The sequence below is a fragment of the Moschus berezovskii genome, chromosome 27 (assembly GCF_049115385.1).
Source record: "Moschus berezovskii isolate FMDL1 chromosome 27, NW_MosBer_1.0, whole genome shotgun sequence".
Classification (NCBI taxonomy): Eukaryota; Metazoa; Chordata; class Mammalia; order Artiodactyla; family Moschidae; genus Moschus; species Moschus berezovskii.
In genome coordinates this window covers 6,008,754-6,131,711 of record NC_142486.1, presented here as the reverse complement: position 1 = coordinate 6,131,711, position 122,958 = coordinate 6,008,754, and the positions used below count along the sequence as shown (strand labels likewise).

The 122,958-nt window shown below is 47.8% G+C and overlaps 7 protein-coding genes across 10 annotated transcripts; 4 read left to right on the top strand and 3 right to left on the bottom strand.

The window, feature by feature from the left end:
• Positions 1-25,072: 25,072 nt before the first annotated feature.
• On the bottom strand, positions 25,073-26,760 carry PVRIG (PVR related immunoglobulin domain containing). The gene is made up of 5 exons (XM_055408947.2): positions 26,580-26,760; positions 26,141-26,494; positions 25,932-26,055; positions 25,797-25,857; positions 25,073-25,695 (listed from the first exon to the last, which is right to left on the bottom strand). The coding sequence occupies exons 1-5, from the start codon at positions 26,638-26,640 to the stop codon at positions 25,363-25,365; spliced, it is 933 nt and encodes a 310-aa protein (XP_055264922.2). The 5' UTR covers positions 26,641-26,760; the 3' UTR covers positions 25,073-25,362.
• An 8,783-nt stretch (positions 26,761-35,543) lies between these two features.
• Positions 35,544-63,449, bottom strand: STAG3 (STAG3 cohesin complex component). The gene is made up of 35 exons (XM_055410198.2): positions 63,322-63,449; positions 62,718-62,811; positions 61,077-61,265; positions 59,687-59,789; positions 59,199-59,309; positions 56,286-56,382; positions 55,522-55,598; positions 55,032-55,236; positions 54,468-54,619; positions 50,362-50,435; positions 49,318-49,441; positions 48,749-48,847; positions 48,464-48,543; positions 48,035-48,142; positions 47,682-47,796; positions 47,424-47,529; positions 47,138-47,241; positions 46,812-46,904; positions 46,613-46,702; positions 46,163-46,363; positions 45,973-46,043; positions 45,792-45,879; positions 45,249-45,329; positions 45,070-45,162; positions 44,758-44,926; positions 44,513-44,649; positions 43,642-43,743; positions 42,976-43,124; positions 42,590-42,718; positions 42,333-42,490; positions 38,259-38,433; positions 37,573-37,674; positions 37,189-37,267; positions 36,143-36,202; positions 35,544-35,910 (listed from the first exon to the last, which is right to left on the bottom strand). Exons 3-35 carry the CDS (start codon positions 61,253-61,255, stop codon positions 35,878-35,880), a joined length of 3,744 nt encoding a protein of 1,247 aa, XP_055266173.2. The 5' UTR covers positions 61,256-61,265; positions 62,718-62,811; positions 63,322-63,449; the 3' UTR covers positions 35,544-35,877.
• Positions 63,450-63,556: 107 nt separating this feature from the next.
• GPC2 (glypican 2) lies at positions 63,557-69,534 on the top strand. Its single transcript, XM_088832973.1, has 11 exons — positions 63,557-63,722; positions 64,389-64,547; positions 64,872-65,194; positions 65,627-65,698; positions 65,992-66,072; positions 66,807-66,969; positions 67,221-67,351; positions 67,575-67,724; positions 67,816-67,955; positions 68,047-68,219; positions 68,993-69,534. The coding sequence occupies exons 1-11, from the start codon at positions 63,557-63,559 to the stop codon at positions 69,238-69,240; spliced, it is 1,806 nt and encodes a 601-aa protein (XP_088689099.1). The 3' UTR covers positions 69,241-69,534.
• An 880-nt stretch (positions 69,535-70,414) lies between these two features.
• Positions 70,415-76,211, top strand: GAL3ST4 (galactose-3-O-sulfotransferase 4). Its single transcript, XM_055410200.2, has 4 exons — positions 70,415-70,522; positions 71,698-72,010; positions 72,184-72,487; positions 74,674-76,211. The coding sequence occupies exons 2-4, from the start codon at positions 71,886-71,888 to the stop codon at positions 75,694-75,696; spliced, it is 1,452 nt and encodes a 483-aa protein (XP_055266175.1). The 5' UTR covers positions 70,415-70,522; positions 71,698-71,885; the 3' UTR covers positions 75,697-76,211.
• A 103-nt stretch (positions 76,212-76,314) lies between these two features.
• Positions 76,315-80,834, top strand: TRAPPC14 (trafficking protein particle complex subunit 14). The gene is made up of 11 exons (XM_055410199.2): positions 76,315-76,926; positions 77,139-77,234; positions 77,331-77,460; positions 77,630-77,716; positions 77,876-77,996; positions 78,101-78,248; positions 78,393-78,475; positions 78,586-78,749; positions 79,275-79,429; positions 79,641-79,834; positions 79,947-80,834. The coding sequence occupies exons 1-11, from the start codon at positions 76,516-76,518 to the stop codon at positions 80,098-80,100; spliced, it is 1,743 nt and encodes a 580-aa protein (XP_055266174.1). The 5' UTR covers positions 76,315-76,515; the 3' UTR covers positions 80,101-80,834.
• A 115-nt stretch (positions 80,835-80,949) lies between these two features.
• LAMTOR4 (late endosomal/lysosomal adaptor, MAPK and MTOR activator 4) lies at positions 80,950-84,242 on the bottom strand. 3 transcript variants are annotated; one of them, XM_055410201.2, is made up of 4 exons: positions 84,105-84,242; positions 83,561-83,641; positions 81,629-81,746; positions 80,950-81,278 (listed from the first exon to the last, which is right to left on the bottom strand). In XM_055410201.2, exons 1-4 carry the CDS (start codon positions 84,105-84,107, stop codon positions 81,181-81,183), a joined length of 300 nt encoding a protein of 99 aa, XP_055266176.2. In that variant the 5' UTR covers positions 84,108-84,242; the 3' UTR covers positions 80,950-81,180. The 3 variants fall into 3 exon arrangements, with proteins under 3 accessions (XP_055266176.2, XP_088688993.1, XP_088688992.1); XM_088832867.1 differs by lacking the exon at positions 84,105-84,242 and adding an exon at positions 83,926-84,097 and having other exon boundaries at positions 80,950-81,295; XM_088832866.1 differs by lacking the exon at positions 84,105-84,242 and adding an exon at positions 83,926-84,097.
• An 11,049-nt stretch (positions 84,243-95,291) lies between these two features.
• LOC129545150 (NXPE family member 3-like) lies at positions 95,292-112,104 on the top strand. Of its 2 annotated transcripts, XM_055408952.2 has the most exons (7): positions 95,292-95,347; positions 95,620-95,826; positions 101,282-101,396; positions 105,907-106,631; positions 108,939-109,012; positions 109,118-109,330; positions 110,017-112,104. In XM_055408952.2, the coding sequence occupies exons 2-7, from the start codon at positions 95,822-95,824 to the stop codon at positions 110,547-110,549; spliced, it is 1,665 nt and encodes a 554-aa protein (XP_055264927.2). In that variant the 5' UTR covers positions 95,292-95,347; positions 95,620-95,821; the 3' UTR covers positions 110,550-112,104. The 2 variants fall into 2 exon arrangements, with proteins under 2 accessions (XP_055264927.2, XP_088689216.1); XM_088833090.1 differs by lacking the exon at positions 95,292-95,347 and having other exon boundaries at positions 95,501-95,826; positions 109,157-109,330.
• Positions 112,105-122,958: the final 10,854 nt, after the last annotated feature.

The window sequence follows — 122,958 nt, the reverse complement described above, 5'->3', positions numbered from 1 at the left end:
AAAGGCTCTACATTTTCATGGAACCCTCTTATCCGAGACAGGCCCTGCATCTGTTTTCTCTTTTTCAGCTTTACAGCATTCTGTGGTGGATGTATCCTTGTCTCCATCTCACCCGGGGGAAACTGAGGCACAAAATCATATCATAGAATCCTTTGGGCCGTGAAAGGTGCTTGGGCTGGAAATGTGTGCGGAGGAGGACAGGGGCCTGCTGGCTTCTTGGCAGTGCCTTCAGAGAGCGCCTGTGTGGGGGTGATCCCTGGGCTCTGTTTTGGCCTCACCCCACTAGCTTGGGACTTGGAATGTTTCTTGCTTGCCTGGCTTTCAGAGGAGACAGCTGGATCCTATCATGGGGCTCCACTGCCTACTCTGTTTGACAGCACAGAACTTTTACAAAAGAGGCTCTGGGTAACTTTGCAGAGCACTGACTGTCAGGTGGCCTTAGGCCCTATTGCTTCCACATAAAGTCTCCCTAGATGCAAGTTGAACATCTTACATCATGTTCGGGCTCTTAGACCCCAGTTGGGCCCCCATGAGCTGAGGATTTGGGATGTGTGGTTTCTGCTCGGTGATGGCGTGTGGTCATCTTCCTTTCCCCTCACAGGTAATCCAGGGCCTGGGATTCTGCCTGGCACTATGGCTCTACTCCCAGAGGAAGAGGAGAAGGGCCTTGTGGGAGGAGAAGGACCTGGAGCTGTGTAATTTAAACATGAGCAGGACATAAATGCAGCCCTTTAGCCCAGCAGGGGACCCTGAGGGAGAGGCCAGAAGCTGTGCGATCCACAGCAGGGACAGGTAAGGGCTATGAGCCATGGACCACAGCGTGAGGCCCACTGCCTCAGATCTTCCTCCCTTTCTCCCAAGCTTCCATCCTCCTTTCTCCATTGACCACGTCCATCACTGCCCCACCCTTCCCCCTCCACGGCACCTACTGTTTTCCCCCAAGGTTAGGGAGTAGGCAAAAGCATCTGTTCTCACTACCTCCATTCATTGTGCTGGAAGGTTCTAGTTCGTGCAATAAAGGAAGGAGCAATTAAAGTTGTTCTAACAGTATTTTTTAAATATCTAAAAAAATTTTTTTTCTCTATTTTTCTGTTTGGCATACATTCATCACAAGGTCAATTTTGCTAACTGTATTTTATTTTTTGTGTTTTTGATGCTCTCACAGCTGGGGCCTCATGGACCAGGGAGTTACTGCTAATTCTTAGAGATTCTAGAGATTCCTGGGAGCGTGCCTTTCATTATAGAAACTAACCACTCCAGAGCTCATACTCTAAACCACCTCCCTTCTCTAACTCTCATACACCAACCTAGTATTTCCCCCACCTTAAATCAATTCATGGCCAGGTACCAGGCACCTATAACCCAAAGCCAACCAGAATCATTCCAACTACCCCATCCCAAACTGTTTACCTCTCCTGCATTGCTTTTCCCACAGAGAGCATAATAAAGGCTGTGTTTTCTTTATCTTCATTCTTGTTTCTGCCTCTTGAATGACTTTGGTGCTTCCCCACCTATAATGGGTGGTGTACCTTATAGGTAATACCCGCTTTGGGAAATGTAAATAATGAAAATCTTCTTTCAGTGGCATTAACCTCTGTGAATCATCACTCAGTCCTTTCTGTAAATTAAAATCCTGCAGGTACAGTACTTGAGACAACACAGATTGGAAAGAAAGAAGTAAAAACTCTTCATTCACAGATGACTTAGTTGTTTATGTAGAAGATTCAGCAGGATCCACAAAAAAGCTACTAGAGCCATTAGTGAATTAAGCAAGGTTGCAGAATATAAGATCAATACAGAGAATCAAATGTATTTGTATATATTAATAACAAAGAATTAGAAACTGAAATAATAGCAATGTCATCTATAATATTATCAGTGGTATACAATATGTAGGAATAAATATGACAGAAAATGTGCAAGATCTGAACACTGAAAACTATAAAACATTGCTGAAAAAGATGAATAGGTGAATACTTCTTACATGTGAAGACTCACTACTATAAAGATGTCAATTCTCCTCCCAATAATAAGTAGATTTAACACAATTTCAATCAAAATCCCAGTAGGTATTTTTTTTTGTACAAATTGACAAGTCATTTCTAAAATTCCTATCAAAATTCAAAGTACCTAAAAAAGCTACAAAAAACTCTGCAATTGAAAAATGTTGGCAGATTTACCCTGACTTTCAGACTTCTTATAAAGCTATTGTAATCAAGTCATTTTCACATCACGGAAGACAAATAAATCCATGGAGCAGAACAGAGAGGAAAGAAAGAGACCAGCAATTTATAGTCAATTAGTTTTCAACAAAGATGAAAAGGCAGTTCAGTGAAGGAAAGGTAGTCTTTTAAACAAATGGTACTGGAACAATTTGACTTTTATTAATATATTTTAAAAACCCTTTAATCCATACCTTGCACTATATAAAAAAATGAACTCAATGAATCATAGGCCTAAATGAGCCCTAAAATTATATAACTCAAGGAAAAACATAGAAAAGCTTTGTGATCTTGGATTATGCAAAGTTTTCTTAGATTCAGCACCAAAAGCATGAAACATAAAAGAAGATATTTAAAAATTGGAGTTCATAAAAATTAACGACTTCTGTCCTTCCAAAGATACTATCAAGGAAATGAAGCACAAGATACAGACAAGAACTACTTGCAGGTCATGTAAATGACAATGGACTTGTATACAGAATGTACAATGAACTCTCAAAATGTAACAGGAAAACAAAATTCCAGTTAAAGACATGAGCTAAGGATGTGAATAGATACTTCATTAAAGAATATATGTAGGTAACAAATAAGCACATGAGAGAATGTATAACATCATTTGTCACTAGGGAAGTGCAAGTGAAAACCACAGTGCGATACCAACAGACATCTATTAAATGGCTAACATTAATAGGCCGGCCATACTAACTGTTGGCAGGGACATGGAGCAACCAGACATTCATACACAGCTGGTGGGAATGTGAAATGGTAGGACTACTTTGGCCATGCTTTAAAAAGTTGACGATATGTCTACCGTATGACCTAGACATACTTCTCACAGGTATCACAGTGTTGACCAGCAGCATCAACCCGGTGGGAAATGCCAATTCTCAGGCCCCAGGCTGACCTGCTGAAGTTTGAGAACCACTGCCCTGGGGCAAGGACGCTGGGAACTTGCCCTGTGTGTTACCTTCACTTCTCACAGCAGTCCTGTGAGATAAAGGAATTTGATTCCCATCTGACAGAGGAACAGACTGAGGCTCAGAGGGGTCACCTCACGGCTCTCATTCCCTCCAGGACTGGACTTGGACCGCGCTCAGGTCTGTCTGCCTTGTGAACCCGGCTCTTACAAGGATCGCCCCTCCCCCACCAAGCACCCCCAGTTAACCTCCCTCACTTCCCCTTCCCGCCACAGCCCAGACTAGAGGGGGTCATTCATTGTACTCCATTCAGCGGGCCACTTCTCAGGGTCTGGGGAAACAAAGGCAGGAGGGATGTGAGCGTGGTCCGGGCCCGGGCGAGGCAGGACACACGAGCACAGAGAGATGACGAGGGGTCCTCGGAAGGACAGGGACGGAGGAGAGAGGAGGGTCAGGTCTCGGGCCCTACTCTCTCCATGGACAGTCCCCGGGCCTCTGCTGACATCAGCACCCTTTATTTCCTCTTGTTTTCCCTGGGGAAGGGGCCCAGAGAAGGCTTGTCCTGCCCTGGCCGGGTGCAGGCGTGCAGTGAGCCCTCCAGGACCTAGAGTCCAGCTGGGAAGGGAAGACCCACTGCATGAAACAAGCAGAGGGAGACCCAGTGCCCACAAACTTAATGTTGAAACAGGCAGGAATGGCATCTCCCACCTACTGTGTGCTGGGCGCCTTGTGCTCACATTGACTGTTTTCTTATTCACTGTGTTCCTGATGCTGAGCTCCCGGGCTGGGAGAAGTGAAGGACAGTCACAGGAGTGGGACCAGGGGATTGTTGTCTGCACTTCCCCTCAGAGCAGTGTGCTGGTGAGTGTTCGCCAGTTGTCAGAAAAGGTGTCCTGATTTGTAGGTTTTTACAATTTCCATGTGTAAATACTCCCACAAAGTCAAGTTAACTATTGTGTGGACTGTGTCCCCCCTCACCCCAAATTCTCATGTTGAACCCCTAACCCCTCAGTGTGTATTTGGAAATGAGGGTTCTAACAAAATACTGAAGGTTGAATGAGGTCACGAGGAGGGGGCCCCGGCCCAGTAGGATCAGTGTCCTCATCGGACGTGAGCCCAGAGCACCCCCTACACTCAGAGGTCGTGTGAACACATGGCAAGAAGGCGGCCGCCTACACATGAAAGGGAAGAGGACTCAGAGTGAGACCTGCCTTGTGAGCATCGGAGTCTTGGGCTTCCCACCCTCCAGAATTGTAAGAGATCAGTTTCTCGTTTTTAGCTGCCTTGTCTGTGGCGTTTTGCCCTGGCAGCCTAAGCGGATAATGTGGGTACCAATGTGAAGTCACTGAACGTGAGTCGGGAAGCAGTGCGCAGCATGTGCCGTGTGCAGGTACAGTAAGGAGCGCAGCGACCTCGAAAGCATAGGAAGTAGTGGGAAATGATGAAACAAGCAGGCAGGGATGAGTGTCCCTCTTTTTTAATATGATTTATTTAATTGTAGGGCTTCCCAGGTGGCGCTAGTGGTAAAGAACCGCCTGCCAATGAGGAGACTTAAGATAAGATGTGGTTTTGATCCCTGGGTCGGGAAGATCTCCTGTAGGAGGGCCTGGCAACCCACTCCAGTATTCTTACCTAGAGAATCCCATGGACAGAGGAGCCTGGTGGGCTACAGTCCATGGAGTCACAACGGGTCGGACAAAACTGAATTGACTTAGCACATGCACACATTTAAGTTCATATTTTTTTCTTGATTAAGATTTTTAATATGTAAAATATACCTAACATAAAATTTACCATTTTCACCAAGTGGCATTAAGCTACTGTTGTACACGTAATATTTAATTTTTAATAAGGCTGTGTTTAACGACTGGCTTGCAACATTCCTCCAAATTTAACAATCAGCTCTAGCACATCCCTGTCTGTGTGGTTTCCCCACCAATCCTCAGGTTGGTCAGCAAATTTAGGATAAAAAGCCATGAAATGATCTTATTTATATGCATTTGAAAGAATTCAAATTTATGATGAACTATGGTTGACAGGAAAGTTATGACCAACCTTGATAGTATATTAAAAAGCAGAGACATTACTTTGCCAACCAAGGTCCGTCTAGTCAAGGCAATGGTTTTTCCCGTGGTCATGTATGGTTGTGAGAGTTGGACTGTGAAGAAGGCTGATCGCCGAAGAATCGATGCTTTTGAACTGTGGTGTTGGAGAAGACTCTTGAGAGTCCCTTATACTGCAAGGAGATCCAACCAGTCCATTCTAAAGGAGATCAATCCTGGATGTTCATTGGAGGGACTGATGCTAAAGCTGAAACTGCAATACTTTGGCCACCTCATGCGACGAGTTGACTCACTGGAAAAGACTCTGATGCTGGGAAAGGTTGGGGGCGGGAGGAGAAGGGGACGACGGAGAATGAGATGGCTGGATGGCATCACCGACTCTGTGGACATGAGTTTGAGTGTACTCCGGGAGTTGGTGATGGACAGGGAGGCCTGGCGTGCTGTGATTCATGGGGTCGCGGAGAGTCGGACACGACTGAGCGACTGAACTGAACTGAACTGATGGTTGACATAAAAATCCCCCTTTTTCTTCCTCTTTCTCCTTTCTTCCTCCCTCTCTCCCACCTGCTCCTTCTTTCTTTACAATATCTTTTTAGTAAACACTCATTCTGAACAGCTGAGTGAGAGTTACTTACAGCGCCTGAATTGGCAGATGGATCTCAGTCAAAGTCCTGAACCCTAGATACTGTTCATCTCAGCCCAGAAAACGTCATGTTATTGCATGTCACTGGCCCCTCATATTTATCTATTTATGGTTTAAGACAACAGAAATTTGTTCTGTCACAATTCTGGAGGCCAGAATCCACAATCACAGCGTTAGCAGTGCCATACACCTCCCAGCAGTGTATGGGAGGAGGATGCTTCCCAGCCTCTTCCAGCTGCTGCTGCTTCCAGCGTCCTCAGCATTCCTTGGCTTGTAGATATATCACTTCAGTCTCTATCTCCCACGTCTCTTCTTGAAATTATTATCTGACTGCTCTGTGTCTTTGTTGGGGTGCACAGGCTCTTCCTTGCTGCATGAGGGCTTTCTCTAGTTGCAGCGAGCAGGGGCTGCTCTAATTGAGGTGCACAGGCTTCTCATGGCAGTGGCTTCTCTGGACTTGAAGGTGCTCGGGTTTCAATAGTTGCTGTCCTCGGGCTCTAGAGCGCGGGCTAAGTGCTTGTGGCACTCAGGCTTTGTTCCCTCACGCCTGGTGGGCTCTTCCCGGACCAGGGATAGAACCCGTGTCCCCTGCATTGGCAGGAGGATCCTTAACCAATGGACCACGAGGGAAGTCCCCATGTCTACTCTTTAGTGTTATGACTGGGCTTCATTGCATTCCTGGTTCACAAAACTGGATCAATGGCTCTAGCGTGATCCTCTGAACGGCAAATTGAAATTGTGAGGAAAATAGTTAACACTGAACTGCAGACAACACAGGCATATGAAAGCTGAGGAGACCCTGGGGAGCAGAGAGGGAGTTTGTTTCTGCAGAGACGAGTGAGTGAGGGCAGGAACACCTAGGACCAAGGGAGAGAAAGACTTCTCCGAAGCCCAGGGCTGATGTCTGAACGTTGGGAGAGACCCGTGAAGTGGCGCCCTCCCCCGCCACAGCTCTCTCCCTCCTCAGGACTGCAGTATAAGAGCAGACTTGCTGGACTGGCCGTGGGCCACCACCCTGTCTCTCAGCGTTCGCTGGTGGCTCAGTGGTAAAGAAGGCACCTGCCTATGCAGGAGACGCAAGTTAGATCCCCGAGTCAGGAAGATCCCCTGGAGAAGGAAATAGCAGCCCACTCCAGTGTTCTTGCCTGGGAAATCCCACGGACAGAGGAGCCTGGTGGCTACTGTCCATGTGGTTGCAGAAGAGTCGGACACAGCTTAGCAACTAAACAACAACACCCTGCCCACCCTCTTCTTCTCTAAGCGTCCCTTTCTTCAGCTGTCTCCAGCTGCCTTCATCTGAGAGAGCCACCTGGTTCCAGCCAGGACCCCCCCCCAACTTCATGACAGAGCCTGAATTCTCCGTTGGCCAGTGTGTGGTAGATAGAGAGGGATTTTTGTCTGATTTGTTGCTGAAAACCCCCGCTGCACGAGAGCACAATGTCGACTGGAAAACGTAGGCAGGAAAGAAAGGGGTCTGGAGTCTACTAAAGAAATGGCGACTGTATTCCTTCACTCTTGGACCTGGAGTGCACGGGGTAAGGTAAGTCTGTCCGCCTGTGTGACAGACAGCCCAAGATGCCGGTGGCAGAGCACAGCGGGTGCTCTGTCCTGGGTCCTGTAGCATTCCAGTGTGGATGCTCCTGGTCACAGGCTTCCAGGGCGTCTGCTCCCGTCGGCGACTCAGGGAGCCAGGCTCCTTCCGTCTCACCTTCCCAGGTTCCTGCATGTCCTCTCTGTTCACCCGGCAGATGGGAGACAGAGCTTGCAGGGCTGCTCGAGGGGGTCTGCCACCACTTCCTGTGCAGGTTACATACCTCACTTCCTTCCACACTGCATCAGCCAGGGATCAGTTGCCTGACCCCAATCTGTGTGGAGAGAGGCTGGGAAATGTGTTTAGATGTGGGAACAGGATTAGGGTGAGGCAGGCAGAGCACTCACCCCAGACTGAGGGTTTCAGGGGATGCCAAAGACCTCAGTAGGTTTTGAGTGTCTTATTGATACTTGCTTCCATTAAAGCCAGGAGGTCAAATTATGATAAATTCTGGTTTTGATATAAACAGAAACTTCAAACTTAAAATAATGTGCGTTTTAATAGACCTTTTCAATTTTTCAATATTTTTTCAATTCTTCAGTATTCTTTTAAAAATACATGATGGACTTCCCTGACTGCTCAGTGGTTAAGACTTCCCGCTTGCACTGCAGGGGGTGCAAGTGTGATCCCTGGTTGGGGAACCAAGATCCCATATGCCGTGGGGTGTGTCCAGGAAAAAATTTTTTAAAGCATATGAAAGCATGTACCTTGAGGCCCACACTTCTGTGTGTCTGATAGGAAAGGGAGCTAGATCTTAAGGAACACATAAGAGTCTCTGCCAAACCCCCACACTGTTCTCATCTTTTACCTATTTCATCTTTCTCCTTTTTTATTTTTTGGCCTCGACAAACAGCATGTGGGATCTTAGTTCCCTATCCAGGGATCAAACCTGCACCCCATGCGCTGGAAGCAGAGTCTTAACCACTGGACTGCCAGGGAAATCCCCCATCTTTCTTGTTTGATCACAAATGCCTTTAACTCAGGACACTTTCCTCTGCGTACACGCTCATTGTGTGCAAGGTTTTGGTGACATGTTGTCCTTCTTACTGCTTCCTGAGAGGTTTGTTATTTCCCTTTTTTCTTTTTAATCCAAGAGTTATTTAAGAGTGCATCACTTCATTTCCCGGCTTCCCTGGTGGCTCAGCAGTAGAGAATCCACCTACCAAGGCAGGAGATAGAAGAGACACGGGTTTGATCTCTGAGTCGGGAAGATCTCCTGGAGGAGGGCATGGCAACCCACTCCAGTATTCTTGCCTGGAAAATCCAATGGACAGAGGAGCCTGGCGGGCTACAGTCCATGGGGTCGCAAAAGAGTCAGACATGACTTGGTGACTAAACAACAAGAACAACAACTCTTCGTTCCCAGTATATGTAGTTAAGATTTCTTTGGTCCCATTAAAAAAACTCAGCCTCATGAGCAGTGTATGGTTCTGTGGTGTTGGCATACTACATTATTAAGTTTCAATACTTGTGGTAAAATATACACAACATAAAATTTTACATTTAACCGTTTTTTAGTGTACAACTCAGTGGCATTCTTACACTCACAATGTTGTACAATGTTGTACAACCAACACCACTACCTCTGTACAAGTTTTCCATTACACCAGACAGAAACTTCCTTCTTTTGCATGTAGATATTCAGTTCTCTCAGCACCATTTATTAAAGAAAACTTGTGTAGTTTTTAGTGGTTGCTCTAGGATGATAATACGTGTACTTAATTTTTCTGTGTGATAATATGTGTACCTAAGGGAAAACCACCTCTTCTATTCACCTGGATAATTACCATTTCTGTCGCTCGACCTGCATCCCTGAAGCACTAAGTTTCCCTGGGGTTTCATTTCTCTTTCCTATGAAGAACTTCCTTTAGCATCTCTTTTAGAGCAGGTTTGCTGGCTATGAGTCCATTCAGGTTTTCTCTATTTGAGAACACCTATTTCCTCTTCATTACTGAAGGTAGTTTTTGCTAGAGGTAGAATCTGGGTTGACAGCGCTTTTCATTCAGCACTTTAAACAGGCAGTGCTGCTGTCTTCTGTCCTCCACAGTTTCTGATGAGAAATCTGAGGTCCTTTGAATCGCTGTCCCCTGTGTGCAGTGCTTTGTGACTCTCTGACACGATTTCCCTCTCTATCTTTAGTTTTCTCTGGTTTGATTATGATGTGTCTGGACATGGTTTTCTTTGAGTTGGTCCTGTCTGGAGTTCACCGAGCTTCTTACATATTTAAATTGACCTCTTTCAAACATTTGAGAAGTTTGCAGCCATTGGTTGTTCAAATGTTTTCTTCTGCATTGATCCCTTTCTCCTCTGCTTCCAGAATTCCACATTCCGTCAGACCTTACTTCTTCCTGTTATTTTTATTTTGTCTGGAAATGGCTTTATTTTGCTAGTGTTCTTGAAAACAGCTTATCCAGGTACATGATTCTAGCTGGACATTGTTTTTTTCTTAACTCCTCAGAGATGACATTGCACTGTCTTTTGGGTTTCATAGGCAGCTGGTTCACTCTGTACATGCTGTTTTTTTCATTTTGCCTGCTATTAACATCTCCTTTGTCTTTAGTATTTTACAGTAAGACTAGAATGTTTCTGGTTGTGGAATTCTTTTTATTTATTTATTATGCTTGGAAGTTATTGGCCTTCCTGAAAATTCATTGTCTCATCAAATACTATTTATTTCCTACTTTCTCTATACTCTCTTTCTGAAGGCATATTATTAGACACATCAGACTTAAATTTTTTTTATTGCAGTATAGTTGATTTACAATATTGTTAGTTTCTCGTATACAGCAAAGTGAATTAGTTATACATAAACATATATCTGTGGAAAATTCTGAAAGAGATGGGAATACCAGACCACCTGACCTGCCTCTTCAGAAACCTGTATGCAGGTCAGGAAGCAACAGTTAGAACTGGACATGGAACAACAGACTGGTTCCAAATAGGAAAAGGAGTGCGTCAAGGTTGTATATTGTCACCCTGCTTATTTAACTTCTATGCAGAGTACATCATGAGGAACGCTGGGCTGGAAGAAGCACAAGCTGGAATCAAGATTGCCGGGAGAAATATCAATAACATCAGATATGCAGATGACACCACTGTTATGGCAGAAAGTGAAGAGGAACTCAAAAGCCTCTTGATGAAAGTGAAAGAGGAGAGTGAAAAGGTTGGCTAAAAGCTCAACATTCAGAAAACAAAGATCATGGCATCTGGTCCCATCACTTCATGGCAAATAGATGGGGAAACAGTGGAAACAGTGTCAGACTTTATTTTTTGGGGCTCCAAAATCACTGCAGATGCTGATTGCAGCCAGGAAATTAAAAGACACTTACTCCTTGGAAGGAAAGTTATGACCAACCTAGATAGCATATTAAAAAGCAGAGACATTACTTTGCCAGCCAAGGTCTGTCTAGTCAAGGCTATGGTTTTTCCAGTGGTCATGTATGGATGTGAGAGTTGGACTGTGAAGAAAGCTGATCGCCGAAGAATTGATGCTTTTGAACTGTGGTGCTGGAGAAGACTCTTGAGAGTCCCTTGGACTGCAAGGAGATCCAACCAGTCCATTCTAAAGGAGATCAGTCCTGGGTGTTCATTGGAAGGACTGATGCTAAAGCTGAAACTCCAATACTTTGGCCACCTCATGTGACGAGTTGACTCACTGGAAAAGACTCTGATGCTGGGAGGGATTGGGGGTGGGAGGAGAAGGGGACGACAGAGAATGAGATGGCTGGATGGCATCACCGACTCGATGGACATGAGTTTGAGTGAACTCTGGGACTTGGTGATGGACAGGGAGGCCTGGCGTGCTGTGATTCATGGGGTCGCAGAGAGTTGGACACGACTGAGCGACTGAACTGAACTGAACTGAAGGATGATTCAATGTCATTAAATCAATGTGTGACATTACATTAACAAATCGAGTGATAAAAATCACATGATAACCTCAATAGATGCAGGAAAATCTTTTGACAAAATTCAACATTCATTTACAATAAAAAGTCTCCACAGAGTTGGTACAGAGGGAACTGACTTCAGTATAATAAAGGCCATATATGACAAACCCACAGCCAACCTTATACTCAATGGTGAAAGACTAAAAGCACTTCCTCTAAGATCAGAAACAAGATAAGTATGCCCACTCTTACTACTTTTTTTCAACACAGTTAATTGTAAATCCTAGCTGCAGAAGTCAGGAAAGAAAACAAAAATCCAGGTTGGAAAGGAAATAGTAACTCTTACTGTTTTCATATGATATGATACTATATACAGAAAATCCTAAAGATGATAGCAAAAAAATAACCCTACTAGAATAAGTGAATTCAGTGAAGTGCAATATACAAAATAGAACGAAAAATACAGCATTTCTATATACTAAAAACGAACTATGAGAAAAATACATTAAAACAATCCCATTTACAAGTGCATTAGAAAGAAGAAAGTACTTATGAATAAATCTAACCAGAGCACTAAAAGACTTGTACTCTGAAAACTGTAGGACACTGATAAAAAACATTTAAGTTGACACAAATGTAAAGATACACTGTGCTCATGGAATGGAAGAATTAATATTGTTAAAATGACCAGACTAAATCTACAGATTCAGTGCAATCTCTATCAAAATACCCATGACTTTTTTCACAGAACTAGAATAAATAACTCTAAAATTTGCAGGGAAACACAAAAGACCCCAATAGCCAAAGCAATCCTGAGTAAGAACAAAGTTGAAGGGATCACATGCCCTGATTTCAAACCATACTACAACGCTGCAGTAACCAAAACAGTATGGCACTGGCATAAAAACAGATACCTAGATCAATGGAACAGAATAGAGACCAGAAAATGAACTCACATTTATATGGGCAATAAACATATAAAAAAGGAGGCAAGACTGTACAACGGGGAAAAAGTCATAATCTTCAGTAAACGGCATTGGGGAAACTCGACAGCAAAGTAACATGCTAAAGAAACAAACTGGATTACTTTCTCACACCATGTATGAAAATAAACACAAAGTGGATTAGAGACTTAGATGCAAGACCAGAAACCATAAAACTTTTAGCAGAAAATATAGTCAGTAGACTCTTTGACATCAGTCTTGGCAATTTTTTTTTTTTTTGATCTGTCCCCTCAGGCAAAGGAAACAAAAGCAAAAGTAAACAAATGGGACTACACTGAATTGAAAAGCTTTTTTACAGAGAAGGAAACTATCAACAAAACATAAAGGTCTTCCACTGAATCAGGAAATGATAATTGCAAATGGTACATCTGATACGGAGTTAATATCCAAATATACAAAGAACTCACACAACTCAACATCAAAAATCAAACAATCCAATTAAAAAAATTTTAGTGGGCAAGAGACCTGAATAGACATTTTTCCAAAGAAGACCTACAGATGGCCTCCAGACACATGGGGAAATGCTCAATATGACTAATAAGAGAAATGCAAATCAAAACCACAATGAAATGACAAAAAACTGCACATCTGCCACAATGGCTGTCATCAAGAAGATAAAAATGAAGTGTTGGTGAAAATGTGGGAAAAGGAAACTTTTGAGCACTGCTGGTGAGAGTATAAGAGTGTATCCACTATGAAGCACAGCGTGGAGGCGCCTCAAAATACTAAAAAACGGAACTGGGTATGATACAGCAATTTCACTTCTGGGTATTTATCTGAATGAAAACAGTAAATGGAAACAGTATTTGCATGCCTGTGTTCCCTGCAGCTCTACAGTAGCCAAGATATGGAAGCAGCCTAAGTGTCCATCAATAGATGAATAAAGAAGATGTGGTATATTTAAACAACGGAGTACGACCCAGCCATAACAAAATGACATCTTGCCATTTGCAGCAACATGGATGCATGGAGAGGGTATTACGCTAAGTGAATAAGTGAAATAAATCAGAGAAAGACTAATACCACATGACCTCACTTATGTATGGAATCTAAAAAACAAGACAAAATGAAAGACAAATTGATACAAACAACATATTGATGGTTACCGGAGAAGAGAAGGTTGAGGGCAGGGACAAAATAGGGGACGGAGATTCAGAGGCACATACTTTCAGCTGTGTCATGGGCATGCTTCCCTGATGACTCAGAAGGTAAAGAATCTGCCTGCAATGTAGGAGACTTGGGTTCCATGCCTGGGTCAGGAAGATCCCCTGGAGAAGGGAATGGCTACCCACACTCCAGTATTCTTGCCTGGAGAATTCTATGGACAGGGGAGTCTGGCAGGCTACAGTCCATAGGGTCACAAAGAACTGGACGTGACTAAATGGCTAACTTCACTTTCAATAATATTGTAAAACTTCTGTATGGAGACAGATGGTTACTAGACTTAAGGTTATCATTTCATAATGTATGAAAATGTCAAATCATTACCTGAAACAAATTGTATGTCAGTTGTATTTAAGTATAAAATAATTAAGATTAAAATGTATGAGAAGATTGTATAGGTTATATGCAAATACTATGCCATTTTATATAAGGGACTTGAACATCCTGAGATTTCTGTATTTCTGGAACCAATCACCTCCACAGTTACACAAAGAGTATTGTCCAACTCCTTGCAACCCCATGGTCTATGCAGTCCATGGAATTCTCCAGGCCAGAATATTGGAGTGGGTTAGCCTTTCCCTTCTCCAGGGGATCTTCCCAACCCAGGGATCGAACCTAGGTCTCCCACATTGCAGGCAGATGCTTTACCAGCTGAGCCACAAAGGAAGCCCAAGACTACTGGAGTGGGTAGCCTATCCCTTCTGCAGCGGATCTTCCCAACCCAGGAATCGAACCAGGGTCTCCTGCACTGCAGGCAGATTCTTTACCAACTGAGCTATCAGGAAAGCCCAAGATAACAAAGGACTGTATATTCAATTGATTTTCAACAAAGGTGCCAAGGTAATTAAATAAGAATAGTATTTTTAACAAGTGGTGCTGAAACAACTGGATGTCTAGGTGCAAAGAAATAAAAGTGAACCTTGACCCATACTTCCCATTTTATATTTTATATAGATTATAGACAGTGTAAGAACAGACTATCAGTTCAGTTCAGTTCAGTTCAGTGGCTCAGTCGTGTCCGACTCTGCGACCCCATGAATCACAGCACGCCAGGCCTCCCTGTCCATCACCAACTCCCAGAGTTCACTCAAACTCATGTCCATCGAGTCGGTGATGCCATCCAGCCATCTCATTCTCTGTCGTCCCCTTCTCCTCCCACCCCCAATCCCTCCCAGCATCAGAGTCTTTTCCAGTGAGTCAACTCATCGCATGAAGTGGCCAAAGTATTGGAGTTTCAGCTTTAGCATCAGTCCTTCCAATGAACATCCAGGATTGATCTCCTTCAGAATGGACTGGTTGGACCTCCTTGCAGTCCAAGGGACTCTCAAGAGTCTTCTCCAGCACCACAGTTCAAAAGCATCAATTCTTCGGCGATCAGCTTTCTTCACAGTCCAACTCTCACATCCAAACATGACCACGGGAAAAACCATAGCCTTGACTAGACAGACCTTGGTTGGCAAAGTAATGTCTCTGCTTTTTAATATACTATCTAGGTTGGTCATAACTTTCCTTCCAAGGAGTAAGCGTCTTTTAATTTCCTGGCTGCAATCAGCATCTGCAGTGATTTTGGAGCCCAAAAAAATAAAGCCTGACACTGTTTCCACTGTTTCCCCATCTATTTTAGACTACAGACTATAGACAATATAAAAACTTAAGACTATTAAACTTTTAGAGGGAAAAATAGAAAATCTTTGTGACCTTGAATTAGGCAAAGATTTCTTAGATTCAATACCAAAACCACTGTCCATCAAAGAAAAACATTGATAAACTGAACTTTTTCAAAATTAATAACTTCCGCTTTTCAAAAGATGCTATTAAGAAAATTAAAAGTATCATGTGGTATTAGTCTTTCTCTGATTTATTTCACTTATTCACTTAGCGTAATACCCTCTCCATGCATCCATGTTGCTGCAAATGGCAAGATGTCATTTTGTTATGGCTGGGTCGTACTCCGTTGTTTAAATATACCACATCTTCTTTATTCATCTATTGATGGACACTTAGGCTGCTTCCATATCTTGGCTACTGTAGAGCTGCAGGGAACACAGGCATGCAAATACTGTTTCCATTTACTGTTTTCATTCAGATAAATACCCAGAAGTGAAATTGCTGTATCATACCCAGTTCCGTTTTTTAGTATTTTGAGGCGCCTCCACGCTGTGCTTCATAGTGGATACACTCTTATACTCTCACCAGCAGTGCTCAAAAGTTTCCTTTTCCCACATTTTCACCAACACTTCATTTTTATCTTCTTGATGACAGCCATTGTGGCAGATGTGCAGTTTTTTGTCATTTCATTGTGGTTTTGATTTGCATTTCTCTTATTAGTCATATTGAGCATTTCCCCATGTGTCTGGAGGCCATCTGTAGGTCTTCTTTGGAAAAATGTCTATTCAGGTCTCTTGCCCACTAAAATTTTTTTAATTGGATTGTTTGATTTTTGATGTTGAGTTGTGTGAGTTCTTTGTATATTTGGATATTAACTCCGTATCAGATGTACCATTTGCAATTATCATTTCCTGATTCAGTGGAAGACCTTTATGTTTTGTTGATAGTTTCCTTCTCTGTAAAAAAGCTTTTCAATTCAGTGTAGTCCCATTTGTTTACTTTTGCTTTTGTTTCCTTTGCCTGAGGGGACAGATCAAAAAAAAAAAAAATTGCCAAGACTGATGTCAAAGAGTCTACTGACTATATTTTCTGCTAAAAGTTTTATGGTTTCTGGTCTTGCATCTAAGTCTCTAATCCACTTTGTGTTTATTTTCATACATGGTGTGAGAAAGTAATCCAGTTTGTTTCTTTAGCATGTTACTTTGCTGTCGAGTTTCCCCAATGCCGTTTACTGAAGATTATGACTTTTTCCCCGTTGTACAGTCTTGCCTCCTTTTTTATATGTTTATTGCCCATATAAATGTGAGTTCATTTTCTGGTCTCTATTCTGTTCCATTGATCTAGGTATCTGTTTTTATGCCAGTGCCATACTGTTTTGGTTACTGCAGCGTTGTAGTATGGTTTGAAATCAGGGCATGTGATCCCTTCAACTTTGTTCTTACTCAGGATTGCTTTGGCTATTGGGGTCTTTTGTGTTTCCCTGCAAATTTTAGAGTTATTTATTCTAGTTCTGTGAAAAAAGTCATGGGTATTTTGATAGAGATTGCACTGAATCTGTAGATTTAGTCTGGTCATTTTAACAATATTAATTCTTCCATTCCATGAGCACAGTGTATCTTTACATTTGTGTCAACTTAAATGTTTTTTATCAGTGTCCTACAGTTTTCAGAGTACAAGTCTTTTAGTGCTCTGGTTAGATTTATTCATAAGTACTTTCTTCTTTCTAATGCACTTGTAAATGGGATTGTTTTAATGTATTTTTCTCATAGTTCGTTTTTAGTATATAGAAATGCTGTATTTTTCGTTCTATTTTGTATATTGCACTTCACTGAATTCACTTATTCTAGTAGGGTTATTTTTTTGCTATCATCTTTAGGATTTTCTGTATATAGTATCATATCATATGAAAACAGTAAGCGTTACTATTTCCTTTCCAACCTGGATTTTTGTTTTCTTTCCTGACTTCTGCAGCTAGGATTTACAATTAACTGTGTTGAAAAAAAGTAGTAAGAGTGGGCATACTTATCTTGTTTCTGATCTTAGAGGAAGTGCTTTTAGTCTTTCACCATTGAGTATAAGGTTGGCTGTGGGTTTGTCATATATGGCCTTTATTATACTGAAGTCAGTTCCCTCTGTACCAACTCTGTGGAGACTTTTTATTGTAAATGAATGTTGAATTTTGTCAAAAGATTTTCCTGCATCTATTGAGGTTATCATGTGATTTTTATCACTCGATTTGTTAATGTAATGTCACACATTGATTTAATGATATTGAATCATCCTTACATCCCTGGAATCAATCCCATTTGATTTTTGGGTTTGATGCTTTTAATGTATTGTGTTTGGTTTGCTAATATTTTGAAGACTTTGCACCTATGTTCTGAAGCAAATCTCTTATAAAGAGCACATATATGAGTCTTTTTAAATCCAACCAGCCACTCTTTGATTGGAGCATTTAGTTCACTGACATTTTAAAGTGATTTTTTATTTTTTTTTAGTTCTACCAGTTTATTGCTACAAGCCCATCTTCCTCCACCCTCATGCACACGTGCTCAGTCATGTTAACCCCATGGACTGCAGCCCGCCAGGTTCCTCTGGCAGTGACTTTTCCAGGCACAAATACTGGAGTGGGTTGCCATTTCCTTCTCCATAAAGTGGTTATTGATCTGTATTACTTACTGCCCTTTGTTCCTTGTTTTCTGGTTGTTTTTGTAGTTCTTCTTTGTAGTTTTCTTCCCCTCTGGCTGATTTTCTTTTGTTGTATGGTTGTGTTCCTTTCTAATTTTTGTGTATCTGCCTCTCTACTGGGACTCAGTGTGAGATTTTGCATGTGCCCTTTACGAATGGAATCTGTTTCCTATAGCCCTCATGCTCTCCTGAACATAAGTCCCACTGGTTTTCAAAGCCAGCTGTTCTGGGGGACTCGTCTTCCCAGTGTAGGACCTCTGGGATTGGGGAGCCTGATGTGGGGCTTGGCCCTCTTATTCCTTGGGGAGGACCTCTGCTGCTGCTGCTAAGTCGCTTCAGTCGTGTCCGACTCTGTGCGACCCCATAGATGGCAGCCCACCAGGCTCCCCCGTCCCTGGGATTCTCCAGGCAAGAACACTGGAGTGGGTTGCCATTTCCTTCTCCAAGGGGAGGACCTCTAGGATTCTGATATTCCTTCCATAGATGGGTGGTCAACCTGGGGGTGTGGGTCCTGACTGCACCGCATTTCTGCCCCTCCTACCCATTTCAGTGTGGTTCCTTCTTTGTCTTTAGTTGTGGGGAAACTTTTCTGCTCATTTTCAAGTCATTCTCATAGACAGTAGCTCTGTAAGTAGTTTTAATTTTGGTGTATTCATGGCTGGAGGTGAGTTCAGGGTCTTCCTTCTCCACCATCTTGGTCACCTGTCTCCTGTATAGTTTATTTTTTTTAATTTTTATTGTGATAATTTCAGATATATAGCAAAGTGAGTGATTCAATTATATGTGTAAATAAATACATTTTTTCTTCTTTTACATTCTCTTCCATTATAGGTTATTCTAAGATATTTCATATAGTTCCCTGTGTTATACAGCAGGTCCTTGTTGATTATCTGTTTTATATATATAAAGTGTATCTGTTAACCCCAAACTCCTAATTTATCTCTCTCTACCCTTCTGCTTTGATAACCATAACCTTATCTTCTGAGTCTATTTCTGTTTTATAAATGAGTTCATTTATATCATTTTTTTGATTCCACATACAAACATTATCATATGATATTTGTCTTTCTCTGACTTACTTCACATAGTGTGATAATCTCTAGGTCTGTCCAGGTTGCTGCAGATGGCATTATCTCATTCTTTTTCAAGGCTGAGTAATATTCCATTGTATATATGTACTGCATCTTTATCCATTCATTGCTGATGGACATTTAGGTTGCTTCCATGTCTTGGCTATTGTGAATAGGGCTGCAGTGAACATAGGGATGCATGTCTTTTAAAGTATGGTTTTCTCCAGATATGTGCCCAGGAGTAGGATTGCAGGATCATATGGTAGCTCTATTTTTAGTTTTTTAAGGAAGCTTCATAGTATTCTCCAGTTTTCACTCCCACCAACAGTGTAGGAGGGCTCTTTTTCTCCACATCCTTTCCAGCATTTATTATTTGTAGACTCTTTGCTGTTGTATGCTTTCTTCTCAACCATCTTGGCCACCTCCCTCCTGTACACTTTAAATCGTCTCTGGATTACTTATAATACCTCATACAATATAAATGTTATGTAGAGAGTTGCAAACACGTGGCTAATTCAACTTTTGCTTTGTGGAAATTTCTGAAAAATTTTTTCCAAATACCTTTGATCCACAGTTAGTTGAATCTGCAGTTGTGGAGGGCTGACTGTAAATATACCTGTCGGGGGGTTCTATTTAAGACTATTCTGTTCCATTAATCTACATCTGTTCTTCCCCCAATATTCCTCACTGGCTTGATTACTTTAGCTTTACATAAGTTTTGAATTCAATATGAGTCTCCAACTTTGTTTTTTTCAGAATTGTTTTACTTTTTCCAAACAAAGATATAATTGCCATATGATACAGGAATTTTACTTCTATATTTTCCAAATACATTTCAAGTTTCAAAATCAGCTGGGCAGTTTCTACAATGCAGCCTGCTGGAATATCAGTTAAGAATGCTTTGATTCTGTAGCTACATTAGATAGAAATAACCTCTAAACAATGAGTCTTCTGTTCTATAAACATGGTATATCTTACCATTTAATTACAGCTTTTATTTCTTTCCAATATTTTGCATATAATTCTCGTCCCTTCCGAAGTTGCTGCCTGGGCTGTTAGGAGGCACTGACATCCCTGCACCTAATTTGATCCCAGGCATCTCAGCGATCTCAACTTAAGCTTTCATTGACCCCTTATCACCCTTTCCCTGGGATGTGCTGCTGTCAATCTTCCACCTCAGTGAATGGCATCTCCCCCTACCTAGTTGTTCAAGCTGGAAAACTGGGCTTTACCCATAAGACCATCCCGATCCCTTCTTTCCACAGCTGGGAACAACCCTCTGCCTCCAAAACACATTTTTAATCCATCCACTTCTTCCCATCTACTTTTCACCATCCCTGACGTAGACACTTCCGAATTGTTCTTTATTCTCCCTCTCGTGCAAGTGTTCTCTACCCAGCACCTGAATGACATTTGTATAATGTAAATCTGATCATCTTACTGTTCTGCTTAAAACCCAGCAAGAGTGACTACTGCCCTAACAATAAAATCCAAATCCCTTTTTATGGGCTTTGCTTACTGCTCTCTCTCTCACCTTGTTTCCTGACCTTCCTTGGGCCATGCTAGTTCCAAACTCTTTTTAACCATGGCGCCTTTGTATGTACTTTTTCCTGCCTGGAATGATCTCGCCACAATCTTTTGCATAGAGAACTACCACTTGTGTTCAGGTTTAATTTTAATTTGGGGGGCAGGTGCTGCACCACGTGGCATGTGGGATTCTAGTTCCCTAACCAGGGATCGAACCTGTGTCCCCTTCCTGGGAATCGTGGAGTCCCAACCAGGGGCCAGGAAAGTCCCTCAGGTTTTATTTTAAATGTCATCTTGCAAATCAAATGACCGTGAGATACCACCTTAATGCCTCTCCGGATGACTGTCACCAAAAGGACAACAAATAGCAAATGTTGGCAAGGATGTGGAGAGAAGGGACTCAGGCACTGTTGGTAGGAAGGCAAATTGGTGCAACCACTGTGCAAACCAGTATGGAGGATCCTCAAAGAATTAAAGATATAATTGCCCTCAATTTTCCCCAGCATCAGGGTCTTTTCAAATGAGTCAGCTCTTCGCATCAGGTGGCCAAAGTATTGGAGCTTCAACTTCAAAATCAGTCTTAACAATGAACACCCAGGACTGATCTCCTTTAGGACGGACTGGTTGGATCTCCTTGCAGTCCAAGGGACTCTCAAGAGTCTTCTCCAGCACCACAGTTCAGAAGCATCAATTCTTCGGCACTCAGCTTTCTTTATAGTCCAACTCTCACATCCATACATGACCAGTGGAAAAACCATAGCCTTGACTAGACGGACCTTTGTTGGCAAAGTAATGTCTCTGCTTTTCAATATGCTATCTAGATTGGTCATAATTTTCCTTCCAAGGAGTAAATGTCTTTTAATTTCATGGCTGCAGTCACCATCTGCAGTGATTTTGGAGCCCAGAAAAATAAAGTCAGCCACTGTTTCCACATCTATGTGCCATGAACTGATGGGACTGGATGCCATGATCTTAGTTTTCTGAATGTTGAGCTTCAAGCCAACTTTTCACTCTCCTCTTTCACTTTCATCAAGAGGCTCTTTAGTTCTTCACTTTCTGCCATAAAGGTAGTGTCGTCTGCGTTATTGATATTTCTCCTGGCAATCTTGTGTAGTTGTTGCTCAATCACTCAGTGGTATCCAACTCTTTGCGACCCCATAGACTGCAGCATGCCAAGCTTCCCTGTCCTTCACTGTCTCCCAAAGTTTGCTCAAACTTATGTCCATTGAATCGGTGATGCCATCGAATCATCTCATTCTCTGTTGTCCCCTTCTCCTCCTGCCTTCAATCTTTCCCAACATTAGGGTCTTTTCCAGTGAGTTGGCTCTTTGCATCAGGTGGCCAAAGTATTGGAGCTTCAGCTTCAGCATTAGTCCTTCCAATGAACACTCAGGACTGATCTCCTTTAGAATGGACTGGTTGGATCTCCTTGCAGTCCAAGGGACTCCCAAGAGTCTTCTCCAACAGCACAGTTCAAAAGCATCAATTAGTACACCTGGAATTACCATAATATTGTTCCTCAACTGCATTTCAACTTTCCCCTTAAAAATGACTCATGTGGTAAATTTTGTATATTTTGCCACAAGAAAAAAAAAAATGGGGAAAAAAGGTGATCCCAGAGGAGCCCTACTACTCCTTCTCAGGGCACCCTAATCTTTTGTAATGTCTGTGTATTTTATCCAAATAGCTTTCTGACCCATTTCATGGATGCTGAAATGAAGCTGTTGAGGGGTCACTAATGGAAATTCCACATGTCATGCCCACCCTCAGCAAGGTTTGAGTGGACCCTGAGGTTGGAGGGCCTTCCCACCCCTGGCTGTGCCTGTGCTTTTGGGCATCCCCGTTTTGGGGATGGGGCACAGCCTGTGCTTTCTCTCTGGCGAGTCACTCCCCAGGGGCCTGGGAGAGGCCCAGAGACCAGCAGCGAGGCCAGAGTTTCTCCTGGCTCCTCAACTCTGGCCCCTTCCAGGCCCCGGCTCAACCAGGCCAGCCCTTCTCTCTGGAGGTGCTGGGGCTGGTTGCGTCCAATTTCTGCTCCCTAGGTCCCAGACCCCTCCCTTCCTTTGCTAAGGTCAACCCCAGCTGGTGGGCGCCTGGACTGGACTGGGGGCGAGGCCACAGTTGCCCAGTCCCTACAGCGAACCAGCAAGGGTGTGAGGCTCCCCGGACCCACAGGAAGCCCGAGGTTACACCGTGCAGGTGGTGGTGAGGCCCAGGGTCCAGCGCTCGTCTGGGCGGGCAACAGCACTGGGCACTGGCAGCCGAGCGTCGGAAGCCTAGAAAAGCCGTCTCCCGGAGGGAGGGTGGGAGCCGCGGCCCACCGGGACAGGTGGCATCCCGGGTGGGGAGGAGGGCTCCTGAGCGCGGGGGCCTGGGGGCGGTCTCAGGGCGCGGGGCGCGCCCGAGGGTGGGTGGGCCTGAGCCGCAGAAGGAGGGCTCTGGGTCGCCGAGGGCGGAGAAGGGCGGGGTGCGTCCTCGGGGCCCCCTGCCCCGCTGTGGTGGGATGGGAGCGGGAGGAGGAGCAGGTGGCCGGGGTGGCAGGCAGCCACCGGGAGGGAGGGCTGTCTGCGGGTTGGGCCGGGGTCGCAGGCTCTGGGGCGGGGCTGCGGGGCTGGTTAGAGAGGATGGGGGTCCCGGGTGGGGCTGGGCCCGCCACGCTGCCGCGCCTTGAGTTCGCTCCTCGCTCGCGCTGGCTGGGCGGGCGGCTTCTGCGGAGGGGCCTCCGCGCCGCCTCGCGTGGCCGCACAGTCGTGTCAGTGGCGCCACCTGGTGGCCCCCGCACGCCCGGCCGGGGTCTCCGCCGAGGTCTCTTGCCGCCTCCCCCGCGAGGCCGCTCCCCGAGCCCAGCGGCGAGCGTCTCCCCCCTTCCACTAAGAACGCCTCTGCCTCCTGGCTGTGGGACCTGGGGCTCTGGCTCCACATCTGTTAAGTGGGCTGCTAAACACCCCGAGTGGCAGGTGTTTTCAAAGTAGTAAATAGGGTGCTCCGAGCGGAGTTGCTTAGTACCTGGGCCTGGTTTACCATCTCCTCATGCCCCTTGGGCCTTCCCTCCCTCCGGGAGGCGCAAAGTGAGCCTGAGGGCATGTCCCCGATGCCCAGGGGAGGTGCGGGGCTGGCTAAGTCCTGTCCCCTGGCGACAGTCCTCGCCCTTTTGGGCCTCAGGGACCCCACATGTTGAAGGAAGACTGGGTTTTGAGGGGGCTGTGTGCAGCCACACCTCCGCTCTCAGCCGGGCCCCTCCCTCACCACCGCTGGCGCTGACTTAGGGCCGGCTAGGAACAGGCCCGCGGCGGAGACCTCCTGGTCCCGAGGATGAGGGTTTCATGGCCTCCTGAGCTGGCGGAAGGCCGGCTCAGGGCGCTGGTGGGGGGCTCTCCCCACTCTGATGGGCCAGTGGCCTGGCTGGGAGCCTGGCTGGGGGCCCAAGAGCCCTCAGAGCGGCCCCACCCTCCCATGAACAGTCTCTTCTAGGCAAGTGAGACTTCCTTCAAGGCCTCCCCTCAGCCCCACTGCCCACCCCTCTGTCCTTGGTCTTGACGTGGTCCCAAGGCTGCCTGGCCACAAACTACTCCCTCGCTTACATCTCTCTACCTTGGTTTACCATCAGGGACCTCCTCAGCACCCCCACCTCCTTCCCATGAACCCCCAATCCTACATGGACCACTGAGCTGACCAGGCCAGTGCTGAGGGCTCCTCAGAGGATGCACATGACCCTCAACTACCCCCTCGCCCTGACTGGTTCGCCCTCTCCCCTGTGTGGTGTAGAGCTGCTGGCTGGTGGGGCTCCCATGGGTTCTGGGAGCGCCATGTTTGAACAATGCCTGCAGGTTTCTAGAAGATTCTGTGGTTGGACGTAGCCTCTGAGCAGACCCTCCCTGAGCCAGGCAAAGGAGGAGGTTCCTGGGATAGACGTGGCACTCCTGGGGTTTTCCACAGGCAGGAGCCAGGAAGGGGCCGAGCAGCAGGTGCCCCCGCCTGGCTGGGTGCTGTCCGAGCCTGGCTCCAGGCCCATTCTTCAGCCCCTACTCCACCACCCAGAATCCATCACGGTCCGTGGGTCCTTGCAGTTACAGGGATCTCACCATATCTCCTGTGGCAAAGGTGTGAGGAGGCCCAGGCCCAGCTGAGGGCCGCTGGGCCTGTTTACAGGCGGAAAACTGCTCCCGGGTGGGGAGCGTGGGTTCAGGCCATGTCTGAGCGGCCTCTGCCTGCCCCCACCACCCTTCAAGGTGGCCAGTGGGGAGCAATCCTGGTGCCCAGGTGACAGAGAGGAGCCGGAGGAAGCCGATATGGGCAGAGCTGAGGTGGGTCCCCTGCCTCTGAATGTCAGCTCTAGAGGGAGGGCATCAGGGAGGGCATCTCGGGGAGCCCCTGACCCAGGCATTTTTCTGGAGTTGAAGCCCCAGAAGCCTTTGCTGCGGGGACAGGACATAGTGGGATTTGAGGTTGGGCCACCAGACCCCCAACCTGTCTTTCCACCTGGTGGTCCTCAGCCAGACCTGCAGGGCCAGGACACCCCCCACCCCTACCCCCACCGGGGGTGGGGCAGAGGAGAGGTCCCCATGCTGCCGCCCCCTCCCCGCCGGTCCTAACCTGGCCTGTGCCTCCCAGGGGTTGAAACTTCGCTAAGCTCTTACAAACCTGCCCCCGCACCGCCGGCACCCCCAAAGAAGAAAAGACACAGGTCAGAGAAACCGTTTTTGTTGACAGCTATCGCCCTCACCTGGGGAGCTGAGGACTGGAAAACAGGAAGCCGCCCGGGATGGGGTTTGTCACCTCACACACACCCGCGTGCCCACACGTGCACACGCGCTGCCCACATCCGCAGCCCGCGGGGTCTGTGTGGAGACGCTCGCTGGAAGCCTAAGGATAAAACAAGCTGTGCATGGACGGTGGCCCCCAGAACGCAGACATCCAACAGAGGGGGGTCCCAGAGGCCCGGAGAGGAGAAAGGCAGAATGACCTGGTTTCCCTCTCATCGCACTCCTGAAGGCCCCGGAGCGGCTCTGCGCCCCAGATGGTCCGGGAGCGGGATGCGGTCGGCGCCGGCGTGGAGCGGCCGCTTTTCCGCCTGAACGTAGAGTCGGTTCTCGACCGAGACGAAGCTGCTGCGCGCGGAGGCCGGCGGGGGCGCCCAGGGGCCGGGGCTCTGGGGTCGGCGCGCGGCGTGGGTGGGGAGCAGCACCCACCCGGGCAGTGGCTGCAGTGGGGGGACCCGGTGCAGGGTTGCCGGGCTGAAGTAGTTTGTGGTCGTGGCGGCAGCGGCGTAGGGGACGTGGAAGGAGGTCAGGGAGGCTTGGCCGGCTGCCTGCGGGGGTGGTGGGGAAGGAGGCCCGAGTGAGGCTCCATCTCCTGGATCCCCAGCTGCAGCCCCCTCCGTTCCCCTCTGACACCAGCCCCCATCCTCACACTGGCTCTCCCGTCTGTCTGGGGGCTGCTGTGTCTGGACGGCTGAAGCTTCATGACGGACCTGGGGAGAGAGAGGAGGGTCAGAGGCAAAGCGTGTGGCCCCTGGGATGGGGCTCAGCGGCGGCTGCGTCTCACCAGTGCCTCTGCCGACGCAGGAGGTAGAGAAGGTAGATGCAGCCAGAGAGGAGGACCCCCGAGATCCCCAGGATCCCGGCCAGGTCGGCCCGCAGCACGGGGGCTGGACTGGGAGCAGGGAGCCCTGTGCACAGAGACACATTCCGGTCAGGCTGGCTGGCTGCCCAAGTCCCTCCCTGTCCCCGCGGCCCCCTCCTCACCCGCCCCACCTTGGTCTGTGCTGAGGGGCAGGCTCCCACAGGCCTCCTGGGAGCCCTCAGGAAAGGAAGTGAACTTGCAGCAGAAGGTGGCGTTGGGACTGAAGTCCCCCGCTGCGGTGGGAGCCCTTTCCAAGGTGAGGGAGACGCTGGTACTGGTTTCCCAGCGGGCCCGGCAGGCAGCTGTCCAGTTCTTGGTGCTGAGTGTGGGGTGCAGCACAGCCAGAGTGGTCCCCCCAGCACCGTCGGGGCCCCTGTAGCTCACAGTCACCAGGGAGATGGAGCCCGAGCCCAGGAATCCACAGCGGACGGTGAAGGAGGCCTCGGTGGCCTCCCTCTGAACCTGCAGCCACACCTCTGGAGTCCCTGTGGGAGAAGGTGCAGGGGCGAGGTCCGGGCCTGGGTCTCCACCTGCACCCAGGGCCTCTGCTCCTCTGTGGCCCCCACTCACCAGCAGTGAGGCAGAGAGTCAGCAGCGCCCAGAGCAGGCCCAGGGCCCGGGGCCTGTCCATGGCTCCCCTCTGGCCCGGGCTCCAGGGGGCTGTGGTCGTGGGGACAGCACTTGTATTTCCGGTGTCATCGCAGGAAGTTTTACGTATGAGGATGAGCCGGCCCTGAGAGCAGCTGCTGGGTACTCTCTGCAAACCTGTCTCACTTCCTTCTCTGAATCTGGGGTTGAGGAACTCTCCCCCAAGAAATTTAAAGTGACAGTGACAAGGTCTTCCCTGTCCCCACGCTGCACTCCAGTGTGAGCAGGACGGTGGCTCAGGTTCCCAGCCCTGCCCTGCCTGTGGGTACCAGCCCTGGGGGGGTCGGCTCTGAAGGGGAGATATGCTGCAGGGGGACCTGAGAAGATGTCCTTCCTTGGAGAGGGAGGGACCCCCTGGTTTGTCTTTAGGAAGAAGGCTGAGACACACACCACCTCCCGCCTCAACCTCACTGAAGGGAATGTGGCAGAACTTGGGGAGAGGAAGCGGAGCCCGCCAGGCACAGCTGGGCTGTGACCTGCCTGCGGAGCTCTGCCCCATCTGCGCCTTCCTCTCCACCGCTGAGGGCAACTGGCTTGCAGCTGCTAAGGCCAAAGGCGCAGTCATCTGCAACTCTTCACTCATCTCCAGCCCATCAGGAAATTCTGAAGGCATCCCACCCTGACCACCTGGCCTCTCTTTAACTACCCTCACCCCTGCCTCTTGGACTCAAGCTGTCTCTCCCCCTAAGAATCACTCTAAATCGCTTTCCTGTGTACCGTCGCTTACAGAACACACACTGACCAGAGGGCTGCTATCAGCAGTGACAAGTGATCAGAATGCTTTGTGTCCTGTCTTGTCTTCCACTGAACTTGCATCTGGGGTGAGAGTGGCTTGCTGAGCTTAAGGGATAGAGCCACGGGTCTGTGTGGAGGACTCCTGTCCAGGGTGTGGTGAGAACGCAGAGGGCAGTGGTGCCAAGGCCTGCCCTGCCCACATGCCCGATTCAGCATCTCTTCAGATTCTGTGGCGCCAGCCATCAGCCCGCCGGTCTCAAGTGAACCGTCCATACCAGAGAACCAGAATAAGCAGGGCCTCCGGGCCAGTCACTTCACAGCGCCCAGCCCAGGTGGCGTGCGTTCTCTTACCCTTTGACCTTCTCTCAGGCTGGATGCCGGTCTCCAAACCTGACTCAGATCTGCTCTCACCGGCTTTCTCCCCTCCTGTTCCCCTGAGGTGAGGGAGACCTGTGCAGAGCTCGCCCAGTTCAAGGAGGCCCAGCCCCGCGTGGGTGCCCAGCACCAGGGTACACGGGACCACCAACTTCAGCCTCTCTAGCCTGGAGGACCCTTTTCTTCTCCCCGCTTTGCGAGGCCCAGGTCAAACCCCACCCACTCTAGGAAGCTGTCTCGAGAGCGCCTTTCCTTCATGGATAACCTCCTGGCCAGATGGCGGGCCCTGGGTCGTGGCTCTTTTATCAACATCTGAACGGTCCAAGTACATAGAGGAGCTCAGTACTGGGTGACTGATGAATGAAAAGCCACGGCACAAAGTTAACTATTCACCAGCATTTTCTTTTTTTTTTTTTTCAGTCTCGTAAGCCACATCGTCCCCTAAGTTCTCATCGTATGAGATTCAAACACCATAGTGTTGTGTTGTTTGTTGTAATGTTTGTAGAAAACATTATTGTTTTTCACCAGCCTGCCCACTCCCTTTTCCGTCTGCATTTTAATTTTCAGTAAGGTTAAGAATGTCCATCTTTTACTGTTTCTGGATTTTGTGTATTGCTTAGGAGGGCCAAGGTATAACTTCGTAGTTTTGTTTTTATGCTTACCTCTTATGAGGGTTTACTTTTGATCCATGAAGAATTTTAATTTGGAGGTGGTGTTATTTTACAATTTGGGTGGCCAGCCAATGTCCCCAAACCCCTTGTTGAATCGTCACTTGCCATCTTTTAAAATTATTATTGGTAGTTGAGTTATAACATTAGTTTTGGGTATACAGCATAGTGATTTAAATTTTTTATAGATTGTACTCCATTTAAAGTTACAAAACATTGGCTATTTCCTGTGCTGTACAAACCTTGCAGCCTTATTTTTTTAAATTGAGGTATAGTTTATGTCCTATATGTTTCAGGTGTACAACATAGTGATTCACAATTTTAAAGGTTATATTCCATCTATAGTTATAAAATATTGACTATATTCCCTGTATTACATACTAATTACATTCTGGCTTATTTAATACATAGTAGTTTGTACCTCTTAATCGCCCACCCCTATCTTGCCCCTCTGCCATTCCCTCTCCCCACTGGTAACCACTAATGTTTGCTTTAATGAGCAAACACTAATGAGTGCTTTTCTGTTATATTCACTAGTCTGTTGTATTTTTAAAATTCCATTTATAAGTGATAATGTACAGTATTTGACTTTCTCTGACTTACTTCACTAAGCATTAATACCCTCCAGGTCCATCTACTGTGTTACTGTCAACTTCCCCCTTTATGTCGGTTAATATTAATTTATGTATTTAGGTGTTCCTATGTTGGGTGCGTATATATCTTTAATTATTGTTCTTGAAGTGATCCCTTGATCATTACGTAATGTCCTCCTTTGTCTCCTGTTCGGTCTTTGTTGTCAAGTCTGTTTTGTCTGATATAAATTGGTGCCTCAGCTTTCTTTTGATTTCCATTTGCATGGATACCTTTCTCCATCCCCTCCCTTGGTCTCTGTCTCTTCAGATTAGAAGTGAGTCTCTTGTAGGCAGCACATATACAGGTCTTGTGTCCATTTAGCCACTCTGTCTTTTGATTCAAACATTGTCTATTGACATTAAAGTAATTACTGATAGGTATGCACTTATTGCTGTTTTATTAACATGTTACTGACTGGGGAATTTCTGCAGAAACTAACACCTGTGGCGTTAATGTGTCTCCAGTCCAAGTGTTGTTTTCTGCTTGTTTTTGTAGTTCTCTTGTTCTTTGTCTTATTCCCTTGTGAACTGATGACTGTCTTTAGTATTTGAATTTGTGGGTATTAGAGATTTTTGGTTTGCTGTTACCATAAGGTTTACACAGAGCTGTCTCTCTCTATATGTGTGTGTGATTAAGTTGCTGATCTCTTGATTTCAAACACATTTTAATATATGTGCATATATTAAATGTGCGTCTCTTAACTACTTATTGTGAGTATAGACGATTTTTTACTACTTTTGTCTTTTAATCTTACTAATAGCTTTGTGTGTGGTTAACTTACTACTTTTCTTGTATATTTGCCTTTACTGAGTTTTTTCCTTTTGTAATTTTCATGTTTCTAGTAGTTACCTTTTTCTCACTTGGGTAAGTCCCTTTAAGGTTTCTTGGTTTGGTAGTGCTGAACTCTTCCAGCTTTTGCTTGTCTATAAAACTTTTGATCTCTCCATCAAATCTGAACAAAAACCTCGCCGGGTAAAGTATTCTTAGTTGTAGGTTTTTCTCTTTCATCACTGTATCATGCATTTCCCTTCTGGCCTGCAAAATTTCTGAAAATTCAGCTGATAGCCTTACAAGAGTTCCCTTGTATGAATCTGGTTCCTTTTCCCTTGCTGCTTTTAATATTCTCCAGTTTTGAAATTTTAATTACAATGTGTCCTGGTGTATTCCTCTTTGGGACTCTTGTTTCTTGGACCTGAATGTCTGTTGCTTTCCCCAGATTATGGGTGTTTTCAGCTCTTATGTCTTCAAATATGTTTCCTGCCCCGTTCTCTTTCCCTTCCGAGACCTCTGTAATGGGAACGTTAGTGTGCTCACTGTTGTCCTGGAGGCCTCTTAAAACTGTCCTCAGTTTTTATTTTCTTCTGTTCAGCTGTAGCAATTTCTATTGCTGTCTTCCAGCTCACTGATCCATTCCTCTGTATCATTTAATCTGTTGATTCTTTCTAGTGTATTTTTCTCTTTAGTTATTATTCAGTTCCTCTTTATATTTTCTAACTCTTCCTTAAAAACTCCTTACTCTGTTTTTCTATTTTTCTCTGAAGTTCTTTGATCTTTATGACCATTACCTTCAACTTTTTATTGAGTAGATTGTCTCCACTTCAGGTAGTTCTGAAACTTTGTCTTTTTCCTTCATTTGTAACATGTTGCTCTGTCACCTTCAGTTCAGTCGCTCAGTCCTCAGTCGTGTCCGACCCTTACTCTGCCTAATTTGCTGTTTTTATTTCTATGTAGGGCCAGACTCTTTTTTATGAATGTATTGGAATTCCTGGGCTTCCCTGGTGGCTCAGACAGTAAAGAATATGCCTGCACTGCAGGAGATCTGGATTTGATCCCTAAGTTGGGAAGATACCTTGGAGAAAGGAATAGCAACCCACTCCAGTATTTTCGCCTGGAGAAGTCCACAGACAGAGGAACCCGGTGGGCTACAGCCCATAGAGTCGCAAAGAGTTGGACACGACTTGAGTGACCAACACACTATCTGGTAGATTGGTTACATTTCCTGGTCTTGGAGAAGTGGCCTTTGGTAGGAAATGTCCTATGCATCCCAGCAGCGCACTCCCCTCTGGTCACCAGGGATACACGCTTTAGGGCTGGCCCTGTGTTGGTTATGGTGGCAGGCTAATTACTGCGGGCAGCCTGGTAGGCACAGCTGGCCCCTAGTTGGGCTGGCTTCTAGGCCCTGTCTTGTGCAAAGTCTACCAGCTCCTAGTTGAGGCCTGATCACAAGGCAGCGGATTGCAGAACCCCAGGGATCCTGGGGCCAGTGCTGGTTTACTGCTAACTGGAGATGGGTCCCAGGGTCTCTGGTTACTGGGCCCTGTGGATCCTGACATTGGTGTCAGCTTGCTTGTTGGGTGGTGCTAAATCCCAAGTTCTCTGGCCAAGGGGCCCAAGGTGTCCTAGAACTGGTGAGCAGGGCCCAGGGGGACACCAGGGCTGGTGCCTATCTGCCTGCTGATGGGTGGGCTGGGTCCCACTATGGCAGGCTATGGGGCTGCAATGGTCTGGGGCTGATATCTACCTGTTGGCAGGTGGGGCTAGGACCTGCCAGCTCGCTACTAGATGGACCCAGGGCCCAGGGGTCTTGGGTCTGGTACTTGCTGACTGATGGGTGGAGCTGGGTCCCAGGGTTGGTGTGTGAGGTGAAGTCAGGTCCTGCGCCCTCCAGTGGATAGTGGCTGTGGGTTCTGGGAGTCTTAAGGCAGCCTGCCAGCTGCTGGGTGGGGTGCCCTGGACCCCCGTCCAGCCCACCAGTGGGCAGACACCAACTCCAGGACCACCGCAACCCTGCAGCTTGCTATGCTAGGACCCCATGAGCCCTGGCAGTTGCCTGGCCTGAGGCTCCTAGCTCTGGTGCCTACAGGCTGTCAGGGGTGGGGGCAGTGGTGGGGCCAAGCCCCAAGGCTAATGCACTAGAGGCAGGAGTCCATGTGGAACTTGCCAGTGCCAGTGTCCTTGTGGTAGAACAAGCTCTTCGGCCAGCACTTATGTCCTCAAGGTGGAGGCCAGTTGCCACCTGCCTCGCTGGGAGACTCTCCGAGGTGACTCTGCCTCAGACTTTTCTGCCTGGAGTCCCCCACCATGTGTTTCTATGTGCCCTTTAAGAGTGGAGTCCATTTCCCACAGCCCTCTGGCTCCCTCACAAGCAAGCCCCACTAGCCTTCAAGGCCCTTCTGCCGGCCCATCTTCCCAATTGCTGTGGCGCCTGATGTGGGCTGCCAATCCTACACTCTGCGGGGAGAACCTCGGCAACTGTAATTACTTTTGTATTTGAGGGCTGCTTGCTCTGGTTCGACTCTGTCCTAACTCTGCCCCTCTTATCCATCTTGTGGCTCCTTCTTTATAGCTTTAGTTGTAGAAGATCTTTTCTGGTAGATTCTGGGCTTTCTCCTTAATTCTTCTGTAAATAGTGGTCATTTTGGTGTGCCCATGAGAAGAGGTAAACTGAGGGTCTTTCTACTCCATCTTGGCCAAGTCCCCTTAGTCTCTTGGTGTCTTAATCATTAACTCTCACAAAGGGGCCTACTTCTGGATTCTTTCCTAATCTATCCATTGATTTGATTATTCCAGTGTCAATATCCCATGGTCCTAAGTAGAATGCTTTTATGTTCTGATGTATGTGAAGGTGCTCATCCTTTCTCAGAACTTTCTTGGCTATTCCTGAATAGTCTTCAGAATTTTGAGCTCTGGAGACACAAAGGTCATTAAAATCTAAGTACAGTGAGCCCTGTATTCACCACTGTTGGCCTTTGCCCTCTGGCCTGGAGGTATAGGTTAGATAACACAGGTCTGGTACTGGCCACCTCCTGCTCTGACATTTCTTGGTGAAACCCCTGTGGCCACAGCCCTAGTCCTCCTGCAGAGCAAGCAGCCCCTGTGGTCAGTCTCTGCAAACCTCGAGGGTTTGGACTGGGGCTGGGATTTCCCAGGTCTTCACGATCAGGCAAAGCAGCAGGAAAGCTGCTTGAGTGTGACCGGAGGAGCAGGTAAACGCCGCGGGGGCAGCATTCTGCCTACGATGGGCTCCAGCCCCCTCAGTGGATCCTGGTGACCATCCACAATGAGGACCATCCTCATTTTGAGTTTGTAGAGACAGACTCATTTTTACATCTATTTTAAATGTGTGTAATAGGCCACTTAAGTTCCTGCATCAAAATAATGTAAAAGATTATATCTGAGTATATTAGTTCAGTTCAATCGCTCAGTCGTGTCTGACTCTCCGCGACCCCATGAATCACAGCACCCCAGGCCTCCCTGTCCATCACCAACTCCCGGAGTTCACTCAAACTCACCTCCATCGAGTCGGTGATGCCATCCAGCCATCTCATTCTCGGTCGTCCCCTTCTCCTCCCGCCCCCAACCTTTCCTAGCATCAGAGTCTTTTCCTGTGAGTCAACTCGTCGCATGAGGTGGCCAAAGTATCAGTTTTAGCATCAGTCCTTCCAATGAACACCCAGGACTGATCTCCTTTAGGATGGACTGGTTGGATCTCCTTGCAGTCCAAGGGACTATCAAGAGTCTTCTGCAACACCACAGTTCAAAAGCATCAATTCTTTGGCAATCAGCTTTCTTCACAGTCCAACTCTCACATCCATACATGACCACGGGAAAAACCATAGCCTCGACTAGACGGACCTTTGTTGGCAAAGTAATGTCTCTGCTTTTTAATACACTATCAAGGCTGGTCATAACTTTCCTTCCAAGGAGTAAGCGTCTTTTAATTTCATGACTGCAATCAGCATCTGCAGTGATTTTGGAGCCCCAAAAAATAAAGTCTGACACTGTTTCCACTGTTTTTCCATCTATTTCCCATGAAGTGATGGGACCAGATGCCATGATCTTTGTTTTCTGAATGTTGAGCTTCAAGCCAACATTTTCACTCTCCTCATATACTATGTGCTAAATTTGTAACTATGAAACTAACATATGTGAATTGCTCATAACAACTACCTTAAGAGCAAATACTTCATGCAGCATCACAAAGCAATCACCTGATTCACATCTGAACCATGTCTGGCGGTTGGTGCTCAGCACAGGCTGAGACCTCAGCTAGGGCTGCTGGAGGGACGACGACATGTGACCTTTCCACATGGCTGCTGGGGCACCAAGAGTGAGTATCTCAAGAAATAGGATGTGGAAGCTGCCAGTTTCTTCAAGGTCTGGGCTCAGAAATTGGCCCAGTATCACTCCACCATATTCTGTTTACCCAAGCACTCACAGAGCCCGTGTTCAAAGGGAAAGGACTTAGACCCAAACTCTCAATATAGGAAGAGTGGCAAAGAATTTGGGGAACATGATATAAAACACTCACAGATTCTAAGGTTGGGGCTCAACCTCCTACACTGGTCTGTTGGCTGCATAAAGATCTCCACCTTTACAGAGCTTCCAACTTTCTTTTGATCTCATGAAGTACCAGCTTGATTGGTATTTAACTTGGGATTCTTTCTCCTCCTAGACCCCTAGTGACCTCTGTACCTTTACCTTGGTCTTCCCACTCTGCTCCCAGACCCCACAGAAAAGGCTCCTCTCTGGAACTGCTCCACTGAATACAGGTAAAGGTGCCTGGGGCACTGGCACTCTGCCTCTCTAAAATGAGACCAACAAACCCAAACCATGCATCCTTCTGCAGAAACCGCTAGACTGGCTGGATGATTGTGTCCAGCCTGGGACACCACATAGTGAAAACTTGAGATTACAGCAGATGCCCAGGACAGGGAAGAACTGAAGTTGCATCTAAAATGAGAGACTGAAGAGTTCCTTAAACCACACAAGGAAGCAGTCACAGCAGAAAAGTGACAACAGTGTTTTCAGGTATTTGATTACTTGTTAGAGTGAATGGAGAACAGCTGTTCCGAGAAGCAAAATGAAAACAAGTCAGAGTTTTAAGAAGTCCAGTAGCCAGAGGTTATTCCATGGAGTCTGGGGGAGAGATGACAGCAGCACTGACAGGAGAGAAAGATCAGAGCAATTCTGGAGAATGACTTGCCAGGACTTGGTGAGGAACTAGTTGGGGAATGAAAGGACAAGGAGGGTGGTGCTGAGGGTTTGGACATTCAGAATATCTTCTGAGTTTCTTCCCAACTCTCAGATACTGAGGTTCTGTAATAAAGTTCAAGTTACAACAGCTGTCTCTGGGATGAGGGTATGAAATTATCCCTAGAAGAAGCACATGGGTGAAGGCTGCCAAGACACGGGAACTGGCCTGGTCTCAGTGGAGGCACATGGTCTGCCCTTTGGGATGCTTCCCCTACCTTCCCTCTTCAATCTAAACTCATTCCACCAGACAAACTACCAGTCTCCCATTTACTAAGCAACACATCCCTGAAAGCCAGTGCACAAAGCACCTGCCGGGGGCAGGGGCAATGCCAGCACCTGTACATGGGACCACAGGACTGGGCAGAGCTGCTTAAGACTCCAGCAAAGAACCTGATCTCCCATCAGTTTAACAGTCTCAAGCCACATCCTGCAACTGATTCATACATGTTTATTAAGCTAAATCAACAGGGCACAAAAGAAGCTCAGAAACTTTCCCACAATACAGAAAAATGGGCTCCTTATTTTCAACACAGGTGTGCGGTGCCCCTCTCCACGACTAAGGTGATGCCCCTCCCCCCGCAACAACAAACAGCAGAAAATAGGCACGAACAGAGGGTCGGAGACCCAGGAAGGACAGGGGCTTCTGACTGCTCCAGCCTAGCATTGTCAGAGAAGGCCAGGGTAGCAAGGCACAGCCCACCTCTCTTTCCCCTCTCAGAGACCAGGGGTGGGGAAGTAATGATTCCTTTCATTCCATCTTCTGCTGGCCTTTTCTAAGTGGTCATGTCGTGGAGATGGGGAAAGACCTAGGGTTATGTCAGAAATCCTGTAATGAGAAAGATGAAAGTACAATACAGAGACCTAACAACGGACCAGAGGTCAAAAAGATGATTGCAATGTCCTCCAGGTGACAAACTCTCCTTTCTCTTCCCGTACCGCCCCTCCCCCAGGACACGCTAAAGCCCCAAGCGACTGAGACCGCAGCCCAAGGCTGCGGCTCTTAACCTGCCTTCTGCAGTCTGTTCTGGGGACGCTCACCTCAATGTTCAGCTCTGTAGAATCTAAAAGGTCCAGCCTGTGCTCACTGGAGGAGGAGGACTAGAGAGAAGGGGGTCAAATGTCAGAACAGTCCCTACCCACTTCCATCACCTGCAGACGACAGAGGGTTCTTTCCCTTTCACATGCTAAATTTGAGGCCGAGTAGGTCCCTGAAGCAGCCAGGGAGGGCAGAGGAGCAAAGTTAGAGTCATCAGGGCAGTGCCTCCTCTCCTGGCCTGCCAACTGAGACCTTACATTTGCTCAGCTCTGGTACCAGAGATCGGGTTTTCCTGGGGGAACTTTAGGACTCAACACCTAACAGAGGTCCTGCTGTCCGGAACATTTTGTCTGGTTTTGCCTTCAAGCACAAGACCCACCCCACAACTGGCTCCGCTGTGCCCATTCCTCCTCAAAGAGCGGAGAAGGGAGCCAACAGCAGCAGAAACACAATCCTCGTCTGTTTATAAGATGCCTTCTCTCTGTATCTTGTGTAAAAGATCCATTTTAAAGATGAGGCTGAGAGGGGTTATGGAGTTAACTTGATAAAGTAGGGGAACCTAGGACTCCTATGAGAGGTACTGAACTGATAGCATTTCCTCCTGCGGAAGCAGGCAGCAAGGGCAGAGGAGTGAGTGGAGGAGGGGCTTGAGCAGCCCTCTCAGGAGAGGAGGTCAGCTGAACCTGCGCTGGGACAGGAGAGACTTGCTGCCAGGTTCTAAGCACTGGGTAATCTCCCATCTCTCTCTAGCTCGAGGGCTCCCTTTAATTCTGGGGAAATTAAGAAACAAAATACTTACATGGGGATTGAGAATGGGAGCATGGTTCCAGTCCTTTATGGTACTTTACTTTTTTGAGAGGATAGGGGAGAAAAATTTTAAATCCAAGCAAAGTGAACAGAAACTTACAAACCCTTCCTCTTTTTTCAAAACATCTGGGGCAGCTTCCAGGGACAAGGCATCATCAAGACAAAGGAGAATCACTCTAGGTTCTCTCCCTAGCATCTGCTTCCAGTTCTAAAGGGAGAAGGGACTGTTGGGTCCACTCACCTTGCCTGAACCTTGCCAGTCTTCACTGGAGTTGTTCTGAATTTCGAATTCTTCTTCATCCTCTTCCATCAAGCTAAGCCTGGAAGCAGTGGCCAAGAATAGAGGTTTTCAAGGACCCAAGAGTTTCTCAGGCACCCCAGAGGAATGGGGAAGCGGGGGGCAGGGCAGTAAGCAGACCAGGGGTCCAGATTTGCACCCCTGCTCCCATCAGAGCAGCTCTACTTCCATCCGTTTTATACACTAGGGCTCCACATCACACTGGAAGGAAGTGTTGTGTGGTTAAAACCAGTCCAGAAAGCACCAGCACAGCAGCACTGATCAGGGAGAATCCTCGCATAACGGGGGACAGACTTGAAGTGAAGACAGATGATGAGAAAAGCTCACCGGCTCAGCTGCTTGCCCAGACCAGGACCTGAAGGGTTGAACGGAGTTTGGAAACGCTGTGGACTCGAGGACCTTGACCTTGGGTTGCCTAAAAGGTACAGGCTGTTGGGAATGAAGCGGGATCAGTGACAAGGGATAAAAATATAGGGTAAAAAGAGGAGGTAAAGTGGCCAGCATTAAAGCCAGCAGAAAGTTCAGAGTGGAGGGAAAGAGAGAAAATGAAAAGCTGAAAAGAGGGGAAAGGACCTGAGCAGAACCAAGAATGAGGGGGTCCTGTACTGCAAGGAGATCCAACCAGTCCATTCTAAAGGAGATCAATCCTGGATGTTCATTGGAGGGACTGATGCTAAAGCTGAAACTGCAATACTTTGGCCACCTCATGCGACGAGTTGACTCACTGGAAAAGACTCTGATGCTGGGAAAGGTTGGAGGCGGGAGGAGAAGGGGACGACGGAGAATGAGATAGCTGGATGGCATCACCGACTCTGTGGACATGAGTTTGAGTGTACTCTGGGAGTTGGTGATGGACAGGGAGGCCTGGCGTGCTGTGATTCATGGGGTCGCAGAGAGTCAGACATGACTGAGCGACTGAACTGAACTGAACTGAACTGTGGCAGGGAACAACACAATAGAAATGGGGAGACACCAGACTGGGAAATCAGAGCCAGGTTTCCCCGTGGACACACCGTTGGGGAAATGCCAATTCTGAGCTGCCGCCTTCTTCCATCTCCTCCGACGCCCCGAGGGGCTGCCCACTCTTCACAGCTGTGGAGGTGAGGGTAGGTGTGGCTGGGATGCTGTTCAGCTGTAGGGTTTCCTCCTGGGATGCAGAGACGTCTTCTCTGTGCCGCCTGGAGGGCCCTGCAAAGCAGCAGAGGCACATGCTTACTGGAGATACTTCAGTTTTTCAAGATCTGCTCAGGATTTGGTAAGAAAAAGTTAAATAAGGCAGCAATGGAAAATCTAGACGGTCTCATTACGACATGACTAAAACTGAGCGCAGCCCTACGTACTAAAAAGTAGGGCTTATAGAATTGTATCAAGGGCTTGTCCAGGAGAAATTCATACATACCTTAGAAAACAAGATGGAAAAGACATACATTCCACAGATAAACAGTAATATACAAACAAATGGGAGAGAAGGCCGGAGTCCCTGAGACTGAGAGGTCTCAGTTAATCAATGAAGAAATCTGAGATTCCATTCATTCAAGGTTTCTGTAGTGAGAAAAAGTTTAGAATGGCCTGAAACTAGGCAGGAAGCATGAGAGTTAAGGAGAAACAGAAAAATGAAAGACTGGATTTTCTAAAAGCCAGAAAAAAAAATGAGATGACCGTAATGTCAGCATAGTTTTAATATGAAGGGTTAAGAGGAAAACCTGGGGCTCAAAATATTAAGGACTGTCTCTTATAGAGATTGAGGAAGGCAGAGGAGAAAGAAGCCAAAATGTTTAGAAAACCCAGGTAATGCTATTTTAAAACGTAAGTCAAATTGATAGTATTTATCAACTGGAAATACTCATATACACATTGTCTCCCTCCCCACAGCCTTGTTTGCACTCTGAAACCAGTAACCGGAGAGTGAGCTGCTTCTGGTGTAAGCAGAACATTCCCTAAACAGGGAAGAGCCACACCTGTGAGCCTGTCTTCCCGGAGAATGAACCTGAGCCCCCAGGTGACTCCTAATCTCCCAGCCTATTTAACTGGTGTAATGTCCAAGGATTCTGCCCGAGGACCTCTCCCCATCTTTCTTAGCCCTTCAGATTCACGACTTCAAGTACCAACTCCTACATCCATCTCAAGCTTCTGCCTCCCCCTCTGCACTCAACTCCTGTCTCCAGCATCTCCACCTATAACATACCAAAGTCCTGGTCTCACTTCTTACGGACTTCCCCATCTCAGCTGCTACCAACTCCAGTCTTCCAACTGTTAGGCCAAAACCCTTGGAGTCACCCTCAACTCCTTTCTCTCTCATATTTTACATTCTTATTATGAGGCCCTATTAGTGACAGCTTGGAAATATGTCCAGAGTCTGGTCACTTCTCCCATCTACCTCTCCCCAGTTCACCAGCTCCCGCCTGTCTGGGCCCCTACAGCAGCCTCCTCAGCAGTTCTTTGCCTTCAAGCCCTGCCTCTCCTTCAGTCAGTTCTCCACACAGCACCCGGAAGCCCCTTAAAATATAAGGCAGATCCTATCACTCCTCTGCTCAAATCCCTCAATGTTTACCCAGTTTACTCTGCGTCTTTCTTCTGACTCACGCTCGGGACCCCGACAACCTCTTCGGTCCTGTATCCTACACACTCTCCACTCAGCAATACTGACCTCTTAGCTATTTCTTGAACAAGCCAGTGACATCCCACCATGGCCTCTGGACCACTTGCACCCACCTGTCTGCTATTCCCTTAGCTGCCCCTTTTTTAACTTTTTGGCTGTGTTGTATGTGGGACCTTAGCTTTTCGACCAGGGGTTGAGTCCACAGCCCCTGCACTGAAAGCACAGAGTCTTAACCATGGGCCGCCAGGTGAAGTCCTCGTCAGCTATTCTGATGTACACCAGGCACCCCCTCTCACTGAGAAAGTGGAGAACATTTCTGCCCTGCATTCATACTCTCTGTGGCTTTCCCTGATCACTTTTTGTAAGACTGCATCCCTCCCCTCCCCAGTATTTACCTACCCTTTTCCACAGCACATCACTATCTGACACTATTCCAAAGAAAGCTCACTCCAGCACTCCAAGCACAACTGAATGCAAGGTGCTCAGTAAGTATGATGAATGAACAATGGAACCAATTTTTTCAGTTTTATCCTAACTTTACAAACCCTGTTTTAGGCAAACCAATCTATATATTCATGTGCTTTGGCAAACACTGACCTCTGTTTTGCTTGTGCTATTCTGCTAGTCCAGGTACTTATTCTTTCTCTGTTCAGCTTATGTAAGTCTTACCCATTTTTCAAGATCTAGCTTAAATACCATCTTCTTGACAAAGCCTTCATAGATCAACTGAACATAAAATGATACCTTTCTTCTCCGAATTCTATAGCAGTCATCTGTCAAACCCCGGGCAAGTTATCACTTACTGGTGACTTCACAGTTCAGATTTTCTAGAAATGTATTTCTTTTCTATTAGATGGTAAGCTGCTTGAGAATCTGTCATGGCCTCTAAAACACCTAATACAGTATCTTGCATATGGTAGGTCCTTAACAAGTATTACTTTACTTGTTATTTTAAAAGTAGAGTTTCCTGGTGGTATGAAAGATAATTTTAGGTGGTATACAGAAGACTTTAAAAAGAATTCACACCGTATTTCATACCACACACAAAAATTAACTCAAAATGGATCACAGACCTAAATGTATTAGCTAAAATCAGAAAACTCTCAGAAGAAAACGCAGGAATAGATTTTTGTGACTTTAGATTAGGGAAGTTTCTTAAGATATGACATCAAAAGCACAAACAACCAAAAACAGGTAAGTTGAATTTCATCAAAATTAAGAACTTTTGTATTTCAAGGACACCATCAAGAAAATGAAAAGACAACAAAAAATGGGAGAAATTTTTTCTGTATATCTGATAAGAGACAACTCAACAATAAGAAGACAACCCTATTTTTAAATGAGCAAAGAATTTGAATAGATATTTCTCTAAAGAAGATATACAAATAGCCAATAAGCATGTGAAAAGATGCTCAACAGTATTAATACTTAAGGAAATACAAATTTAAGCTATCATGGATGAGATACCAATTCACAGTCACTAAGAGATGGATAAAATAAAAGACAGACAATAACAAATGTTGGCATGTAGAGAAACTGGGGCCCTTGTCAATTGCTGTAGGAACTGCAGAACAATGTAGGCACTTTGGAAAACAGTTTGGTAGTTCCTCATGAAGTTCCACATAGAGTTACCATATAATCAAGCAATTTCATTCCTACATATATCTAAAGAGAAGTGAAATCCGACATTGATGCAAAAACTTACACATGAATGTTCACAGTGGCATCATGTGTTAACAGTCAGAAAGTTGAAACAATATAAATGTCAATTAATTAATGAATGGATAAAATGACATATCCATACAAACGGAATATTGTTCAGCCATGAAAAGTTATGAGGTACTGATAAATGCTAAGAATGGATGAACCCTAAAAACATGCTCATTAAAAGAAGACACAGGCCACAGACTATGATTCCAGTTACATAAAATGCCTAAAATAAGCAAACCCAGAGACAAGAAATAGGTCAGTATACTGCCAAGACCTGGGGGAATGGGGTATGACTAGTAGTATTTTAAAATGTACACTAGAAAACTAACTTACACCTCAAATTTGTGATTTCTAGGGTGTTATCACAAGATGAAACTATATTTGAAAAAAATCACTTTAAAGAAAAAACTTATGTAAATATGACAAGTAATCATCTGAAGACTATAAAAATCATGAAGACTGTATAAAATTTTTAAAAATTGCAAAATAACAATATAAGATGTCAACAAGAGGCATCATAAATGTACAGGTTTTTTAGTTCAATCTTTGGTTTTAACATTAGTTTCTATTTAATTTTTCATAGAAGTTGGCTATTTTTACTTGGCTAGATAAACCTTGAAGAAAATGAGTAGCCTTAATGATAGTCGGGGCTCCATGAATATTTATTTGACCAAACGCAAGACTCTGAAAGAGGCAAGACCATATGCGGCTTCACTAAGCAGTGGCAATCAAGCCAGTAGCGCTGAGCACCCTGATACCCACATTCTTAGCACTTTACCTTCAACTCGCCTCTTCTTGGAGCGGGGGTAGCCCTCAGGGGTGACGTCTGCCGTGTTCTCTCCGGGGCTGAGGGAGTGGCAGTAGGTGGTGACTGGACCCCAGGGACGACCAGGTGCCTGGGGGACACGCTGCAGACACTTTTCCAGGTAGGACAGTCTAAGAAAGAGGCGGGATGGAGCCTGGCTGAAGTGGTCACAGCCCTTACCAAACCCTTCCTCTCTCACCCACATCTTTATCCACCCACCCCTAACTTACAGCAGCTGCTTGTCCTGATGGAAGAGTCGGGGGGAGAACTCCGAAAGGAGCTCCAGGAATGCCAGATTTGGGGGCTGACTGGAGGAGCCAGCTGGAGGAAGCTCAGACAAGGAGAACTTGATGCCTTCCCTTGGTTGAGCAGAATCATTTTAGGAAGACAGGCCCCTCCCAACTCTCCCAGGGCTGAGGCATCCTGTCCAAGTGCTTCTTCCTCCCCCTGGACCCAGCCCGTCACCCAGAGATACCCGCTCACCCATGTGACTGCTACTTCTGGACCTGATGCCCCTCCCTCTGAGAACTCACTCCCAGCTGATCCTGTACACAGCCTCTGGCTTGGCCCTCTCCGGAAGGTTCAAGTGCCTTGCCTTCTACCAATACTTCCTTACTTGTGTAGCGTGACCACAAGGTCGCGGTTCTGTAGCTGCTGGGGCCCAAAGCTCAAGGCAAATCTCCTGGCCAGGTCCCTCATCTCGATGAAAGCTGGAAGCTCATTCAGGCCCTCGGGCCCTTGTTCCTGCAGCAGTTCTGTGTATAACTGTCCAGGAGACACGGCATATGTGGGGAAGGGAGGAACAAGATAGAACAAGCAAGAACAGCATTCCCTTCTCTGTCCAGAAATTCTAAAGGGTTTGGGACACCATCTGCTGTTTTTACTTTCTTTCCTCTGAGGACACTAACCCTATTCCTGACTGCCTTGCACCAGAGAAGGCTTCACCATGCTCTGTAACAATAAATTAAAATGTCTGTAGTAACTGAAGGAGCTGAGAGACAACAGACTAGAAGAAAATTAGGAATTCCCTATCACTTTATTGTTGGTGCTCCCATGTGCTAACTCACATAGGAGTTATATGGGATTGGGGTAGAAACTGCCCTGACGGTTAAAATAAATTACTTTTTATGGATATACTACTTATGAAGGAGACTATCATGTGAAATAAAAGTCAAAATAAGTTAGAAACTTCCTGCTTTGAAAGATCTCACATTCTGAACAGCTAGGGGTGGGCCACAGGGAGGGCACAGAAGGCCTGAGGCCCCCCAGGCAGAAGGGGTACCTGCTTGAGGCTCAGCAGCAGGATTCGGGAACAGTGACTTCGGTCAATCTGCCTTGCTCTAGTTAATGTTTCCTTGATAATATCACCATAGTCATTGTAGAACTGATGGGAAGGAAGTGGAGAAAATGATATTGACCACAGGAAAGGACTATTTCTGTTTTGATTTTTTCTTCACAGCCCTAACTATTACCTTCTTCCAAAAGGACCTGAGGTAGGAAATATGAATCCAAGCATGAAACAACTCATACTAGACCACATCTCAGCCAGTAGGGACAAAGCCCCAGAGAAATTACAGTTTAGGCAAATAATTAAGGGAAGAAACCCTGCCTGGAGTCCATTTCTTAGAGAAGAGGAGTAAACCTGCCAGAACACACTGTCACTGCACTGAAACCTTCGCTATTTGTCTCTCCCCCTGGAACAGAAGCTCCAGGGAGCAGGAACTGTTGACTGTTTTGCTCACGGAGGAGCCCTTAGTGCCTGGGATGCTAGGTACTCAATAAATAGAAATCAACACAATGGTGGGTTGAGGAGACCAAGGTAGGTATCCAAGTACCTTGGAAGGACTGAACCCTCTTCTTTCTATTCCCCTTCTTACATTACCCCATTCCACAGACTAGGCTCACAGAAAGGAAAAAAAAAAATTTCTGGACAGGAAGATTAAGATATTTTCCCTCCAATGAATTTCTTCCAACAGTTGTTTCTGCACAATTATTTACTACTAAGTCTCTTTCCTTTGTCCCTTATTCTAAACTACGGGCCTCCCCCCACTTTTCCTTTAGCTTGGTACTATCATTTCCCCCACCCTTTCTGTGGCGCTACAGTGCCTGAGGTCATGGCTCAGAGCCGTGCTCAGCCTGGCGCCCTGCCGTACCTTGTTGTAGTGCTTGAAAACATCTGAGGCCGCATCCATCTCCAGCACCCCATAAAGCAACAGCTTGCAGAACCCAGCCAGGAGGCGGCGCCGCTGGTGCAGCTGCTCAATCTGTAAGTGATCCTCCTGGGAATGACCTGGTTCCCCCCAAGTGCAGAGTGGAAATGTCAGAATCACAGTTCAGGCCTCCTGCCCTCCAAGCCTGAGGCAGGCCTGAGCCCCAAACCCTTCCTGAGCCCCAGTACCACTGCTCAGTTCCCCAGGCTGGATGAAGACGTGATCCATGAGGAAGCTGGCTAGCTCAGACTGCAGAGTGGCTTCAGGAATAAAGACAAGGGGCCTGAGGAACTCTCGTCCCCCTACAATCATCTGAGGGCTGAAGATGAGAAGCAGATCACTTAACAAGATAAAAGCCTGTCGGGGGAAAAAAAGAATGCTTAAAAAGGACACAAAATTGACCATGACAGAAATTATATTGCTAATTTCCCCTCAGAATGGGTTTCCTCAGACCATGGGAGTGGAGCTACAGACGATGTGCATCCTTGACAAACGCTCACCTGCTCCTGGATCTCAGAATCCACATCTGAGAGGCAGCTCTGGCAGAGTTCGCAGAAGGCCACCATCCTGCCCTTCAAACCCAACAGCTGCTTCTGTGGAGACAACGACTTCAGGGGGAAGGAATGAAGGAAGACACTGGTACTCCATTCCTGTTCCCCCTCCTCAGACCCATATTCACCTGGGAAGCATCTGATCCAGAAATGTGGGTTAGTGTCCAAAGAATGGAAAAATAGACAAGAGTCAAGGCTGGCAGGGTCACCTGTAAGAAGCACACATTAAAAAGCAAAGATCAGTAGATTAACGGGCAGGCGGGGAGAGACACAGACAGGCAGATACACATGAAGGAAAGAAGGAAGAAAAAAGCAGACCAGAAGAGAGAGAGTGAGGTGAGGAGAGATCTACTTCCTTTTCTGGTGAGGAAAAAACTGATTCTAGACAGTCATCAGAGGATTCTATCCTGAGCAGGAATGCCACCTCTTCCTGATTTAAAGTCTCCTATAATTCCTCAATATTATCCTTGACTCCACAGAAGCCAGAGAGAATGACTGTTTTCAAGTGCTGGAAAACTACATTCACCTTCCAAGAGTGGGACAGAAGGAATGACACACTCGATGGAGCTCTCTCTCATCCACTCTACATCCCTGGAACTGGAACCACCTGCAAGGTGGCCACCTAGGACACGGGGCCCTTAAAACTCCACATTTCCAACTTGTCTACTTGCCTGGTGAGGAACCTCTCCTGTGTCCACAGCCTTTCGGAGGAGTTGGTAGCAGGGCTCATAAAGCTCCCAGCGGGTTAGGTCATGGGCACTTTGTGGGGGGAAGGGGGCAGGAAGAGGGAAATGTTACACTGGAACAGACACCGGCAGCAATAGAAGAGGGAGCAGGAGGGGAGCTGCTCACTTGTAAACGGCAGAGAGGCGCTTCAGAGTGGCTGCCAGACTGTACACCTCATCTTCATCTAGGAAGGACGACTGAGGAAGAAAGGAGGTCCGTGTGGCATTTCCCCGAAATCTCGCGGATCCATAACCCCGTACCTTGCGGCCTCTCCCACACAGGTCTAGGGAGTCCTGTCACGTAGCCCACTTCCCACCTGAAGCAGTTCTTCAAGCTCCTGCTGGAAGCGGTCGGTCAGGAGATCCACCAGCTGGCTGCGGGCAAAGTCCACCCGGGTGAAGAACGTGAACTCAGGATTACACAGCAGATAGAGGGCATGAGCGCCAGCCTCAAGCACTGCGGGCTCCGTGTGCTTCACCACCACCTCCTGCAGCTGCTGCAGGAGCAGCTCCAAGTGCTGAGAGAGAAAAGGTGGGAGAAGACAGTGTCGTGGGGGAGAGAACTCCTCCTGAGGGGACTAGAGATGGGGAGAAAGGAAACAGCATTGAAAACATTGAACTTCAAGGATAAGATGCCTAAGAGAGGGAAGGCTTATTGGTTTTTCTAGAATCCATGTCCTTAAGAAAAACCAGGCACTGGCAGTAGAATCTTTGGCTCTAGGACAAAAGCAGCAAGCAAGAGGGAATGTGTCGTCCTCTCCCCTCACTTTCTCCAAGCGCCTGGTACAGTAGATGTTGAGGTCGAAGTAGTTGAGAAGCTGCAGCAGGGGAGCCACCTTCTCTGCGTCAGCTGAGAACTGCGGTGATTGAGAGGGAAGCCTACTTACAACCTGCCACACTGCTAATTTGGAGGCCACTTCCTTCCACCCGCTGTTTCCCAAAGGCTGAGCAATGAGGCACCTCTACCTTGGCCAGGAGCTGGGGGAGCTGGGGGATGAGGTGCTCAGTCAGCTTCACCTTGTCGTCGGCTTGGACTTTACGTTCTTTTGGGGTTAAGCCCTGAAATTAGTCATTTGGGGATGGGGGAAAGGTGTATGTATGTGTATTCCTCTGCCTGATAATCTCATCTTCCTAGGAAGATAAGCAGCTCCCTTCAGAGCTCTTTTGCTCGAAATGGAGCTCTCTGAGAGGCGGAGGAAGGAGCACCATAGCCTAAGACTTGAGGTGGACAGACAGTGCCCACCTGGATCTAACACTGCCAACAGCCTCACCCCCACACCCTCACGCTGTACCTTCCTCCCTGTGACCCGTCCCACAGGTGGGTGGCCCTCTGAAGCTTGCCGGACACTGGACACAAGGATTTCTATCAGCGTGCTCTCCTGTACATCGCCCAGGTCTGGGGTGGCAGGAGGATGGAAAACACAGATTCACAGATTAGCCACCCCCGATCCCTAAGAACCCCCTCCATCACCCCCACCACCCATGACCTATGCCTTTTACAAATCAGGAGAGAAATCTTTCCTGGTTTCCTACAAGGAGGGGAGAGGTCCCCTTCCCTGGCTACCAGTTGGTACACACTCTGGTCCTTCTCCAGCAGCAGGCTTGTCAGACTCTCCCAGTCCTTCAGCAGAGGCCCCGCACAGTCCCACAGGCTGTCAACTAAGTATGCGGCGTGGTCATGGAGCTGTGGGAGGAGGCAGATGTTAAATCACCGAAGCCACATGTTAACATGCTAGAAGTAGCTACCAATGAATCATTTCTCCCCTTTCTACAGAGCCAGATCCCATCCTTCTCGACCTGCACATCTTAGCACAACAGCTCCTTTCCATACATCACCTCACTCTCCACAAAAAAGGACAGCAGAAGGTAGAAGAAGGTCCTCTGGGTGGGTGGACTTCGGCGTTGCTCTCTTCCGCCCACCGCTCTTGTCTCACACTCAGGGTAGAAGAGCCTGGTAGAAGGGACCCAGGGAAAGGGCACAGCACAGGAGAAAGGAAGGAGTACAAGTTACCATGGGGAGAAAGGATTAAAGGAGAATGAGACACAGAGTTAAAAGTCTCCAGGAATTGAAGCAGGAAGGAGACACCAAGGAAAACTAATGCGTTGCAGCGGGGAGCTTAGAGCAGCGGCAGACGATGGAGAGAAACCAAGATGGTGTTAAAGAGACAAACAAAAGGAACCCCACTCACTTCCAGTATAGAAACTCCCCTGCAGCAGAGGCCAGGGCTCTGTTAGAGGCATACACAACAGGGTAGATGCTCTCACAGTCTGCATCTGTCAGCACCCCTTCCATGCTCCTGCCGGGAGAAAAGCAAAATGAGCAGGTGGATATGGATGTTGTCCTCCGGCACAATTAAGGTTAGAAATAAGTAAAGCCAACAAGGATTAACTCACAAAGAACTTGAAAATAGAAGAATGGGAGACAGAGGGATATGGAGAGTTAGAGAAGAAGGGAAATGCCCCCCTGGAGCTCTTGCAACTTGGGAATGATCTCTTTCAACCTGTACACAGACAAGAATCAACCTACAATGGGTGGAGGGAAAGAGACTCTAGAAGGGCCTGTCTGATACTGAAAAGATAACCCTGAGATGCCTGTCTCTCCACTTCCCAGGACTCACTTGAGGATAAGTATCAGCAATCTAACGGCCTCCACTGCCACGTCATACTCTCGGTCCATGACCATGGAAACCATCCGGTCCTGTAAGAAGGAGAACATCACTACCTCCTTGTATTCATCCCCAAACACCATCCTCTTAGAATCTGAGAGATTCCTAAGGGGGGGGGGTGTAGAAGCAGACACTGGAATATCCATGGATACATAAAAGCAATAAAAGCAGAGAAATGAGGTGAGGAAATGGGAACCACAGACAGAGCCAAGCACAGGAGCACAGTCCTGATTTTACCTTAAAGCGGCTGGTAAAGAGCTCCAGGCGTGCAGTCAACTCTTGGTTGCCATACAGCCCTTTCAGAGCCTTCAAGCACTTCAGACGCACGTCTCGATGCTGCTGAGGAGAATGGAAATGCGAATGACTCCTTCTCTACCCACCCCACTGGATCTCCATGCTTCCCTCTCAGATTGCTCATTCTGGGTCTGGGTGTCCTCAATATTGAAGATTCTGAGATGTCTCAAAGAGAATCAAAGACTGTCTTCTCATTTAAAACCCAAAATTCTCCTTTTCAGCAGAATTTAGCAATCCTGATTAAGAGGATCTTTTGGCTCCCACCCCAGCACTTGTATTACCACCCTATCAATAACTTTCTTGCCTTTTCATAGGGGAAGTCTTTCTCCCCTTAACTCTGTTTTAAGATATTTAATCCCCTAAATATACCCTTCTCTCCCCAGTACTAGAGGAGTTTTGAGGTTCAGTGTCTTGATGAGTTCATCACTGATCACTAGGGAAACACCTAAGTGGCAAGATCAGGAAAAGCTGAAGCATCCTGGGGCAGGGAAGAGGACTGACTCAACTCTCACCTTATCATGCAGGGTCCAGCCAATATATTTTAGGTAGCTGTCAGTGAGGAAAGAGGTGCTGTAGCTCTGCATCCAAGACCCAATCTCCTCAATGCAGATAGCACGGATCTCAGGAAGGACATCCCTAGGCATAGAAACAAAACTGACCCTTTTCACCTCTCCAAACTGACTTTCCATCCTAGCAGATATCTGTTTGTCACAGAAGAATCTATTTTCTTGACTAAACATCAAGTACTAGCCCTTTCACTTCCTCCTCCCAATGTAAATAAATTACATTAAAACGTGAACAGTTCCCTTCTGTAACCAATCATTAAAACTTATCCTCCATGCCCCTTTTAAAAACTGATTTTGGAATCTCAACTATCGGCCAAACTGCATGTGTGATGAACTCAGATACAGCTGATATACAAAATAAGTTTCAGGTGTACAACAGTGATTCATAATTCTTAAAGATTATGTTTCATTTATTGTAAGATGATGGGTTATATTCCCTATGTTGTACAACATATCCACGTGTGTGTGTTGATTCCACTTCAAAAAGATTAAATCAGCTGAAGGGTTCTGAAAAGGCAGAGGTTGAAATCTAGGTAAGAGTGAGACAAGAACACGGACATTCAACTTAATTCTATCAGTTGTTTACCCAGTATAAAACTCCCCTGCCTTTAGCACAGTGAAAAGGCAGGGTGAAGTGGGCTGGGAAAAGGCCTGCAGAGCTGTAAACCCTCAGAAAGGCCTGCTTTTGGCTCTCTCCTCTTGTCCTTTCAAGGCTCAAGCCCCAGGGAGATGGGGGAGGGGAGGTCTTGGGCAAAGTTGGAGCAGAAGAATACTCATCAATGCCTGATGCTCTTATCTTCTTTCCCAGAAGAGTTTATACAATCCTTTGTAGGCAGGAATAAATTAAACCTAATTTGGAACATTTGTTAAAGAGTTTTTTCCGAGCTGTGGGACTAACCAGATAACAGGGTTAGGAGGGGACCTTGTTATTTCTACAGACTCTGTAACTGAGGACCCAGCTGCTTCAATGAGAGGAGCCCAGTAACTCACCTGTACCGATGTACAAAGACACCCCTGAAAAGGGCATTCATCATCCCCTCAATCTCCTCTTGATGCTCTTGAAGCTGGAGGATGGGGAGGAACAGGTCAATCTCTCATGTCCCCCAACAGTATAAGGCCACAAAAATATTAGAAAAATATGACATTCACCTGTTTCCTATTAATTACAGGGCACAGTCTGAACCTCTTGTATCCTATGTTCCCTTTTAAACCTTCTCTTTTTTATTTTCAGGTCATGTGGCTTTATTTCCCACATGTTCACAATACTTCTATCTCCCCAAATCACTTTTTTCTCCATGTAAAAAATACACATCTATAAATAAGGTATGAAAGTTACAAGCCACTCTCTCTCCTTTGAGGGTATGGATTAGATACCCTGGAAAAGAATATCACCTACTCATCCACATGTGATAGTGGATATCCTGGTGAAGTTAGGCAGTCAGTAAGATACCTAAAATACAAAGCTGATGAGAAAGTTGGAGTTGGCAAATGAAAGTAATTAAGTTCATCAGTCTAAAGCAGAGAAAAAGAAAATGTAGCCAATAAGTTATCAGAATAGAAAAAGGTTAAACCTTCTAATTCTGGAAGAAGCTGTACAGTCAACTAATGCCTCAGAGATTTGTGTTTGGAAATAATCTCCCTTCTGTGTCTTGTTATTTTGACCATCTTTGGCTATTCAGAGGTCCTAGCTGGTAGTTATACAAGCTTTTTACGAACATCAACTGGGGAAATTTTTTTAATAAATGCAATTTGTTTGAAAAAAGAAATGGAACAACAAAAAAAAGAGAGCAAGAGAAGGAAGCAATTAGATTAGTGATTCTCAATTTGGGGTTCCCACAGGACTTCAGCAAAGTCTGAAGAGTTTTGTTTATTACGACCTGGGTACTACCGCCACCTAGTGGATAGAGGCCAGGGATGCTGTGGGTTTGATCCCTGGGTAGGGAAGATCCCCTGGGGGAGGAAATGGCAACCCACCCAGTATTCTTGCCTGAAAAATCCCATGGACAGAGGAGTCTGGCAGGCTACAATCCACGGTGTTGCAAGGAGTTGGACACAACTGAGCACATATGCTGAAACAATGCCAGGACAGCCTCCTAAATGGCATTGTTGAGAAACCCTAGATTAGATGTTATCTGTTACCCTAACAGGTAACAGGGAAGCAGAATTGCAAGGCAACATTCTTGAAGACAACTGACCCAACTCAATAAATCAATATCCTGAGGGGAAAGTGGAGGCTGGGGCAGAGGTTCTGTACAAGATTAAAAGAGACTTAAGAAACACACAAAAAAACAAATGAAATGCACAGTCCTTAACTAAATCCTGGCTGGAATTAACCAGATATAAAAGGCATGGAAACAGTGAGAGATTTTATTTTCTTGGGCTCCAAAATCACTGCAGATGGTGACTGCAGCCATGAAATTAAAAGACGCTTGCTCCTTGGAAGACTAGCTATGACCAACCTAGACAGCATATTAAAAAGCAGAGACATTACTTTGCCAACAAAGGTCCATCTATTCAAAGCTATGATTTTTCCAGTAGTCATGTATGGATGTGAGAGTTGGATTATAAAGAAAGCTGAGTGCCGAAGAACTGATGCTTTTGAACTGTGGTGTTGGAGAAGACTCTTGAGTCCCTTGGACTGCAGAGAGATCCAACCAGTCCATCCTAAAGGAGATCAGTCCTGAGTGTTCAATGGAAGGACGGATGCTGAAGCTGAAACTCCAATACTTTGACCACCTAATGCAAATGAGGTGGTCATTTGGTCATTTTCCAAAGACTCATTGGAAAAGACCCTGATGCTGGGAAAGACTGAAGAAAGGAGAAGGGGATGACAGAGGATGAGAGATCACTGACTTGATGGACATGAGTTTGAGCAAACTCCGAGAGTTGGTGATGGACAGAGAAGTCTGGCGTGCTGCAGTCCATAGGGTCGCTAAGAGTTGGACATGACTGAGCGACTGAACTGAAAAGGCATTTTGGGGACAAATGGAAAATTTTAAATAGGAGTTGTGGTTAGAAAATATTAGGGAATCACTGTTAATGTTTTTGGATAGGAAAATAGAATTGGGATAACATAGGAACATGTTTTTTAGAGGACATATCCAAATCTTTAGGTTAAAATATCCCCAGGTGGCGTTAGTGGTAAAGAATCCGCCTGCCAATGCAAGAGGTGCAAGAGATGCGGTTCAATCTCTGGGTTGGGAAGATGCCCTGGAGTAAGAAATGGAAACTGGCTCCAGTATTCTTGCCTGGAAAATTCCATGGACAGAGGAGCCTGGAGGGCTACAGTCCATGGGGTCGCAGAGAATTGGACATGACTGAGCACACACACACACATCCACAATTTAGTAAAAAAAAAAAATAGCAAGAAAAAAAAATAGATGAAGTATAGTGAAATATATGGAGAAGGCAATGGCAAGCCACTCCAGTACTGTTGCCTGGAAAATCCCATGGATGGAGGAGCCTGGTGGGCTGCAGTCCATGGGGTTGCTAAGGGTCGGACACGACTGAGCGACTTCACTTTCACTTTTCACTTTCACACATTGGAGAAGGAAATGGCAGCCCACTCAAGTGTTCTTGCCTGGAGAATCCCAGGGACGGGGGAGCCTGGTGGGCTTCCGTCTATGGGGTCACACAGAGTCGGACACGACTGAAGTGACTTAGCAGCAGCAGCGAAATATACAACTGAGTGAACGAAATAATAGTTGTTAAATCTAGACAGTTCATATGTGGTGTTCATTCTACCAATATATCTTTTTGAACATTTGAAGATTTTCATATTTAAAGGAAAAGGAAAGATGGAGAGGAAAGGAAGAAAGGTGGGTCCATCAATACCAAATTTTACAAGTCAAAAAGGGAGGCTGAAAAAAGGCCATTGGCTATAGGGATTAAGAAGTTACTGGTTTGGAGAGAACAATTTGAAAGAAAAAAATGGGGGTAGAAGCTAGGTAGCAAAAAGGATTCAGTTGGATATTAAGGCAGGAAATACTAAAAGGATAGAAATGGAGTAACTTAGAGAAGGATTAAGGATAAATTCAAACGTTTATATACATTTATAACTGAAGAGAGGAAACCAGTGGGGAGGGAGAAATTAAAGACAGAAAGTAAAACTACAACTGATGAAGCTTCAAGAGCCAGAGAAGTCCAAATAAAACAATCACACAAGTGTATATAAGATTTGAGACAGACTTAATACATATACTGATTAAGATCACACTGGTGGTGAAAATATCAAAAGAGAATCCGGGAAGTAGAACGTTCCCTCCTCTAATGATTTAGCATGGAAGAGATCTTTGACGAGAGCTGGAAAACAGTCAGCTGGCACAGTTAGACATGGTGAGTCCTGCCAACCTCATGGCTGGGGAGGTCTCAGATACTCTGGAGAAGTGAGGGGAAAATCAGTCTTAAGTCTCATGACATACACAGCTGTTTGAAGGTTTACACAGTGTAAGAGATTTTGTTGGGAGTTATGTCCTCTGGTGGTCTTCTTCAGGTTTAAAAGGAATCAAAGCAAGTACTTACTATGTGCCTAGGTAGGCAATTAATTTACTCGTCTCATTTAGTCGTCACAAAAACAATTACCCCCTTTTGAAAGGAAAGGACACTGAAGCTTAGAGGTTACATAAGGCCATTGAGCTAGCTAACTGGAACAGAATTTAATCCAGGAGTGAATGACAGGCCTGTGTCCTTTCCATTCCTTGAAAACTTGGCCTCCTCCACCAGAAGTTGGCCTCCCAGTACTCCTGCATACCATACACTTGAGATGAAAGTCAATGCTTAATTCCTTGCACAAGATGCAGGCACAACACTTAAACACTTGTGATAATGAATGCAGACGATAGAAACTGAGCAAAAGTGGAATTACAGAGAACTTTTAAAATTTACTCTAAACTAGAAATGCTCTTGAGCTCACATCCCAGAAACAAGCTGAACATACAATGATCTCTAACAGGATGGGTCTATTAAACTACTGCCAGACTCCACCATTCACAGTCTGAAGGCTTGCCTGGGCACTGTGCCTGGGAGAGAAGCTTGGGGACAGATGAGGCAGTGTGATAAGCAGCTGTGATGGGAGCAGGAGCGGAGCAACATCTCACCTCTCTGCGTTTCTCCAGCAGGCTCTCGAGCCGCTCAGGCGCTCTCTGTCCCGGCCCCTTGTTCCGTTCAGCCTCGAACTGACGCTGATTGTTGTCCTTGTGCAGACTCAGCTGGAGGGCAACTCTTACTAGGGAGGTCATCAGCTTCATGGCTTTGAGTCAGTAAAAACAAGAAAATCATTAAGTGCGAGGAGGGATGGTATGTACAAAAAAGAAGGAAAAGGGGGCAGTGAAAAAGAAAAGCTAGAGCAGGGTCACCCTAAAATCCTAAGACTCACTGTTTTGGAGTGGGCTTTTTTTCTCCCTCTTTTGGGCTTCTTTTAATCCTTAGCCTGTTCTCAGTGAGCTCAGAGAAATATATTAAAGATGGAAACTGTCACTGTGATCCATCCCTTTTTTACAATCCCACTAGTGAGAAACTGGATGAAGGTTCAGGACAAAATAAGCATGACTTTGAAGTAAACAGCTAGAATGCAGGCAGGAAAGAAGACCCAGGACTAGAGAACAGAGGAAGTTCTACCAACCCCCATGAGAACATTTACAGAGTTAACAGTGAATGCTTACCAGCCAGGGTGCTAGTGTGACGGAAGGCACGGACCTGGGAGTCTGAGAGGCCAGTAAGCAGGGAGATTAGGTTGTCCATGGGGAAGCCATCGTAGAGGAGGCTGTACTGGCACTGGTAGACCAATGTTCTCACAAATTCACAGAAGCTGCCCTGGAACTTCTTCCAGGATGGGCCTGAAGCTGTCAGAGGATAGTCTCCTGAATCCTAAAGAAAAGTTTACAAAAAGATGGGAGAGTTACGACCAGGTCCACGGAGTCAAAGGGACTGGATGTCAAAACCCAACCATATAGTAAAAAAATGCATCTCTTATATCTTATTCTCAACTCTGTAGGCATATTCAGATAATGTGTATAGGTCCCTTTTGCTCCCAAGAGATTAAACCCCTCCTTCTAAAAGCTATCCTATTTCCCAGAATCAAAAAGAAGAGGGTAATGGGCCTTGTATTTTGTAGTAAGAGTGGCTAGAGAATCCTGGATAGTCTTCCTCCACCTCATTAAACTGTTCAGTTAGGTGCCGGATGATCTCTGAGTTAGACATCGTCTTGAACATCTCAGGGGTCACAGTGCCTGAGGAATAGAGGAGATGAGGTACTTAGAAGGAAAATAACAGATACCATGACCATTTACATAAACATTTGAAGATGATCTTAAAAATATACTGAAAAGAGCTCAGGTGGGGAATCAGAAGACCTGAATTCTAGTCATAAATCTGCTACCATCTAATTGGAATATCTGATGTAAGGCAACCTGTCTAGAAAAACCCAGGGAATCAAACAGCAGAAAAGTACAGTTAAAAAAAAATATTCCAAACAAAAAGAAAGCAAGGAAACTATGCCAGGTTCTTATAATACAACCTGCAGTCTTATAAGACTATCTGCCCCAGTAAATTATGTCATGGCCTTTGGGGACCTGGGGCCACAGTTTCAGTAGAGAAATATGAGATGAAATGTTTGAGAAATAAGGGATAAGAAAATAAAAGATTACTTAAAGTCTGATGGTCCAAATCTGTAAACATCATCACATTAGTATGTTTATTTTTCTCCAAAGGATTCTGTCTCCAAACCAATACATTTCATTACTGGATCATTTCCCTGTTTACCAAACAACAGTGTAGTTGATACTAGTTAAATAAGGGAAACTTTTCTTACACTTTACCCTCTCTCTTTAGGAATGCCTAATCCTACTCATATTCACAAAGAAAAAGTTTTATAAGAGAAAAAGGCTGGGGGTAAGAAAAGGGTAAAGTTTCCTCACCTTTACATCCACAAGACCGGATGAAAAAGTTAACGAGCTCCAGGAATGCTGCATCCTGGTCTTGTTTGTAGCTATCCAGCCAGTCATCTACCAAAGACTAGGAAAACAGTGTGGATGATTTCTATTTCTGGCAATATGATAGACTAGAAATTCTGTATAAGCTTCCTAACTGAAGCATCTAAACTTCTGACTGAAATATTAAAAACATCTTTTAAAATGTACTACTAAATGAGAATGAAAGGTAGAATTCCATAAAACCAAAAATGGAAGTGAAGGTAGCAATTCTGGGAGATAAGCAAGCTGACTTTTGCTGAGGGTGTACTAAACCCCAGGAACCCTAACTTTCTATTCCAGATGGATGCATAGAATGTAGAGTACAGGAGACAAAGGCTAAAGGGCTTCCAAAGAGAGTAGTCCAAAAGGAGGCTCTTGAAAAGAGGCACACCTTCATGAAAGCAAGAATGAGAAATAAATTTACAGGTCAGAAGGGGAAGCAAGACAACTAGCTTGTTATGACCTTAGTGTGGGGTAGATGAAAAAAAGAATTGTTCCTTCAGAATTCATAACCATAAGCCAGTTCCTATATCTGGATTTGCAGTCCAGATCCACCTTACCAATAAAATAAAAATAATTTCAATCAGAATTTAATTAAAAGTGATTCCTCAGACTTCCCTGGTGGTCCAGTGGTTAAGAATCCACCTGCCAATGCAGGGCACATGGGTTCAATCCCTAGTCTGGGAATATTCCACATGCCATGGGGAAAATAAACTATGCATGCCGCAACTACAGAAACCTGCACTCTACAGCCCGTGCTCTGCAGCAAGAGAAGGCACCACAAAGAAAAGCCTGCGCCCACAACTAGAGAGCAGCCCCTGCTTGCCACCACTAGAGAAAGCCTGCACACAGCAACAAAGACCCAGCACTGAAGACCCGGACAAAGACCCCAACAAAGAAACAAGGCACTAAAACTAACAATTAGCAGAAAAACAGAATTACATTCACAGGCTTCAAACACTGAAGTTATCACAGATTATAAAATTATTATTTCCATGATTAAATAAAAGAGAAGCTTGAAAATACAATCAAAGAACAATAAACTTTGGAAAGGAGTCAAACAAAATGTGTATAAGTGCAAAATATAATAAATAAAATTTGAAACTTCAATGAATGGATTAAAAACAGATTGGATACAGCACAACATGAGTGAAGTAGAAGATTGTCAAAGAAAGTATCCAAAATGTAGCCCTGAAAGACAAATAAAAATAAGGAAAAAAGTTATTAAGACATGGAGAATAGAGCGAGAATTTCTAATGATGTCTAATTGAATTCCAGAAGGGGATTAACAGAATGAGAAAGAGGCAACATTGAAAAAGAATTCTGCATAGTTGTCAAAAGACACCCATCCTCAGAGCCTGGAACCTAACTGATCACAAGCATGAAAAGAAAAGTTTACAGCCCTGAACATCCGATAATACGTAAGAACACAAAAGCAAAACAGTCCTGAAAACTGTCAAAGTAAAAAAATTACAAAGGACATGCATTTAACATTTACAAACAAAAACATTTACAAGTTTGATGTGCACAAAAACAGTCCCAGCCATATATAGTTATTAAATTAAATCAAACATTAAAAATGTAGTTCCTCAGTCACACCAGCCACATATCAAAAATCCATGTGTGGCTGGTGGAATACTGTATCAGACAACAGTGATACCGACATCTCCATCATTAGAGATTGTTGTATTAGACAGCGTTTAGACTGATTGCTGACGTTCAACAGCAATACAGGAAGTTAGAAGGTAGTGGAATCATCTTTTTAATGTGCCGAGAGAAAAAAATCATCTTAGAACTTGATACCAGCAACCTTTGAGAACAAGGGTAAAAGACATTTTACACAAACAATGAGCTTGTTAATAAACTCTATCTAAAAGAAATTTTAAAACAGAAGCTTTGGACAGCAAGAGAATGATTCTGTGTGCAAGATTTTGGATTTGAAAGGAACTGATGCAACTAAGAGTTTGCATACTGCAACAAAGATTGAAGATCCTGAGAGCTGCAACTAAGACCCAGCACAGTCAAATAAATATTTTTTAAAAGAAGAAATGATGAACAAAAAAATGATTAAAATGTAGATAAGTATAAACAAATATTATTTAAAACAATGACGTCTACTTGGAAGAGAAGGAAAGGACAGAACTAAAACACTGCACAACAAACAGCATGTAAGGGGACTTCCCTGGCAGTCCAGTCATTAGGATTCTGCATTTCCACTGTATGGGGCACGGGTTCAGTCCCTGGTCAGGGAACTAAGATCCCAAAAGTCATTTGGCACTGCCAAAAAAAAAAAATACCAAATAGAATGTAAACTGTAAGGTTTAACTGGAATTAAAATGTTAGGTTCTCAGGTTCTTGTATGAGATAAAACATTCAAAAGGAAAAAAGAGAAGAGGAAAGAGAAACAGAAAAGGCAAGATAAAGCAAAACCACATAAGATGGTAGAAATAAATTGAAATATATCAGTACTGACAATAAATGTAAATCAATCTCTCTTGTTAAAGGAGACACAGGCAGAATGGATAGGTATAATTGTCAAAGGGGAGCTAAAAGTGACAGGGGTGAACACGCTGCCACCCGAATCCAAGCTGCTTCTCTAAATTGTCCAATGCCTTTCCTTGCCCCTTCCATCAATTAATAAAGGCAAGACCTACCCTCATCTGTGACACTATTAGGAAGGAACATTCCCCCTCATGCAAGATCTCCCTAGGTCACTCTGAAGATTCACCCTGTGGCCTAATCTGCCTTTCTTGATACCCGTTATGTTCACTAAATCAAGTCTGTAGACATCTGCTCTTATCATTCCACCCGACAAGGAATGCGATGGTATCAAGAAACAGAGGTGAGATACTGTTTTACCTGCATGTCACTTTTGGCACCTTTCACAGCATCAAAGAGATCACTGGCTGGTGGCTCTGACTCTTTCTGACCACGGGCACGCACTGTGCGGGACCTCTTTGGAAGTTTTGCCTAGTTAGTATAAAGAAATCATGAATGTTTTTAAAAAGTAATAGTGACATTAACACTTACTTTCATCAAAATCAGTCAGGCTTAAGCTGCCAATTCCACAGCAGAGTTTGAGTTACTGACTCAGCTTAGAAATCAAGGATTTGTATATTGTAAACTTTATTATTTCTAGCCTGATCTCCTTTTAAAAGTTCCTTAACCCCATTCCTGTTCCTCTATACCCTAATATTGTATTCTCCGCTCTTCAAAATCTGCCTTTTTTCTACTTCTGTCCCTTAATACTCTTAAGCCCTGTCCTTTCATCAAGCATATCACCTGAGCCTCTTCTAGGTTTTCTTTCGCTGCTTCCCAGACCAGGTTCAAAAACAAAACTGACTCACTGGGGATGGTTTGAGTGGACGTTTTGCTGCTCTCTTCTTCCCATTTCGTCTCAAGTTGTCTTCGAAATCACTGCCTTCACCAGCTGACAAAGATTCACTATCCCTATGAAGGAGTGTGGTTCTGCTTAGATACAACACCCTAGTCCCTATATATAAAAGGGTAAATGAATTATAATTTCTCTAACTGTATACCCCTCTCCATGAGAAAAATATATTCAGATTTTAAGGAGAGATGAGCTGACTGTTGGCAGGAAGTAGAGACAATGTCTTAAAGGAAGTTTCACTTAAAGAAAGCATTGGAAATGAAGAATGAGGCACTGAGGGAGATGAAGCATAACTCCTTCCTGCTGCTGCTGCTAAGCTGCTTCAGTCATGTCCGACTCTGTGTGACCCTATGGACAGCAGCCCACCAGGCTCCTCTGTCCACGGGATTCTCTAGGTAAGAACACTGGAGTGGGTTGCCATTTCCTTCTCCAAACTCTCCTAATATCCACATTAAAAAAAAAAAAAGATAAAAGATATTCACGTAGGTAGTCAGGGGGTTCACTGCTGTGTAGAGAAAAATTAGCATCAGTCAGGAAGTTGTGCTTGATTAATACTAATACACTAACAGGAGATTAATATGAGCCTGGTGTTAAATTTCAGCCCTTAAAACAAATTCACCTCTTACTGATTAAAATGTACAAAACAGATATAACCTGGTTCTAAACAGCACAATGATTTAGAAGAGACCAATTAAAATTACCAGGGGATATTTTTATAACTGTAACTGAAACATAAACTTTAAAAATGGTGAATCATTATGTTGTATATCTGAAACTTATATAATATCATACATCAACTATACCTCAATAAAAAAAATTACGAGGGGCTAAATTAGATCTTGTATGAGACTTTTTTTCCTGGAAAGATTTAAAGAAAATGTTTTTTAAAACCCAAGATGTACTTTTATAACCATCACAGAATAAGCTCATAAATGCTAACAGATAAGGACTTGTTTCTATAACCCCAAATGAAGGAATTACAGGACACCAACTAAAAAGGATATACTCATTTTGTGGCACCAAATAAAGAACTCTTTTCCCTTTCCCCCATGTCTGCGCCCTTACCAGAGGCTGTCCCTGCTGAACATACAAACCTGTTCAAGAAAAGTTTAGACAAGATGGATGATGGATTTATAACAGGATGGATTATACTTGACGCTTCCAACACCTAGGGCAGCCAAAAGGCACCCAGCAGAGCTGGGGGCAAGCGTGGGTCACTGTTCTGAACCAGCACAGCATCTCCTAGCTTTTCACAGTCACACAAGTGATGCCAGTTTGCTCGTTTGGAAAATGAAAATGGGAAAAACCTGAGGACGACACAACCATTTCTCACCAACTTCACTCACCCCTCTGAAGTCTGCTTCGAGTCCCCGTCATTGCAGGGCATGGCGACAGACACAGAAGAACTAGAAGAAGCAGACACTTTCCTCCGTCCAGCTGCTACCGCTCTGCGCAGAGGCGAGGACGCGCTGCTCGGCGAGGAGGAGCTCTGGTACTGGGAGGAGGACGACCGAAGGGTGGGCATAGTGGTCCAGCTTCAGGAGAGAGGGAAGAGGGGAGAAGGCGTCCTGACCCATCACGTCTCCATTCCCAGCTCCAACGATCCCCCTTCTTTACAAGGAAATGGCTCTGGAACTCAGGGAAGCGGGGAGAGGGCAAAATAAGAGGGATAATACACTGTAGATCAACTATACGTCAATTAAAAAACAGAAAAGCACAACTTTATGGATAAACCATACAGGAAAATAATAAATTTTTTTAAAAATGTGTGTGTTTTGGACTTTCCCGTCGGGCCCAGTGGTTAAAACTTCACCTGCCAATGGGGGTGGGAGGTGGGCGGGCAGCGGTTCCATCCCTGGTCAGGGACCTAAGATCCCACATGCCTCCCAGCCAAAAAACCGAAACATAAAAGAGAAGCAATACTGTTACCAACAAAGACTTTAAAAATGGGACTTCCCTGGTGGCTCAGCGATAAAGAATCCGCCAGCCAGTGCAGGTGGCATGGGTTCCATCCCTGGTCCAGGAAGACCCCACATGGTGTGGGGCAACTAAGCCCATATGCCACAACCAAGGAACCTGTGCTCTAGATCCCAGGAGCCGCAACTACTAAAAGCCCAGTCGGCCTAGAGACTGTGTTTCCCAACAAAAGAAGCCACCAGAAGCCCTGGTACCACAACTGAAGAGTAGCCCCCGCTCGACACAACTAGAGAAAAGCCTTGGCAGAAACGAAGGCCCAGCCAGAAATAAATAACGAATTATTTTATTAAAGACTTCAAAAACAGTCCACGGCAAAAATAAAATGCATGCCTGTGTATAACTGAGTCACTTTGCTGTACAGCAGAAATTGGCGCCACACTGTAAGCCGTTTTTTTTTAATACGTCAATTAAAAAAAACAAACTTAAAAAACAACCGAGAGAGTCCTAACCCAAGGCATCAGGGAGTTAAAGACACCACCGCCCCAAAGCCATCCTCGGGTTTGAAGGTGCTCCCCAAGACTCGAGCAAGGAACACACCGGGTAGTTTAAAACACACCCTTCTCTCCCTACGATTCAGAGGAGCCTGTGAAACGGAACCAGCTCCCACGGGGCAAACAAAAGACAAGAAAAATAAGAAAGTAACCTCCCATCCCCCTACAGAAGCACAGAAACTTCCATTTCTGCAAGGTTAGAACCTGACCCCCGACAAGGACCAGACTGGGACGCGCTTAACGACTTGAGGCTGGAGGAACCACCAAAACCCGGCCGGAAACGATGAAGCAGTCGCGGAAAGCTCGCGTTCTCCACTTCTCCAGAAGAGAGGCTCTGTACCTCACGCAGGGCTACTTTATTTGGGTTACAGAGCCGTCTAACCGCTCAAAAGAGTGATTATCTGTCGTTCGGGGCTGGGATTCCTGGCCTCTGTGGATGAAGCCATGGGGGAGGGAGGGTCTTCTCTCAGGGCTGGAGTGCGGGGGACGGCGAACGCCTGGGTGAAAGGGGAGTCTCACTGTGACAGCCCGGGACAGCGACTTCTGGCCGAGCAGCGTTGAAGAAAAGTCACCGTCTTCGGTCCCTTAGGTGTCTGGTCACGCCCCCGAACCCCTGTGTGGCAGACAAATCCAGAAAAACGCGGGAAGGCGCGAGGCGTGTCGTGCGCAGGCGCGAGCCCAACGGTTCGTCTCAGGGTTGCAAGTTGTCGCGAGACTTGAGCGTATGCAAGCTCGTGCTAACCACGTTCTAGCCACGCCACTCCAGCAGCCTCGTGCGGCCACGAGCTCTCCAGCTTGCAGCCGTATCACGTGGGCTCCCGTGCGCGGGCCACCTGCTTTAACTCGGCTCCTCCTGGCTCCGCCCCAGCCCGGCCCCCAAATTCCCCCTCCATTGGCTGGGCTTCACACTGCCCTAGTAGTAACGCCTTTAATCTGGCTTCTCAACTACCATAGGCTGGGTTCCACCCAGGCCCCGCCTTTCGATGCAGATAGCCACGCCTCAGAGGAAGACCACACCCCTCCCCTAACCTCCTAGTCCTGCCGAGTACAGCCCAGCGGCCGAGCTTCCCCAGTACATTGGCTTACTTTCTCCTTGACCCCGCCCCTAAACTCGGCTCTTTACCATTATTGGCGGAGCCCCGCCCCGGGCCCCGCCTCCTGTCCGGCTCCCCGCTCCCATTGTCTCGGCAGATGCAGCCTTGGTCCAGCGATCGTGCTCCCGGTCCACTTTTCGGAGGTCGCGCTCTTTCTCTGGCCGGCGGGACGGTCCTGTAGCAGAGAACCGGCTTTCTGAGTTCGGGCGTCTCTTCTTTCCTCCTTACGACCCACTTTGCGGTCTCGCGGTGGCGGCAGCAGCTATGTACGCGCTGCGCTCTCTTCTGCTTCTGCTGCTGCCCCTCTGTCCCGGTCCTGGTCCTGGACCCGGTATCGAGGCAAAGGTCACCCGGAGTTGCACTGAGACCCGGCAGATTCTGGGGGCCCGGGGATATAGCTTAAGCGTACTCCCTCCCGCCCTGATCTCAGGTGAGGAGAAAGTGGGAAACTATAGAATTGGGGGCGAGGGAGGGGGCGGGGGCCGGTCCTCCCCATCTCACAATAACTCTCTTCCCTTTCAGAGTGGCCGTTATAATAATCTTTTCCTCTCACGGTAATAATGTCTTCTCCTCCAGAACTTCTTTATCAGGATCACAATAACAATCCCGTTCATATAACAGCTCTCTTACTCCACCCTCACCCCAGGAATCCCTTTCTAGTAATTAGCAACCGCTCTGTGTTTCTTTCTTCACAGCTTAATTTGTTTCCCTCGCTATTTCCATGAGTCCTTTGTATGATAATGCTTTCTTTCTTACCAGGTAACCCCACCCCTCCAAACCCCATTCTTCCCATTGAAACCATCCTGTGTGTCCTTTGAGGCCTGAGGTGTGTGATGTTAGGCAGGCTACCTGAGGACCCCCTGATCACTAAATTGGCCCACTCCTATTTGATCCCATGCCTAAAGGCAGTGAACTTGGGATAGGTGAGGGGACAATAAGGAGGGGGTAGGACAATTTCAGGTGGGAATGAGGTGGCAGACAATAGAAAAGAAACCAGACAGCTGGAAGAGAAAGGATGGCCCCCAAAGATGGGCAGGAGAAGGAAGGAATTTCACGACATCACTTCCCACCATTCCTTTGTGTCTCCTCTGTCCAGGTGAACACCTCCGGATTTGTCCCCAGGAGTATACTTGCTGTTCCAGTGAGATAGAGCAGAGGCTGACCTGGGAAACTGAGGCCACCTTCCGAGGGCTGGTGGAGGAGAATGGTTCCTTCTTGGTTCACACACTGACTGCCCGACACAGAAAATTTGATGGTGAGGACCTGGCACCCCCAAACCTGGCTTCATACCTTCTCTCTGAGCTCATGACCCCACAAGCCTCCTGTACCTACTCCTGACTCAACCCAAAGGCACTCCAGCCCTGGTTTAGCCCCCACTTCCCCACCCTATGCTCTCGCAGGGTCCTGTCCCACCCCACCCCCCCAGTCTGCCCAGACCTCTAAGGGTTGCTTAATTTCTAACTCACTTGTCTTTTCTTTTTTCTCCCCATGCCCATTTCTTCTTGCCTCTACCTTTTCACTTTTCCATCCTTCTCTGGCTTCACCCCACCTCACACCTCTTTCTCTGCACTTGCCACAGAGGTTTTTCGGGAGATGCTTTCCTCAGCCGAGCACTCCCTGTCCATGCTCTTCCACCGCTCCTTCGGCCGCCTGTATGCCCAGCACACCCCCTTGTTCAGTGGTCTGTTCTCTCGGCTACGAGACTACTATGAGAGGTCCGGTGAGGGGTTAGATGATGCCTTGGTGGATTTCTGGGCTCAGCTCCTGGAGAAAATGTTCCCCCTGCTGCACCCACAGTACATCTTCTCCCCCGACTACCTGTTCTGCCTCACACGCCTGGCCTCTTCTGCTGATGACTCTCTGAAGCCTTTTGGGGACTCACCCCGCCGCCTCCGCCTGCAGGTGAGGGGCCCCAAGGCCTGAGCTTCAGCCACCTTTGACCTAGTGACCTCTGAACTGTGTCCCACTCACCTCCAACTCAGTGACCCCCTTTTCATGCCCAGTCACCCCCTGGTGATCCCTATCTTGAGCCCCAGTCACCTCTGCCTGACCCAGTTCTCCTTGGTTTCCTTTGACTGGAGCCCCGCCCCCCAATTCTGTGTCCTACTTTCATACTAGTGATTGACCCACTCATCTGCTCTTGCTCCCCGCCCCACTTTCTGACAACTCATCCCTATTCCCAATATCTTGACTTCCTCTGGTTCAGCTGTGTAGTGTGAGTGAGTTGTGAGTGTACTGAATGCTGGTTCAACACTATTTAAGGATTTTCATTTATAGTATCTCATTTAATTGTCATAACTCTATGAAGTAGATGTTTACGTTCTTATTTTACAGATGAGAAAACTGAACCTTGAAGAGGTTAAGGTCTCACAGCCAGTAAGGGGTGGAGCTAGGTTTCACACCCAGGTCTCCTGGCTTCAGGTTCAGCATTTGTTCCAATATAAGTCCGTCTATCTCCAAGTCCTGTAAAATGTAATCCTTCCACCTCTTCCCAAGCCCAGTCCCCCTTGGTCCTGCCAGACTCTGAATTCTTTAATCTTCTTGAACCTACCTCCCGGAACCACCTGACACTCCTAATCACCCCCAAATAACCTACAAACGTTACCCTCACTGCTCATCCCTTTGGTGCAGTCTCTTGGCCCCAGTGTTGACTGACCCTCAACAGTCTGGTGGTTTTTCTCACCTTTCCCTTCCTCCAGATAACCCGGGCCCTGGTGGCTGCCCGGGCCTTTGTCCAAGGCCTGGAGACTGGAAGAAATGTGGTCAGCGAAACACTTAAGGTTAGAAGGGGCTTGAGTATGGGTGGGGCCCAGGGAAGGAGAGGAAGTGGGAGAGACCCCATGAAGAAGAGTCAGGTGCCAGCTGGCAGGAGAGGCCTGGCCTTCCCTTATCAGCTGTGAAGCCCTGGCATCCTGGGTAAATCAGGAAGACTGGAGTCTTTCTTGCGTGAAGACCCGTGACTCCTCCCACCTCTGACCCTCTTCTGCCCTCTGATGACTCTTACCCTGTGCCAGCCTCTCGGGACCTGCTCATCTCCACAGCCTCCCTGAGATTGGCCCACTGGCCCCCCTGGTTTCCTCCAGGGCCCCTCAGTGGCTCCCTCCTAGAGGCCAGATTCCTGGCTTGGCCTTCAAGGCCCTCTCTTGACTGCCCATTCTCTCCTTGGCCTCCCAACCTTACTTCCTGCATCGTCATTCTCCTCTCAACCACGATGGGCTCACTCTTGTCCTTGAACCTTTTCTCAGGCCCCTCACTGCTCCCCTGGTCCATCTCTCCCAAGAAGCAGGATGTGCAACCCTGCCCCTAGGAGCCTCCCTCCTCAGGTCTGGCACAGTCCTGGGGTCACTCCTGCTGCTGCGTGGGGTCATCAACCCTAGACGTTCACATCCAGCTCCACACTTAGAGCCTGGGAAAGGCAGGGTGGGGTATTTGATTTCTCTCTGTGCCCAGCACCAGGCATGGCTGAGGGCAGCCAAGTGTTTGTGGATGACACAGCCCTGCTCTCTGCTCCCAGATGCCGCTGTCTGAAGGCTGCAAGCGGGCCGTGATGCGTCTGACAGGCTGCCCCCTTTGCCGGGGGGTCCCCTCGCTGCCACCCTGCCGGGGCTTCTGCCTCAACGTGGCCTATGGCTGTATCGGCAGCCAAGGACTGGATCCTGACTGGGGGCCCTATCTGGGTGAGGGGATCCAGGAAAGCCTGAGATGGCTGTCTGTGTGGGGTGGGCAGGGTGGACTGGGGAGGGAGTGTTCAGCAGTGCTGAATGGAGAGGAGGAAGGGGGCTCTTCTCATGTCAGTCCTCCCCCCAGTCTAAGACCCGCTGCTCCCCTCCAAGGCCTGGGTCAGGATTTGTGGGAACATCCCACTTCAATGAGTGTCTCCCTGTATAGCCCCTCATTTAACCTTTTCTCTGTCTTACCCTCTTTCAAGATGGTCTGCTGTTCCTAGCCGACAAGATCCAAGGCCCCTTTTCTTTTGAGCTGGCAGCCCAGTCTATCGGGGTGAAGATCTCAGAAGGCTTGATGCATTTGCAGGAAAACAGTGTAGGGGTGTCAGCCCAGGTACAGGGGCCACAAGAACGGTGGGCGTGTCAGACTGGGAGTTGACGGGAGGACAGGAGGGAGAAGCGTGGAGGGGAGGCCCTGGGGTGGGAGGACAGTGTGGGGTGTTAGGGAGACACTGTAGGGTCTCTGGATAAACTGGAGTGTCAAGGACGTTTGCAGTGTTGGGGTGTGGGTTTTACCGCGGGATGACTGTGTGTGGGGTCTCTTCCCGGTGCCGAAGGTATTCCAGGAATGCGGGAGCCCCCAACCAGCGCGGGCTCGCGCCCGCCGTGCCCCAGCCCCGAGGGAGGAGGTGGGTCGCTTCTGGTCCGCGGCGGCGGCAGAAGAAGAGCGGCCGACGACGGCTGCAGGCGCCAGCCTGCCCCGGCTGGTGAGTGGCGGGCGGCCGCGGCAGGGGCGCAAGTGCTGGGGACAGGGGCGCGCGCTCTATCTCCGCCCGGCCGGCTCTCTTTTACGTCCAGGTATGGGAGCTCCGCGAGCGTCTGGGCCGGGTGAGGGGCATCTGGGCCGGGCTGCCCCAGACTGTGTGCGGGGACCCCCGCGTGGCGGCGGACCTCTCGCAGGAGGCGGCGCCTTGCTGGACCGGAGCTGGAGCGGGCCGGTGAGAGCCGGGCGGCGGGCTGCGGGCGCGCGGGCGGGCGAGGCTGACTCCGGGGGTGGGGCGGGAGCCTCCGGGGCTGCTCTGCTCGCAGGTACTTGTCGCCCGTGGTCGGCTCCCAGGCCGGGCAGCTTGACAACCCAGAGCTGGATGCAGAAGCCTCAAGCCCCGACCTCCAGACGCGGAGGCGGCGGCTGCAGCTCCGGGCCGCCACGACCAGGATGAAAGCGGCCGCCCTGGGACGCGACCTGGAGCTGGAGGACTGGGGTGAGACCCGCGGACGCCGCGAGGACCTCGCTCCGCCCCGCTTTCCACGATTGGACGCAGGCCAACCCGCAGCCCCGCCCCCTGCGTCCGTAGTCCCTCCCCTCGCGTCTCAGTTAGCATTCATTCATTCACACACGCAGTTCACATGCCTGTATTGAGCGCTTACCTCAAAGGTAGGGCGTGGAAGACCAATGAGATCTCTACCCTTGAGTTCACGGTCCCTTGAGGGAGACACCAAAACATTCTTACAGAACGGTGGGAAGCTCCCGAGGGTGGGCTGTGGGAAGAGACTGGGGAGCACCGGTAATCCAGGCAGGCGGGGAAGTGGGGTGCGGGTGCCACGGGGCTGGCTCCCCAAAGTAGAATTTGCCACAGATGCAAGGCACTGACACACATTTTTTTTCCCCCTCACTCCCACCGTCTCTCTTTGTCTCTCCTCCCCCACTCCTCTTCCCGTCTGCTCGTCTGCTCGCTGCTTCTGGGTCTGTTTTCTCTGTCTTTTCCTGTTTATCCTCTCTCCCCATCTGTCTGTCTTGTCTCTGCTTCGTCTCTTCCTGTGTCTTGTTGCCTTATTTCCATGTCTGTCTGATCTCTCTCTTCGCCTTCCTGTCACTCACTTTCTCCCTCCTCTCACCCTGCCTGCCCCTGCCCCAACCTTTCACTGTTTTCATCTCGAGCTCTTTTCCTCCCTGCCTGTGGCTGTTTCTTGGCACCGTCTCACGCTACCTCTCTTCACCATCCCTGTCTGTTTCCGATCCTCCCCCTCCCTCCAGAGGACGCTAGTGGCTCTGGAGAGGGACAACACTATGCAGATGACTGGATGGCTGGCGCAGCGGCTGTGGCCCCCCCAGCGCGAGCTCCTCGCCCTCCTCGAAGGGAAGGTGCTGGGGGCAAAGGAGGCGGTGTCATTATCCGCCACAGCCAGGACCGGAGCAGGACTGGAGGGACGTCTGTTGGTTCTCACACACAGCCCCTCCTCATTCTCTTCCTCTTAGCCCTAGCCCTGCTTGGACCTCGATAACAGGGGAGGGGTGCCCTGGCATCGGGAGGGCTCATGGCCCTTCCCCTCTCCTCCATCAGCTGGGTCGGGAGAGGAGTAAGAAGGTGGCTGCAGAGAGGGTAGAGAGGGACGTTTTGGGTGAATGGCTGGGGCCCCAAATCCAGAAGATTTCCATTGGTGGATTGGGGGTGGGTGTTCACAATATTTATTTTTTCATTTGGTATCTAGGGAGGAAGGGCTGGGGATATTTATTTAGGAAGGCGGTATGGTCTCTCCAACCCAGCCTCTATGATTAGGTTGGTGGTGAGCCCCAACAGGGAAAAAGAGTTTTAGAGTTGCAGTTGGTGGGGGGGGGGGTTGAAAGAAGTTGAAAGTGGGATGGGTGGGGCACCTGGTCTCAGAAACTCAGAAATAGAAAAGCTGGGCGCTTATGGGGTGCAGGGCATGGGACTAGGATGTCAGGATCTGTGGGCTTGGATTCTGTTGAGTTTTTCAGTATCAATTTCTTAAACTGAAATATCAAAAAACAAAAACCCGCATCTCATGGTCTCTGCCATCCACATCCTTCACAAGCATCCCCATTTCATGTTTCAGTGTTCAACTCAGTGTTTATTCTGTAAATAAATGGCTAATCTGTTGGACCTGGTGTGTGACTTTCTGTACCTTTTAGCCCCAGAGTCTCTGTGACCAGCAGTTCATTTTTTGCCTCCTTATCTTGGAACCTGTCCGCTGGGATTGAATTTGGGCAAGCTGTCCACTCTTCTGGGTCTGAATACCTATCTGCAAAATGGGGAGAATTCTGGAGACTAGCAAAACTCTTTTGGACCCAAGGCATCATTAATATCACCATAGGAACTGCTCCCTGCCTTCAGGGTGGGTGGGCCCCCTCGGCCCCCACCTCCTCCTCTGTGAAGGTTCCACTGGCTACCTTGTCATATCCTTGATAATGTCTGCTTTCAACTCTGTTACCATCTTTCTTTTTTCTTTCAGTCGCCTGAATGAGTCTTCTGTTCTGCAGAAAGCTGAAAGAAAAAGTACAATTGAGAAAGGAGGGTGCAAGTGTCTCCTAAAGGCAGGCTGGGTGCCCTGAAAGAAGGAAAGATGCGGGGAAGGAGAGACCCAGAGGCGCCGCCGTCAAAGCCGAATCAGCTGCACGGACTGGCGGGACAAAGGGAGGGAGGGGGAGGAGCCTGGGCGCTGAGAAAGTTTACGGGGAAAGTTGAGCTGAGCGAGGAACCGGGCGGTGGCTGGGGCTGGTAGGAGGGCCAGACCCCGATTTCCCAGCTGCTCCTCAGGTGGCCTGGTGAGTGGGCAAGCGAAGCTGAGGCCTAGATCAGTGGAAGGACTCTAGAATTGATGGGAGGAGTCGTGAGGGTTTTCACAGAGAGAACCCCAGAGGGAGTCAACCCAAGGCTGGCAATAGACTGAGCAATCCCCAAATCTGGAGGGGTCCAAGGGCTGGAATTGGAGGTAATGGGAGGAGACAGAGATGGATGGGAGGAAGAAGAGAAATCTAAACGGGAGGGGGGTGCGGTACGGGGCTGGACCCTGGGGGCTGGGTTGGGGGAGGAAACGGGGCGGGGGGCTGGGGTAATGCCAGAGGGGGCGGGTCTCTAGGTAGCAAGTGCCTGCCTGGGGTCGCTTTGGGCTTATCCTGGAAGGGGGCTGTCAGGGCTTGTTGGAAAGACGGGCTGTGGCCCGTGGCTGTGGGTTGGAATGAAGGGGCAGGTCTGGACTCCAATTGATACTGATTGGGAAGCTGGGGCCTGAGAAGGAATTCCAAAGCTCAGCGTTGGCTTTTTTTGTCTTGTTATCTTTGTGTCACAGTTTCTCTCCCCAGCCCCACCCTCTCAATCCCCTCTGGGTGCACTGCTGGGATTGGAAAGTGGGAATGGGAGTGTGTTTTGGGGGGGTTATGGCTGGGATCTGGGCTTCGTAAGCAACCCTACACCCCCCAGGCTGCTCTCACACACCGGGGTCTGCTCGCGCGCCCGCCACCGCCGCTGCGAGGGAAAGGATGCCTGAGCTTAAATGAGCCGGTCGACTCTTACTCCTTACAAAATCGCTCCTGCGGTCCCACTTCCCTGGGTTTCTAAGCCGTGTGCCCCATCAGGCCCTCCTTAAGGCTTCCCCTCTCAGCTTCAGAGTGGGGCGCCACATCCAGACTTGTCGCAGGCAGAGGGGCAGAGGAGGTGGCCCGGGGCCTGGAGATGTCCATCTCCCTGGTACGAGTGGACTGATCTGATCTTCCTTTCACTTCCAAATCCCTGGGGCTTGGGGAGAAACTGTCCTTGGAGGTTGGAGGGAGCTGCAGCTGACAGCAGAGCCGCAGTCATGGGGCACCTGGAAGCTCTGGGTGTAGAGAGGGCTCCCCTCCCGCCCCCCTGCCTGCAATGAGGTCGTGGCTGCCCGGCAGCATGAGCGAAGGATCTTACCCGCTCCTTAGATTCCCCCCCTTCCCCCTCATTTCCCTTCTAGACGCTGACGGAGGCAAAAATCTGCTAACTCAGGGAGCAGACTCAACCGGGGCTGCGAGCAGGCCTGGGGAATGAACCCCCGAACTCGAATGAGCGCCTTCCGCGGCTGCACGGCGGTCTCCAGCTGTCTCTGCCTCTGTGCCTGGCCCTTGCCCTGTCCCTCTCTAGTGTCACCCTTCCCTGTGCCACATGGGTGTTCTGTCTCCCACCAGGACCATGCGCCTCTGGGGGCCCCGGAGCCTGGGGGTGGCTCTGGGAGTCTTCATGACCATCGGATTTGCCCTCCAGCTCTGGGGGGGTCCCTTCCAGAGGAGGTGAGTTCCCATCTTGTCCCAAAGGCCCCCAAATACCCCACGTGCTCGTCTGTCCCACCTGGGGCTGTGACTCTTGGGGACTCAGAGGACACTCCATGCCTTCCTGGCTCCACGAGACACCCATCCACCTGCTAGTGAGGGACAGGATGCTTCCCCCTCCCGTCTCTCCCCAGGCTACCCGGGCTGCATCTCCGACATTCCTGGGCCTCATCCCCGGGACCGGCTGCTCTGTCCTGCACGCCGCGGCAGCGCCTTGTGTTCCTGAAGACACATAAATCCGGGAGCAGCTCTGTGCTGAGTCTGCTTCACCGCTATGGGGACCGACACGGGCTGCGCTTTGCCCTCCCTGCCCGCTACCAGTTCGGCTACCCAAGACTTTTCCAGGCCTCTCGGGTCAAAGGCTACCGGCCTCAGAGTGGAGGCACCCAGCCCCCTTTCCACATCCTCTGTCATCATATGAGGTTCAACCTGAAAGAGGTGAGGAGTGTTGAGGGGGCGGGAGGGACTGGGGAGAGACTGGCTCCGGCCTGTAGCCAAGACCACCAGGGGAGGAGACCCCAGGCATCTCCTTATTCAAAAGTTGGGCCGGCAGCGGGGTGGGGGGGCACAAAGGTGGGAGTCCTGTTCTCTTCTCCTCAGCTGTCCCTTCCTCAGAATTTTCTGGCACCTGAAGTTCTGCCTTCTCCCATCTAGAATTTACTGGAGCCTCTTTCCTTGATCCATTTAGCCTGCTGGCATCAGTGCCTGCCAACTCTCACCGCACTCCACCAACCCTGCCTCCAGGGGCCCCTGGCCCTTCCTGGCCTTTCCCTGCACAGTCACTGCCTTCGGACCCATCTTGCTCTCACTCCCTTCACCACGTCTGCCAGATTCTGAGGATCAGCTACACGCCAAGCTCTAGCCCAGGCCCAGTCTCCCTTCCCTGCCCCTAGCCTCAGTTCTAAATGGGGAGATGAGTGCACGCACTCACATGCCATCCACACACTCACATGGGAACCTGAGAGCTCTTGGAGGAGGAAAATCAAGGGGCAAATGAAAACACACAGGGAAAGACAGAACTTTCACTGAACACATCTTGAGTGCTGGGTAGTCATCTTACCGTCACCCTGCCAGGAAGGCGTAAGTGTCCCCACTACACAGATGAGGCGATTCACTCTCAGAAAGACTAAGGGACTGGCCTCTGTTAACAGAAAGTTGCAGACTAGCATTTGAACCTGGGCCCAGCTGCTCCAAAGTGCCTTCCGTTGCATGCGTGTGTGCGTGTTTGTTTTTTGGAACTGTGGTGATAATATTCATCAAGAGGTGGGGTTTTCTCAAGAGGTGGGTTTTATAGGGAAGGATGGACGTGACTTTGTAGTAAGGGAAATATCGGGTGTCCTCAGAGCAAAACATCTCAAAGATGCAGTGGCAGTGGTGTGTGTGTGTGTGTGTGTAGGTGTAGTACTTCAGCGGTGGCTGCAAAGACAGTCCTGTTGGAGCTGGAGCTGAAGAAAGCAGCAGCAGCATGAACTGATCTAACGGGCAGCGAGGGGCACTGTTGAGAGTGAAGTGAGGACAGCAATCACTGAGGCAGGTGTCTCGAGTTCAGGATGACTGTCACCACCATTCACTGCCTACCTCCCATGTTCCGTGCACTTCCACATCTTCAGCGTGAGTATTAACCCAGATTTATTGATGGAGGAATAAAGGCTCTGGGAAGTACAATAACCTGCCCAAAGTTACACCAGTTGGTAAGTGGCTGAATTGGAATTTTATTCCAGGTCCCTCTGATGCCATGGATTGTTCTCTACACTCTTGCCCTGTGCCTTCAAAGACACACAGTTCACAGGCTTGTCCTTCAGGCATGCCCACATCCATAGATTGGAGGCTTGTCAGGGAGTCACGGTCAATGACCAAAGTCACATTCAGAGGCAGAAATCCTTCAGGGAGTCCCAGATCTGGATTCTGGTGTGGATCTGCCTGCTGGACCACACTAGGGTGTGGCTCAGCCCAATGCCCACCTTCCTTCTTGCCAAGAAGTGGGATCTTACGTCCCAAGACTCAGAAAAGCTCCTTATTGAGTGGCCATGGCTCCCCAGTGCCCATTTCAGGGATGTCTCTTGCTTTACAAGATGCCAAGGAGCCTCAAAAGTGCCCTGACCTTCAGCCATTCTGGGCGTGGCCTGCCCACCCGACGCCTGTGCCTGAGATAGAATTATGGTTGCTATCTACTTGCTGCCAGTGATCCTCCTGAGGAGGCCTGAAGGCAGTTCCCTTCTTGGAGCTGTGACCAAGAATCCCAGGGTAGACATGTTATAGGTTTTTGTTGGAGAAGTGAACACAAGGCTTGATTCCTAGAAGTGTTACCAACCAAAGCAGGCAGAAAGGCCTGAGGAAATTAATGTTCTCCAGGAGCTCCCCATATTCTGGGTTCCTTCCTATCCTTATCTCATGTAACCTCCATAATTATCTGGGAAGGAAGGTATGATGGTCCCCATTTTGCAGATATGTAAATTGAGTCTCGACGTCAAGTACCTCACCAAGATCTGTGCAGCTAATGAAGGAAGCTGGGCGTTCCCAGCAGAGCTGTCAGGAGGAGGCCGGGGGTCAGTGCGCACTGGGTTTGCTCTTAGTTTCTTCCTCCCCAGTTCACTCTCTCTATGCCCGTTTCCTCTCCTCCCCAGGTACTTCAGGTCATGCCTTCTGACAGTTTCTTCTTTTCCATCGTCCGAGACCCAGCAGCTCTGGCCCGCTCTGCCTTCTCCTACTATAAATCCACGTCATCGGCCTTCCGCAAAGCACCATCCTTGGCTGCCTTCTTGGCCAATCCTCGAGCCTTCTACCGACCCGGGGCCCGGGGGGACCACTATGCACGCAACTTGCTATGGTTTGACTTTGGCCTCCCCTTCCCCGCAGAGATGAGGCCCAAGAGAGGGAACCCACGTGTCTCCAGAGACCCCAACCATCCCCAGTTGCCTTCTGGCGCTGGCCCTCCAGCCCACACCCCGGATCCCAATGCTCTCTTCCATCCTGTTCCCACTGTTGCTGATGGTCACAGCCAGATGTCCAGCCCTGCCTCTTTAGATTTGGGGTCTTCATCCTTCATCCAGTGGAACCTGGCCTGGTTGGACTCTGTCTTTGACCTGGTCTTGGTGGCCGAGTACTTTGACGAGTCACTGGTCCTGCTGGCAGATGCATTGTGCTGGGGTCTAGATGATGTGGTAGGCTTTATGCACAACGCCCAGGCTGGAGGTGGGCATGGTGGAAGCACCATTGACGATGGTGGACTGACCACTGAGGCCAGGCAGCTGACTGCCAGGGCACGAGCCTGGAACAACCTGGACTGGGCTCTCTATGTTCACTTCAACCGAAGTCTGTGGGCCCGGATAAAGCAATATGGCCAGAGCCGGCTGGACAGTGCTGTGGCGGAGATCCGGGCTCGCCGAGAGGCCCTGGCTAAACACTGTCTGGTGGGGGGTGAGGCTTTAGACCCCAAGTACATCACTGACCAGCGATTCCGCCCTTTCCAATTTGGGTCAGGTAAGGTTTTGGGTTATGTGCTCCGAAGTGGGCTGAGCCTCCAAGACCAGGAGGAGTGTGAGCGCCTAGCTACCCCCGAGCTGCAGTACAAGGATAAGCTAGATGCCAAGCAGTTCCCCCCAACAGTCTCTCTGCCCCTCAAGACTTCAAGGCGACCCTCCCCCTAGGCATCAAACCACTGTCTTAGGCTGAAGAGCAGCTAAGCCATAGGGCGCCAGTGTAAGGCAACAGATGCCCTTTAGGCTTCCCTCAGAAAGCATGTCTGCTCCCCAGAGGACCAGTGGAACTTTGCAAGAATGTGGGTCCTACATCCCCCAGCCTGTGCCAAGGAATCCCAGGCCGAGTAGCAGGCTCCCTCCCATTTTTGCCCCTTTCCCTTTCCCATCCCCATTCCCGAAGGTCCAAGTTGCACTTTCGAAGGCCTTCTGGAGGAGCAAACCATGGAGTACGACAGAGAAAGTCTGGGACACCAGGGATCGGAATAATATTTCCATCTCTCTATGAAACACTTGTTACTGGGCTATGCTCGTTTCACTATTAGTGAAATGTTCAATGAATAAATAATTTGAAACTTCGACCTGCTCTAGAGCGGCAAGGGAAGGGGATGGAGCATCTTCCTGGGAGAAACAGGGTTGGCGAGGGTTCTTTTCGTAGTCCAAGTCTAGCCTTCGGCAGCAGTGTAACCCCTGCCGCACCCGCCCCTCTCCTCCGAAGTCCGGTCACCTACAAATTCCGGCGCCTCAGAGGCCACGCCCCTTCCCTTCCGCTTCCGGTTTCTCACCAGTCATTCGGTCCCGCACCCCGGTTCCGGCCCCGTGGGGTCTCGGTTCCGGGTTCGTTGCCCCGGTTCCCGGCCCCAGCTGGTCTGTCGGGCCGGCCCGGCCGCGCGCAGCACCAGTCGGGACTCGGGGCTCCCGGAACCACCCTAGCGGCCCCTCTGCCCCTCGCCGGCCACGGCCCACCTCGCCCCCCGGCCCGCGCCGCCCATGGAGTCCCAGTGCGACTACTCGATGTACTTCCCGGCCGTGCCGCTGCCGCCGCGCGCGGAGCTGGCGGGGGACCCGGGCCGGTACCGGGCGCTGCCCCGGCGCAACCACCTCTACCTAGGGGAGACGGTTCGCTTCCTGCTGGTGCTGCGCTGCCGGGGCGGCGCGGGGTCCGGCGCCGGGGGCGGCCCAGGCTTGGGCTCCCGAGGGGCCTGGGCGGAACTGGCGACCGCCCTGGCCGCCCTGGCCTCGGTCAGCGCCGGAGGCGGGGCGCCCGGGGGCGGTGGCTCGGGCGACCAGGATCCCGAACCCCCGGGGGGCGGGGACCCTGGCGGTGGGGGGTTGTTTCGAGGCTGCAGCCCCCTCCTCACACACGGCCCGGGCCCTGCTACCTCAGGGGGAGCGACCACGGTGAGGAGCCCGGAGCGCCACGACACAGGGCGGAGGGGCGGTTTGCTGGGCTCCCAAGACCGGAGGGGAGAGGGACGCTAGCGGGAAGCTGGAGGCCTATGACGGATGAGGAGAGGGGAGGGCGAGAACCACGTACCGTAGATCTTAAAGGGGACGCGGGTGCGCCGGGCGGCCTTGACTCTCCCTACCTCTTCACCCCTCTGGCAACCCAGCTGCCTGTGGAGGAACCAATTGTGTCCACAGATGAGGTCATCTTCCCACTCACCGTTTCACTGGATAGACTGCCCCCAGGGACACCTAAGGCCAAGGTAAGGTTGGCACAGGGTGGAGCTCTGTCTTAATTCAGAGGCCCTTTCTGAGGCCGTTTCTTCTCTTGACTGTGGTCCCGTGTCCCCTGTGCTCAGATTGTAGTGACCGTGTGGAAGCGGGAGGTTGAGGCACCAGAGGTCAGAGATCAAGGCTACCTGCGCTTGCTGCAGACTCGATCTCCTGGGGAGACCTTCAGGGGCGAGCAGAGCGCTTTCAAGGCCCAAGGTGGGGAGGAGAATGCAGAGAGGAAATGTTAATGTCTAGATTTTGTTTGTGGGGACGGTGGAGGGGTGACGCCGGCAAGTGCCCGATCCGGGGAGAGGAAGACTGGACCTGTGGGTTGGAGGTCAGGTGCGCCCAGCCTGTCATCTCCAGCCTCCGCCCTCTCCTGCAGTGAGCACCCTGCTGACTCTGCTGCCTCCTCCGGTTCTGAAGTGCCGCCAGTTCACTGTGGCTGGAAAACACTTGACAGTGCTCAAGGGTGAGCAGACTGGAGGCTCTGGTCTTGGGTAGCAGCAAGGGCACCGGCTGGGTGGCAGTTGCCCTGGACAATACGGTGGGGATAGATCCATTTTGGGGGGGGAGTTGGCGTGGTCCGAGGAGTTCAGATTCCCTGAGCTGAGCTGGTTACCTCCCACAGTGCTGAACAGCTCCTCCCAGGAGGAAATTTCTGTCTGGGATATCCGCATTCTCCCAAACTTCAATGCCAGTTATCTACCTGTCATGCCCGACGGCTCTGTGCTGCTGGTGGACAATGTCTGGTGAGGTCCTGGGAGGGGCGGGGCTGCAGAGTGCTGGGCATGGCCGCAGGGCCCAGAGCTCTGGCAGGGAAAGGTCCAGCTCTGGTGCCTTTCTTCTCAACTAGTCACCAATCTGGGGAAGTCTCCATGGGCTCCTTCTGCCGGCTCCCTGGCACCTCTGGCTGCTTCCCCTGCCCACTTAGTGCCCTGGAGGAACATAACTTCCTGTTTCAGCTCAGAGGGGGTGAGCAGCCCCCTCCAGGGGCCAAGGAGGTGAGTACAAGGGACTGGTGTGTTTAAGGAGAAAGGCTGAGAAAATGCAATGGGAAGGGAGAGGCCAGGGAGTTGATTAACGGGAGAGGGAACCTCTCCTTCAGGTCATCACATACAGGTGATTTCTGCTCGTTCCTCCGACAGGGCCTAGAGGTTCCCCTGATCGCTGTGGTTCAGTGGTCCACGCCGAAGTTGCCCTTCACCCAGAGCATCTATACCCACTACCGGTGAGTCTGTGGGACACCCCCCATGCCCCCCCGCTGGACACCATCCTGTTCACCTCTGTTTCGAAACACACACATCCTGCTTCCCTCTCTCTCTCTCTCACTGCTTCCAGCCTGCCCAGCATCCGCCTGGACCGCCCATGCTTTGTGATGACTGCTTCTTGTGAGTCCCCTGTTCGGACCTATGAGCGTTTCACTGTTACCTATACGCTGCTCAACAATCTCCAAGACTTCCTTGCTGTAAGGCTCGTGTGGACCCCGGAGCACGCCCAGGCTGGTAGGTAGCTGCCAAGCTTGTCCCCAAGGAGGGCAGGGGAAAGGAAGATGTCATGGAGGCAGGTGACTTGTGCCAGGCTGCTTCACTTGTGTACCTGAGTGGGCTCCATGGTGTCATAACGGAGAGTTTAGAGAGGCCATGGGGCAGAGTGATTTTAAGGGCACTGACACTGGAGCTGGGTTCCCTGTTTGACTTGTACATCTCCCATTTCTTAGCTGTGTGACCTTTAGTAGGTTACTTAATCTCTCTAAGCCTCAGATTTCTCATTTCTAAAATGGAGAAAATAATACTTCATGGGGCTGTTACAGCAATTTAGTAAGTTAATATGTGTGAATTGGTTAGAATAGATCTCAGTACACAGTAACTATTAGCTATTGTTGTTTATAAAGTTCAGCAAACAATAGCATGTACTCAGTTTACTCCACAGAGTCGCTCTGAGCATCAAACAAGACTGCTCATGAAAGCCCTCTGCAGACTAAGAAAGGCCACACAGACGTGTTTCCCGGCCCTGTTTCTGACCCTCAGGAAAGCAGCTGTGTGAGGAGGAGCGCCGGGCCATGCAGGCAGCCCTGGACTCCATCGTCTGCCACACACCCCTCAACAACCTCGGCTTCTCCCGGAAGGGCAGCGCGCTCACCTTCAGTGTGGCCTTCCAGGCTCTGCAGACCGGGCTCTTTGAGGTGGCCGGGGCGAGGCCTAGTGTCGGGTGGGAGGAGTCAGGGCCGCTGGCTTCTGTGGCTGAAGCATGAATGGGTGGGTGCTACAAAGCCGGGTGGAGGGAAGGTGGGCTTTAGATCCGACTTCGGCCTGTCAAGTGGGGAAGATGACCTGAAAGGGGGTCGGGGGCCTGGCAGCCGAGCTGGCCGGCTGATCTGTGTTTCCCCACCCCAGCTGAGCCAGCACATGAAACTGAAGCTGCAGTTCACTGCCAGCGTGTCCCACCCGCCGCCTGAGGCCCGGCCCCTCTCTCGCAAGAGCAGCCCTAGCAGCCCTGCAGTCCGGGACTTGGTGGAAAGGCACCAGGCCAGCCTGGGCCGCTCTCAGTCCTTCTCCCACCAACAACCCTCCCGCAGCCACCTCATGAGGTATGGAACTGCGTGGGGAGGGGCCCACGGGCTTGGTAGAGGCCGGGACCGGGAAGGGAGCAGGACGGGACCCTGGGGTTTGGCCAGAGCCCACAGTCTCCACCTCCTCCAGGTCGGGCAGTGTGATGGAGCGCCGGGCCATCACGCCCCCCGTGGCCTCCCCTGTCGGCCGCCCCCTCTACCTGCCCCCGGACAAAGCTGTGCTCTCTCTGGACAAGATCGCCAAACGCGAGTGCAAGGTCCTGGTGGTGGAGCCGGTCAAGTAGACCATCCGGCCGCCTCCCTCTCACACTCCCGGAAATGGACAGCCCCCAGCGCGGGTGCTCCCTCCAGGCTGTGCCTCCCCCGGGAAGCTTCCCACCGAGGGTGAGCGGGCCCCCACAGGGCCGCCTGTCTGTGTCTACTGATGAGGGACGAGGGAAGAAGCTGTGAAATGGCCGGGGATGGCTGCGGCGTGAAGCCGACAGTATTTCCCGGACTTCCTGGGGGGGCTGGCCCCACCCCTTGGCCAGGGCAAGGGCTCCAGGAGCTCCCTTGCCCCCCGCCTTGCACCCTGGTTCTAAGTTTACAAAGTGTTTTCCTTGTTCCTTTTATGTTGTCTTCCCCGCCTCTGACATTCCCTCCCTCCCTCCCACCCGCAGGGCTGAGATCAGAGGGTGGTGACGGTAAAGGGACCCGACAATGACACGACCCTCCTGTCTCAGGTCAGGGGAGAGAGCCAGGTGGCCTCCCCTCGTCCTCATGTTTACCTTTGCAGCCTAAAGCACTTTAAGTTGTGTGGGATTTTTGGTTTGGGTTTTGTTTCTTTTTTTGGTCTGTCTGTCCCTGTAACTTATTCTCCAACTACTGCTTCCAACTGAAATAAGACTATTAAATGCCTGTTCAGGAGGGAGAAGGAGACTGTTACTTGTGTGTTCGTGGCAGCAGCAGAGACCTAAGGGCTCAGGAAGATTCCCTCCAGCCTGTACACCAAATAGCTCCCTTCCCACCGCTTTTTTTCCTTCTGATTCCCAGTTTTATCTGTCCACCCCACTCCTCTGGGCTGAGGCCCCGGAAGCTAAAAGACATATGGGGTATGACCCTCCTCCCCCAGTACACACAACACATCCCCGGGCCCAGGAACATCACACTCATGTTTATTAGGGAGGGTGAGAAGAAGGGAGGTCCTCTCACCTTCACTCTCCTTAACAGAGTACAAAGTCCCCAAGCCTCTGCCCTTCCAGGTCGGGGTGGGGAAGCGGGCGAGCAGACAGCTTTAGTTCTAGTGTCACCAAGAGAGAGGCCACGGAGGTTCCCGTCTTTCTCATCACACAGGCTCCTCCTCTGCCCCTTGCCCTTGGGCAGGCTCACACGTCAATGGGCTCCCGGCCTCGGTTCTGCCTCTTCACCACAAACACCCTCTGTCCCGACACGGTCACAAGCAGCGTGTGTTCTCCAAAGACCACTGGAGGGGAGCCGCACCTTCCCCCCGGCCGGGGAGAGGGAAGGGAGCAGAGAGTTAGTGGGTTGTGGGGACCTCTCTGGGGGTCGCGCACAAACTGGCTTGGATCCAAAGCCAAAGGAATTCAACAGTAAAAAGCTTAGAGATTAGAAGATGGGAGGTCTCCATTAAATCCCCTCCCTTCTCTTGCTTTTCTCATAGTTCTGATACAGGGATAAATACCAAGGGGAAGACAGGGGTTCCAGAGGAGATGGTTGGCAGTTGGTAGGGGACAGGTGTCTTTCCCTGAGACAAGTGGCCTTGGGGAGCAGCACCCCCACCCCCCTTCCCCACCACCAGAGGTCCGGGCTCACCTGACAGACGCTTGAAGGGTATGCTCATGCCTTGGTGCAGCCGGAAACCGCAGGCCGTGCTGACAAGCTCAGAGATGGCGCTGGCAGCCTGCTCGTCATTCTCTAGATCCCCAGATGACTGCACACAGAGGGAGGGCGGCAGGAATCAGGGAACAGGACTGGGAGGCAATTCCAAGAACACTTTGGTGCTAGCATGTGTAACCTGTCTCCACTTTCCGATACCCCAACATCACCCCTAGTTTTGGAGAAACCTAAAATTTTCCTATGACATTGTTGCCCCTCTTGATGCCATCTTGTTCCAAAATACTGGGCTTCCCTGAGGAGGCAGGAACTCTCATCCATTTCTTTACTGACCCTTTTTCCCCAATCCCTGAATCTTGGTTTCTCTCCCTGTCTCCACTTATTTGAAAAAAACCACATTCCCATAGATCAGTGCCCACCCACCACAGCTAGAGTCCCTGGCTCCATCTTTTCCCATTTCCCATGTGTCACCTGTCTGCAGAACCTGAAACATAAACATCCCTTTTTTCTCTGAACCCCTTCGGGCTACCCTTGAGTAATGACGTTACAGTGGCCTGGGCTTCCTCTTTTCTGGTAACGATCTCAACTTCTTACCTCCTCAATATGGCCCTCCTGCTGGGTTCCAGACCTGTTTCCTCATCTGTAAATTGGGGACATCAGTACCTATCTTATGTGCTTGTGAGTGTCACAAGAGTACTGGTAAGATCTCAGACTAGCTCCTGGCTATTTAACTGCTATTCAGTTCAGTCGCTCAGTTGTGTCTGACTCTTTGCAACCCCATGGACCACAGCATGCCAGGCCTCCCTGTCCATCACCAACTCCTGGAGTTTACCCTATTATTCCATATCAAACTCAGTGTTTAAAGTTGCACTATCAAAATTCCCCTTACCTTTCCCCCTCCCCAATCAACTTCCTTTCTTAAGTCCCTGCTGGTTAAGGCACCATCATTCCAGGCTTGAGTTCAAAGTCTTACAGGATGGAAAAATAGCCCTTTTATTACTAAACTCTAGTCATTACAAACTGATTCTTTCTTTAAAAACCCCTTCTCTCCTTGCTCCTCCTCACTGCAACCAGAGGTTTCATACCTAGATTTTGGCAGCAGCATCCGTGATTTTGAATCCTGCCCCTTCTGGCTTACCTTTACATCTAACAGAACAATGCCACTCAATCACTTCATCAGCTTGTTTCTGTTCAAAAACCCTTCACACCTATTACCCTGAAGATTAATCCAAATGTGTTAACCCAGCCTTGAAAGTCCTTCACAATCAGACCTTTCCTTACTATATCCCCCTCTTCTTCCCCCAAATGTTTCCAAATCTTTTCAACATAAACCCATCACCAATTCAGACAGGCTGGTGTCACACTCCTGCAAACATGTCTACCTCCCAACCCTGAATATTCTTTCTTTTCTGCCATCCATTCATCTTTTAAGCCCAGATGAATTCTTACCTTGTCCAAGGAAGGTTCCTTGCCAAAACACAAGTTATAATATGAAAGGCTGAATCCTTCACTTTCTGGACTCCTTCAGCTGCATTAACCACATGTACTACTTTGAACTTTTAGCCTTAAGCCTTGTCTCTCTAGCTAGTTTGAAAACTTCTAGAGCTGACACTGTATTGTACTACAGAACAAAATACCAGAATAAAGACATACTCAAGAGTAACTTGGGTATTGTAGGTTATCAACAAACCTGTAACTAGCCTGACTTTGGTAAAGTCAATAAACCTCTTTTACCTCAGGACAGTTACAAGACTAAGAGTCCAGAGACAGACTGATTTAATTCCTACATGCCAGGCGTGATACCATGTAAAGACCAGGAATAGAGACAAATCGGGCCAAACAGGGCAACATTTGAAGGCATCCTAGGGTCATGTGTACTTGGAGCACACCCCTCCCGTTTTCAGAACGCACCGCCAGCACCGCGCCTTCACTCAGCACCAGGTAGCCAAGCTGGTCGGGGATTCGTTCCAGCCCCTGGGTCAGTGCCGAAGTCTAGTGGGTAAAGATGCAATTAGTGAGCAGCAGGCTGAAAGGAGTCTCTCTCTTGACAGTGCCCCCTGCCCCCGCTGCAGGCCTCTTTACCCAGCCAGGGCCCTTCCAGACCCTCTTCCCTCTACACGGCCTTCAACACTGATCCTCCTGAGCCTCCGTCAGTCCTCTCCTCCGCCAGGGCTCCACCAGCCTTCCACACGTCACCTCTGTTACCCGACGGGCCCTCTCCCCAAACCCACCTGTGGTCTGCGCCTCCCCCTGACTAGTCCCCAGCCTCTACACACCCTCCCAGCGACTTCTTCTTGGCCTTCTACGTCGCCACCCCTCCCTTCTCCATTCCTTCCCAGTCCCGGGGAAAACAGGAGGTGAAGCCAGAGGGCACGCTCAGGACGCGGCAACCAAAGAGATTGGGGGACAGGGGTAAGGCAGCCCCGCGTAACTCCGCGCATGCGTCCTCACTCACCATCGCAGCTCTAGGTGCCGGGGGCACTTGCAGCCAGACCTAGCTTCCGGCTCCAGACCGCGATCACGTGCTTCCACCCGGCGGTCTCCTCCTCCGGCCCTGCCCTTCCCGGCTTTAGTCCCGCCCCCAGGATGCCGATTGGAGAGTGGCTACGTCCTCAGACTTACTCTGCCAGTGCCGAGCGCCGCTTCCGAGACGCTCGCGTATTGGCCGCACATCCTCTTGAACATTCATCTCCCCTCCCCTGAGCCCCAGAGCGCTAAGGTGGGGGGCGTGTCGGCGGAGGGCGGGCCTGGGGGCGGGGCCGGAGGGAGGAGGCCGGGCTGAGAGTTTGCGCCTGCGCACACGGGGGCGGGGGTGGGGGGCGGATTCCAGCAAGGCTAGGTGGCTCGCAAGTGGAATACTGACAGAGCCGAAAGACGTAGATAAAGAGCTATTCAGATGCTACTCTTGTGCCTACTTCAGGCAGCTCTCTGACAGGAATTTGTTCCAAAGCGATTTTTCGTCCCGGGATTCTGTAAGAAAGTGTGTGATAGAGCAGTATCCCTCCCTAGCCAAGGCAGCTGCAATACTGAATATTCTCTGCCAGGAATAATTAGAAAATGACCTTGGGGTAAGTTTTTAAATATATGAGTGTCATTTAGAAATTTTTTGTTTTAAGTAGTTTTTAGGCCTGCTGCAATATTCAGTTCAGTTCAGTCGCTCAGTCGTGTCCGACTCTTTGCGACCCCGTGAATCACAGCACGCCAGGCCTCCCTGTCCATCACCAACTCCTGGAGTTCACTCAAACTCATGTCCATCGAGTCGGTGATGCCATCCAGCCATCTCATTCTCTGTCGTCCCCGTCTCCTCCCACCCCCAATCCCTCCTAGCATCAGACTCTTTTCCAGTGAGTCAACTCGTCGCATGAGGTGGCCAAAGTATTGGAGTTTCAGCTTTAGCATCAGTCCTTCCAATGATTAATGTGAGGCAAAATGATGATAAACAGTAATAAAAAAGCTTGATGAGGATTTGGAGACATTGGAGCCCTCATACATTGCTGGTAGGGATGTAAAATAGTGCAGTTGCTGTGGGAAACAGATTGGTGGTTCCTCTGAAAGTTAAATATAGAGTTGCTGCTGCTGCTGCCAAGTCGCTTCTGTCGTGTCCGACTCTGTGCGACCCCATAGACGGCAGCCCACCAGGCTCCCCCGTCCCTGGGATTCTCCAGGCAAGAACACTAGAGTGGGTTGCCATTTCCTTCTCCAATGCATGAAAATGAAAAATGAAAGTGAAGTCACTCAGTCGTGTCCGACTCTTAGCGACCCCATGGACTGCAGCCCACCAGGCTCCTTTGTCCATGGGATTTTCCAGGCAAGAGTACTGGAGTGGGGTGTTATTGCCTTCTCCAAATATAGAGTTACTATATTTATAAATGAAAGTTAAATAGGACCTAAAAATTCCACTCCTAAATACATACCTAAGAGAACTGAAAACTGTATGTTTACACAAAAACTTGTACACAGATGTTTATGGCAGCATCACTCATAATCGCCCCCAAATGGAAAGCAACCCAAATATTCATAAACTGAGGACCAGATAAAGCAATGTGGCATATCCATTCAATGGAATATTATCCAGTTGTAAAAAGGAATGAGGTACTGATCTATGCTATCACACAGATAAACCTTGAAAAAACCATGCTAAGTGAAGGAACTCAGACCTGCCGGGCCACATATCACATATCATACCATCTACACTGGCCAAATTCATAGAGACAGAAAGCAGATTAGTGGTTGCCAAGGGCTGAGCAGAGGGGGAAATGGGGAGTGACTGTTAATGGGTGTGTTGGATGATGAAAATGTCCTGGAATCACAGAGTGATGATGGTTTCACAGCCTTGTGGATGTAATGAAAACCACTGAATTGTACAGTTTAAAAGGGTGAATTTTACAGTATGTGAATCATATCAATAAAATAACTGCTATTGCTTGAGGAGAAAACCAGTTAGAGAAGGTGGATGCCTTTTTACAAATCAGGTATGATGATTATATAAAACTTAAATTGGAGGGGGATGTAGAGAGAAAGTTCTGTGGGGATGCTTGATCTGCAAAACTTTCCATGGCCTTGTATCTTTTCTTTTTTTTAGCACACACTCGTTCCAAGCATTTTCATCTATTCCCTGGCCAAACCCTCATTAACCATCCTTGTAATAACATCCCCAGATACTCTACAGATGAGGAAGTGGAAACTCGAGAGAGATTGAGCCTTGCTCACGGCACACAGCTGGCAAGTGACAGAGCCAGATTCTAGTCTAAGTCTGCTGTTGCTGAGGCTGATGCTTTTTCCATTGCTCCACTGGCCAATTTTTTTTTTTTTTTGAAGTTACACTTGATTTTACCTCAGAAATTCCCAGTTCTCATTGTTCTTGATACAGAGGAACCTTTCACAGGACAATGCTCATCAGCCATCGCTAGAATTATTTCATTTTCACAAACAGCTTGAAACATGATACTTATGAAGGGAGCAAAGTCTTTCATTCAACCAGTGTTTATTGAGTGCCTTCTTTGTACCACACACTGTTCTTGAAACTGGAGAAATAGCAGTGAATACAAATAAGACATATTTTTTTTATTGTTTTCAAGGAGCCGTGGGGCAGAGGGTGAACCAGATAATAAATTAATAAATAAGAAAATAAGTATATTGAGCAGTGAGAAATGCTATGCAGAGCAGAGTTCTGCATAAAGCAGAGTTCCATTTACAGGACTTAGAGCTAGAGAATTCTGCGAAACAGACCTTATTAAAATGATTTCTATCTTAGCCTCCCCACAGCTTAGTCACTTTTCCTCAGTTGCCTCTTTTTCTCCTACCTGCTATAAAAAGCACGTAGATTTGTCCATTTCATAGGGGCCTTTGTTTCCTTGTGAGGGCTCCTATGTCATATAAAACTTGTATTAAGTAAAATTTTATGCTTTTCTCCTGCTAATCTGTCTTCTGTCAAGTTAATTCTTAGGTCCAGCTGAAAACCCTAAGAGGGTAGAGGTAAAAACAAAAATGCCTCCCCTATGTGAAGGTGCTTCTAAGGTAGGAAGAGTATTCTATTTTGAATAAAGCACATTAGCTTCCATGATGTGGATGGCCTTCATCCAATTGACTGAAGGTCTTAAGAAAAAAATACTGAGGTTTCCAGAGAAGAAGGAATTCTCATCAAGAATTTAATTACATAGAAACGCTCCTGAGTTCCAGCCTGTTGCCCAGCAGATTTCAGACTCAAAACTGAGTCAGCCCTTCCCTGAATTTCCAGTCTGCTGGCCTAGCCTACAGATTCAAAACTTACCAGTCCCCACATATTGTGAGCTAATTCCTCAAAATAAATATGCGCTCTCCCACCAACCCCATCCCCTTATTCTCTGGAGAACGCTGACTAACACAGTGGTTAACTTATGGCTGGTTCCTGTGGGTTTGGCATCTTTGCTGCCTCCCTTTGCATTCTTTTTCTTTTTGCTTCTGATTTTTGGGGGGTGTTGTTTGCTTTGAAACTAGACCTCCTTGCCTGTCACACACAACCTCCTTTTCTCTTATTTTCCTAGAACCAATATTACCCTATCAAACAGCCATCAACAGACTTCCCAGCTCCAACTCTGGCTTTCTTGGTTCTCTCCACCCTGATGACACCAGTTCAACCAGCATTTTTCAAGGACTACAGGGTAAGCATCATGTGCTTTGGGAATAAAATGGTGAAAACACACAGCCCTGACCCTGAGTGCTCAGCGTGTAAGTGAACAAGGCAGGCGCAGAGTCACGGGAAGTGTAGTAAGAGTAACACTTGAGAGATGAGCCCCTTCAATCCCCTGGGACAAGCCGTGTTCTCTGGGAAGGGTTGAGTTAAGGGTGAATAAAAGAATGCGTGGTTTCCAGTCAGGAGGCTCTGCTAGGCTGAGGGGTCGGGGGGTGTTGGGATCTTTTGGCAGCTATCTCAGACAGGAAGGAGCAGGCCAGCTCTGCTGCTGGGATGGATGAAAACATGTTATTTTACACCTTGGGATTTGTTCCCTCCTTTTCAAAAGAAGGAAGGGCAAAGAGCAGAGTTAGAGATCCAAAGGCCAAAATAAAAATCTCTAAAAACCAGAAGGAAGTCCTGGGACAAAAGCTGGGACAATATAGGAAAAAAATCATTTAATTTGAAAGTTAGCATAGATTCTGGGGATCTAGAGGTGAATGCTTAAATGGAAAGTGTTCAATTCTCCAAGCCCTAACTAAAGGAATGATGTTATTTTAAATCAAGAAAATGGTGCCCCAAATTATACACACCTTTGTAAGTCTTGGAAACATATTTATCCTTGGAAATTAATAAATTACAATTTGGCGTATAGGAAAGAAGTTTTGTAGGTAGCAATGTTCTAGGTATTAAGGTAGACACTGGAATTTCAAAAGTGGATCAATTCCTCAAGGAACTCACTGTCAAGAAGCTCAGTGAGCACTCACAGGATATTCTTTTTTTATATGTATTTACATTTTTAAAAAATTAAATTGTGGATATTACAAATGCTATGTGTCATCCCTTTGGGCTCTGCCAATGCCACCCTGGTGTAAGTAGGGTACCAGTTCTCATGGCCTTGTTGCCCCCAGATGAAGGTGCAAGTTCAGGTCCACACTGCCCTACTGACATCAGGTAGGGGAGTGCAGTGCCAACCAGGGTTTCTTCACTCCATTTTTTCCTGCTGTTTTCTTGCCATGTGGGAACAGACACTCAGATCCCTCCTGGAGTCAATTTTATTTTTATTAGCATGTATCTTACTTGGCATTCTTTACACTCTACAGAGAACCCATTAGCCAGCTTGCAAATGCAAATATTCTTTAAGAGTACTCAGTGGATGCAATACATAGCAGAAGGGATACCACTTTAGAGCAAATTGGTAAGATGAAGAATTACTCCAGAACTCGCTACTGTTCTTTAGAATTCTCTTTACTGTTACAGTTAATAATTCTTTACATTAACTTTCCCTGTTCAGATTAACATGTGATTTCTTTTTCTCCTGATTGAACATAAATGGAAACACTAGTAATTCCTAATAAATCCCTTTTTGACATTTCTATTTTTCTCAGTAATAAAAATAGCCCTGGAATTTCAGAGGCTGTTTGACAAAGTAAAGTTTATTTTCAACTCACCTGAAGTCCCGCCAGTGCCTGGGAGCAGCCTTTTACCCTGCTGTCCTCCAAGCTGCCACGTGGGAACCCAGGTTCCTTTCATCCTACAACCCCACTGTCCCCTTGGGCCTCCCCAGAGGTCACTACTGGGTCCTCTGCACTCGGTGCACTGGTGAGCTGAGAGAGACAGAGACAGAGAACAAAGGATTGCATGAGATGTTTTGAAGCCAGGCATGAAAATGGTGTGCATCTTCACTGCCCATGTTCCAATGACCACAACCTGCTACTGCTGCTGCTGCCAAGTCGCTTCAGTCGTGTCTGACTCTGTGCGACCCCATAGATGGCAGCCGACCAGGCTCCGCCGTCCCTGGGATTCTCCAGGCAAGAACATTGGAGTGGGTTGCCATTTCCTTCTCCAATGTGTGAAAGTGAAAAGTGAAAGTGAAGTCACTCAGTTGTGTCCGACTATTAGCGACCCCATGGACTGCAGCCTACCAGGCTCCTCTGTCCATGTGATTTTCTAGGCAAGAGTACTGGAGTGACTTGCCATTGCCTTCTCCGGACCACAACCTACTCATGGTCAAAACAAATACTATCATTTAGTTTCTTGTGTAATGATTTGTGTTTCCTTGGCTCTCTCTCTTTTTTCCTCTCTCCCTTTCTTCCTTCCTTTCTTTTTTTTCTTTCTTTCTGCTTTTCAGCAATAAATAGCACCTGTGGTGTCCAGGCATTGTTCTAGGTTCTAGGAACATAGCAGTGACCAACAGCAACAACAAAAAGATTCCTGTGTGGTGCATAAACTCCACTGAAAAAACTCTGAAACAGGTAACAAAATAAATACGCATAAGATTCTGAAGAATGAAGATTTTTCTGCAAGAAAATATAATATGAAAGTGCAAGATGGTGAGGAGAAGGAAGATAGATTAGATGGTCAGGAAAGATGCTTCTGAGGCAGTTTCATTTGGGCTGGGCCCAGAGATAAGAGAGCCCAGGAAACCTGATGGCTCAGATGGTAAAGACTCTGCCTGCAATGTGAGAGATCTGGGTTCAATCCCTGGGTTGAGAAGATCCCCTGGAGGAGGGCATGGCAACCCACTCCAGTGTTCTGGCCTGGAGAATCCCCAAGGACAGAGGAGCCTGGCGAGCTACACTCTGTGGGGTTGCAAAGAGTCGGACATCACTGAGTGACTAAGCACACATACACATTCAGATAAGAAGCAGCCAGCTCTGTGATGATCTTGGTGATCATCTCTGGCTCATTCAACCCTCTGCCTCTTTTGCAACTGCACCTGTGCATCAGAACACTCCTGGAGAAAAAGTCTCTGAACCTTCTTCTCACTGACTGTTCTCATTTTAGAGTCTGACCACAAACCTCAAGGGGGCCCTACTGCTGCACAGTAATCACAGTGGTTCTCAGAAAGTGATCCGCAGGCTGGCAGCATCAGCATCACCTGCAGCTTGTTAGATATACAGCTTCTCAGGCCCCACCCCAAACCTACAGAACCAGGACTTCTGGAATCGGGACCACCAGAATCAGGAGGAGCTCAGGCTTCCCAAGTGACTCGTGGTAAAAGAATCCTGCCAATGCAGGAGATGCAGGTTCCATTCCTGGGTCTGGAAGATCCCCTGGAGGACATGGCAACCCACTCTAGTATCCAGTGAGCTATAGTCCAGGGGGTCGCAAAGAGTTAGACATGACTGATTGACTGAGCACACACATGGGTAGGAGCTCAGTCTGTTTCAAAAAGTCCTCCAGGTGATTCTGATGTGCACTGAAGTTTGAGCCACCGCCCTAGTGCCCCTGTATTTCTCCTCTCTCCTGAAACCTTCTGCATCCCACACTCAGCTGATGACCTAACCTACTTTCTTGAACAAAATGAAGCAATAACTTTCCACACTCCCATCTGCGACTTCATCTCTATACCTTATCTCCTTGTGCCTCCTCAGGAACATCACTCAGCCAGTTTCTCCCTCTCCCTCCTAAATCATCTTTCCTCTCAACAGCCTTCTTTTCATCACATTCCCATCAGGATATAAACATGTTACTCTTTACTTTATTTGCATGTGCAAAATCACAGCAGATGCTGATTGCAGCCATGAAATTAAAAGACGCTTACTCCTTGGAAGGAAAGTTATGACCAACCTAGACAGCATATTAAAAAGCAGAGGCATTACTTTGCCAACAAAGGTCTGTCTAGTCAAGGCTATGGTTTTTCCAGTGGTCATGTATGGATGTGAGAGTTGGACTGTGAAGAAAGCTGATTGCCGAAGAATTGATGCTTTTGAACTGTGGTGTTGCAGAAGACTCTTGATAGTCCCTTGGGCTGCAAGGAGATCCACCCAGTCCATTCTAAAGGAGATCAGTCCTGGGTGTTCACTGGAATGACTGATGCTAAAGCTGAAACTCCAATACTTTGGCCACCTCGTGTGAAGAGTTGACTCACTGGAAAAGACTCTGATGCTGGGAGGGATTGGGGGCAGGAAGAGAAGGGGACGACAGAGAATGAGGTGGCTGGATGGCATCACCGACTCAATGGACATGAGTTTGAGTGAACTCCGGGAGTTGGTGATGGACAGGGAGACCTGGCGTGCTGTGATTCATGGGCTCGCAAAGAGTCAGACATGCTGAACGACTGAACTGAACTGTTTTCGAGTGAATTTCAGACATCACGATGTTCCACCCCCAAATATTTCAGTATAAACCTTTAAATATCAGGATAACCAAAAGTAGATTCTACATAACCAAAACTAGATTCTTTTCACCTAGTATCCAGTTCATAATCGAGTTTCTTCAATTGTCCTTCAAGAGTTCAGGCAATTGATTTTTCAAAGCCAAATCCATTCTGGGATATGGCTGTTTTGTCCCTTGATTTTTAAAATTTATTTTTATTTATTATGTGACTGTGCTAAAAGATCCTAGCACGTGGGAGCTTAGTTCCCTGACCAGGGATTCAACTCATGTCCTCTGTATTGGAAGGTGGATTCTTAACCACTGGACTTCCAGGGAGGTCCCTAGCTTGTGCTTTTTAATGAATTGGTTTATTCATTTGTTCAGTTCAGTTCAGTCACTCAGTCGTGTCCGACTCTTTGTGACCCTATGGACTGCAGCACGCCAGGCTTCCCTGTCCACCACCAACTCCTGGAGTTTACTCACACTCATGTCCATTGAGTCGATGATACCATCCAACCATCTCATCCTCTGTCGGCCCCTTCTCCTCCTGCCCTCAATCTTTCCCAGCATCAGGGTCTTTTCAAATGAGTCAGCTCTTCGCATCAGGTGGCCAAAGTATTGGAGTTTCAGCTTCAACATCAGTCCTTCCAAGGAACACCCAGGACTGATCTTCTTTAGGATGGACTGGTTGGATCTCCTTGCAGCCCAAGGGACTCTCAAGAGTCTTCTCCAACACCACAGTTCAAAAGCATCAGTTCTTCAGCACTCAGCTTTCTTTATAATCCAACTCTCACATCCATACATGACTATTGGAAAAACCATAGCCTTGACTAGACAGACCTTTGTTGGCAAAGTAATGTCTCTGCTTTTTAATATGCTGTCTAGGTTGGTCATAACTTTCCTTCCAAGGAGTAAGTGTCTTTTTATTTCATGGCTGCAGTCACCATCCACAGTGATTTTGGAGCCCAGAAAAATAAAGTCTGCCACTGTTTCCACTGTTTCCCCATCTATTTGCCATCAAGTGAAGGGACCAGATGCCAAGATCTTAGTTTTCTGAATGTTGAGCTTTAAGCCAACTTTTTCACTCTCCTCTTTCACTTTCATCAAGAGACTCTTTAGTTCTTTTTCACTTTCTGCCATAAGTGTAGTGTCATCTGCATATCTGAGGTTATTGATTTCTCCCAGCAATCTTGATTTCAGCTTGTGCTTCATCCAGCCCAGCGTTTCTCATGATGTACTCTGCATATAAGTTAAATAAGCGGAGTGACAATATACAGCCTTGACGTATTCCTTTTCCTATTTGGAACCAGTCTGTTGTTCTATGACCAGTTCTAACTGTTGCTTCCTGACCTGCATACAGATTTCTCAAGAGGCAGGTCAGGAGGTCTGGTATTCCCATCTGTTTCAGAATTTTCCACAGTTTATTGTGATCCATACAGTCAAAGGCTTTGGCATAGTAAATAAAGCAGAACTAGATCTCAGATATCAAATTTATGTGCATGGAGCTGTTTGCAATATTCCCTTATTTTGATGTCTGCAGAGCCTGTAGCCATAGCCTCTGTTTCCTTCCTGGCATTGGTTATTTTTGTCTTCTCTGTTTTTTCATTTGATTTTCCTATATTTTCAATCAAATGTGATTAGGTATGGATTTCTCAAAAATTCTGGGAAATTCTCAGCCATTATCTCTTCAAATTTTTTTTCTCACTGTTTTCTCCAAGCTCAATTAGATTCTGTTTGTTTATTTTTGCTTTTATTTTCTTTACTTTAGGAGATGGATCCAAAAAAACCTTGTGATTTATGTCGAAGAGTGTCTAAGTTTTTATGAATGAAGGGACAACCTACTCAATGGGGGAAAATATTTGCAAATCATATGACCAATAATAAATTAATATTCAACATATCTAAACTGATCATGGAACTCAACACCGAACAAACAACCCGATTAAAAAATGGGCAGAACTGAATAGACACCTTTCCAAAGAGGAACTGCAGGTGGCTAACAGGCATATGAAAAGATCCTCAACATTGCTCTTCATCAGGGAAATGAAAATAAAAACCACAAGGAGATATCATCTCACACCTGTCAGAATGACTATCATCAAAAATAACACAAATAACAAATGTTGGCAAGGATGTAGAGAAAAGGGAACCCTCATACGCTGTTGGGATGTAAACTGGTGCAGCCACTGTAGAAAACAGTATGGAGGTCTCTCAAAAACTAAAAATAGAACTACTCCACGACCCAGCAATTCTACTCCTGGGTATATACCTGGGAAAAAAAGGCACTAATTTGAAAAGATATACACAACCCCTGTGTTCATAGCAGCATTATTTACAATCACCAAGATATGGAACCAGCCTAAGTGTCCATCAACAGATGAATGGATAAAGAAGATACGGTGTATATATACACAATAGAATACTACTCAGCCATAAGAAATAATGAAAATTTTGCCATTTGCAGTGGCATGGATGGACTTGCAGGGCATTACACGAAGTGCTCAGCTGTTAAAGAATCCACCTGCAATTTGGGAGACCTGGGTTCCCTCCCTGGGTTGGGAAGATCCCCTGGAGAAGGGAAAGGCTACCCACTCCGGTATTCTTGCCTGGAGAATTCCATGGAGTTCATAGGGTCACAAAGAGTTGGACGTGACTGAGTGACTTTCACTTCTCTTCACACTAAGTGAAATAAGTCAGATAGAGAAAGATAAGTACTGTATGCTGTCATTTATATGTGAAATCTAAAAAACAGAACAAACTGGTGAATATAACAAAAAAGAACTGGACTCACAGGTGTAGAGAACAAACCAGTGGTTACCAGAGGTGATGGGGGGGGGGGTAGCATTGTAGAGGCAGGTAGGGGAGTGGGAGGTATAAATCACTGGATATAAGATAGGCTGCAAGGATGCATTATACAACATGGGAAATACAGCCAGTATTTTGTAATGGCTGTCAACTGAAGTGTAAGCTTTAAAAATTGTATTAAAAAATAAAGCCAAAATGTAATGCTGTTGGAAAAATGGCACCAACAGACTTGCCTGACACAGGGTTCCACCAATCTTTAATTTGTAATAAATTCAGTATCTGCAAAGTGCAATAAAATGAGGTATGCCTGTGTACTACCCTCTCTGCTCTCTGAGTTTTTTTCTTTGTAAATCGTTCTTATCTGGTCTAATAAAATAATTTGCATAATATCTTTTGGAAATAGAATTGAAATAATGTTTTCCTCTGTGAACCTTGGAATTTAAAATGTCTCTTTTCTCCCAACCTTTCCCCCATTTCCTGCAGCCATGGCGTTTGGAATCCTCCCGGCTTCCAGCTTGAGCCACCTCTCTCCTCTTAGTACTGAGTGCTACATAGAAGACAATGAAAATTGGTGGGAAAAGCACTCAGTCTTCAAGCAGGAGCACCATATCTCATCCCCTGCACTTCCCTCATCCGCTTAGGTATGGACTTCAAGTCTAGTTTCTTTCTAGAAAGGAGAGATGGATGGCCCTCTCCCAGGGCATTGCTTTGTTCCTCAGACATCAATAGAAAAGGCTCCCTGGTGAGTGGGAAGAGGAAGTCATTCCTCTTTGTCTGGGGTTTGGACCGCAGTGTTCTATGGTGATTAATTTCCTCCTGCTGCAGCCGTATTCCCATGTTCCTTTTTGACTGTGTGTTCTCAGCCTCTGAGTTTATTCTGCTAAGGAGCATGGCTCTCTCTTTCCTACTGCAGCTGCCCTCGCTCTACATTTGACCTCATTCTGGGGGCCTGACTGGCCGTGTCATCCACCTGTGTGGCGATGCCGTACTTTGCTAGTGGCCGCAGCATCAACAGGATATTATCCTGTGAGGTACTGTGAAGAGAGGAAACAAGACTTCGGGGGTTTTGCAGAGGACGGAGAGAAAGAACAAGAAGAGTCGAGGGGTATCCTGCGATGAGGTAAGAGGGCTTAGGCTTCAGAAAGGAAATGTGAGTTGGGGGAGTGGACTCCTGGGCAGACTCAGGTTTAGGGAACAGGGCACTTAGTCTGTTTGTCGTGCAACCAGTATGGGTTGAAATCACAGTCCGGGGAAATGACTGTCCTTGGTGTTGTGTGGGATACAAAGAAGGTCTCAAGATGTGGTTCCTGCTTTTGACAAATGATAGGTCCAGGGCTTGACAAGGAGGACGTGGGGTCATATCCACAGATGAGGAGTCGGGAAGAGAGGAGACTCAGGTGCTCATGAAAACCAGCACTGGGCAGGGCTTCGGGTTGGAGAAAGTGGGCAACCGTTTAAAATAGTGCTGAGAATTTGAGAAAGATACTGGAGAAAGAGACCTCAGAGATGACAGTTAACACTGGTAAACCTGAGGCGAACTGGAAGTAAATTTGTGGTTGGGAGAGGGGTGGGATGGATCTTTTGTTTCTAGAAGATTTGGAATATCTGGGAATTTCAGGATTCCCAGGTGGTGCTAGTGGTAAAGAGCCTACCTGCCAATGCAGGAGACTTAAGGGACTAAGGTTCGATCCCCGGGTTGGGAAGATCCCCTGGAGGAGGAAATGGCAACCCGCTCCAGTATTCTTGTCAGGAGAATCCCATGGACAGAGGAGCCTGGTGGCCTACAGTCCATGTGGTTGCAAAGAGTCAGACGTGACTGAAGCAACTTAACACTCATGCACATTGGATAGGATACTGGGTGTCTGCCTGCCAAAGCCACTGGCCAGTGTTCGACTGGGTAGAGTCAGGAATGATAGCAAGGCATCATCCCTGACTTGGGGCTGTACCAACAGGCCCATAGCTGACCCTTGGTTCTGTGGGCCATGCCGTGATATCCCCGCGTGCTCATTCTTATACATGAACTAGGCCACAAGGAAGAGGAAGGTGACACTGGGTGGTGGCAGGGCACCCAGACACTACGGTTCCCTTTTCCCTTTTTGCTGCTACTGACCACTGCCTGATATACAGTGATGTCTGGATGGTCCTGAATACAGCGCCGGCTAGGGAACCATACACACTGATTGCCACCAAAATTCCAACAGTGAGCTCAGGTCTACACAAGGTCAGGTCTTCATCCATCAGCAGAACAGGCTTCCCAAAGATGGCTTTCTTTGCTGGTATCCCTTTGTGGTTTGTGTTATGGTATCAGACTGATTCTGCCCTGACCATCACTTATAACTATGCAGTCTTCTCTACCTGAATGTACCTACCTTGGTCCTTGGGCTGTGCTGGGGTGAAAATGAGGCCTGTGACCTAGTCCTAGGGGTGGAAAGGGTCAACTGAGTGGTAGGAAGGCTGGAATTTCTAAGGGAGGATGGTCTGGATTCCTGGGTTCTTACTTCCCCAAGAAGTAAGTGCTGAGGAGGACTTAGGATTCCTTCTCGAAGAGGGGCTGAAAGGGGAAAAATAATAGGTAGCAGTTGCTTTATGAATCTGGAGAAGAGACCACTGGCTCTGTCCCAGGTTAAATTCTCTCACTAGTATTTGCCTTAGGTTTGTTAGGATGTTGAATAAACATGATGCTGTAATTCTGGAAGCAGACAGTGTAGGAAGACCGGATTTATTAGAGCACTGTGGGCGGCTTTCTTACTCTAAGGAAGTCTGTCCAACATTACAGGTACAAGGAAGCAGAGGTAGAATTTCTAGGTGCTTCAATGGAGGTGAGGGAGGTGAGTTGGTGGGTAGAACTTAGGAGCTAAGATTCCTGTATTTCAAGACAAGAAGGAAAATGGGAGCCTATTTGGAGTTTGTAATAGCAGCTGGGGGACTGGATCTCTTTCATACACTTCTCCCTGCCTTCCATCCTCATTTGGGTGGAAGCTAAAATCTGCCCAGGTGCCTGGTATTGCTGCTACTACTGTATTACTGCTGTTGCTTTACATTTTTGTGGGACCTCATAATTTTAATTGTGCTGGTATATGGGGAAGATCCCCTGGAGGAGAGGGTATAGCAACCCACTCCAGTATTCTTGCCTAGAGAATCCCATGGACTGAGCCTGGAAGGCTATAATCCATAGGGTTGCAAAGAATCGGACATGACTGAAGAGACAGAGCATGCATGCATGCATCATATACTTACTCAGTACCCACAGAGACATTGTTGGAATCAATAATATGGATAATTACAGTGACATTGGTGACACTACTCAATTGCCGTATGACCCTCTGGCCCAGAGTTGTTTGATGCTTTGGATTAGAGGACAGGCAGAAATGAATGCAGGAGGTCAAGAAGTCTTGGTCTGTTCTCCAGCTTGCTGGTCCCCCATCCTCATAAATAGCCAGGTTGTCATCGAATCTGGTAGCATTAGCTCTTTGCCACTCCCAGGATTCAGGATGAGCAGTGGAAGGCCTGCTTCTCAAGCTCCAGGCCAGGATTCCAATGGAAATAAATATATATATATATATATATATATCTGTATATCTAGTGTTAGACAGTCTTAAAGAGCCCTCATCCCCATATGCCCCATGTAAGTAGCCCTCTGAACTCTCCCTCAGCTTTGCTCCTAAGCCCGCAGGTCCTTCTCCAGCTCCTTCCTCAAGTGCTTGGTCCTCCCCTACTTAAACATGTCACCAACCACCCAGGCAGTACATAGGGTTATGCCTGTCTTTGTCCCCACTTAATTCTGCCCTTCTCTGGGATCCAGCCTCAAAGAAGGAAGAAAACAATTCCTCCATGAAAGGATACTTTTTAGTTTGAGAGGTTGGATGTGGTAAACCCGGCTCTTTCTCTGTGTTTTCTGGGGAAGTGAGATGTTCACTGAGGCTATGTTCTTTTATTTTTTTTCAGATTTTATTTTTGGCTGTGCCTTGAAGCATGTGGGAACTTAGTTTCCTAACCAGGGTCACGCCCCTGCAGTGGAAGCACAGACTTGCCTAGCGGTCCAGTCTTAACCACTGGACCGCTAGGCAAGTCCCAAGAGTGTATGTTCTTGATTGCATTCTGACTAATTGGTTAGTTTAACTTACTTACATTAACATACCTTTACTGGAATACAGTTGCTTTACAATGATGTGTTAGTTTCTGCAGTACAAGGAAGTAAATCAGCTATATGCGTGCGTATGTCCTCTCCCTCTCGCCTCCCTCCCGCCTTTCCAGTTAGAGCCCCTAGCTGGGCTTCCTGCGCTATACACAGCTGCCCGCCTGCTGTCTGGTTCACAGGTGGTAGCGTGCACAGATCAGTGCTGCCCTCCTATCACACCCGTTCCTTCCCCCAAACCTGTTTATATTTACTGCAATGCTAGTTTCTTGCTTCTTCCAACTTGTTTCAAGTTCCCCGTTTAGTGCACTTGCTTTTCTTCCTCTTTCTCTACTTTTCAATAGTTGAATCAAATATTTTTCAGATTTAAACATTTTACAGTCTATTTTTAGTCTTATATTGGTTTCTTATGCTTACTTTCACCTGTTGATTTATCTTATCAATATCTCTCTATTTCTCCCTGAACCCATAAGAGTACTTTAACATACTCTCACATCTCTTAATCTTACCCAGTGCATCCCCTCTAGATGTTGATATTGCCTGGAATTTAGTCAATAGTTTTATGAATGTACTTATTTGTCTTTTCTATTGACCTATTTTTTTAATCCTTTTTATTGTAGTATAATTTATATAAAGTCAAATGCACAGATCTTAAGAATATAATTAATTCGGACAAATGTATATACCCATATAACCATTACCCAGTTAAAGATAAAGGGCTTTCCAGAACCCCATAAGTTTCTCTCATGCCCCCTTCCAGTCAACCCCCTCCTCCAGTGCCAACTGCTCTTCTGATTTCTATCACCATAGATTTATTTATCTCTTCTAGAATTTCTTATTAAAGGAATCATATAACACGAACCTCTTGTGTTTGTTTTTTTTTCACTCAGCTTAATTTTTTTCTGTGAATTGTTCATATTGTTGGATTTATCAGTGACTGTTTTCTTTTTATTGCTAAGTGGTGTTCAATTGCAGGAATATCCCAGACTTGCTTATCTATTCTTCCACTGGTGGATATTTTTCTTTTTTTAAACTTGGAAATATTATGAATAAGGCTGCTATTGATAGGGATGAGTGGTGATTAAATAGTTAATCCCACAGGGGATTGTAAGTAGGAAAAATTATGGGAGACCCCTGTAAGTTAATGATTATTAATGATTAATAATAATAATGATGATGATGATTAATGATTATTCAAGAAAGTAGGTTTGCTTAACCACAAAACCAAGCAGGCTTGGAATTCCCTGGTGGTCCAGTGGTAGAGTCTCTCTTTACCAGGGTTGGTTAGTGGCAACTAACCCTGTGCACTGCAATCAGTGAAGCCCACACACTCTAGAGCCTGTGCTCCGCAACAAGAGAAGCCAACACAATGAGGAACCTGAGCACTGCAACCAGAGAGTAGCCCCAACTCGCTGCAACTAGAGAAAGTCCGTGTGCAGCAACCAAGGCCCAGTGCAGCCAAAAAAAAAAAAGCAAATTTTCGTAGCAACAAAACCATGCACCAGAAGCGCAGGACATGGCCCCAAATAATAAAACAATGGCGGCATGAGCCCCACATGCCCAGTGAGCTCAGTAAGTTAATGATCCTTAGGGCATGTTCTCTAAGCACATGACAACAGTAACTTATGGGATTCCCCTGGGGGTTCAGTGGCTAAGACTCCATACTCCCAGTGAAGGGGCCCTAGATTTGATCCTGGATCAGGGAACTATGAATAGATCCCACAGGCCACAACTAAAGACCTTGCATGCCTCAACTAAGACCTGGCATAACCAAATAAATAAATACTTAAAAAAACACAATAATTTATGAAAGCTGACTTTTCAAAATGAGAGGTGCTCATTGTACTGAGACCTGAAATGATTTTTCCATAGCATCATGAAAGTCCTGGCTTGACCATGTAGAGACAAAAACACTCCCCTCCCCACCTAGAACAGGAGTTGATGTTGGAAGCATGGTGTCTACCCAAGAATAAGGAAGAAAGTGGTTTTCTCCTCTTCCACACTTTTCCTTTGATTATAAAACTGTAGCCCACTAAGTTCTCTGGGTGGCACCCTCTCACTTGCCCACTGTGAAGCCTCACAAGAGTCCTATTCTAGTAATTCATTTCTTATCTACCACTTTGCCTCTCACTGAATTTTTTCTGCCTTGAGACATAAAGGATCAGAGCTCTTCAGAGGACCCCAGAAACGCCAATTGGCGGTTTCACTATGAACGTTCTCGTGTATGTTTCTGTACATACACGAGAATTGCTGGATCATAATTGCCCCAAGTGTGTGCTGGAACTTCTTCACTGAACATCCAAACTTCTACAAAAGCTCTCTCAGCCATGTGGGTGATGTTAGAGAACTATTGTTCTTTGGTGGGGAAATGGTAGGAAACTCACAATTGCATCATGCTTATGATGTCACTCCTTTTACTGTTACACTTTTATCTACCTAGGATCTTGGTCACATACCAGATGTCTAATAAACAACTCCAAGCTTCCACAGACCTATTCATCAGACAGTTCAAGTGGCCCAGGATTGGGGCTGTGGCATCAGTCATTGCAGTTTGTGTAAGTATAGTTCTTTCCTCCTGTCCTATCCATCCACAGAACCTGAACCAGTTACTTTCAGCTAGAAGGAGAAGGTTATCCCCTAGACAAACTAATCAGGAATACAGAATAAAAATACAGATTATCAATATCAGGAATGCAAGAGGTTCCATCAATACATACCTTACAGATATTAAGATAATAATGAGATACTATGAACAAATTTAAGTCAACAAATTATAAATCTTTGATGCAATTAACAAATTTCTTGAAAGACATAAACCAATTAAAAATGACTCAAAAAGAAATATACATCATGAATAGTCCTGTATCTATTGTGGGAATTGAATTTGTAGTTAAAAAATCTTCCAGGGAGAATATATATCATTACCAAGTGGTTTACCCTAGGTGTACAGGGCTAATGCAACATTCAAACATCAACAGGGATAGTAAGTATATTCCACCATATTAAAAACAAATGATCGTCTCAACAGATGCAGAAAAAGCATTTGATGAATCTCAACATCTATTCATAGTTAAAAACCTTAGCAAACTATAAATAGCAGTGAATATATTTAAAATAATAGAAGGAATCTACCTAATCATTCTTAATAGTGAAAGACTGAAAGCTTTCCCCAAAGATCAGGAACACAGCAAGGATGTCTGCTCTCAAAACTTCCCTTCAGTGTTGTACTAGAAGTCTTAGCCAGTGCAATAAGGCAAGAGAAAAAAAAGTATACAGTTTGGGAAGGAAGTAATAAAACTTTCTATTCATGGAAGATATTATTTTCTACATAGAAAACCCCAAGAAACTTACCAAAAGACTCCTAGAATTAATAAATATGCTTAACCCTTGATGTTCTATTTTGGACATCTTGTTATGTGAGAAGAATAAGATCATCATTCTAAGTCACTGTGTGTGGGGTTTTCTGTAATTTGCAGCTAAACTCTTCCTAGATCATATAGTATAGTTGAGCATTTTTTCCCTGATGTTTATTTTATTTTTATAGTCCTGTTTCTGTAAGTTGTCTACTCATACACTGTGCATATTTTTCTATTGAAATATTTTTTTCATGTTGACTTGTGACCATCCTTCCTATTTTCTGAGTCCTTTGGTTATAATATATGTTACAAATACCATATTTGATCAATTCTAAGATGAACATCACATTTCATTGATCAATTCTAAAATCAATTCACATTTGAACATCTCTGAAATTGAGACATTGTCTTGTAAATTATAGTATATCACATCGCAGTCAGCTGGGGGCGGAATTGGCATTCCTGTGATTACAACCTGAGGCATATTTGCCAAGAGGGTGGTGAGGCTCATGGTTCAGAGTCCTTCCCTTGCAAAGACCCCTTCTGAGGCCCTGGGAGAGGCACTATGTGTCAATGTGTTTTTGTAAAATTTACAACAGTAAAATATTTTAACCTTGTTCTGTTAAGGTTATGTATCTTTCTATTAAAAGTTCCTCCATGTCAGATGATGTTGGAGTGGTCACAGGCATTTTTTTTTTAGAGCCTGAGAAGGGGAATTTGAGTTGAGGAATATTTAGTTTTGACTTAACATGGTTTTCAGTCATTCCCGTGTATAGTTCAGTTACAGCTAAACGTCTCAGTATAGGAACAGCTTCCAGGAACACTCCTATGCCACACAGTGCCAACTCAGCATCATGACCTGAAGAGACAGCCAGAGGTCCCATCACAGTATGTATGATTCCTCTGACACCCAGCACCAGAGGTATGTGGGCAGTGGAGGAGAAACCAGGTTTGAAATGGCCTTTCCCTTCTTATCTTGAGAAGGTTGATGCATTGCTACACACTGAATCCACATCCCAGGTGGAAATAAAATAGTTCAACTTCATTGATCTTTTTTATTAGGTGAGTGAAAGCTGGCCCTGGTATTTCTCATTAGAGCCCTCCTTATGCCTTATCGGAACTCAGAAACTCCTAAGAAGATTGGGAAAGTGTGGGATGTGGATGCCATGACTGACTGAGACCAATAATAATATATTGCATGATAATTATGTGTCACCTGTGGCTACATTCTGCTCCAAACAAAAATGAGGTCTTGGATAGGCAACAACAGTGTCTGCCATAAACAGCTCCCCCAAGTCTAGATCCCAAGAAACCTGCCTGCAGGAGAGCCTGGATCGACACAAGAGACATACTTATAGAGAATCATGGTCTCACGTACACCAGCCCTGAGGGTTCAGAGATGGAGCAAGAGAGAGAAGGACAAGAACTAGTTGCAGAGTCGGCAGGACTCTGCAGTCCTCATTGCACCAGGCCCACACTTTGCGAAGTCAGAGAATGATAGCAAATTCCCATCCTCTGAGCAGTTAGCCCAGAAAACAGTGTTCCCAGAGCTCAGTACTTATCACAACCCAGTCTCTGGTTTTGCCAAAGAGGGAAGCTGAACTTCAGAGGGAGCTGAAGCCAAGTGAGGAGCAAAGAAGAGAAAAGCTTCTCAGGTTCAGCCTCATCCGATCACCAGTTGGCCTGCACTGGTTGTCCAACACCTACAACCTATGAACCTAAATTTCATCGGGAGGACTTCACTGGGGGTGCAGTGGGTAAGAATCCTCCTGCCAATGCAGGGGACACGGGTTCGATCCCTGGTCGGGAAAGATCCTACATGCTGCGGGCAACTAAAGCCGGTGTGGCACAACTACTGAGCCCACGTTGTAGAGTCCCCAAGTGGCAACTACTGCAGCCCGCGTGCTGCAACTAATGAAGCCTGTGCACCTAGAACCTGTGTTCTGCAACAAGAGAAACCACCGTGATGAGAATCCTGTGCGCCTCAGTGAAGAGTAGCCCCTGTTCGCCACGACTAGAGAAAGCCTGAGTGCAGCAACAAAGACCCAGCGCAATCAAATAAACGAATAAATGTCACTGGAAAATTTCTCCCACCGAGAGTGATTGTTTCCTGAGTGCACAGTCATAGAGGAAACCCACATCTGTGTGCTGCCTCCTTCACAAGAGAATGGGGTGTGGGACATTCCTTTCTTTTTGAAAAATGTGGAAATGTGCATGAACAAAACCCTCATCATCAGATCTCACTTGAGGGGCCCATCATCCCCTGCTGTCATGTCTGTTTAAAATATTTTGATTTCCTGTTCCCCATCAACTTCCATGGTCCAGACATTGAATTGCTGCATAAGGTGTGGGTTCTGCAAATAGTGCAACAGAGACGAACATATTACCGTTCCTTGTGTGTAGGCATCCTCTGTGCTCGGTTCAAAGGCTGTGGCCTCTTCTTCTCTTCCATGTTTCATGTGACAGAGCATTGCTTTGTCATGTGAAACATGCCTCCTGGCTGTAGTCTCTCAGCCCCACTGATTTCACTTTAGCAGATCTCTAAATTACATTTTGTAGCTGCAAGGCTTTTGCCTCGTTTTAGCATTTAGAAATATGCTCCCATTCTTCCTTACTAGCAGGGAAAAAGGGGAGGACTCTACATCCAGACTCCATCACAGGCACAAGGGGGTCAATGATTTACAAACAGAAGTTGTTGGGTGGGATTTTAAAAGCTATTTTGGTGCTCTGCATTTCCTCTTCCTGCTGCTCCAAAAGTAAATATGATGGCTGGTGCTCCAGCAGTCTTCTTGGGACCATGAGAGAAATGCCAGGAGAATCACAGAGACCTTGCCATGACTTCCTTAAAAAACTGAACCAGATACTCATTGAGAAACGTAAGCCTTTCTTTGCTCACACCACTGAAGTCCTACAGTATCTGTAGTAACAGATACTACCAGCCAGAAGCAATTCCTAACTAACACGTATGCTTTCCTTCGGCTTTTGAATTTTCCAGTGTTGGAGTAACATGTGTTATTTCTCTGTGTCACATCTTTCTTTGTAGAAGCGGGTTTATCTCTGGTGTTATCTTCCTCTCTACTGTTCCCTAATCATTTCAAAAAGCTTCAAATGAGTTTCTAATATTCTAACACGCTTTTAAGATTAGTCCATTTTCCTCTCCTTCATCACAGCCTTTACGTGTCATCTTTTCCTTTCCATTCTTTTTTTAACAAATCCTAATTTCCCCCTAAAAACAGGATCTTGAATCTTTGTTGCAGCATGCAGGATCTTTTAGTCACAGGAATATGAACTCCTGGTTGCAGCATGTGGGATGTAGTTCCCTGACCAGGGATTGAACCCAGGCCCCCTGCATTGGGAGTGCAGTCTTTAGTCACTGGACCACCAGGGAAATCCCTATAATAACTTTAAATGGAATATAATCTATAAATATATAGAATCACCATGCTGTACACCTGAAACTAATATAACATTGTAAATCAACTAGACTTCAATAAAAATTATTTAAAAAATACAAAATAAACACAAGGTGGTATCTGCAGATGTGTGTGATAGTGGCTCAGACACCAGCTTCGGGTCAGAGCAGCATGAAGCAGGGCAGATGGGATTTCTGCCTGAGATCACCAGGCGCTAAGTCTGGTGAACTGAGAACTTCTTCCCAGAAGGAGAAGAGACACAAACCACTGATGGGCTCCTCTTTCTCTGCCCACAGATCTTCTGCATCGGGGTTTCCTGGCCTGACCGCGCTGTCCCTCTGCCGCCAGGGCCCCGCCCTGCCCACAAGTCATCCGGCTCTCTCCCCCAGGGGTTCTCAGGCCTGACCCATCTTCTGCACTGGCCTCTGACCCCAGGAGATGGGGGGGACCTTCTGGCTTCCACCAGCCCCCAGACTTCCACCTACCACCTGAGAGGTCCTGCCCAGCCCAGCTACACCCTGGGAGGCTACCTGGAGGCCATCCTCATCGCCAGAGACCACCAGGGCAGGCCCAAGGCCCACGGCGGGGATCTGTTTCGGGCACAGCTGCTGGGTCCTGACCTGAAGGCAGGCGTCCCTGGAGATGTCACAGACCTGGAGAACGGCACGTACCTGCTGACGCTCCCCCTGCTCTGGGCTGGGCAGGCCCAGGTGCAAGTGCGGTTGATCCACTCCAGCGAGGCAGTCGGGGTTCTGCGGGGGATCTGGAGAGACCAATGGGCCACGGTTGATTTCACGGGCTATTTCCGGGGACCCACGGGATACGAAGAAACTGTGACTTGCAATGTTAACCCCCTGTTAATTGGGGAGGAAGAGGGCACCTGTCACTATAGGGATGAAGATTCAGGTGAACTCTGGTTCTGTGCTCGACCTCCGACCCTGCCCTGTGACTCACTGGTAGGACATTCAAGTGGACGCTACTGGAACGTGACCACACCACACGAGGAGGCCCTGCTGGCACGGTAGGAGACCCAGTATTGTCCGGATGTCTGCCCCAACCCCTGAATCCATTCCCTGTGGTCATTCTGCCTGAGCCCGTACCCTTGTCGTTCATCCTCTCACTTCTATTAAACACGCTTCCGAGAACCTACTATATACCAGGTCTGATGCTAAGTGCTGAAAACTTTTATGTAATGGTTGGCATCCCTGCCCTCTAGGAGTTTTCAGTGAGGGGACACGGAACCTTTGAAAACATGCGCTGGAGTGAGTGCTTAACTGCAGCGTGCACTGAGGGCTGAGGGGTCTAAGGATACAGAAAAGGGCGCCCCACCTGGTGTAGGATGGTCAGAGCAAGTGACAGGTGAGCTGAAGCTTGAAGGAGACCTGCAGATCTCCTGCCACAGAGCAGTGTCCTGGCCCCTCTGCCGTGCTGATGGCCTGCAGGGAGAGGTGTCCATTGAAAATTACCAGCAGGTGTGGTCAGGGAGTGGGGGAGATGGATGCGAGCCCACTGAGTGAGAGTGGAGCGGAGGTTGCAGCCTAGAAACCAAGCGAAATCAAAGCTGAGAATCGTCCTCGGTCCCAGGGGACAACGGGGACCCGCAAGACTGGAAGTGATGGGGAGGAGGCAATGAAACTGGACTGGCTTCTGCCCCTGGGATCCGAGGCTGGGACTGGGCTAGAGAGACCCCAGGGAGGAAAGAAGCAATCTTAAAGATAGGAGCAGCTGGGCATCTGGTCTCTGGGAGAGACAGTAGGGGAAGGAGGCAAAAACAGGGTCCCAGAGGATGGTCGGGGGTGGGGCAGATGGGGAGGGACACCCACTCTGGAGGCGGAGGGGGAGAAGGAACTGTGGGAGAGGTGGAAGTGGGCAGGTGGGAGGAGGGATGCAACTCTGAGGCCCAGGGAGCATGGAGGTTCCCACTGGCTCTACGAGGACGGGAGAGGCAGATGGGCTTGAAGCTCTGAGGCAGCTGAGCTGGAGACCCCCGAGGTGCCAGCTCCACCAGACACCCATCGCCAGAGGCTCTCTGCATGGATTAGTGACTTCCCACAGCATTTAGGGACTTCCCTCATAGCTCAGTTGGTAAAGAACCTGCCTGCAATGCAGAAGACTTGGGTTCGATCCCTGGGTTGGGAAGATCCCTGGGAGAAGGAAATGGCAATCCACTCCAGAATTCTTGCCTGGAAAATCCCATGGACAGAGGAGCCTGGTGGGCTACAGTCCATGGGGTCGCAAGAGTCGGACACAACTTAGCGACTAAACCACCACCAACCACAGCATTTAGGATTCCGCACCAGGAAACCTGATTCTTTCCAGACCAAATTTTGTACTCCCTTTGGACAGAAGAAAATAACCACACATCCTTTTTTGCATTGGATCGGCGGGAAATAAGTCTAAGATTCAATACAGGAGCCATCTCAGGATGTCTTTTGAGGTAAAGACCAGCTGTTTCTGGAGCGAGACTGCCTGGGTTCAAATTCCTGCTCCACCTGTTACTATACTCCAGCTTCTATTTGTGGGATCTCTGGCAAGCTACTTAACCTGTCTGCAACTCCAGTCTCTCACTGGTACAGGGGGATAACTTTACCTCCCCTGTCAAGTTGTGGTGAGGTTCAAAAAAGTTACTGTATGCTATGTGCTTAGATCAGGAACAACACAGCAGGTTCTGTCGGCTCTGAGAACCTGCTCTCAGGCATTTGCTGCTGTTGAGCGGCACCCCCAAAACCGCCTCTGTACCAGGCACTATCCAGGGTCCTGGGGGTCCTGGACAGGAGAGCAGGGCAGCAGGGCCCCTTCCCTCAGGAGTCAGCACTGGGCCCATTGAAGACAGGCATTCAACGGACAACCACATACGCTTGAGTGTGTAGTGGACATGGATTTGCAAACCCAAGGTCAGGTGTTTTCTTTACAACAACCTTTTCAAAAGTATTTATTTATGTATTTGGCTGCCCTGGGTCTTAGTCGCAGCATGTGGGATCATCAGTTGCAGCATAACCGGGGATCGAACCTGAACCCCCTGCATTGGGAGCAGCATGGAGTCTTAGCCACTGGACCACCAGGGAAGTCCCCAGGGTACATTTTAAAACAATTCTGCTTTCTGCACGGATGCAATCCCTGAGGTCCTGAAATTCAAAGAACCTGGATATCTGACCTCCAGCTTCCAGTCCCTCCCCAGGCCCCTAACTCTCTGTATCCTAGGGGCCCTGACACTGGACAGATGACCTTCACCCTTGAGAACTTTCTTTCCTCCAAGGACCCCGCCTTCACCTCAGCCCAGGATTCCTTCTCATCACACATTCCCCTCTGCCCACTGATTTCTCTTCAGGAATGTGACGAACAAGACCCTCCCTCAGGGCATTCCGCCAATCTGGGTGGCCCAGGAGAACAACAGAAGTCTGGGTGAGTGGCCCCGGGGCTGGCAGGAAGGGCAGCCCTGATTCAGGGCCGTGGCCTCAGCCTCCTGTGTTCTCACTGATTATTTCGCTCCTGAAAAATGGCTTACAGTCCTGTCCCCTCCGCAACCCTGCCACCCTGGGATCCCAGCCCCGAGGCCCTCTGGATTCTACCACCAAAACGTGTGGCACTCACTGTCCTGCTCCGGCCGCTCCTTTTCCACCGCCGACAGCATCCTGCACTGCCTGGCTGGCCACATCGTCCACATGATGGGGGACTCCACGCTCCGGCAGTGGTGGGAGTATCTGCGTGACACCGTGCCCGGTGAGCAGCCGCGAGGGGGCAGGGCAGCACTGGCCTGCTGTCCCTGAGCTAGAATGCTGCCAGGGACTTCCTGGCTACCAAGTCTGAGGACCCCGTCCTAGTTCTTGGGCTCCCCGGCCCTCTGGAGCATTTCGTGCCATTGACTTTTCTTTGGGAACCGTCTCCTTTCTTTGCAGTGTCTTGTCCCTCTCTGCTTTCTGACCAGGCACTCCCACTTGGACTCATTGTAAAGACTGGCCTCAAGGCTAGAGATTCTGGTTTCCCAGTTTATGTCCTTTCCCAGTGGGGACCAGGCTCGGACCAGGCCACAGGGTCCGGAGACCCAGTGTGTTCACTCAGCTGTGTGCTCTGACACAGAGCTGGAAACAACCGAGCAAAGAATGCCCGGAAAGGGAGGGGAAAAGTGGGATGGTGTAGTGTGACAGGAGGCAAGGAAGGAAGGTTTCAGGAGAAAGGCAACCAGCATAGGGAATTAGCCAGAGAATTAAAAGCAAACTGAATAGGAGTTTGGATGGATAATAGGGAGATCCGTGGCAACCCTGAAAACTTGAGCCAGGGACAGCCCTAGGGCTTGGGGGAGAAGGTTTACATCCTGGGAAGTGGGGGCTATCATTAGCATTCCATCCAAGAGGATGGTGCAGGGTCCTGTATTCACCCCTAAGCCTCCCCTCTCCTCCTCCGCGCAGCCCTGAAGCCAGTGGATCTGCACGCCACGTACCACACGGGGCCGCTGATGGCCGTGGACACCACCCGGGCCATAGTGCTGCACTGGCGCGCGCACAGCTGGCCTCTGCGCTCTCTTCGCACCCCTGTGGCTGCCCTGCACTCTGTGGTCCGGGAACTGGGGGGCCTGGCTGGGGGACCCCACACCGTGGTGGTGCTGAGCCTGGGTGCCCACTTCACCACCTTCCCTCCGTCCATCTTTGTGCAACGATTGGCAGGGGTCCGGGCTGCTGTGGCTGCACTGCTGGCCCGGGAGCCCAGCACCCTGGTGGTCATCAAACTAGCCAACACTGGCTACAAGTCCGTGTATGGCAGTGACTGGTTCACCCTCCAGGTGAACCGGCTCCTCCGAGCTGCCTTTGTCGACCTCCGTGTGGCCTTTGTGGACGCCTGGGAAATGACCTCCAGCCTGGCCCTGCCCGACAGCATCCACCCGGGGAGGTGCGTCATCCGAAATGAGGTGGACTTCCTGCTCTCCCACGTCTGCCCCACCTAAGCGCTCCTGCCGGTCCTGGGGCTGTGGATGAAGAAACTGGTGCGATGATCAAGCCTTGAAGCCCTTCCCCTCAGCTGTTGGTGCATCTTCCCTCACCACCGTCCAATGCAGGAAGCCTGGCAGTCATCCAGTGTGTCTTAAGAGCTTCCGTCCCCATGTGAAATGCCACGTGGAGGGGATGAGAGTCTGGGGGCAGAAGCCATACCTCCTCCATCAGTGAGCATGAGCTCTGGGACGGTCCGTTTTGGGCTTTCTGTTTAGAGCGTCAAGGAGCCTTGCAAAGATAGGAGATGGATTCCATTTCAGTTATCAGAGGCCACCCAAGTGGAAGGCGTGACTCTCTATATAAAGAATTTTATGGATTGATTTGTAAAATAAAATATGTCTCCTAACTGTAAAAAGTAATATGTGCTCTTTGTAGAAAAACTGAAGAAGTACCAAAAAATGAACAAGGAAATCTTTATTGCCATCCAGAGAGTAAACTGATATGCTCAGGTGGGGTAAATGAACAGCCAGAACATAGCCCTGCTTTTTTTGTGTGAGGATGTTAGTGCTAATAAAAGATGAATGCTGTTTTCCTTACAGGGAATCCATAGATGATGTGTTGATAACCCTTGTTGCTCCAGTGATACAGCCGCTATTTTCTAATAGATATGGATGAAATGTTGATGAATCAGGTTACAGAAGAATCCCTAGGCTGTGCTGGCTCCTGTTCACTGCCTAAGCATTAAAGTCTAGGCATTTTATAATATTAGAGAAAGAAACAGAGTAATGCAATGGATCCCATATTTTTACATTCACTGAGAAAATTTTTTTTGGCTACGTCACACAGCATGTGGGATCTTAGTTCCAGGAAAGTGAAAATGAAATTGAAGTTGCTCGGTAGTGTCTGACCCTTTGGGACCCCATGGACTATAGCATACAGGCTCCTCTCTCCACGGGATTTTCCAGGCAAGAATACTGGAGTGGGCTGCCATTTCCTTCTCCAGATCTTAGTTCCATGACCAGGGATCAAACCTACATCCCTAGCAGTTGGAAGTGCAGAGCCTTAACCACTGGACCATCAGGGAAGTCCCCTACATTCACTAAAATTTCTGCTGTGGAGTCATTGCGCCCATATAGTCCCAGTGTGAATCCGATTAAGGATGATCAAGACTTCCTGAGAATCTGCCCTGTGATGAATCAAGGCATTGCCAGTCAACCAACGAATCCTGGGCAAAGCAAATGAAATTGACTACAGAAATATTTATAGAAAGTCTCTGTGCACACAGGGTAGCTAGGAGCTTTTCTGCTTGTTACATGAATGGTACAGAATTGTATTGCAGCAGAAAATTAAGGAACAGTTCATGAATCATAAACAGGAATTAATTACATTAGGGAAAATTACATTTCCAAAGTTAAGCATTGTTACGGTTGTTTCCTTAGGGACTGTATTTCTGGTCCAATTATTATGTTCTTTCTTTCAGATCAGTTTATAAATTCACATATTTTCATTTTCTGTAAGATGAACCTAGTGTGTTATGGAGGCTAGAAAGTAAATAAAGTCTGCATGTGAATCCCCTCAAAAAAGTACTTGGTGAAAAAGCCACATTTCCCAGACTTCCTCATAACTAGGGGTTATGCCTTGTGACATTTCTGAGCTGGGCTTCAGGGAAGCTCTTTCACAGGCAGAGAGACTTGGCTGGTGAGTCTTTTGCCCTTTTCTCTTTCTCTTCTTGACCTCCTCAGGTGCAGTTATGGTGCTGGGAGGGAGCAGACATCTTGTGACCATAGGAAACAAAGCAACGCAAACCCCCAGCCGTTTTATGGTGGGTCCCTCAGTCCCACGCCCACCCACTGCAGCTGGCCCAGACAGACAGTGTATGATACTACCTACATGTGGAATCTAAAAAGATGATACAAATGTACTTGTTTGCAGAACAAAAACAGATTCTCAGACATAGAAAACAAACTTGTGGTTACCAAAGGGGAAAGACGGGGGAGGGCTAAATTAGGAGTTTGGAATTAGCAGATGCAAACTGCTATATATGAAACAGACAGACAACAAGGGCTCACTGTACAGCGTGGGGAGCTAAATTCAGTATCTTCTAGGGCTTCCCCAGTGGCTCAGTGGTAAGGAACCTGCCTGCTGATGCAGGAGACGTGGGTTTGATCGTTGATCCAGGAAGATCCCACATACTACAGAGCAACTAAGCCCGAGTGCCACAACTCTTGAGCCTGTTGTGCTCTAGAGCCCGGGAGGCTGTAAGTACTGAGCTCACATGCTGCAACTGCTGAAGCCTGAGCGTTTGAGAGCCCATACTCTGCAACAAGAGAAGTCGCCATGATGAGAAGCCCATGCACCACAACTAGAGAGTGGCCCCCATTTGCCGCAACTAAAGTCCGTGCAGCAACAAAGACCCAGCACAGCCAGAAATAAATACATAAATAATTTTTTTTAAAAATCTTGTAATAAAGTATAATGGAAAAGAATCTGAAAAAGAGTATAAGTATAACTGAATCACTTTGCTGTACACCAGAAACTAACATAACGTTGTAAACCAGCTATACTTCAAGGAAAAAAAAGGTAAATTGCGATCAATGTTAAGTACATCACCAAGTGCATAACAAGGTACACTGATCGGGTTTGGGGATCAGGAAAACTTCCCTGAGGTGGTGATATTTGTGTTAAGGTCTAAAGAAACCACAGGAGTTAGTAACAGGAGAAAGTGGACTAGAGAGGAGAGGCATTTCAGGTGACGCAAACATCAGACAAGTGCCTCGTGGCAGGAAGCTGCATGAAAGTGTGAAGAAGTGGAAGAGCAGGCTGCCTGGACCCAGAGAACAAGGGGAAGGATGCGGAGATGAAGGGAGGGGTGAGGAAGGTGAAACAAGCACGGACACTGGAGGCCATGGCTTTAAAGGTTTGGTCTTTCACGTCATCAGTTCAGTTCAGTCACTCAGTCGTGTCCGACTCTCCGCGACCCCATGAATCACAGCACGCCAGGCCTCCCTGTCCATCACCAACTCCCGGAGTTCACTCAAACTCATGTCCATCGAGTCGGTGATGCCATCCAGCCATCTCATTCTCTGTCGTCCCTTTCTCCTCCTGCCCCCAATCCCTCCCAGCATCAGAGTCTTTTCCAGTGAGTCAACTCTTCACACAGGTGGCCAAAGTATTGGAGTTTCAGCTTTAGCATCAGTCCTTCCAATGAACACCCAGGACTGATCTCCTCTAGAATGGACTGGTTGGATCTCCTTGCAGTCCAAGGGACTCTCAAGAGTCTTCTCCAACACCACAGTCCAAAAGCATCAATTCTTCGGCGATCAGCTTTCTTCACAGTCCAACTCTCACATCCATACATGACCACGGGAAAAACCATAGCCTTGACTAGATGGACCTTGGTTGGCAAAGTAATGTCTCTGCTTTTTAATATGCTATCTAGGTTGGTCATAACTTTCCTTCCAAGGAGTAAGCGTCTTTTAATTTCCTGGCTGCACTCAGCATCTGCAGTGATTTTGGAGTAGGAAACCCTTAAAGAGTTTTTAGCAGGGGAAGTTAAGGCTCATACTCAGAACTCTCTGTATTTTGGGATAATTTTTAGTAAACCTAAAACTGCTCTTTAAAGAAGTCTATTAAGGGCTTCCCTGGTGGCTCATTGGTAAAGAATCCACCAACCAATGCAGGAGACATGGGTTCAATCCCTGATCCAGGAAGATTCCCACATGCCTCAAAGTGACTAAGCCTGTGCACCACAACTTTTGAACCTGTGCTCCAGAGCCCGGGAGCCACAATTACTGAAGCCTTCATGCCCTAGAGCCTATGCTCTGCAACAAAAGAAGCCACAAGAAACCCAAGCACCGCAACTAGAGAGTAGCCCCCACTCGCTGCAACTAGAAAAGCCCAGGCAGCAACGAAGACCTAGCAGAGACAAAAAAAAAAAGTCTATTAAACTGTTTTAATTAAGGAGGAAAAAAAAAAATGCTAAGATTCCCATTTGCTTCTTCTCCCACCCATCCACTCTCCCAACTTTTCCACCTTACTTTCCCCAGGAGGCTGATTCCTATGGACCACATCACCCAGGTACCCTGGGCCTCTGGCTTCCTACTGGGACCTGCCAGTGGGAGGCAACTGCTGATCAAGGGGAGAAGACCACGCTCCTCACTGAATCACCCTGGGTTTCTGTTCTCCTCCACCAATGTCCCTCTCACTATGACTGGGGCTACTAATTCCCCGTTCTGGTAATTGTTCCCTCTCTTTGCTCCTTCAAGCATATGGGCAACAGGGACTCCACCCTTGCCTGTCCAATGTGCTCCACCTCCCCTGCCGGCATCCAATAATCCTTCCCACTCCTTTGAAAATGATCCCTTTATTAAACTCTCCTCCAGTCCCTCCATTTGAGAATGTCATCTGTCTGCTCCCCTGACTGATACAAATATAGAAACTAATTTTCCAGAATCTATTAAAGTCACTTTATTTAATTAAAAAGAGAAATGACTTGACTGCATGGCCCTGTTGAATACCAACTAGGAGAAGTAAGAGAAACATAGATGCCTTATAACAAAAGATAAGCCCATCAAAGACAAAGAAAACTCTTAAGAACTTTCCAAGTGAGAGCAAGTCATGTACATAGAAATAAGATTCAGATTGTTATCACAGCAGTGACAATGACCTAAAGTATTGTATTTAAGTTGGTACAAAAGTAATTGAAGTTTTTGCATTGTGAGATCTGCCATTTGATGTTGGAATACAGTCTTAAGTAAACGTGGTTATGTTGTACATCATTTTAATGCACAATTCTCACTTCATTTTTTTGCTAATGACTAATTACTTGCTGTTTATTTTACATGTATTTTATGGATATGATGTTAGACAAAAAGCATATTTGAGCAGTTTTCTTATTCGAGTTCAAAATGGGTCATAAAACAGTGGAGACATCTCACAACATCAACAACACACTTGGCTCAGGAGCAACGCAGTGGTGGTTCAAAAAGTTTTGCAAAGGAGAGCAGAACCTGGACAATGAGCTGTGTAGTGGCCGGCCGTAGGAAGTTGTCAACAACCAATTAGAGCAATCACTGAAGGATGGGAGGGGGGTTCAAGATGGGGAACACATGTGCACCCGTGGCGGGTCCATGTCAATGTATGGCAAAACCACTACAATATTGTAATTAACCTCCAATTAAAATAAGTAAATTGATATTTTTTTAAAAAAAGAAAAACTAGGAGAGAGAGAGAGAGAGAAAAAAAAAAAAAACTCTTCTCCCTGACCACAGAAACTAAGAAAGGGGGACCTTGTGGTTGAAAGAGCCTGGGAGGAACTCCCTTGCTTTTCTCTCTCCCCTCCCTCTCACTGCTTCCCTGAAAGGCAGATGCAGTCACAGAAAGTGCATGTAAGAAGTGATGAGGAAGCTAAAACCCGGGCTTTCTATTTTTAAGAAGAAGCTTGAAAGAGGGATTCCATCAGCTGCATATGGAGTCCCAAGTTCTCACCCAAGATAAACATCAATGGAACTGCTCCTAAAGAACATAATAAAGGCTTTGAGAACTAAACTGTGATGTAGACCCCCACCCCAGCCCCAGGGTGGCTCATGGGCAGTGGAGGGGCAGGGGGTGAAGGAGAGGAAGGGGGTGGGTGCACACACAGGACAAACTCCACAGCCAAGTTTTTGAAAATGGAAATGACTTTGGAAGCACAGCCCACAGCAGGCATGTTGGGACTCTGGACTGAAGACTCAGGGCAACTCATTGCCTAAACAGAAATCAACATTCTCCAAAAGGTTGTAACAGGATCCAGCACCTCATAGAACAATAGTTACAATGTCCAGATTGTAAAGCAAAATTACTGGAGGTAGAAATAAAGAGAAAAATCTCAACAACCCACAAGGAACTCCCACCTCGATGACACAGATTTTGGAATTGCTAGACAAAGATTTTAACACAGGGATGACAACCTTGCTCTATGAAATAAAGGTGAACAGTCTTGAAATGAATAGAAAGACAGACATTGTCAGCAGAAAATAACATCCGTAAGAGCCAAATGAAAACATTCAAGCTGACAAACATGATCTTGCTGGAACAAAAAGCTAACTGCAAGAGTTCAGTAGCAGAATGGAGATAACAGAGGAAAGAGTCAGTAAACTTAAAAATAGATCAAAAGAAATTATCCAGCTTGAACAGTCAGGAAAAATAAGATTTATAAAAATGAACAGAGCCTATAGACCTAGGGGATAATATAAAAAGGTCTAACACATGTGTCACTGGAATTCTGGAAGCAGAGGAGAAAGGGATCAATGCAGAAGAAAACACTTGAACAAACAGTGGCTGCAAACTTCTCAAATGCTTGAAAGAGATCAATTTAAAGATGTAAGAAGCTCGGTGAACTCCAGAGAGGACCAACTCAAAACCATATCCAGTCACATCATAATCAAACCAGAGAAAACTAAAGTTAGAGAAATCTTGCCAGAGAATCACAAAGCACTGCACACAGTGGACAGCGATTCAAAGGACCGCAGATTTCTCATCAGAAACCATGGAGGAGAGAAGACAGCAGAACTGCCTGTTTAAAGTGCTGAATGAAAAGCGCTGTCAACCCAGATTCTACCTCCAGCAAAAACATCCTTCAGTAATGAAGATGAAATAGGTGTTCTCAAATAGAGAAAAACTGAATGGACTCATGGCCAGCAAACCTGCTCCAAAAGAAATGCTAAAGGAAGTTCTTCACAGGGAAGAGAAATGAAATCAGAGGAAAACTTGGAACATCAGGGATCCAGGACCAGTGACAGAAATGGTAATTATCCAGGTGAATAAAGAGGTGGTTTTCTCCTCCTAAGTTCTTTAAAATATATATGACTATTGAAAGCAAAATTACAACATTGTTGGTGGGATTTTCCTTGATTATAGATATAATATATATGATAATTACCACATAAAGTGAATGGTAAAGAAAACTCCATGGTTGTGAGGTGTTTTTGTGTCACTTGAAATGGTAAAATAATTTTAATTTTAACTAAACTGAAAAATTAAGTACACATATTATCATCATAGAGCAACCACTAAAAACTACACAAGTTTTCTTTAATGGTGCTGGGAGAACTGGATATCTACATGCAAAAAAAGGAAATTTCTGTCTGGGGTAATGGAAAACCTGTAAGGAGGAAATGGGGATGGTTGTACAACATTGTGAGTGTAAGAATGCCACTGAGTTGTACACTAAAAAGGGTTAAATGTAAAATTTTATGTTGTGTATATTTTACCACAAGTATTGAAACTTAATAATATAGTATGCCAACACCACAGAACCATATACTGTTCATGAGGCTGATTTTTTTTAATGGGACCAAAAAATCTTAACTACATATACTGGGAACGAAGAGTTGTTTTGTTCTCGTTGTTTATTCACCAAGTCATGTCCGACTCTTTTGCGACCCCATGGACTGTAGCCTGCCAGGCTCCTCTGTCCATGGGATTTTCCAGGCAAGAATACTGGAGTGGGTTGCCATTTCCTCTTCCAGAGGATATTCCTGATCCAGGGATCAAACCCGTGTCTCTTGCATCTCCTGCCTTGGCAGGGGGATTCTCTACTGCTGAGCCACCAGGGAAGCTGGGAAATGAAGAGACACACTCTTAAATAATTATGGGATTAAAAAGAAATTAAAATGGAAATAACAAACCTCTCAGGAAGCAGTAAGGACAACATGTCACCAAGACCTTGCACACAATGAGCGTGCATGCAGAGGAAAGTGTCCTGAGTTAAAGGCTGCTGCTGCTGCTGCTAAGTCACTTCAGTCGTGTCCGACTCTGTGTGACCCCATAGACGGAAGCCCACTAGGCTCCCCCGTCCCTGGGACTCTCCAGGCAAGAACACTCGAGTGGGTTGCCATTTCCTTCTCCAATGTGCGAAAGTGAAAAGTGAAAGTGAAGTCGCTCAGCCGCATCCGACCCTTAGCGACCCCACGGATTGCAGCCTACCAGGCTCCTCCATCCATGGGACTCTCCAGGCAATAGTACTGGAGTGGCTTGCCATTGCCTTCTCCGGAGTTAAAGGCATTTGTGATCAAAGAAGAAAGATGAGGGATTTCCCTGGCAGTCCAGTGGTTAAGACTTTGCTTCCAACACATGGGGCGCAGGTTCGATCCCAGACAGGGAACTAAGATCCCACATGCTGTTTGTCGAGGCCAAAAAATAAAAAGGAGAAAGATGAAATAGGTAGAAGATGAGAACAGTGTGGGGGTTTGGCAGAGACTCTTATGTGTTCCTTAAGATCTAGCTCCCTTTTCTATCAGACACACAGAAGTGTGGGCCTCAAGGTACATGCTTTCATGTGCTTTAAAAAATATTTTCCTGGACACACCCCACGGCATGTGGGATCTTGGTTCCCCAACCAGGGATCACACTTGCACCCCCTGCAGTGCAAGCGGGAAGTCTTAACAGGAATGCAATGAAGCCCAGTCGTAACACTAAAGAGTAGACATGGGGACTTCCCTCGTGGTCCATTGGTTAAGGATCCTCCTGCCAATGCAGGGGACACGGGTTCTATCCCTGGTCCGGGAAGAGCCCACCAGGCGTGAGGGAACAAAGCCTGAGTGCCACAAGCACTTAGCCCGCGCTCTAGAGCCCGAGGACAGCAACTATTGAAACCCGAGCACCTTCGAGTCCAGAGAAGCCACTGCCATGAGAAGCCTGTGCACCTCAATCAGAGCAGCCCCTGCTCGCTGCAACTAGAGAAAGTCCTATGCAGCAAGGTAGAGCCTGTGCACCCCAACAAAGACACAGAGCAGTCAGATAATAATTTCAAGAAGAGACGTGGGAGATAGAGATTGAAGCGATATATCTACAAGCCAAGGAATGCTGAGGATGCTGGAAGCAGCAGCAGCTGGAAGAGGCTGGGAAGCATCCTCCTCCCATACACTGTTGGGAGGTGTATGGCACTGCTAACCCTGTGATTGTGGATTCTGGCCTCCAGAATTGTGACAGAACAAATTTCTGTTGTCTTAAACCAAAAAACAGATAAATATGAGGGGCCAGCGACATGCAATAACATGACGTTTTGTGGGCTGAGATGAAATGTATCTGGGGTCCAGGACCTTGGCTGAGATCTATTTGCCAATTCAAGCCTTGTAAGCAACTCTCACTCAGCTGTTCAGAATGAGAGTTTACTAAAAAGTTATTACAAATAAAGAAGGAGAGGGTGGGAGAGAGGGAGGGACAAACGGGGAAGAGGAAGAAAAAGGAGGATTTTTATGTCAATCATAATTGATCATAAATTTGAATTCCTTGAAATGCACATAAACAAGATCATTTAATGGCTTTTTATCCTAAATTTGTCAACCAATCTAAAGATTGGTGGGAGACTACGTTGACAGGGATGTACTGGAGCTGATTGTTAAATTTGGGGGAATGTTGCAAGCCAGTTGTTAAAACACAGCCTTATTAAAAATTACATAGGACCTGTACAACATGGCTTGCTGCTGCTGCTGCTGCTAAGTCACTTCAGTCGTGTCCGACTCTGTGCGACCCCATAGACGGCAGCCCACCAGGCTCCCCCGTCCCTGGGATTCTCCAGGCAAGAACACTGGAGTGGGTTGCCATTTCCTTCTCCATGGCTTAATGCCACTTAAATGGTGAAAATGGTAAATTTTATGCTAGGTATATTTTACATAATAAAAAACCTTAATCAAGAAAAAATATGAACTTGCAGTTAAATGTGTGCATGTACTAAATCACTTCAGTCCTGTCCGACTCGTTGTGACTCCATGGACCGTTGCCCACCAGGCTCCTCTGTCCATGGGATTCTCTAGGTAAGAATACTGGAGTGGGTTGCCAGGCCCTCCTCCAGGAGATCTTCCCGACCCAGGGATCAAAACCACATATCTTAAGTCTCCTCATTGGCAGGCGGTTCTTTACCACTAGCGCCACCTGGGAAGCCCTACAATTAAATAAATCATATTAAAAAAGAGGGACACTCATCCCCACCTGCTTGTTTCATCATTTCCCACTACTTCCTATGCTTTCGAGGTCGCTGTGCTCCTTGCTGTACCTGCACACGGCACATGCTGCGCACTGCTTCCCGACTCACGTTCAGTGACTTCACATTGGTACCCACATTATCCGCTTAGGCTGCCAGGGCAAAACGCCACAGACAAGGCAGCTAAAAACGAGAAACTGATCTCTTACAATTCTGGAGGGTGGGAAGCCCAAGACTCCGATGCTCACAAGGCAGGTCTCACTCTGAGGCCTCTTCCTTTTCGTGTGTAGGCGGCCACCTTCTTGCCATGTGTTCACACGGCCTCTGAGTGTAGGGGGTGCTCTGGGCTCACTTCCGATGAGGACACTGATCCTACTGGGCCGGGGCCCCCTCCTCGTGACCTCATTCAACCTTCAGTATTTTGTTAGAACCCTCATTTCCAAATACACACTGAGGGGTTAGGGGTTCAACATGAGAATTTGGGGTGAGGGGGGACACAGTCCACACAATAGTTAACTTGACTTTGTGGGAGTATTTACACATGGAAATTGTAAAAACCTACAAATCAGGACACCTTTTCTGACAACTGGCGAACACTCACCAGCACACTGCTCTGAGGGGAAGTGCAGACAACAATCCCCTGGTCCCACTCCTGTGACTGTCCTTCACTTCTCCCAGCCCGGGAGCTCAGCATCAGGAACACAGTGAATAAGAAAACAGTCAATGTGAGCACAAGGCGCCCAGCACACAGTAGGTGGGAGATGCCATTCCTGCCTGTTTCAACATTAAGTTTGTGGGCACTGGGTCTCCCTCTGCTTGTTTCATGCAGTGGGTCTTCCCTTCCCAGCTGGACTCTAGGTCCTGGAGGGCTCACTGCACGCCTGCACCCAGCCAGGGCAGGACAAGCCTTCTCTGGGCCCCTTCCCCAGGGAAAACAAGAGGAAATAAAGGGTGCTGATGTCAGCAGAGGCCCGGGGACTGTCCATGGAGAGAGTAGGGCCCGAGACCTGACCCTCCTCTCTCCCCCGTCCCTGTCCTTCCGAGGACCCCTCGTCATCTCTCTGTGCCTCGTGTGTCCTGCCTCGCCCGGGCCCGGACCACGCTCACATCCCTCCTGCCTTTGTTTCCCCAGACCCTGAGAAGTGGCCAGCTGAATGGAGTACAATGAATGACCCCCTCTAGTCTGGGCTGTGGCGGGAAGGGGAAGTGAGGGAGGTTAACTGGGGGTGCTTGGTGGGGGAGGGGCGATCCTTGTAAGAGCCGGGTTCACAAGGCAGACAGACCTGAGCGCGGTCCAAGTCCAGTCCTGGAGGAAGCAAGAGCCTTAAAGGTGACCTCTCTGTGGATCTTGAAGATGTTTGGGCTGAATTGATAACAGGAATTCATCTTCCCTTCTCCCGATAGGAATCAGAGAGTTGGGGACTGTCTATGACATTAAGGTCTGTGTCTCAGCTTCCCCCAGGGATAAAAGGGATATCAGGATGCATCCACCAAAGAATGTCCTAAAGCTGGAAGTAAGAAAAAGCATATTTAGGGCTTGAGTCAGATAAGAGGGTTCCATGGAAGCGCAGAACCTGTCCTCTCCCACCTGGAAACACATGTAGGTAGAGATAGCACGACTGCCTGGCTGGCCACGAGAGAAGTGTGGAAAAAACTATCAGGACTGGGGTGGGGGGAACTGAGAAAAGGAGAAAAGTCAAAACCGTGTCTTCCCACCACCACGGGCCATTCAGTACACAATGCCAAGCTCATCGTGGAGGTGGTGAGCGGAGCCTCCTTCACAGGCAGCCCTGGGGGTCACCAAGATCACCAGCCCCCAGTCTCTCACCCCACCCACCACCAGTCACAGCTGGCAGTGTCCCCTCAGAGATGATCCCAGGGACTGTCACCAGGATGGCTCATGACTGCTCTGACCTTCCTCCCCTTGTCCAGGGAAGGCCCTGGATGAGCCAGGGACTCACAGCTGCATAGATTCCCTAGGAGTGTTATTAATGACAGCCTCCTGGGAGTCACCTCCCAGAGCTCTGCACTCAGAGGGTGAGGCCCAGAGATTCTGAGGTGCGACCAGGAGGAAGCTTCCAGAGGGAGCAGAAGGCTCTGTGCGCTCAGCAGGACTGGAGCTCAAGTGCTGGTCCCACCTCTCAGAGTCCTGGACGTGGGTCTTGATTCTGCCTGAAGACTGAGAGGGGGAGACACTGCAGGGGAGCCCCTGCCTGGAGGGAGAGGGGCCCAGAGCGGGCTGGTGCCCCTGTGTCTGAGGAGGGCTGAGCTTGACCACCAGCGGCTCCCCCCTGCTCCTCCCTGAGGGGCCGCAGCTGGGCAGGGACTCGGCCCCACCTCTCCCTGAAGGAGCCTCAGCCTCCTGCTGCCGCCCCTCCCCCTGGGAGGAGAGACTCTCAGAGAAGCAGAGACAAGGAGAGACCAGAGGCTGACGGCCGGGGAGATGTGAGGGCGGGGAGACA

What these genes read in the sequence shown, in the direction of transcription:
- LAMTOR4 (XM_088832866.1), bottom strand. Translation starts at nt 84,090, where the DNA reads ATGCGCGGAGTTACGCGGGGCTGCCTTACCCCTGTCCCCCAATCTCTT. An exon ending in GTGAAGGCGCGGTGCTGGCG is followed by an intron (nt 81,747 to 83,560) that starts GTGCGTTCTGAA and finishes CTCTGTGTGCAG; the next exon opens with TCATCTGGGGATCTAGAGAA. An exon ending in ACCCTTCAAGCGTCTGTCAG is followed by an intron (nt 81,279 to 81,628) that starts GTGAGCCCGGAC and finishes GCTCCCCTCCAG; the next exon opens with TGGTCTTTGGAGAACACACG.
- LOC129545150 (XM_055408952.2), top strand. An exon ending in GAGGAGGCCCTGCTGGCACG is followed by an intron (nt 106,632 to 108,938) that starts GTAGGAGACCCA and finishes ATTTCTCTTCAG; the next exon opens with GAATGTGACGAACAAGACCC. An exon ending in GGAGAACAACAGAAGTCTGG is followed by an intron (nt 109,013 to 109,117) that starts GTGAGTGGCCCC and finishes AATGGCTTACAG; the next exon opens with TCCTGTCCCCTCCGCAACCC.
- TRAPPC14 (XM_055410199.2), top strand. Translation starts at nt 76,516, where the DNA reads ATGGAGTCCCAGTGCGACTACTCGATGTACTTCCCGGCCGTGCCGCTG. An exon ending in CCTCAGGGGGAGCGACCACG is followed by an intron (nt 76,927 to 77,138) that starts GTGAGGAGCCCG and finishes CTGGCAACCCAG; the next exon opens with CTGCCTGTGGAGGAACCAAT. An exon ending in GAGCGCTTTCAAGGCCCAAG is followed by an intron (nt 77,461 to 77,629) that starts GTGGGGAGGAGA and finishes CCTCTCCTGCAG; the next exon opens with TGAGCACCCTGCTGACTCTG.
- PVRIG (XM_055408947.2), bottom strand. Translation starts at nt 26,640, where the DNA reads ATGGACAGGCCCCGGGCCCTGGGCCTGCTCTGGGCGCTGCTGACTCTC. An exon ending in GCCCCTCAGCACAGACCAAG is followed by an intron (nt 26,056 to 26,140) that starts GTGGGGCGGGTG and finishes CTCTGTGCACAG; the next exon opens with GGCTCCCTGCTCCCAGTCCA. An exon ending in CTGCGTCGGCAGAGGCACTG is followed by an intron (nt 25,858 to 25,931) that starts GTGAGACGCAGC and finishes CTCTCTCCCCAG; the next exon opens with GTCCGTCATGAAGCTTCAGC.
- GAL3ST4 (XM_055410200.2), top strand. Translation starts at nt 71,886, where the DNA reads ATGGGTGTTCTGTCTCCCACCAGGACCATGCGCCTCTGGGGGCCCCGG. An exon ending in GGGGGTCCCTTCCAGAGGAG is followed by an intron (nt 72,011 to 72,183) that starts GTGAGTTCCCAT and finishes GTCTCTCCCCAG; the next exon opens with GCTACCCGGGCTGCATCTCC. An exon ending in TGAGGTTCAACCTGAAAGAG is followed by an intron (nt 72,488 to 74,673) that starts GTGAGGAGTGTT and finishes TCTCCTCCCCAG; the next exon opens with GTACTTCAGGTCATGCCTTC.
- STAG3 (XM_055410198.2), bottom strand. Translation starts at nt 61,255, where the DNA reads ATGCCCACCCTTCGGTCGTCCTCCTCCCAGTACCAGAGCTCCTCCTCG. An exon ending in CCTTTTTTGTGGAGAGTGAG is followed by an intron (nt 47,530 to 47,681) that starts GTGATGTATGGA and finishes CTCCTCCCACAG; the next exon opens with CTCCATGACCACGCCGCATA. An exon ending in GCTGCTGGAGAAGGACCAGA is followed by an intron (nt 47,242 to 47,423) that starts GTGTGTACCAAC and finishes CTGCCACCCCAG; the next exon opens with ACCTGGGCGATGTACAGGAG.
- GPC2 (XM_088832973.1), top strand. Translation starts at nt 63,557, where the DNA reads ATGTACGCGCTGCGCTCTCTTCTGCTTCTGCTGCTGCCCCTCTGTCCC. An exon ending in GTGTAGGGGTGTCAGCCCAG is followed by an intron (nt 67,352 to 67,574) that starts GTACAGGGGCCA and finishes CCGGTGCCGAAG; the next exon opens with GTATTCCAGGAATGCGGGAG. An exon ending in GCGCCAGCCTGCCCCGGCTG is followed by an intron (nt 67,725 to 67,815) that starts GTGAGTGGCGGG and finishes TTTTACGTCCAG; the next exon opens with GTATGGGAGCTCCGCGAGCG.